This window comes from Nothoprocta perdicaria, unplaced genomic scaffold (assembly GCF_003342845.1).
Source record: "Nothoprocta perdicaria isolate Ctin4 unplaced genomic scaffold, notPer1 scaffold_11, whole genome shotgun sequence".
NCBI lineage: Eukaryota > Metazoa > Chordata > Aves > Tinamiformes > Tinamidae > Nothoprocta > Nothoprocta perdicaria.
The window spans coordinates 4,750,310-4,863,570 of NW_020454205.1; the positions used below are offsets into that span (position 1 = coordinate 4,750,310).

The window sequence follows — 113,261 nt, forward strand, 5'->3', positions numbered from 1 at the left end:
GTCAAGAAAATGCCTGTAGGAAATAACATCACTGTCTGTTTGAAACTTTGCTAGGGATGGATATGTATACCAAAGATCCTAGAGAAAAGTTGAGATTGGTTTCTTCAATATAGCTTTTGTTTGATTGTTTGTTTCTTATCTTTAGAAGATGATTGAAGTCTCCCTGGTGAAATTTAAGGTCTGATCCATGCTGAATGCTGTATCACATTAATCAGCAATGCACAAGTGAAACAACTAATTTCTACTGAGTTATCTAAACATAGTTCCTACCATGGATGCAATCTTACAGATTATTTTTAGTTCTATATGTGTGTTCTGGTACTTGCTACTAACTACAGTACTCCCCCACCCCTGCTACATATTTTTTTCCCATCAAGAAAGAGCAGCTCAAAGTCCAACTGTGTCACCAGGAGGGACTTTGCCCAGACACCTCTTTGTTAACAGCCTCCAGATATGGAAATGCCACATCTTCCTTAGGGAACTTATCTCACTGCTTAAGATACTACTAGGAGCTCTTTCCTAACATCCAGCCTACAAGTCCATTAGAACAAATTCAAACCATTACTAGTTGTCCCTTCCACAGTAATATGGGAAAAGGAAATTCCCTCAAGGGTACTTTATGATTTAAAAGCTGTTATCATATCTTCTTATAGGCTTCTCTAGATAAAGCGCCTGTTTGTTATTTTAAGTTCCCCTTATAGCTCATTCTCTTTGAAGAAGACCGGCCCAAGCAATACTTATAGAAAACCCTATCTTTCTTCAGAACCTGCTTTATTTCCTTGCATCCCTCTAAAAAGAACGGCCTCTGCTCCCACAAATAAGAGGGACTAATGGACTCTCTCAACAAGCTCTGATGGAAAAAGAATATCATCAGAGATCTCTTCCTTGTTAAATGCTACCACTTAAGTAATGAAGATGGTCACAGAACATAAAACAGTTATTTCCCACAGTAGGAACTATAACATTCGCTAGCTTATTGAGGTTGAGTCAGTGCTTATGCAAGCAGCTATTATTGTTCACAAGCATGCTAAAAGAAAAACAATATACTAGTGCTTAGTACAAGGCCAGTCTGTCACGGTAAAAAATGACTCCCTATGAAATAACCTCCTAGACAAAGTTCAATAAAATTACCTTCACAAAAGCCTTACCAATAACTTGAAAGTCAAAGAATGAAGAAACCACCACAAGCCCAAACCTCCTGCCTATATAAGCCCGCTTTGAAATTGATTGGTCAAACTGTGAATGCCAATTTTGAGAATGCTGAACACCTGAGTGTCTCCCTAATTGCTTCCTAATTGCTCCACAGACTTTAAATACCCTGGTAGGCCACTCTTACTTTTCTCTTTCTGTGGTAAGTGCTTGATCATAGCAGTGTTTTCTTCTGTGTGCTATTTTTTCATATGCTTTTGTTTCTTATAGGCTTCTTTGGCTTTTAACTTTGATATTTGTATGTCTTATGATTAGCTAAACTGGAAGTAGCTGTGGAAGGGGTGGAATAAAGAGTGTATGTAAGAAAATAACAACTAGTTCAAAATGAGGGAAAAGTCAGTAATAGAAGGAATATTGATTGAACCTTTAAATGAGGATATCTTTGAAATGAGAGAAAACAAATAAAATGCTATTTTCATGGTGACCTTCTCTACAGCTGAGCTTTTTTTGTTTAGAAGCAGTAGTAAAAAAAAAAAAGCTATAATTCATATTAGGTATTATGAAACAGGTTGTTCAGATCTAAGACTTCTCCTAAGATTGTGCTTTAGACTAATAAAACTTCTATGGTAATAGAACTTAGTAACAAAACCCTGTCTGGGACTGCTTCTTTGATGCATTAAGGCCAAAAGTTTTTTACTTAGAAAATACTAACCATAAATAGTTGAAATGGGCTTAGGAATAAACTTCTCTCAACTGTGCTATTTTCATTTTCTCCTAAGTTCTTATATAGAGTAAGGTGTGTTGTTTATGTTTTAAGCAAGTGGCCTTTAAGGCAGTTAAGAATAAAAGCTGCACTGTAGAAGTTCTTTTCCCTGTATGAAAAGAGAAGTCACCTTGTAGAGGTTAGTGTTTAGGCCCAATTAGTCCCAGATTACATTTGGTGGAGTTACTAGAAAGGAGCAATGTGACCTTGCAAGAAAGTAAAGCCTATGAGACAATGGTTTTCAGAAGATGATACAGGATTATCTGTGGTTACCTAATAAAATGAGGGTGAAATTGTTATACTAAGTAAATGAATATGTATGAATATGCTGAAAGAATATGTAATAAGTAAAATAATTTCCAATAGGTAAAGCTAAATGTTTCCCTCTATCACTATGTACCCCAGTAAATCAGGATTTGCTAGACCAAAACAGATATGGATCTGGAAAGGAGCTCTGTCTTAAGTGAGTTAAAAAAAAAGCCAGTAAAATCATTAGATTTTACTCTCACCAAATGGTAGAGACTAGCTGCATCTAAAGTTAGGATGTGATATTCTAAATAATAGCCTTAAGTTGTTTTTATTCCTGGCTTCTGTTTTCATGTGTTCAGAGTTAACCAATTTGCTAGGTATAGATTTGGCAGGGAATTTCCCTAAGGGTAATTTGGGTCCATGGCAAATATTTTTGTCCTTTTCTGTGTATTTGCCCTGTTTCCACAGGGGACTTCAATATAATGAATAGCATGCATTAAAAGGTCCTGGCAATGACTTCATCTCTTCTGCTTTTTTACGGCATTGGCTGCTTTACCAGAGGCCTCAAGTCTGCAGCTGTGCTGGGAGTGTTCTTGTGTATGGAACCCCTTAAGGACACTTCCAGGCTAGCATCTAGTAGGTGATTAGAGGGGATAAGTGTGATTTGCTTGTATTCTTACAAACCCTAACAGTTGATGAAGATTCAGGCTAGCAGCTACCACCTCTCCACTGCTGTTGTCCATGCTAGATGTGCTTGGTGTAGCCCAACTTGAGAAGAAAATGCTTATGTCTGTAGCTCTTCAAGCTGCATTTAAGCAGAGTGATGCAAAGCACCAGTTATGAAGTCATTCACTGAATGACTTTCTTATACTGCAAAGTTTTGCAGATTGGGCATGTAGCATGACTCCTGAAAGTGTTCAGTGTGAGGAGAAACAAATGTGGGCCAGCCAGGTTTGAAGGATGTGTAGGTATCATCAATCTTGGGGAGTCTTTCTGAACTTAATTTCTTCTGAGGTGGCAGAGTAATACTGTCCAGAGAATGTCTGCTACAGTAGCTTTAAGGCTTGTGGGTTTTCTGGCAAATTGGTGCATGTTGGATTGGGGAAGAACTGAATGAAGGGAGGCAGCTGCAGGGGAATGTTATTAGGAAAGATCTGATTGCTGCTGGAAGTGGGCTGCTTGCAAAATATTAGTGCCAACCTGGGCTGGCACCTGGCCAGGACCTCACAGAAATGGGAGTGGTAGCTCCAGCACACAGTGACTCCTGTCTCAGAATGAGATACAAAAACAAGGCTCTGTCCTTCACAGTGACCTTGGAAATGCTCCAAGGACTCTGCTAGCCTGGCTTCTGACACAGAAGGAGTATAGAGACCTGAATGATGGCTAGTGTTGTAAAACTTGAAAACATAGTTTTGAAAGATCCTGCAGTGTTAAGTAAACAGTTTTCTGTGAAAGTGTTTGAGGGATTTGTGGGGACCGCTTCAACACTGAATGGGTTGTAGAGTCTTTAACATAATGGGTCTCTCATCTGGTTTCTGACCTGAGCCCCTAGGGAAAGTAGCTACTTCCTGGTGCTACTGAGGATCAGCATTAGCTCCTACCTACAGACAGTGTGAGGTCTTAGCTAAACAAAAGAGCACAGTGTAGGACCAGATTTTGAAATGTGACCTATGTGGTCCTATGCAAAACCTCTGACTGAAACAGTAAATGGGAGCAGAGAAATCTACAGCACTGGGGCAGTCTTTTGCCATGGAGAAATGAACAAGCATTGGTATCAGAGCATAATGAGTGGTCATTGATAAAAATAATCATTACTGATAGTAGCAAGAATTGTTTTGCTTTAACTTAACCGATGCTCTAGCGCTACTATTGAAGCTGTGGATTTTGTGCAGCACCTTCTTGACTAGAAACCATGGCTATAAACTCATCAGTTTACTCCTGATGATAAAGTTGTGACATATTCCAAAGCCCATCAGAGTCAACAGCTGGAATCTGACTCTACTGGGCTTTAGATCAAGAGCTAAAAGCATTGTGAGAAATGGGAGTCTAACCTACTTAGGCTCTGAAATTCATAAGTCTTAATCAAGTCCTACTGGCCCTACTCATGGAGAAGTGTAGGTCAGGGAAATGTTGTTTAGGAAATACTGCTGGTTAGAAGGATCCAACTTTGGCAGTTGTGGCACCCCAATGAGTGAATCTCCTGTACTCATCAGGCTTCAGGAGAAATCCAGCTTCCTTAAGGGCATGAAGTGACTGGATGTGGCTGTAGTGAAAATCTTCTTGGAGGAAAGGGCAGTTATCCATGAAGTCCAGCATCCTGCCTCTTGAGTCATTCTTGTTGTAGATCTGTGCTTCTGGGACTGAAGTCAAACCCAATCATGGATGTGCAGGATTCCAGGTGGCAAATCTAGGTGACTACAACTTGTTGAACACCTTACTGATATTAATGTGACAGTGAATAGCCCCTAATACTTGGAGAGAAGTCAGTTTAACAGGAATAAAGCTGGCTAGACCCTATTGCAGTGCAGCTGTAAGGTGAATATCTCCTGCTCTGGGGGAAGTGGGATTTCGGTCCCTTTGGAGGAGTCCCTGAAGGGCAGAAAGAAGTGACCAGCACAAACCACCTAACATGGGCTTTAGCTTGAGGTAAGAATGAAAGTTTGAGGTAGTACATGGACTGTCATAGCAGCCTTATTTCCTCTGTGTTCCTACATGCTGATGTAATAAGATAAAGCTGTGGATGGGGGCAGAGGGGAGTTCTGTATGACACTGTTTTTGTTGTACTGCTTTAGTTGAGCAATTTATTTTCTTGAACTATTTATCTACCCAGTCCTGTGCTTCAGAACTGTCTCTGAGTATTCAGCACAACAAAGATCTGATATAGAAAATATTGACTGCTCTAGTCTCAATGCTCAGTACAGTTTGGCTACTTGTCTCTGCCATCTGTTCAAGAGAATCATGCAGAGCACTGTAATCTTGTCTTAGGAATAATCTATTGCCTTGCACAGTAGGAGGTTTACTTAACCTCAGAGGTATACTTAAAATGGTGCAGCTGTTGTGCATAAACTCACACCTTCCTCTAATGTCAATGGCTGCATCTGTGGAATCAGACTTTTAAAACCTGCAAAATTCTGGATATTGTTGTACAAATCATGCAAAGGACACTGATGGAACTTATTTTTTACCCACTATACTAATGCAGTCTATTTGGCCCATCTCAGACTCTTCCTGTCACTATTCTGGTCCAAGCTGATGCTCCCTGATTTGTAGCTTCTTTTCCTACAACTTGAAAGAGCCTAAGATTCTCTGTGCTAGCTCTTAGTACTTGGATCTAGGCCTGGCTTGGCTGAGTGCAGCCTGGAACCACATGTTGGAGAACAGCTGCAGTGTGCTGTGGAGATGGAATATCTGTAATCCAGCTGTGAAGAGGAGCTATGAAATTCTCTACCAGAAAGCAAGTGTAGTTTGTGCATTACAACATGCATGAATTTAGATGGATTGTATTCATGAGCATAGAAAGAACATATTTCATCAACACTTTCTGGGCCAAACTGCAAATCCTTTGCCTTATATGTCAGAATACTGAAACCTTAAAAGTCTCTTCAACTTCTAATCTTGGTAAAATTTTACTGTTTTGGGAGATGAATCTTGTGGAGCAGGGGGGGATCTTGCAGAGAGGTGGGGACGGCTCAGCTAGGCATGTAGATTAGTGAAGCCCTAGTGTCCATCTTCTGTAGACTAGGCAGCTTGTCACTAGTATCTTAATTTATGAACTATTCCAAACAGCGGGAAGGTATCTCTTTGGAAGTCTGGGAAGGGGGGCAACTTTCACCATAGCTTCATGCTGGAAATCTTCCATGTGTTCCCAGAAACACTTGACATCCAGCAGCTGGTAGGTAAAGTGCAGCCTAAATAGCTGTCTGCTCCCAGGCTGCATGCATGGACAAGTGGATTCTGCTGTGCAGTTATTCAGCTCCCTGGGTCCCCTTCACCCAGTCCTGGGCTTCTGTAAATCTTTTGCAATGTAGCATGCAGACAAGGGAGGGAATAATTCTCTTGCACCTGAACTCTATGCTGAAGCTTTCTGCTCTTTTTAATGGTTAAAGGAACAAAAGACCATTGTGGCCAATGGAGTTAATCATTTAGCACTAAGGGCCCACTGGGCAGCATTATATTAATCAGGAAGTTCAAGTAAAAGATGGTTACAGGCAATTAAATTCAATGGCATTGTTTGGTATCTAGTACCTTTGTTTAGAATAGAGAAAATACTGTGAACTTATTTTCCTGTATGTCTGAGAAGTCTAAGAATATATTACCTCTGATCTTTCAACAGCAAACTCGAGAGAAAACTAGCCACTCAGAAAAAAAAAACAAAAGTTAATTACATGTAAATATTTCTATGTTTGAACCCTTCACTATATACTAAAGACATTATTTAGAAAACAAAAACAAAGACCTAGATAACAAAACAACCACTTGGGGTTTCCTCTCTGCTAATTTGTTGGTACACTGACAAACTGCTTGCAAACACTTGCCCACAAGGAGCTGTAGTTGTGCTTGGCTGTTTCAGTGCTCTGTTCACTGAGCCCTTCTGACTTTTACCATTTTTGCTCACTTGAGCTGCAAGATTTTCAATACACAGGTGTCAGCAGCCCTTTCTACACAAAGTACAGTGTTGGATCCACAGGAATTGGATATTTTTTCAGTAAAGGGAATGGGCTTTTTTCACTTCCTTTCCATTGTCATTCTCTAAGTAAAAGAAAATAACAATGGTTTGTGGGTACCAACTTCCTTACTGTTAAGAATCAAAGTAAAGATTAAACAATATTTCCATTTTATTGAGGGAAACATGCAAGTGAAAGTGATACTGCTGCAGCGGAGTTGTTTCATGTTTTGTTTTTAATCTATTTCTGCTTGCTGACAATGAGACAAAGCTTTCTAAGTAATGGGTTCTAGGTGATGTTGTAAAACAGTTTGTGCAGTACAGTAATAAAAACTGCTCTGGTTTTCAATGGTCTTCATACTAAGCCTTGCTATCAATTGAGTTTAAGTATGTGTGTGATAGCAAATGATATGCCCAAAAGTGTTGGGTAAAGCATGTTTATATCCATTCAGATTTCACAGCAGAAATCGCCCTCTCGAACAGATTACTGCAATTTTGAAGTCGGAACCATCACGATTGATACCAACTAATACCAGTTCATGAAGTACACCTTCATTAGAAGGTACTGCACAAAATTCAGTGATGTGATTCAAGGACCTGGAAATACTTTTTGGAGAAACCTGAGAACAGGTGGGGTCAAAGTGGTTAGAGTCACTCAAGGAGAATGTTAGCAACACAGAATTTTTGTGAACCTTGAGGCATGAATATTATAATCCTAAAAATCAAGTGTGTTGCCTGTGTTCTGTGTTCCTCTGCATCTCCTTCTCTATCAGTACCTCAGTATAGGTAACTATTAATGTGAAGTTCTGATTCTTTTCTCTAAGTTACTCAGTTTTACAGTGTCTGAACTAGGAATAGATTTTAGCTCTGTATTTACCAGGGTTAGCAATATGTAGCTGGATCTATAATAGCAGTTTCTGCCCACCTAGAGGAGCTCAGGAATGTCAGCAGTTGTGCATTGCACATGTGGTAAGAAATAAATGGAGTAGGCTAATTATCTGCTGCAATGGGTGTATAGGGCTTCTATTTTATAGCTATAGGACAAAATGTATTCAGGGGACTTTGAGATGTTTGTTTTGTGTAGTTTACTCATGACCTGGTCACACAGTCACTTTAGAACTGTGCTGCTAAGACACATTTGCTGTGTTCCTGCATCTCCCATCATATGCTGGTGCAGGTACCTGGAGAGTTCCTGCTTCTACCACTCCAGTATGTATTACTAACCACAGAAGTACTTGAAAAAGTCTCACTGTGCTTGTTTTAAGCCACATAGCTCTATTTGCTGTAGGAAATGCCTATCCTGTAAATATGATTTGATATAGTCTTGTGACATTGAATTAGGATACAGTATGCTCATGAGCAAGTTGCATATATCAGTCTGCAGCAGAACTTTACAGCAACTGGCTTTTCTAGGCCTTCTCTGTCATGTGAAAAGACTGCTTAACCTAGAAACAGTCACTCTGATTTCCTTTAGCATATCCAAGTTATGAGCAGGCCGTTGAAATGACATTGATGTTCAACAGGTAACTTCTATCATCTGTAGGAGAATTTTGCACTACCTTCCTAAATTTTGTCTGTGCCTTCAGTGGCTACTCAAAGGGACTCTAAAACTATGTCCTTGAAGGGCAAAACAATTCCAGTTTCTCCAGCAGTGATAAAAAGCCAAGCAAAAGAACTCACTTGTAGGATGACATGGCAAGTCCTGGCAGAATTGCTGAGGCTTGGCTGCTTCTGGCAGGCAGAATAGTCTCCACTTATTAAAGAAATACTTGTGTCCCAGGTAAATGGGATTTTCATATACAATCGAGCTGCCTTTCTCCACCAGATAAGCAGCACTGTTTGATGCTGGACTACAGATAAGAGTTGACACTGCTGAGTTCATAACAGCACCCTTAGGACTTGATAAAAATGATTTGCAGTCCAAACATTTGCAAAGAATTGTTAGCCCATCCTGGTATACGTGCTGGACCAGGATACTGGCGTACTGGGACTTCCCTCTCCTGTTTTTGGCAGCTGACTGAGGTGAAAGCTGTGAGCAAATACAGGGGAGGTGCTGTTCTGAGCTCTGGGTGGATTTTGTGTTTTGTCTTCTTGGTAATGTGTTTTTTAACTATTTACCATATGGAACACTTTTCTTCCCCCCTTTGGGTTGTTTTTGCTGATAATGAATACAAAGGAATTATGTAATTATGGATTGAGGTTTGCTTTGAGCTGGTGTGAATGTTTCTATGTGCCAAATCTGACCCAAATTCTGGGGAGGAATGTGTAAGTTAAGAGTTCTGTTTCTTAGAGCCCCTCCTTTGTCTGAAAGCTATGAAATTAAGTGGGCCTGCAGTTTTGGTGTAGGTCTGTTGGATTTCTCCTTCCTCATTCTTCCTGTGTGGCCTGCCTCTCACATATGTTTGTCCTGTGATGTTTAGCCCTTGGTTAAAAAAAGGAAGCATTTTGCTTTCTTTTAAATATGTTGTCACCTGCTTTATTCTGAAAATGGGAAAATATCTCCATCTCATATGGTGGTGTTGGCTTTTGCCTTGTGTGTGTATTTTAAGTCAGAAATATGTTAGGAAATGGTGATAAAAGGGAAGGCTGCTGCAACTGTGGGAGGGAATCAAACTGTTTTTAAATGTTTATCAGTGTTGCTGGATTTGTGACTAATATTGCAAATCAGTTTGGATCAGTCAGTATGTTTTCCTTTAAGTCTGCTCTAAATTTCAAGAGGAGAGAACTGCTTACAACTGAGTTTGTTCCCTAGCTGAAGCCAGAAAGGATTGTTGTCTCCATGCTAAAGCAGAACAGTGCTACTATGCTATGGAAAATCTTATTTCTTCTTTTTGGAACTTGTCCTTTGGCACTTTTGTGTTTGCTTTCTGCAGGGCTGAATCAAACCTTGACTTGTTCTGATTACCAGCATCTTGAACCTAAATCTTAGGCTCCTAAAAACAGGCTGCTTTCATAGAATATGCAAAGCTGGTTATACAAAAATATTAGATCACTACTAGGTGAGGCTTCGCATCAAAAGAAATGTTAAGAACATAAATCTGTTTGGGGAAACTCATCCAAGCATGTGAAGATATTGTCAATATGATTCATCACTTACCTTGGCATGATGTACCAACATCTTGGTAGATAAAACTTTTTGCAATTACATGTTCTCTGCCTCTGACAGAACAAATGTGTATGTGGCTGTGGGGAGGGAGAGCAGGGGAGGCTTTGGGAGGCTCAGGCAGAGCACACCTTGGCTTACATGTCTTTAGACCAAAGATAAAGTCTTTCAGTGCTGTGGCAAGAGAAGATGGACATGGGTATTTTCTGAGAGGGAAGTACTATCTTAGTGTAGTCTCATGATCCAGTTGGCTTCTCTTAGCTGTCATTAAGAATCTGCGTTTGGACCATGGAACATGCAGGTGGAACATTGCTGCCATGTACTGTAACAAGCAGTTTGGTTGTCACCCCTAAACGATGGGGCTACAGTGTGCTCACTGTTTCCAAACAGACAAACAGATGCTACTGTTTCTTTTCATATGCCCAGCCCTAGGCTTCTGAGCACTCTGGGCTATCTCAGAGTCTTTGCTGTGGCAAATTGTTGTCAATAGTCCTTAAAGAGGCTGGATGATGTAAGGAAAGAACAAACTTTTATTAATGTGGCACAGGAGGATTGCCCACTGAGTGCATTGCACCTGCAGCTGTAAGCATTTTTAGCTGGCTGGTTCTGCCTGTCTGAAAATACCTTCCATGATCCATGTAAATGGCAAATGCTGCCTCATCTGCAGGGCCATGTGGTTGTTATGCCCAGATGGCTCCCAGTGTGGGGAAGAGGAAGGCATTGGCACTTCTCAAAATGAAATTCACTGTGTTGTGCTTATCAGGATAGCAAGACTTCTGTTGGTTGCTGTTCTTCACCCCATCAGTGGCCACACAGCCTCACCTAGAGCAAGGACCAAGTCAAAAGTGAGTTCTTTGGCTATGCTCTCTCAACTGCCAGAATAACACAGCTATTCACCTATTTGTTAAAGTCTTATTTGCTTTATTGTTAGTCAATGAACAGCCACCAGTCAAAAGAAGCTAATCCTTTGCTCTATGTAGCTGTGTAATATCCCCCCTCCAAACACTATTGTTTTCATCTTCTCCTTTTTCTGTAATGAATAGCAATATCTTCCCCTTTCTGTTCACCACCACTATAATGATCTAATTCTAGAGCTTGTTGGCTTTCAAGAGGTCCAGATGATGCAATATCATTTGGGATAAATTTTGCTGGATTCTTGGCTACTGGCTGCTACCTACTGCTCTACTGGACTTATTTGCAAGGAGAAAAGAGGCTGAATAGAGAGTTGGAAGGCAATTCCAAGAGACTTGGAAGGCAATGCTCTGGGGAGGAGCATGTGCCAGGTTGAAATGGTAGATCTGCTGCAGCAGTGAGCTCAGGCCATGGAGAAGTGAGAACAGCTAAATGGGGTTTGCACAGATCCATCAGTTAAGTTGTAGTTCTTGAATGTGCAAAGCTGTAGCAAGTCTTTTGCCTTGGAGTGCTCAGAATTAAGTGGGCAGATGTTCACAGCAACATGGTTTTACTTAAAACTGTATGTTTTAATAGGAAATTTGTCCTATTAGACAACAGACTATTGTCTGTTTAGTCCTTAAAAAAAAAAGCTGTGAACCTGGTGAGCTGAAAACAGGCTTTGTGGATTTCTAAAAGGCCCTTTCAATCCATAAGTTTTTGGAACAGAGCCTCACTTTTAACCATTTCCCAGCCTTGCTATGCAGTGTAGTCTTCTGACATGCCTGTAAAAAGGGTCAGTGCCTGAGAACCAATGGGTAGAAGAAGGAAAACAGTTTTGCTTCACAGATGTTTATTTGTTGAGCATTTCTGCATTAGGGTACAGGAACATCTCCAAGGCATGGGTTAATGCAGCATTATAACATGTGATGTGCTTTGGACAGCTGTTTGCCTGGCTCAGACTAAGCTGGGATCTTTAATTCCATTTCTTTTTGTTTGCTTTAATGTGTAAAAGGCTCTAACGGAGTCTCTCTGCCCTGAAATTAATGTTATATGTGTCCCTTAGCAGTGAATGCTTCTCTTGCCCCACACAGTCCAAAAACTTGTCTGGAAGCAAACAGTCCTACAGAAACAGGTCATCCTGTGCTCAGGCCCCCAGGCAGAGAGAGGTGGAAGGAGAAGGATGTGTACCCAGCTCTGATTCCAAAATGGAGTTAGGATGTGAATGAAGGTTGTGACTCTCCCTTGAGGAGATGGAGTCCTCCTAGGCTGCACAATGCGGATGCAACAGAAGCAAACCCCTAGAGACCTATGAATAGGGAATAGCTAAGACTTAAAAGAAGGAACAAAACAATACAGCACAGTGCATTAACAAACTGCTAGAAGGCATCACTTGGCTCACCTACAACTAGGTGCTGTACATGAAATCCAAATCCTTGTTATGCCTTAGCTTGTTCTGCATTCCCTCCTTTCAGATTTGTTCCAGGCTCCTCTGGAGAGATTCCTTGTTTTGCTGCCTCTGTAGTTCCCTGCAGGATGCAAATGTTAATAAGCACAAGCACAGCATGCAAGGTTGAAGGAATGAGGAGAGAGGGGGGCCTGCCCAGTGATCAGCTTCTGTCCTGCTGTGTGACATGCAGTGCACATGGAACTTGGAGGAGCAGGGGAGCTCCTTATACCACTCAAATCTCCGCTGTTGCTACAAGGAATGTGTTTCTACTCCTTTGCATTGCAAAGGTGGAGCAAACAGGCTTTGGCAAATTGCATACAAATAGAAAGGATGTGCCTAATTTGTGTCCATGCTAGGCTAATGATCTAACACTGCTTTTTTCTTAATAGTTTTGATTCTCTTTTTAAATAGTCTTCAACTATTTTTTTCTAAAAGTGATGGCAGTGAATGTGTCTTGCAGTGAATATCTGTTGAGAGCTTTTTGTGTGTGCGTATTGAGAATATTCTGGGAATGTGGCTTTCTGACTCATGAGTGACACTCAAGGATGTAATGGTCATGAATGTCAAAATTAGGACTGCTGTACATAAATTAGCACTTCTGTGAAACTTCTTATGCCACACAGAACTAAGATGTGCCTATAAAGGCTTTGTGGGTTCTGGGTGGCCAGAGGGGCCACTCTAGCTGTGATATTTAGAGATGTTATTGCAAAAATGTCTTGCTGACTTGTGTGAAACTTTCAGACCTACTTTGTCATCCTGCTGCTTTCTTTGGGTCAGTGAGTCAAGGTGCTTCCTGTCCTTGTTAGTTCTCCTTGTTGAAGCAGGGTTGTTTTTTTTATTTGCTGATGCTCTTTGGTACTTGAAGCCTTAGAAGGGAAGAAAGCCAAGCATTGTGTTAGGCACACACAGTGCTCCTGGGCATTGGATCAGCTGTGTTAAATGGTTGGAGGTAAAGGGTACCAGTATCAAATTCTTCTGTATGTTGTTTTCTCTTTTTTGCTGCATTTGGAGAAGTGGCAGGGAAGAAAGTTTGCTAATAGCATAATCAACCTTTGTGCAAGTCCAAGTATTAGTCCAAGCTTAGAACAAACAGGTGCTTGTCAGATGGGAAGGCTGAACCTACTACAGAAATGGGTAATTTTACATATATAATGTTACACCTCAACTTGAGAATGACATACTTGTTTTGCAATTATCATGAATTTGAGCCTGAGCTAGATAGTGTTTCTGGGATGCAGTGGGGAGATCCCCATGCCTGGGATGGGCACAGAAGGGTTAACGTGATCCTTTTTACATGTAGCTGCTAGAGCTCTGTGGGCTGTAATGCGGTGGCAGGGCTGGGACAGGCAGCTGCTGCCCTGTGTCCCCTGCCCTGGCTCTGCAGGTTGCTGGGGTGGAATGTGCTCACTTTGCTTCCAGGCGTGCTCTGCAGCTCGCGGGGCAGCCAGCATGGCAAAGGGGTGCAGGGAGAGGTTGAAAGGGTGAATCCAGTGATTCTGGAAGGACAAGAATGCACAGGTTAGTACAATTTTGCTTGTTACTGTTAATGAAAACAGTAGCTTTAACCTCTTAAACTGATTAGGACTTTGGAAAATTAATTACCCTTAGTCTCCAACCTCAGCAAATCATTTCTGTTCCCTTCTCACAGAGTGCGAATGAGCTTAAGTCCAGGCTTAAAACTAAGCAGCATTACCTGCTGAAATGGAAACTGGAGATCCTGGTAACAGCGCTGTGGCTTCCTCTTCAGAAGATTTATAACCTTGCCACCTTATGACTATCAAGGAAGTATCCCAACCCCACCAGAGACAGGTGCTAGGGAAGGGCAAGATTACATGAGTTCCTTGTCTTGAGAATATCAGGATATGAATTGAAGCTTTTTTGAAAAAGAGTAGCTAGAAAAGCTTACAAGAAAACCTCACTCTTCTGTACTGTGTGGTGTGAGCTGAGAAGGAATGCTTCTAAAAATATTCTGCAGTGGAAGTTCATAGGAAAAATAAAAGGATTTGTGCCATAAGGAGCACAATAGTAAAAATATAGTATAATGTTCATAGCAAAAGCTACCCACTGGAGCAGTGTGGAAGATCCATGTGCTGAAAGGACAGGTTGTGAGAGGTCCCTAAATAGGATTGGATGGGATAATTCAGTCAGGAGAGGTCATGACCAGGGTTCTTTCTGATATATGTAACCATTGAGTTATAAAGTGCAGCTCTGTCCTTTTTTGGACACTGGGTGGCAGTCCATCATTAATATTAAGATTAAATATAATTAAGTATTTTATAAACCCTCAGAAATACTGTGCATTACATGTGAATCACCTATTATAGTCTGATTACAATTCCACAGCAGCTTTTAATGATGGCTTGGAAAACAAACTTTGCATCACTGAAAATAAAACCTATTTATTCCAACACAAATGCTCCTTTGTTAAATAGCTAGGTCATACAGTAAAGTATTCCTGTGACTTTAAGTTATGAATTAATGATTATAAACCTTTCTATGGTTTTAAAGGGCAGATATGGCTAAACCCTGGACCTGTTTACACAAGCCAGGCCCCTGTGAAGCAATTCTGATCTCTGTAGGACCTGCAGGACATGCTTCCTATCTGGGGTGGATTCTGCAAGGTGTGTGGTGCCAGCAATGCTGAAAACCCTGTGAGGAGTTTTGAGGATAGATTATCCCTTTTAAGACTGGGGCTAATTGTTGGCATTGGGGTCAGGGCAAGGAAAGACTGAAGAATCTTAACTGGTGAAATGTACAGGGCTATTATCACAAGATCCAATCAGCCAAGTTGGAGTAACTTTCTCTTTTGTCTAGGATTTTTCTGATGGTATGGAGGTTTTTGCTCAGGTACACTTGTTCTCTGTATTCAGCTCTGATGTAGGGGCTGACAGTGAACCATATTATCAAAGCACTGTGCCTGAGGAAATATATTCTGCTTCTCTCAGGAAAGGCTTTTAAGTCTGAAAAAAGATTCAGGCTTTATGGCTCTGCCACAGATATTGCTGACCTTGGGCAAGTCATTTAATCTGTTCTGGTCGATCATTAGTAAAGTAGGATAATATTATTTCTATTCTCTGCCATAATGGAATAATAAAACCTTGGGCACACTTTCCTTTTCTATTGTTTGATCTGATACAGGGGTATCTCCAGACTCTGGAAGAGTATCTACTCCCTGCTGATGGACAGGTAACAGGTAATCTTGCAGTCAGTTGCTGGTTTGTTCTGTTAAATTTGTGTCCATCTTGCAAAGGACTGTAATTCACTGCAAGTGAGAAATTGCCTTGGCCCTGTTCTCTTGTTCATCTTTTTATTGCATCAGAGAGAAGCTAAGGCTTTCTGAGGAGTGCCTTCACTGAGGTTCAGGGAGGATTTCTAGAGTGCAGATGCTGAGTCTCCTTAAACAGCATCATGTAATGCTTATGTGAGTTGCTCTGAGTTACTACTTGATATGGTTTCAGTAACCTTGCACTAAATTTTTCATGAAGCTGGCTAAAACTGGGACCCCTAGACCTGAAGTGTTCTCACACCCTGCTAAGCAACAGGAAGTAGCTTACTGAGAATTGGAGATGTAGGAAGAGATCCCTGGTAGAAATCTTTAGCCAAACTTTTAATATATGGGATTTAACATTTTTGGTTCTTCTGAAAAATGCCTAATCTCAGACCACTTGTTCGGTTGCTAGGCAGGAAGGTTTATCAACTTGAAGAAAGAATGGATCAAGACAATGAAGGATCTGCAGAGGCTGTGCAGGAGAGAAGGGCTTAAGTGTGGCAGAGCTGAGCTATGTGGGTCTGTTGCTCCTTTAGGAAAAGCTCATAGCATATGCTGGGATCATCTTTGGCTCCTTGGAGGCTGAGCAGTGTGGGCTCAAAGGCCAAATGCTAGCAAAGGTTGGGCCTTCTCCAGTCCCAAATGAGAATGGGGACTTGAGGGGGGAAAGCCTGAGTGTATGGAGGAAGACCCAGACACTACATCTTTGGCAGACACTGAACAATCCCAAAGGAAGCCAGCAAGCACCAGTTTCAAATAGTCATGCTACCATGATCTTAAATACCTAAATGCTTGTACTGCAATGCACCAGGGAGACAGGAGAGCTTATTACTATTTACATGCTTTGCTCCAAAACACTGCTGGGCTAACAGTAGTAATTCTGCAGAAAGCAATTTATATATCATTTTTTATTAGTATGGGAGAATGAGATAGAGTAGCTATAATAGCTAGACAATATGATCTGCAAGAAATTAAGAAATGCTCTGGATTTGGTAGGTTTGACACTTTGGATTGGCAGGAGGGCTGAGATGCACTGTGCATAACTGTCACCTCACATGGTGGCCTTACACATGGCTGCACGGCCAGGCACACAGCTCTAAGTCCTGGTGGAAGAAGTGTGGAACTGAGAAATGGGGCCAGTTGGACAGGATTTAATCCAAAGGGGAAGGAAGAAGGGAAATGCTGAAGGATTTAGAGATAAGTGGGAGAGCCACTGAATGCCAACCTCATGTGCTGGACCAGGCTGCTACGAGTGAGGTCTTCATCTAGAGCCCTACAAGACATACATCTGCAAGTCACTCACTTTGGCAGATCGCTGCCAGCGTGTTGCTGAGGGACCCATGCTGTAAATTTCAAAGATATCTTCAACAGGAATGCTGTTCTGTGGAAACAGGTAAGGTGAAGTCAGCTCTTAAAGTATTCTTTAAAGTGAGTGCATGAAACCCAGCTAATACTTTCCTTTAAATTTTGCAACAATTTTCACTTGAATTATTAGTATTGTTTCATGTTCATAGTATATATCTTACTGAGACTTGGTCCTATAACTCTTAGAGGGCCTGAAAATAAATATAGGAATATATGAGGGGGGAGAACAAAGTGAGTCCTCTGCTCCCCTATCAGAGTCCCATGAGAGCTTAAGGTAGGTATATTTGGGATTGTTACACTCTGCTTGTGCTCTACTTCCATCATTGCTTTGTACTGACACCCCTTAGGAGTGAGACAAGATAATTACTGATACACACTCAAAACATCACCTATTGAAACTACCTGTTTTGCTTTTTCAGCCTGAACAAAACTTAATGGTGACCTGATAAAATGATTCAGATCTGTAACCTCTTTGTGTGCTGTGCTTTCTATAAGCAAAGACCTGCAGGGTACAAGGGGTATTTCAATGTCTGCCATAGAGCAAAAGATTTTGATCTTGCTCTCTTACCATTAATATTCCAGCATATGAAGATAATATCATAGCTTCTCTTTCGGTTCGGTTGGGATACATGTATCTGCTGAAAGCTGCGGAATTCCTGTGAGGTGTTTTGAACAAGATGATTAGCCTGATGTTACAAAAGCCAAAAAGTGCTGGACTGATTCACTGTTGCTTTTGCTGTTTTCATGCTGGTGTAGCCCATTGCAGCTTAGGACCTTGACTTTGCAATACTCACATGGCCTCTTTGGTCAGCAGAGGCTGAGCATCTGAGTCATTTAGCCACAGCAAAGCAACACTGAGGGCCAAGTTGTAATGAGCCTGGGAAGAGAGAAGAAACCCAAGTGTTCTGCTGTAATCACTTGACCAAAGAATGAGAGACTGGAGGAATACAGGGATAGATTGCAGGCACTTGCACTTGCAGGCACTGGCACTTGCAGGCCAGTGCATGCAGATGTTATCTCACCAACTGTAGGACACTTGCTGAGGTTCGAGGCACTTTAAACATGCCTCAGAAGACTTGCTAAGTTCAGCTGAAAGAATTTATGTGCTAACACTAGTTTATGTGCATGTCTTTTCAGACGGTTGACTTGAACCTTTTCAAGTGTCCTTTATTGATGAGCTCAGTCTATCTGTAAAATTAGAATTCAGTTTCTTGCATATGTTACACATGGGTGTTAGGCACTGCCAGTCTCTCTAAATAGTAGTGACAGACTTCTACTATTCTCTGTAAAGAACAGCATATTTAGGTGTGCAAACTGATGTGCTACAGAGGTCTCACAAGCCCTGTAGATAAAGGGTGTAGGATTGATAATAAGACAGATTACCATGTCATCTAGAAATGTGGACTGCCTTTGTCCTCTTGGATCAAATTCATTTTCTCGTAGTCTGATGCCAATGTAATCACTCCTTAAAGCAAGAGAGCAACTTGGAATTACCACATGTTTTAAGCAGTCCAGTACAAGAAGAGATACAATAGGTGAATCTAAGGTCAGTGTAAATTTAGGGCTGATTGGAATCTGCTGTGAGATTCCTTCTAGACCCATCCTGATTAGTAGAGCCATTAGGGGTTTTTTTGTTTGTTTTCCTTTCATCATGGACAGCTTTATCTTCCCTCAGACTACGTTGCTGTCTTCCTCAGATGGTTTAAAATGAAAGAAGCACAAATATGAAGTGTTACATGCCTGGAGCCTCACAGCAAAGATTTAAGAATACAGCCCAGAGAGCTGCTTCACTGATGCTAGATTTTTCTCATTAATGGAGAGTCTGCAATGTTTCCTGAGATTGGCAGTACTGATGTGTGCAAGGAGAGCAGGCAAGGGCTGGCATTCAATAGAGGGAGCATCATTTTACATCCCTCAGAAGCTGTTTGCTAGGCATTTTATCTCAGAGAAAAAGGCTCTGCTGCATGAACAAACAGGCTCCTCCTTATAGCAGATGCCCTCGACATATGCTGGGTGCATGGCAAGGCAAGAACTCTGTACTCCCTGAACAACCCAGACCTTGTTCTGTGCTAGTGGGAGTGAGACCTCTCTGCTTCCACCTGTGCAGTCATGCTTTGTTGTGCTGCAGACTATAGGGCATGTTAGGAAGTTAGGAGTATGTAAAAGGAAGTCTGTCCATGCTTTCCAGCAAGAAAAGACTAAAGATTTACAGCTGTCATCCAGCCAAGTTATACAACCTGTTGTAATTTAAAGCCAGTCTGTCTCAAATTCAGTGTAGGAACTGTGAGCAGAGTACTTACAGGAGTTTTTCTATCTCTCTCTTTAAGCATCTTCTTTCCATGGTCAGGGCTGTTCTGGTGGTCACTGTGAGGTTAATGGCCCACTGAAATGTGGTAGAGAAGAACGTGCATCTGACCAAATGTCTCTTTCATAGTGAGTAAAGTAAAAACGCACACAAGTGTATGGGATACTTAAACTCCTACAACAATCTGACCAAAACCAATTCCCAAGTAGCAAAACTGGAGAGAAAACAGTCAAGAAAAAGACAGCATGCCCAGCACTGAAAGAGAGAGCAAGGAGTTTGGTGATGGAAAAGGGGTGGGATGGACCCATTTATGATGAGTATCTGTCCTTAATATGATACTTCAGCTAGCAGGTTTCTTGCATCCCTATCATAGTGATGTATGTTCTTTCATATTATAGATTTACTGCAGTTGTACACCTGTACATCCTTCCAACTTCTTAGCAAATGGCTTTTCTTCCCTATTGTGTGTATTATTCAGACCTGTATGGTAAAAAGAAGGGATGGAGACAGGCAAACAATTGGCTATAGTTCACCGAATGGACTGGGAAGAGGACAGTCTGGAGGGCAAAAGATAGCAGCTGTCTAGACATGATATAGAAAGAAGAGTAGCCAGCACCTTGATCCACCAATTATAAAATCACAATGTAGACTTCTCAGCTCAATAATTCACAGCCACAGAAGCCCAAACAAGTAGCAAGTACATAAGTTTTCTAATGCCAGCCACAGAAGCCCAAACAAGTAGCAAGTACATAAGTTTTCTAATGCAAACAGAGGTCCCAAACTCCATCTCAGCTGTATAACCAAGTATACTGGGATGGATTCTCAGAGTCAGCATATGGCTGATTAAAACCTGTGAGGTTGTTAATACCACACTTGATGCTTGTGCAGCATTTATAACTAGTGCCACTGGGTCAAAGGCTTCAAAGTAGTAAGCATGCACATCACACTAGGCAGCAAAAGGCTATATCTGGAATATTCCTGGCTTGAACAGGGTTGTTCAGAAAAGACCTGCCTATGAATTATAATAAATACTGAAAGAAAAACAGGCCATGCTTGGAGAGCTCATCTGTGACTGGATATGGTCTCCTTATGCTTTCTCTCTGTCCCACATGTACACAAGAAATCATGCACTACCTGTGTCAAACTCTTTGGAGTGGGCCTCAGGATCCAGGTTTGGAGCCTCCTTGCCTCCAGGTATCTCTGAGGAGGAATTCCCTCTAGATGCTGCTGTTCCTTTCTTGCTTCTGTCCCTGAGCTTGCGTGCCAGGGAATTAGGCTATGGCTGTGCAGGGCTGAAGCCTTCTCTGGTTGCTTGGAAACAATGCTGCTGAGCTAAAAGAAATTAAAAGAAAAGAAAAACACATGATATGAAACCTCCATCAAGAGGTGTGCTATCAGGCTCAGGTTGAAGGATCCTTTTACATTTCTAAGCATTCAGTTTCTCTGCTGAGCAGACTGTTGAAAGTAGAGATGACTGGCTATCAAGGAAGGTGGAGTCTTTTCAGTGGGTTTTCTGATGAAATGTAATTGCTTGTAAAAGAAGCTATTGATATTCAGAAGTAAAATTATGGAACAGTGAAAATCTAGACCTGCTTCCTGATAGGAGCTTGTCTTGGGTTTCATCTGCAGTGTTGATGGTAAGCATGAAGGATCCTATATTTGCTCTTTCTTCACACCATATTTTTGTGGTAAGAGCCCAGAAATGCCAATGCAAATTACTAAACTCTGCTGCTGCCCTTGCAGTGTACGCAGGACTGTGCATCACCATAATTAACAAGGCAGCAAGAACCATTGCACTTGTAGAGGAGGAAGGGGTTTGTAGGCTGCAGGAGTGAATGCAGGAGGGGAACAGGCAATTGGTTTTCCTAGGACTGTACTTCTGGTCTTAGCTGCTTACCAAGTAAACAATAGCAATGAGTTTATAACATTTGAACATGCTGTTGCCTCTTTCATAGAATCATTATGGTTGGAAAAGACCTTTGAGATCATAGAGTCCAGTTGTAATCCCCTCAACACTATACCTATTAAACTATGTCCCTATGCACCTTACCTCCGCATTTCTTGGACACTGCCAAGGATGGTGACATCACTACTTCCCTGAGCAGCCTGTGCCAAGGCTTTGTGATGACTCAAGTTACAAAAGCAGCTATATTGTTATGAGATGTAGCTCTTTTCCAGGAAACTATCTTCTTGCTGCTTGCAGAAATTCTGTAAGCATTTTGTGCTAACCTTTCTCTCTCTTATTTCATTTTACTGCTCTCTTTTCAAAAGATGTGTGCTGCAAAAGGCAATGGTGGTGGACACAGCTCTGCTGCCTGCTCTTTCTACCAGAGTTGCAGTGCAGAAAGCCATGCTCTCAGCTGTTGGGAGAGAATGGAGTTTGGGGATGGCTTCCCAGAAACATTACATACCCATGGCCTTTCTTAAAATTTGTCTGCCCCTGCAGCAAGCTAAGCAGCAAGACTGGGTCTTTCCCATCATTTTTCCTAGCTTGGGGCTGGCAACTGTGCTGGATTTGATTTTGAGAGTGTCCTCCTGGCAGGTGTTACAGCAGCCCTCTGTCTTCTATACAGCTGTTTGCTTGGCTTTAAGAAGCAATATCCACTGCCTGTGTCTCCTTCAGTCCCATCTACCCAGGGTGTATGTGCTGGTATGGGCAAGCTACCATGGAAAGTGGCTGTCACAAGGTGCCAAGTCGGAGCAAGAGTCCAGCTAATTGTAGCCTGTCTATTGTTATGCAGCAAAGTGAAATGAGGAAAGGGACTTTTCCACCAGATGAGGCTGGTCTTTAGCCATGGGCTGTTGTTGGCTCCTGCTGCTTCTCTGAATGTAGGAAATGTCCTTGTGCCTGTGCAGGTGGCACAGGCTGTGTTTGTGCTCTTAACTGATGCAAAATAGCAGCCAGGGAAGAGTTTAAGAGCTGTGGCAGTAGCCTCAGTATTCTCCATATGTATTTCCCCATTCTCCATTGATTTGCAGCTCAGAGCCTTCTTGAGCAGCAAGTGCTCTTGGCAGTTAATTCTCCTGCTTGGCTTTTTTTTGCATGCACTTGCCTAATGGCTTGTTGAAACCCAAGTGATCTGCAATGTCATGTGGCAAAGATTTGCCCTGTTTAAATAGGGCTATGCAGACAGGGTGTTTTGTGAAATGGGCCGATTAGCAACATCCACGGTGCTCTGAGTGAGAGAGCAGTTTTTGGATGAGTGATGTGCAACCTGGTGCTCTGTTGGCTGCAGTATCTACCCTGTGTTCAGACATACGCAGCAAGAAAACCCTGTGGGTGGCTGTGGTAACTCCCCTCTCGTCCCTCTTGTGGCAGTTTGGGGTACAAGTTTGGGCTTGTGGAATTTCTCCTGTGTGCAGCTAGCGTATGTATTGGAGAAGTGCTTTTAGCCCCGTGGTGCACAGCACGGTGCTGCCAGTGCCCGTCACGGCTTCCCCGGAGCGAGAACTAAGGTGAAGGGGGAAACCTGCGTGTCCGCAGCATCGCTCCCCAGGGCAAGGCCGGGACTTGCAGGGCTGCCTGTCCCCCGAAGGATGCTTATTTATTTCAGTACTGAATGGAATTGCAGGGAGTCCCTTTATTTAGCAAATCCCGCAATTCATCAGTTAATGCATCAGTCACCGCGCGTGTCATGGCGGCGCGGGGCGGTGCTGCCGGCGGCGCGACATGGCGGCGGGGCGGGGCGCGCGCCGCCATGTTTGTATTCAAAAGTGCGGCGGGCGCGAACGTTTCCTCCCCTGTCTTGTCCTGCCTCCGCGCCCGGCTAAGCGGGGCCGAGCCGAGCACCCGCCGCTCGCTGCCCGCAGCCATGGCGTCCCGCGAGGCCTGGGAAACCTCCTTCTTCGGTCTGCAGGGCGCGCGGGAGCGGATGCGGGAGAAGAAGCAGGGCGCCCTGCGCGCCGCCAAGCTGAACGCCTCGCTCGCCTCCCGGATCAAGACCAAGATCATCAGTGAGGGGCGCGGCGGGGACGGGGGGCGGCGGGCGGCGCTGCTGTTTGTTTTTCGGAAAAAAAAAAAAAAAAAAAAAAAGGCAAAAAAAAAATCAAGTTGTAGATTATGAAAGGCAATTTTCCTAGTATGCTGCTGGTTTTGCATGATATTACAGGGACATGGAGATAAGGGCCTGGGGGAGAAGCGAGCACAGGTGAGTCTGTGGCTGCTCCCAATTAGACGCTTCTCTCTTCCTAACAGATAACTCGTCCACTATTAAAGTCTCCCTGAAGCGCAACAACAAAGCGCTGGCGCTGGCCCTCAACGCGGAGAAGGCCAACGCGCAGCGGCTCATGCAGGAGAGAGCGGTCCTGCAGAAGGAGGTGGAGCAGTGCCACTTCCACAACGCTGCCCTGCGCCACAAGCTCTGCTTCCTGGTATGGCACTGACATGGGCAGGGCATGCAGCTGCAGCCTTGGGTTGGTGGGCGCCAGCTCATCCTCTGTGCCCTCTGGGTCCGAAACATCTCGCAGATCTTGATCCCTGCTTGATCTTGAGCCCTCCCCAGCAGGGCTGTTTCTTGCTCTGGTTAACTGCATCCTTGTTGGAAGAGACAAGTTGATTTAACATCTTTATGTTTTTTCTCTCTATTGTCTCACCGTAGAATAGCACCCTGAAAGAAATGGAAAAACTTATGGCAGTTATTAAGACGGCTCGGCTCTCTGAGGTAAGCCACGGGGTTGGAGAGCATGTGCTTGTTGTGCTGGGAAGGAGGCTGTGTCTCTGTCTCTTGCTGTGTGTCACCTGCTTAACCGAGTGTTTAATGCCTTCTTTTTGTCTCTTTGCCTGGATGCATTTTTAACTTGTTTATAATGATTTCCAGAGCTGTGTCTCAGGTAGTTTCTTTTACAAGAAAGGCTACAGTTATACCTCTGGGTCTGCCTTCCTCTGGGTCACTAGGTATATTGACCAGGAGATGCCTTTTTTTAAATGACGTATATGTTTATAGATATGAAATTGACATGGCAATGAGTTTTATATATACTGTTATCTATTTAGTTTATCATTTTACATATGTGTATATATATAAATATATATATATGAGAGCATGGAGATGTAAACTGCTGCAGTTTATTGCATATTTGTGCTGTAAGTGATTTTCATAAGGCAACAAAACCCTCTGAGGTTTGTTGCAGCTGTAACCTGTGACCAGGATGGATGATATGTTCAGGGGAGACTTGATCAGGACATTGTAAATGCAGTTTTGTTGAACCTTTTTTGAGTGGAACAGAGGGCCCTCTAACTGCCCTGTTTAGAAGGGAGAGGGTTACTGATAGTACTGGACAGGCTTCCCAGGGGCTTGGAGTCCAATGACTCTACTAAAGTGATGTGGAGTTTCAGCTGTTTGTGTGCTGAGGCAAGAGCTTTTAAAACCACCCATCTGTTGCTGTGCTCCCCAGTTCTATACAAGTTTTGCCTCCCTGTCCAATGGCCAGAAGAACAACATAACAGAAGATAGCTGGGCTGATGATACCACAGACGGTCAGCTTGTGAGGTAAGCCTGAAAATGTCAAATACTACCAAGCTCCTTCTGGATTTTGATATGCTAACCTTTTTCTGGTATTTTACATGTACCCTCATTTGATTGCTTTCTGGAATGCCCCTATTCTGTGTTTTTCCTTACTCTGTGTCTTTCTGCTGCTATTGTTTTTCTTAATTGCCCTGCTGCCAGTTGTGTGCATCAGCTCCCTTCTCCCAGCTTGGTTTGAATGCATATTTCTTATAGTTCTTTCTTTGCAGCTAATGCACACTGCAGATTTCTTTTGTCTTCTGTGCTGCCTCACTTAAGTGGTAGGTTCTTCGGAACCTGTTTTTTAAACTTATTGTGCTATTGTAAACAGTTGCACCTCATGTTTGCTCATGACAGTCTTATTTTCTAGTAGAGCATTTAAGCATGCACATAGCTTAAATGCATGTGGTCAGTAAATATATATGTATCTGTGTGCTCAGAAGTTGTACCTTTAAGTGTGCCTTTTCATAAAACAGCTGGTATGTCTTTATAATGCCATATGTGTTCTGCTGTGGTTATCCAAAGATTCCAGAGTAAGTAGGTTTGCAGGAAAAAGAAGGTACTGTGCCTGATACCAGCTGGTATTGCTGGGAGAAGTGGCTGCGTCAGTACATCTCCATGCTCTGTACACCAGAGAACATTGCAGAGATTAGATGCTGCAGTTGTTTGTTACATAAAAATGATTAATAGTCTTCTGCTTGTATGATGAAAGCTTATGTTTTTAGGAGGAAAGCTAAAGTAGGATCTTTTAGGATGTGTTGGTGTTTTCTGTTTCTTTTTTGTCTAGTCTCTCCTTTGTAACAAGGGAACTCTTGCTTCCCAGAGGGAGCTGCCCACAGACCACTAACCAACGTGGCTGGCATTTCACAGAAGGAATTCCAGTTGCAACCTGTGTGCTGAAAGGCTTTTCTTGTTGCTTCAGTATCTTTTTCTTACTTCTGTGTCTGTGGGTGTGCCTTCCTTATGAGTTGTACTTGTCTCAAAATGGGAGATCAGTCCTGGTGAGGCAGGGTGTGCTATTCACAAACATCTAAAGCTTTCAGAATTGCATTGCAGTAGTTTTGGGTGGAGGGTGAAAGCAGATGCTGACCTACTAGATTCTGGGGCCTTCTCAGTTATGGAACATGCTTCATTGCTGCCATTCTCTTTTACCAGGCCTGCAGTGGTGCTCTTGAAAGCACCTGCTTCCAAGCAGTGTGATGGGGGAAGGCAAGATGATAGCTCTGCAGCAGTACAAACATCCACGGTTGATGTCCAGCCACCAGTTCTCAATAAGACCCAGGAATTTGTGCCTGTTGTCTCCAAAGATGCTTTGCCACAAGAGCTGAGTGAAAATGTGAAGAAGCCCCATGAAGCAGTAGAAACAAAAGAGGCTTCTGTTGAATGTGATGTCCTTGGAGGTTTGTGTTACCTGCTTCTGTTCTGGGATAACTTGTTTATGTCAAGGTTCATGTAGGACCCAGAAAAGTTGTTCTGGAGGGGCAGGGTTTTCTTTCTCTTTTGGGGAGGGACAGTGGGGAGAAAGATGTATTTGCAGTGTCTCAAGAGCACTCACCAATTTTCTTGGGTAGTTGCCCTGAATTTACGTAAGATTTCCAGAACTGCAAGTATGCTGTCCTTGAGATTCTGTTTGGATGCACAGCTTCTCATCCTTGTGGGCCTGATAAAACATACATTCTTCCGTATCTGTTGAGCTATTCTGATGCTGCTTAGCAATCTTTGTGTAAAACCAGGGGCAATGGTTGGGCAGAATAGATTAGCTCTGTGCCTAATGTGCCTACAGTAATGGTCTCTCTCCTTCCTTGCAGGGTAAGGTATGTCTGACAATACTTTTCTAATTCTCTGCTCATACAGACTCCTTACACCATGAGAGAGGAGATGCCCAGAAGATGATTTAAACCAAGCACTGGGTCTTGTCCAACTAAACTACTTAGTGGCTACTTGGCTTTGTCGTGCCTTCGGTAGATAAGTGGGATGAGATGATGTGGCCCTTCATCTTCTCTTAAGATGTTAGTGGAGAAGCATAGATGTGTTCAGGTTTGGGAGTTGTTAGGGAATACCTGTCTGTATGCTACAAAGGAAATGTTGATGAAGCTTTTGGAGGGGCAGAGTTGAAAGTCTTGCTAGTAAAGACTTTGGGTAAGGCCTGCTGGCCTTTCCTAGAGTCAAGATTCATGACAATGTGCAGGGTGTGGGTTTTGGTGGAACTGAGCTGACTTTTGTATCAGCATTTCTCGGTCTTAGGATTTATTTTTTTCTTTCCTACAGAGTGTTTACTTGCCACTGAACAAGATCCTAGTAATTTGCCAGCGCTTACCTGGGAAAGTCATCCTCTTCCACAGGAGGACGATGACATGGTGAAACGTTTCTGTGACCGTCTCTCACAAGGGCATGTTACTCAGCGGAGGAAGCGTTCTACCCTGTTTGCAACAAGCACTCCATTTTCAGGTGAGGATTTCTTCTCACACTCAACTCGAGTGTCCCAGTGGAGTGTTACGAAGGAGAACAGCAACTCCAACAGAAATAATGCACAGCAACAGCTGCAATCACCCAGCTGCCTGGCTTCACCTGCTCAAACTGCTGTTGATTCTGACTTAAAAGCTTTGAGTGAAGAAGTTCTCAGTGATCAGCCACAGACCAAAGAAACTGTGTGTGATACTGAAATTGATCCCAAGTGTAGCGAAGTTCCTGAGTTTATTCCTGTAAAAGGTAAAAGCAAAGGTAACGGCAAAACCACGGCTGTTAAAACAGATGTTAAAAAGACTAGCACAAGAAAAAGGAAAAAGAATTCAATAAAAAGCAACACAAAAGATGTCCCTGATGTACCTCAGGGTGAAGAGAGCACCCAAGAGGCAAATAAACTTCAGCTGAAAGCAGTGACAAATTCTACTGAGTCTGAAGTTCCTGAGATGAGGCAGGAAGCTTGTGTGTGTGCTTTGGAAGGGAAGAACAGAAGTCATGGTACATGCCTACATTCCCACTTTCCTGCTGAAGTCCGAGATCCCAGAAGAACATATGTTGTGAATCCAGCACCGCTGCATAATCTGCAAAGTGGGGACTTACTGCAACAAGGTGAAAAGGAAGCTGTCTTGGAGATGCCAAGTGTGGAGAGCTTGTTGAAAAGCCCAGTTCATACCTTCTCAACTCATAAAGCTCTGTCAGATGATCACAGTCTACAATATTCTCTTTCCTTAAATAAAGAGACTTCAGGTATCAGTACTTTGCAGCAGGACTCATCAAGTGTGAGCACAAAGAGCATGAGACGGAAAACCAGCAGGAAAACTAGGGTCATTTTGCAAAGAAGTGACTCTGATGAGGAGAGTCTGCCAAAGAACACAAAAACATCTGAAGCTAAAGCTGAGGAACAGCCCAAAAGAAGCAAGACAAGTAGGAGAAAGACTATCAAGGCAATAGTAGGCAATAGTAACGATCAGAGAAATGAAATGGAGGTTTCTGCACCACGTGTTCAAGGAGTAGCAATGGAGAGTGCAAAAGATTTCTCAGATTATCCTAAATGTAGCAGAAAGACTTACGTTATACGTCCTTTGGATCTTCCAGGAAACTTGGGTTGTATCAAGGCTGATTTTGAACGGGAAGAAGTTGCACGTTCTGAGTATGTTCCTGAGAGCAAAGCTAGCAAAATCCCCAGAGTTCAGAAGCTGGTGACTGCTCAGAACAAAAAGAAGTGGACAGGGGACCTTCAAGAAAAGAAACAGACTCACAACACAAATACCTTAGAAAAAGCTCTCTCTCTCATACCAAAGCCTCAGAGCAAGCGAACAACCTCTAATCCTCCAGAGTCTGATTCCTTGGCCAGACAGAGTGATGGAACCAGGCTGCATTCTGGAAGTTCAGAACTTGTGTCCAAGCAAACTGTCCTGCCTGGGAAGTTCTCCTACATTACAGATCTTCTGTCCAAGCCAGATGCTTTCCTTGAGGAGCAAATAGCTGAGATCTCGCTTGCAAATAATCTTATGAACATTTCAGACAGTCTTGAATCCTCCACTGTAAGATGTTCTGTAGCTTTGCCTCTGGGCTCCAGTCTTGCAGATCCACCCATCTCCAGGAGCTTAGGTACTGAGGACAGCAAAATCCCCAAGAAATCTGCTTGTCCAGGGAATGTTCTGACGTTTAAAGAAAGGAGTGCAGAGGAAATGCCAGAAGGAAGAAACCAGGTTGAGTTGAGTTCTAAAGAACATTCCGAGAGTTCATCTTTGCAGAAACCTGGTAAGTGGTGGACTGGGGAGGGGACTCAGGAGAGTGTGTATAAAAATGCATGGAATGGATGCTTAGGTTTCTTCCTCTGCCCTCTTGTGCTTTTTAGAGCTAAAGATCACTGTCTGACACACCATCTCTGCTTCTGGAGCATTTTTAAAAGGTGCCCACTGGGATCATTGGTCTGAGCCCAGACTTTCTGCTTAGTGGGCAGTGAACTAACTGCTGGTTAGTGAGTTTTGTGGCTGTATTTGCTCTGTGTTAATCAGTATTACTGCATGAATCTATGGTTTCCTGTTCAGGCACAGATCCTGTGAAAAAGGCAGAGATCATGTGCTGGGTGGCCTTGCTTTCCCTGCCTTGCTATCTATACGTGGTGTCTGTTACTTTAGAAAAGTCTATGTACTAGTGAAGTAGCCTGGTAGTGACCAGTGCCTGCTAGAGTCTGTTGTAGTGGCAGAGGGTGTGAGGAAGATGGCAGACTTCTGGTCCTGGCTGATTAATGCTGTAAGAATTGGGATTTTGTACCTTTAGGTGGCAGCTGCTATCTTGAATGCAAAATTGCCTTCATTCTTCCTCGCTTTTCCCCACCTTTGGCTTTGGAGGGTGTATCCCTTGACTGCTCATTCCAGAACTAAGCTAAGTCTTTCTGGAAGCTTGCTGTTACTGCATGGTCTGTAAAGAGAAAGCTGTTTTGTAGCTATTGTTGTTTTCTCTCCTGCAGCTGTTCCTAAGCAGGCCTGTTGTAGCTATGTGCTTTGCAGGGAGAAAGGCATGTGTTCTCCTGCCTTCCTGCCTTTCCCCTCCAGGATGACTTATTTGAAGGATGCATCAAATACTTGCAGGTTTCTCCATTATGCTAGATGTCTCTTAGGTTATTTGGGTGCCTTGAGCTTGCCTTTTTTTTTTTTTTTCTTTAGGCTGTAAACTTTTAAGGGTTAGAGCTCTCAACTGCTGTTTGTACAGAGAGAGGCTACTACACCTGGGCCTCAAGCTTCTAGCAGTATTATTGACACTGTGTATATTTCACAGTGAAGAACCTAATTGGAATCATGAGCTGACTTGTGAGAAACAGGAATGGGATTTTTGAACAAAAACAGTGTCCAGAACCTAGAAGTAGTGTTAGATTTGGGATGGTGCCCTGCTCTAGAGTGCTTGGAGAATCCTGGAAATGCCAGCCTTCTCCGTTTGGCAGCTGTGTTTCTTAAGATGTATGCAAATATTTTGGAAACACTGATCAATTCACACATGAACATCTCTTTGCAGAGATTTGTCCACTGCGGGACTTGACAAATGCTGGGACTCTGTGTTCCCCTGACTCAGAAGAAGCTTTGGGACGTCGATCCAAGCGGAGACGGGACCCTGCCTGCTATGCAGAGCCGAAACTCAACAGGTTAGTATTTAAACCATCTCTTTTGGTGCCTCTTCCCAAGCTGCATCCCCTTCTCCCTCTGCCACGTTGTCTTCCCTTGTCCTTCTCTCCAAATTCTGTAGTGTTTGTACAGACACCTCTCCAAAACTAGCGAAAATTCTGAGCTACCACAGCTGTCTGTGCAGGCTCCTGCTAACGCGCTATTAATGATTTGATTTCCCTCACCAAAGTGCATGTGCCTCTGAGCAGGCTGCCTTTGTGCTGCTCCACTGGTAGTAGGGGGTTAGCGTGAGGATAAAATACAAGATAAATGAGGAAAGCTTAGGAAGAACTCTGGTTTTAATTAGTGATAGCTTCTGATATCTAGAGCTCTTTATACAGCAGTTGAGCAGTTTCATTTAATCTGGTACCTGTAAAGGAAACACTGGAGTTTGGAGAGTGTTTTCCATGATTGGGTTGGTTCTGTATTGCTTTTTCCTGACAGTTATGAATGCCAGAAAAGTATCTTTTTCAGCTCCCAAGGAAACTATGGATTCAGTACTTCCAATGGCTACTGCATAGAACCATTTACCTCAAAAGGTTAACTTTGGTTGTTATACTACTGAGTAATATTATATTTTCTCTTCCTGAAAAGTGTCACAGTTTTAATGTTTTGTCAAAAAGTAGTTATAATGGGTCAAAAGGGGGTATGTACAGTCAGAACTGCTCCTGTCCTGCAAGTGGAATAAACTGTACCACTTGGGTACCAGCTGGTGGAGCATTTCAGTAAAAACAGAAATAAACCAACTTTGCAGATTGAACTCTCTTACACATAGTAAAGAAACCCCTTGACAGTTCCATCTAACCATTTTGTTTTTGCAGCAAACTGAGGCGGGGCGACCCGTTTACAAACTCAGAGTTTCTCCACTCTCCTGTCTACAAAACCAAAAAGAAGAAAATGACCAAAGCCAAGACAAAGACCTTGAAGATCAAAGTGGAGGAAGAATGGCTTCCTGAACTGTGTCCCAGTGCCAAGGCAGACAAGCTACTAACTGTGGGAGGAAACAAGGAGCCAGAAGTGATATAGTAGTTGAACAGGCAAGCCCTGAGCTCATAGCTTGTTTATCCTTTCAAGGATATCTCTCATGTATTAAATTTGTACTTTATAAATAAAGTTTTATGCAAACAGTATAAAAGCTGTGTGACTTTTGTTTTTCTCCTCTCTTTCAAATGCTACAGTGCTTGTTTGCAAAGGCTCTGTGCAACTTTGTGTGGCACCACTGGCAGCCAGTCTCCCATGGAGGGAGGATCAGGCTGGAGGGCTTCTCATGTCCTGTGGGTACAAGGCTGCCAGCGTTGGCTTGGAAGGGCTGCAGCTGCCTGGCTTTGGAGCACAAGAGTCACTAGTGTTTCCCGCTGTGGAAGAAAGCTTTTCTATGGGTATAGCTGTCACTAGAGAGTAGTGCCCATGGCAGAATGCTGAAGCCTTGGACAGCCCTAGAGTTCCAAGCACTGTACTGATCTTGGAGACCTGCGTTAACATCTTCATCTGCCGTATTTGCTGTCAGTGAGAATTTGCATAACCACAGAGTTAAAGACGGAGTCCCTCTGTGAGGACCACCAGGACAGAGGTACACACACCTAACTGCATACTAAAGGACAAGGGAATGTGCTTCCATGTAAGCAGGAAAATGGCCCCTCTCCCTTCTCCTGTGGCAGAACGGAGAAGGATGCTCTGCCTGACCACACTGACTTCTTTCCCTGGACAGATTAAACTGCTCCTTTTCCCTTTCAGCTCTACAGCAGTACCCAAGAGCCCATGTGGATGAATCCCCTGAGGACCTTCTGTTCCCTTCTAGTCCTTCAGAAGATGGAAACTTGTTGTGAGTGCAGAGGGGAAATACTGTCATCTGCAGACTCAGGTAAAAATACTACTTCATTGCTTACACTTAAACTGTCAAGAAGTTGGAAAGGAAGTTTTGCTTCTATTGCTCATTTTCCTGTAAAATGCTAAAGTTTCTCTTATACTCCTTAACTTAAAAGCATGAGTAAGAGCTAATAAATAACAAAAATAATAGGGGATTAGCTAGAGGTGCTGCTGTATTATGACATGCCTGCTTTTGATGTGGTAGTTTGATCAATGATCCTGAAGCCAGGAAGAAAAAAATTCTAGGTGTTCTTGATGGTGTTTCCATTACTTCAATGTGCATTCAGCAACTGAATTTTACCAAGCTGCACCCATCTAACAAGCACCCTTCCTCCCCACAGCCTTGGACTTAGCCTTCCTGGCTTCCACTTCTTATGTCGTAGTTACCAGTGTTCTCAGGGGAATGGATCAGCTTCTCTTTGTTTGTGAACCAGCAGCATGCAGAGATTAAATACTCGCAGTGGGGCATCTTTCTTTCTAAGCTCATTCTTCAGGGTCCTATTTCACTTGGTTGCAGGGCTGGGAATGCCAGAGTGGCTCTTGGCTCTCTTGATCTGATCCTCTGTGGGCTGTCTTAGTGCAGGCTTCAAGATACTTTTCCAGAGGAAATTAATATATAATAAATAGAACTCTGAGCATTATTCTAGACAGCTGCTACCTTGCTCTGTGCCAGAACACCTTAAAACTCTGCTTTGAGGAGGAGCAAGGGATTTTTTTTCTCTATAGCACATTCCAATTAGCACATACAGGACTGCTGAAAGGTCCCACACTTTATTTCTAAGGTAGAATTTCCCCCTGTCCTCTAATTACAATAAGGGAGGAGAGACACCATGAATGTTATTTTATTTTTATTTTAGTTTGAACTAAAATGTTCCTTAAAAAAATGGATGGAATAGTGTTTCACAGGATATCTGACTTACTGTATCACAATACAAAGGGTAGGTAATAGCCCAGACAGCTGAAGAAAGCAGTTTTGCACCTTGATGAAGCATAGGAGGAGGCAGAGGTAACAGTTCCAATGCTTCATATCCAGTCAAGAATATAATTAAACACAGGGTCTGCATTTAAACACTGTAGCATGGTCTTTCTTAGGCTCTTGAGCCTAAAGACTTGTTTCCAGCCTTTACTAAGTGCTTATTCACCTCAAATGCTACAGTCCTGATTTAAGAAATCTCTTGGTACCAGAATACTAAGCTCCAGTTGGTAATAAAAGATACAGAAGGCAAGTGGAGCTACAGTAGAGCTGGCACAGTCTTGTGCGCTCACAGTCAGTGGACAGTACTGGAGAGAACAGTTCTGTTTTCTGAGCTGTGCTACACAGCTGGTCACTGCTAGTTTGACCAGAGATGTTTCACAGACTGGCTTTTAGTCTGAGAGGAAGGGAGAAAAGAAAACACAGATGGTAGAAGTCAAGAATAACAACTTCAGGACTTCTATGAATGGCATTAGGAATCCAGGCTCACTTTGAGCTTGAATCTTATCACATTCAGCTGCTTGGCAAAAGTAAGGCCTGGCTCAGTAGCCCTAATGGTTTAAGAGAACAAGATTCTTTAAGATTTTTTTTTTAAGAAAGTGAACATGTTGATTTCTTCTAGCATTTGAAATGTTACACAACAGATTGTGATCCAGTGCCACTTAACCAGCGCGTAAAAGGGAGACGCTTCATTAGTGGAGCTCAGGCACAACCTGTGCCTTAGAGTTTGGGCAGGCTGCCCAGCTTCCCCTTCAAGTTTTCAGCGAGCTTGTCCATGAACTCAAAGGTGCTCAGGTAGTCAGAACGCTTGACACTGAGGGGAGGAACAAAGACAGACAGACATTAGCTGTGAAGCTGCTGACTGCTTCAGTGGCAGAAGAGAGCTTTGAGTCTTGCCTCCAAAGCCACCACAGAGTCATTTCCTACTTTTCAGGCTATTTTTTTTTTTTTCCTCTGGAGCAAAGAGGAAAGAGTTTGCAGTGAACTAGGTCTCCACCCTAATAAATGGACATAATTTGGCCATCCTGTCATAGTGGAACTCCTTGTAGTGCATTTTTATTTGTTTCTTTTCTACCATTTTCCCCCCAAGTTTGGTTACTTTGGCAAGCTGCCTACACTGTGCTGCTTGGGGCAGGGAGTGTCTCCTGTTCTGTTTGTACAGCACTGTGTACAGAAGGGCTCTGCTCTGTGACCAAACTCCAGGAATTCCCACCATATACACTCCTAAAAACATCTGCAACAAATCTTTTCCAGAAGGAATAAAACAGCCCCTCCAGTCATGACCCCAATGACTTAATGGGCTTACTTGGGCAGGCCTTTGATACAGGCAGCAAGATCCTTTGTCATAAAGCCAGATTCAATGGTCTCAATGCAAACCTCTTCCAGGGCAGTGGCAAAGTTCTTGAGGCTGGTATTGTTGTCCAGCTTGGCTCTGTGAGCCAGTCCCCTTGTCCATGCAAATATGGAGGCTAAGAGAGAATGCAAAATAATTTATTTTTTAGGACTCCCTTCTAAACTGTTGCATAGAGCATTTTTTTAAAAGATACGAATAAAACTGAAAATAGAGTGAAAAAAGTTGTCTAATATAATGAAAAATGCTATCCTCATCTCAGCATGCTTTCTACTTTGTGCTGCTCTAAAGAAAAACAAAACTTGGAAAGTTGCCCCTGCCTCCAGCAGTCCCCTCTTTGTGTCCCTTGAGCTCATTTTCTTTCTGTCTAGGTCAAAAAGCACTATCTGTAGTGGAGTTCTAATTGACAAAAAACTGCCCTAAGAACCAAGGGTTACAGTTCCCTTCTCAATATTACTCTGTACTTGTTTTGTGTGCAGTTGCACGGGATCCTCTCTCTCCCATCCTGTTCTAGCTTATTTACTTTAATTAAAGGGTTTGGAGGTTGCCTGGGAATTTATGAGCATTAGAGAGGGGAAGCACCAGCCTAAACATTAATTTCAGTGTGGCTATGATCCCATCACTCCACAAGAGCAAGTGCATGTCTCCAAGGCCAGGTTACGTCTAACTTATTGCCCAAGTTCAATCTGTTTCAGCCTGCATTTTGCTGCAGGCTGCAGGTGGAAGACAAACACATTACGAACCAACAGTTTTATCATTTAGTGGTGCTGGTCTCTGCAGAACGAGGCGTAAAGTTTTACTCTGACTTTTTTTTTCCTCTGTAGAGAGAGACCACTCAAGGACACAGAAAGGCTGCTCACCAATGGGGTTGGTGGAGGTTTCTTGGCCCTTCTGGTGCATGCGGTAGTGACGAGTAACGGTGCCATGAGCAGCTTCTGCTTCAACAGTCTTGCCGTCGGGGCAGATGAGCACGCTGGTCATCATCCCCAGGGAGCCGTAGCCTGCAGGGTACATAGTTCAGGAAGCCCAGGATTTTACTTAAGCAGCTCCCATTGGAATCCTGCCCCCAACCCACAAAGCTCTCCCAGCCAGGGAAAGAACAAGTCTCCCTTAGCAGCTAGATTGCTGCTGCACCTGGCTGTTAGTTGTGACACTTCCAACCTACAGCGTGTCTGAACAGCAAGTACTGCTGAACCAGGAGGGAAAGGTCGGTGAATGTTCTGCCCCATTTCAAAAACATAATATTCCCGCCTACTTCTTGTCAGCTTTCTACTGAGAAGATAGAGACTGAGAAGGGAGCTTCCTAACTAAGCAGCATTGTGCTGCTAATTGCAATCCCTCCCAGAGGCAATGGGAAAGAAGCCTACTTCATATAAACAGCAACTGCTGTAGTGAAAGGAACTGTCAGCTAGGAGAACTGAACATTCATGTCACTTTTAACCCTGCAGGTTTCAGTGCTCTTTGAAAGCTTCTTCAGGTAGCATTCCAACATACCTACTTGTTCTGTGGGAGGCAATTTACTGGCATTAATTAAGAAGAGGTCTATTAAACAAAGCCACATGTTGTCCTGCAGGATTTTTCATCCTTACATGTTTTGGCATCAGCAGCTTGGTTAAACAGCATTCTTGATTAAGGACACGCCTGTAGAGCTAAGCATATTAACCTCTTTGCACCTGAGAGCTAGCTTTAGGTCCTCAAAGATTTCCTGCATGTCTGTATAGCAGCTGCCAGGAGTTCACCCCTGTTCTGTTTAGCTCAGGCTTTCAGTGACTGAATCCCAACTGTTTGGATGGCTTCACTAGAAAAGCCTTCTCATGCTCACAGTGCTGGAACTGCCACCTTGTGAGGAGCTATACCCAAGTGGTCAGCATTCAGTGATTTTCTTGTTAAAGTGACATCACAAATTCTTTGCTTGTTAATACCTTCATGGCTGCCACAGCTTTGAAACTTATACGCTGAAACCCACTGTCACCTGTTGGGCTGCACCGCGAGACTGATAGCCAGATCCCGAGTCGGCAGCAGTGCGGCCAGGAAACCTCTCGTACCTTGTGCAACGGAGTCGGATTGCACGTCTCCGTCGTAGTTCTTGCAGGCCCAGACAAAACCTCCCTCAGATTTCAGGGCCTGAGCTACCATGTCATCAATGAGCCTATGCTCATACCAGATCTTTTTGGCCTCAAACTGGGACTTGTATTCTCTGGAAAACAAAAACCAGAACATCCTGCTATAATCATCTGATAAATAGATGAAAAAACAGGGACAACCTGTGCAAAAGGAAGTGAGAGGGTATAAAAGAAAGATCCATTGTCTTGGATCTTTTCTCCTCACTTGTTTTCCTAGGATCCTGTAAATCTGTTTGAGACTTGGCGAATCTGTTCACAGACAAAATGTGTGGCTCTGGCAGCAGAGATGAACACCGCAGCCAGGTTTAGCAAAGCTTCAGGGATTGACTGCTGTGTCCTGAAGGACAAAGGGGAGAGGGGAAGCGCCCAGCACTTCTGAAGTGCTCTTGAATGCATGAAAATGAATTAACTGCAACAGTTCATAAGGCTGGAAACGATATTTCTGCTCTAGGCCGATGGCACTATGGTAGGACATATACAGCTATTCCAGCTACCTGTCATAGATGTCTTGGAAGATGTCTTTAAAGCGGCCATCATATTTCTTCAGGATGGTGTTCTTGGTGCTCATGTAGAGAGGCCAGCCTTTAGACAGGGCCATTTGGAAGGAACTGTGGGCAAAATCCTTGATAGACTGGTCAAGATTGTACATTCCCATGGCCACACCACCACAGCCTGGTAGCAGAGGGGAGAGGGGGAGAGGGGGGGGGGAAAAAAAAGCAATCAATGAGGTTTAGTTAGTGTTGGTTAAGGCCTTGTCAATGTTCTCATAACACCTGCCTGCCAGAGTGCTATTCCTGATGCATTTCCCATTTTAAGGCCAAGAACATTTTGAGGATTCATGCTATCAGCTCCAGGCTGCAGCAGTGCCGAGGTGAGTGAATATGGAGGTGCTCTTGTTTTACAAATAGGCACAGCTCATACTGAAAACTAACAGTTCTGGGGGGCTTCTTACTAATCCAAGCCTAGGATGTGAAGCTGTGGGACAGGAGTGAGCCTGTTGGCAACTCCTACGAGTGGAATAAAGAAGTCTTTCTCACCAAAGCAGTAGGCAGCCATCTCAGAGCTGGAATTTGGTGTTCTCCCAGTCTAAGGGCCTTCTATTTTCAGGCTGCAACTGAATCTCGCAACTAACTGCAGCAGTCAGTGCCTGCTTTGCCTAGCTCAGATAAACAAGGCTCTGCATGCTTTCTTGTGTCTTATCTGTTCCTGCGTCTGGCAGCCTCTGCAGGTTTGCCTGCCTGTTCAGGCTGATTCCAGTCAGCTGTGGGAGAATGCACCACTCCTCAGGATGCAAGAGAGAATGCCAGGAAGGCTCTGAGCTATGAGCCCTTGCAGTGCTGAGCTGTGATGTACATGGACCAACAGCTTGAATGGAAGTGCCTTAAGCTTGCAGGCCAGCGCCCCTGGGGCAGAGCAGGGGCCAAGAGGCTTGTGGCTGGGGGTGTAAGCAGGGGCTGAGCCCTTCACGAAAAGGCTCTGTTGCTTCTACAACACAGGTTTTTCTAGATGGAGTGAAAAACAGATTTACTACCTTGTCCTTTGAGTGTTTCATTAACACCACCTCTGCAGTTTACTGTGGTGCACCTTCATGAGGAAGGCTTGCTGAGAACTCCCCAGATGTTTTATTCCTCCCCTGCTCCTTGGGGAGATGAAAACAGGACAACTTTCCTAATATCCATCTGTTCTTACAGACAGTTAATTTTTATTGCATAGATGTGCATGCAAGAGAGGGAGGGCGAGCTAAAGGAGGCTTATTTGCTTGCCAAAATAGCAAGGTCATGTTAAGCTGCTATTGGCATGGCATAAAGTCCTGTTGTTACCAGTGAAAATACTTGTTGTCCCTGTCTCCTTTAGGGACCCAAAGACTGACTGGGGCTGTTTAACTACAGAGAGTACACCCTCCAGAACCATGGTTTTCTAGTTAGGTGGATGACAGCTATCAAAACTTATTCAAATATTTATTTGCATATAGATGAAGAGAAGCAATGAGGTCATCCTCTGGCCAACTAAAATCTTTTGATTGTGTCATATTTGAAGGCATCAGTAGAGCAATAGCACAGGATTCCCTTATGCCCTGTAGAGATCTGCTGGCATGACAGTTATCTGTGGAAAGGTGAGTTTCCTTCAGAACAGCAGCAATCTGTTATCTCCACCATTCCTGGCTTTCTGGTGGCTGAGGCAACACCTCAGGGCAGAGAATCAGACTGGCTGTGAGAGCTACCAGACATCTCTCATACAAGATTCACCAGGAAGCAGTTGAAAGAGAACAAATTTAAACCTGTGCCAATTAGGACCAAATGTGAATCCAGATTTCATTTCCAGATGAAAGGCTGTGTAAGGAGGTACTAGGGATGTGGCTACCTTCAAAAGGAATACCACAGGAATCTTAAATTTTATAGGTGACAGTCATATGGCAACCTGCATATACATTTGGCTTGGCAAACTGGTACTAACTCAGAGTCAAGGTGCTGTTTACATTGATGTATTAAGTTTCTGTAGACAGAAGCAGCATAGTGCATGGTCACATAGGTCACTATCAGACATCAGACCATGGACTTTTGATTGCAGATAGAGCCTTTTTCTGAACCCTGCCCCTATCTGTGAAACAGGGTGTTTTGCAAGGTTTATGCAATTGGTTTTGTCCATAAAGCCCAGCAGGAGCAGGAATCCCCTTCCTGAATCTAGCAGTGTTTACAGCCAATGCAGCAACACTGCTACAAATCACACCAACATCCCTGGGACCAAGGCTGTTGCAAAGGAAGTCTAAGCACAAGGAACCATTCTTGTCAAGTCTCCCTTACGTTTTATGCAGTAGGGACCAGTTCTTGTTTCTGTTGCAGGAGTAGACACTATGCTTAATAAAGAAGGGTACAAAGTGCAGGTACATAGAGCCCAACAAGACAGGAATCAACCCCAGAGTTAAACCTAATCTGTTACAAACTATACCTCCCTCTGCTCAGGGCAAGCTCTGTTTGGATTACAAGCTTCCCTCTGATCAGAAGGGGCTGTGGGGAGTGGACTACCAAACATCATCACATGGAGCATGACAGGGAGCCACCTTGGTATGATTATGTAATTGATATGCTGCTGATCCAGGATGCTATAGAGTAGTCCATTGTTCAATGGAACAGATCTGATACCTTAAGGATGAATAAAGCAAAAATACCACTTCTAATCATAGCTTAAAAGTCATACATACTTTCAAAATTATGGACCAAATAGGTGACAGGTTTGCCTCCATCTTTGGGAGTGTATGTCATCTCTACTTTTCCAGGCCCCGGTACCACAAAATCAGTTGCTCTATACTGTTAAAAACAAAAAAAAAAAAAAAAAAGAAAGGATCATTTTTATCTGTCAGAAAGATAGAAACCTAATAGAAAACTTGCATTTGTGTCACATCCAAATAGTGCTTGGTCTGTGAGTAGAAAGGCTTTAATACAAAACTTAATATCACAACTACTAATCGCATTAATAAGATAGAAATTGTACAGCACCTTAACAAAAGTCACTATATCTTTCCATCATAAGATATTCAAAAGACTGATCTTATAGTTAAAATGCTTCCCAAATTTGTAAGCTAGTACACTTTTTGCTCCTTTGAGACAAATGGATTATACAAATAAAAAACATAGCATGTATGTTTCTGAGTTTAAACAGAGTCTTATGTTTCCAAATGTCCTGGAACAGCACTATTTAAGGTTATATTTTGATTAATTCTGTCATCCTTTCCCATGTAATTTCCTTCCAATCCAAGAAATAGGTTCCTTAAGTTGTTGTGAAATTCAGAGCATCTTGGTCATGTCCTTTACATGTTCTCATATTATTCCTTAACTTTAATCCCCTACTTTGGCAGGGATTCAATCTTCCTCCTTAATCCGTTGCTCCTTCCTATTCTTATTATGACCTTCTCAATTGTTTAGTACTACCGAATGAAGGATGTTAAGCTGTATTCTTCCCTAGTGTCAGGGCTGAGCGTTTTCCCCGTTTTCCCCCGCAACACACACAGTTGGAAAGCTAGTATTTCACTTTTCCAGCCAGCTAAGTTTGTAACTTGCTCTCAGTTGTACAGGCTCCTCCTTCAAAGAAAACCCACCATTTAAAAAACCTCTTGTAGAAGACTTCCCTTCTGTCCCGTTTGGCTGCTTTACAGAGCATCATTATTCATGGAGAACAGCATGGCCAGTAATTATCCTCAGGGCTGCCCAAAATTCCCTAGCCTGGGAGGCACCCCAGGACTCCCACTGGCCCTGCGCTGCCTCCGCTGGGAGAGCTCTGGCAGGGGACACATCCCTGCTTCGGCCCCATAGCTGATGCTCCAAGGGTCGGCGCCAACAGTTCACCTTCAGGACTGCTGGGAAAATCCAGGTCTGATGCTGATACCCAAGTAAGTTCATTGGCAGAGGGAAGGAGGGAAAGCAACTTGGTCTGGTTCTAAAAAAAGATTACTATTTTTTTGCCACAGACGTCCAATGTAACTACTTCCCAGTAGCAAGAAGCAGCAAGACTCTGGCAGAGAAGGTGAGTTTGTTTTTTAAAAGCTATTACTATTCAGAGAGGAGGCTCTGTAGACGTGAGGAAAAAACCTGCATCTTGGAGAAAGGAATTACACCCTGTGCTTAGGTAGAGCCCATCTACCTAAAGCTATCAGGCTCCCACATAGTGTTTCTACAGTTGTGGTGCCAGAGGAGCAGAGAACCAGGCTCTCCCACACCATGCTAGGTGCTCTATGAAGTGCTAGCAGCAATCGCTCCTGGGTAGAAGGAAGGGGTAAAGCAACACCACAGGGAACACCAGTTTGTGCAGCTCCACAGCAGTTCAGGGCTAAGACTGTGCAGACAAAGAGAGAGAAGCACTGAAGTGACTCACTTGGTCCCCATAAGCGTGACGGCCGATGACGATGGGTTTCACCCATCCAGACACCAGCCGTGGGATGTTCTTGCAGATGATGGCTTCCCTGAAGACAGTGCCACCAAGGATATTTCTAATTGTCCCATTGGGAGACTTCCACATCTGCTTTAGCTTAAACTCCTCCACCCTCTTCTCATCAGGAGTGATGGTTGCACATTTGATGCCAACATTGTATTTCTTTATAGCTTCAGCAGCTTCCACAGTCACTTTGTCATCTGTAGCATCACGATTCTCCATGCCCAAGTCATAGCTGCAATAAACCCACAGAGACTGTCACAGTTGCCCAGGGCACTGGCTCACGTCCACCAGGATAAAGCAACAGACCTCCTACCATAGCTGAAGTCATTCCTCTTCCACTCCAGCAGCAGTCACACTAAAAGAGAATATAGGCTCCTATAGTGATACTTCTGCTGGGAGGAGGCAGGACAACTTCAGTTGATGGCTGAGGTGCTGCATCAGCATGGGACAAACAGCATCCTCCCTTCTGGTGCCAGGCTGAAAGCTCCATTACTTGTACAAAGCAGCACAATCTTAAGGCAATATTAAGGGCCTTTTATTTTGAACCTCTTGTGCCATGGGGTTCTGGCTTCCTCTATATCTTCAGCAACACAGAGCTACACTAAAATTCAAACTGAAAACTGCCTCGACAACGGTCCCACAGTGCCCCTCGCTTTGGCAGGGACCTGCCAGCATCCCCCTCTACCAGGGGGAGGAAACGCTCACTGTTTTGTTCTCCAACAGCTTTGGGAGAATAACGGGTGCCTGGTGTGGGCTTGTCCTGAAGCCCAGCCAGCAGGACATGAATGTGGCCATTGTGCTGGCCCAGCCAGGGGTCCCTTTACCCTCCTCCCTCCTTTCCCCAAGGAGGGATATTCCCATGACTTTGTGTGTGTGCGTGTGTGGTTGTTATGCTGCTGGGTTCCTGTTTGCTTGGGTCTCAACACTAGCAAGCAGAAAGCCTGATGTAGGTGGCATACAAATGACTCCAGAAGCAGGGGAAAAGGTCAGACTTGTAGGTTGACACCACTGAAAGCCTCTTTATACAGAGCTAGGAGCAATCCAGCTGGATACCTCTGTAGTAATGATTATAGATCAGTTGCTAGAAAGTGAAGGGAATTTACATTTCACTTGACCAGAGGCTGTAGACTGTCCCTTTTGCCATGCCCTCTTGCTAGAATCTCTTGTCCCGCAGTGGAGCAGAAGCGCTAAGTCTAGACTTGGGGATTGCAACATTTAACCTGCCCTGCCAGCGACAGGGCTCAGGCCTACAGGGCACAGCGTGTGCCCTGCAGCCACCCTTTTGCCCTCCCAGTAGGTCTTCTAACAGTGGCATGAGGCCATAAACCTGCTCAGAGTCCACAGATGCTGGGGCCCACGTCAGGGAGCGGCTGAAACAGCCCTTGTTGCTATTAGCCTTGGCTGCAGGAAGCCACAGACTGTTCCAGCTCTGGAAAGCAAGGGCATGGCGCAGAGGGAGGATGCAGACCTCCCTGGTGAAAGGCCCTCTGGGGCACAGCATGGGAAAAAGAGGTATTGAGTGTTCCCTTCTTACTGCTGTGAAGAACTACCAGGAAGCTCCCAAGAGAGGGGTGTCCATAACATCTTGCCACAAGCCTAAGCTTTCCAGAGCAGTTAGTATAATTAACCACTTGGTAAATGAAGCAGAGTCACAGACCTAGCAGATTTTATAGGTCAAAGGAAAGCAAAGGTTTACCACACGCTCCTTGCAAACAGCACAAAAAGGTATCAGTCTAGAGCAAGCTAATTAGCCTCTATGCACTCGCACTGGAGGAGCTGTTAGTCTTTCCAGTGGTGCATGAAACAAGATCAATGCCTAATGTTGCATACAGATTGGCTAAGTGTCATAGAGAACGCTTACCTGTGTAAATCCAGGTCTATGTAAGGGAAAATCAGCTTTTCTTTAATCAGTTCCCATATGACCCTGGTCATTTCATCTCCCTGCATCTCCACAACAGAGCCTCCATGGATTTTGGTAGCCATCCTGAGCTGAAGTAGATGCAAAGAAAAACCCATAAGTTAAAGCATTCTAACACCTACAGACACAATTTACAACAAAATTAGAAGGGAGACACTAACGCTGCGTTCAGAACCTGTCCTGACACATCTTGGAAATAACCCAGGTTTATTCCCCATTTCATGCTAGCTGGTGTTTTTCTTAAAGTCCCAGCACTTACAGACATCTGTCTGGGGATATAGTACAATGTTAATAACTGATACCTAAAGGTTTCGGTGTTCCCAGTTTTCACTGTGGTTTTGCAAAGAAATCTGAACGCATGAAGAAATCGCTTTTCCAAGTTCTGCAGGGAGGGGGGGGGAAAAAAAAAAAAAAAGCTCAATTTACTTTTAGATTTCATGAGTTCTGGTCTAGTTACCTGCTTTTTTTCTCTTTTCTGAAATATCTGAGGTTAACAGATGTTTATTTTAACAGCAGTTGACTGGTATTGTGGGCGCTACCAGGACCACTGGGTTGTCCAATTCTCTATTTGCTTCCTTCCTCAGGAAGAAAACAAGTACAGAGATGAAAGGGCCTCATCAAGAGCACTTTCTCCTAACCAAGCTTTATTTCTGATAAAAATAATAATAATAATAATAATAATAATAATAATAAAAGTAGCAGACAGCTTTGTTTTCTGTATAAAACAAAGGTTTCTCAAGATACTTGCTCAGAGACTCTTGGAAAGAAAAAGCTACCGCCCGCTGAACTCTGCCTTGTGTTTGCACTTTGTTCCTTGACAAAAACCAACCCCAGGAATCAGCCAACTGTTCCAGCAGCGCTCTGCTTCCCAACGTCCACAGTTTCTCGGTTCTTATTATGCAAGAGCTATGACTTGGCAGTTCTCCTCCCCAGAGAGCCCCGTTCCTACACGCAGCTACTCGGCTGCGGCAGCAAGACACCAAGACACCAACCCCTTGTGCGAGGGTCTGGGGCCTGTGTGCCGGGCGCGCGGTTGTACTGAGCACAGCCCATTCACGGGCACACATTTACGCGGAGCGGAGGATGCTGCGGCCCGAGAGCCCCGCGCTGGAAGCACATGGGGAGTTAGTGTTTATAAATGCATTAAACACATTGGGAAAAGAATCATTTCTGGCTAATCTTTGTTGAAAGCGCAGCACAGGCTGTGCCCAACAGCGCCCGGTAAGTGCACAGGGGGCAATGTCACACTGGCAGGTCGAGGCGAGCGCACCAGACGCCTGCCCGAGGCTCCCTCACCCCACGGGGAGGGCAGCTTGGCTCCCACGAGGCCTCCTCGTCCACCTGCGGCGTGACCCGCGCGCCCGGGCACAGCTTCAGTCCCCGGCAGCGGCCCCGGCTCTCGGCCGCGGCGCGCTGTCAGCTCCCGCCGGCGGGGCGCCGGCTGCGCGACCCCCGTGCCCCGCCGGCTCCGCGGGGCCGCCCCTGCCCCTTGGGGCTGCCGCGAGCCGGGGCTCGGGAGGGGGCGGCGGGCCCGGCCGCCGGAAAAGGGGAAACGGAGGAAAATCCCTTCCCTTCCCTTCCCGCCGCCGCCGCAGGCCGCGCGCAGCCGCGAGGGGCCGCGGAGGAGCAGGAGGAGGACGCGGAGGAGCAGGAGGCCGCCGTTACCTGCAGCGGGGCCGGTGCGGGGCGCGCGACGACGCTGGGCCCGGCCCCGCGCGGCGCCTTTTATTGCGGGGCGGCGCCGCCGCCGCGGCTCCCCCTGCCGGCCGCGCCGCCGCGCAGCGCAGCGCAGCGCAGGCCCGCCTCGCCTCGCCGCTCCCCTGCCCTGCCCTCCCCGGGCCCGCGGGACGGGCCAGGAGCCSCTACCGGCCCCCGCGCTGCCCGGCGGGCGCCGCCAGGAGGCCCCGTGCCCCGGTAGGCGCCGCCCGCCCGCCGGGGGCCGCGGCGGGTGGATGGGCGCCGAGCCTCGATTGGCGATGCCTCGGCGCGGCCGTCGGCGGGCGATTGGGCAGGGCTGGCGGCGGCGACCGTTGCTATGGGCGGGGCGCGGCGGCCGTTGAGGCGAGGGGAGGCGGAGCGGGCGGAGAGGCGACGCCGCCGGCCCCGGCCTGTGCCCCGGCCCGCGCCCCGGCCAGCGGCCCCCGCGCCCCGGCCAGCGGCGCCGCGGGCAGCAGGTAAGAGCCGCCCGCGCCCGCGGAGCCGGCCCCGCGCGGGCGCCACCGCCTGTCCCCGTGGCGCGGCGCTCGCGCGGCCGCAGGGCCCGCGCGCGGTTCCCTGCGGGACGGGGGCGCCGTGGGCAGCGCGCCCCGCGTTTGGGCCACGGAGGCCGGAGCGGGGCTCGGTGTCTGCTCCTCGCTGTGCCAGCCTCCCCGCGCACGAACGGGCGAGCGCTGCCCCTGTGTGTTTGCCACGCGCGACGCGCTGCCCTGCCCGTTTCCTTCGGCTGGTGCTGCCCTCACGTCGCGCTCCCGCCCTGCCCACAGCCCCCAGGCTGCGCGTTGTTTCCTCGAGTTACACATACGATGTGTGCAAGTTCAGAGACTTCCTTGTTTTCTTATCTTGCCGGGTCACAGCCGGTTGCTGAGGGGGAGCTCGGTTTCCTGCACAGCTTCTGTTTGGTTGTATAATGGTGTCTTTCACGTGGAGCAGCTTCTCTGTTTTTTTAAAGATTATGTGTCGAGAGAAACTGTGAGCTACAGGTGCTGTTTATACAGAGCAGCACATTGAAGCACGCCAAGAAGTCCTGACTGACATACAGCTATCTTCTTTTGCGCCTTGTTGGTAGGAATGATCACACTCAGCGGCCTGTTAGAGCTCTTAGTGTGACACACTTGCCAACCATGTAGATTTTCTCTGGATTGTGCAGATTTTTAGTGTGTGGCTTCACAGAACTTGGATTTTTGTCTAGTCAGTAAAATAGTTGTATAGATTCTAGGGCGCGTTTGCAGAGATTGGGAGCGGCTGTTTCGTGAAGGGGCACGCATGGGTGGCGAAGCAGGAAGCAGAGCTGGTGTGGGGTTTTGCTCCTTGGCGTGGCAGAAGGGGTCAGGCCTCTGTCACGGGTTCCAGCAGCACCTCCTATTCCTGCTCTGTCAGACGTTTCACTGAGTCTTGGTTAAACAAAGATGAAGGCAGTACCTGAGTTTTGGAGGATAGAAATGGAGGCCTTGCATGGTGGGGTGGGTTGTAGAAAGCTGGAAGGAGTGAGGTGTGTACACTGAGGTTATCAAAAGTATATAGGATGTGTGACTGTTGGCCACGAGAAGGCTTTGGTACGCGGCAAGAAGGAACAATGAGTGTGTCTTTCCCTAATATACAGTGCTTTGCGTTTTTTATTTTGTCTTCTTAATACAGCCACTCTTGAAAACAAGGAAGTTTCAAAGTGTTAGATATGGCAACAGATAAACCACAGCTTGTATTGCTGCCCCGGTGACTTGTCTGTGAAAGCACAAGGTCTGTCGTCGTGCCCTGTCAAGGGCAAGGAAGCAATGTGCCACCAAGTGTGGTTTTCAGTCCTGTTTTTATTTACTATTCATTCTGCTGCTTCTTCACAAGTTAACCCAGATAAAGGGCAAATCTGCTACTTTAAGCTGCAGAGTCTTGCTTGTCTATTTTTTGCTTGTTGCAAGGGCTGCAGAGGTCACAACATTGACAGCTGTTCTCTTAAGCTGAAGTGAAAACTTGATACTGTACATGTGTATATATCGATTTAAAAAAATTCAAGTGGGAGTTGATTCTCATAAAACAGTAGCCAAAATGTTTTGTCAGACTGTGTAGTAGCTGTTACTTACTCTGGATATTTAGCTAACAGCTCTGAGTTGCTCCTTGTGCGGACTTTGATCTCTTCCCACTTGCTAGATAGAGAACTTCAGCTTCTCTCGGACTTCAGGACCTGAGCGAACAGCAGGTATCTGCAGTACATTAGGTGGGTGTTCCCCTCAGTATCTACCTCCAAAAGTGTCCTGCTTTTTCACTCTATGTATATAACATTGTTTTTTTTCTTGTTGATTTTCTTTATTTCTCTCCCTCAGGGCCTGTGAAATGGCGGCGGATGACAAACGGTCTCCGACACTGGAGGCTACCAGTGATCTACCTCATTCTCCCAGCAGTCCCTCTCATCTCACCCACTTCAAGCCCCTGACTCCTGACCAGGATGAGCCCCCCTTCAAATCAGCCTATAGCTCTTTTGTGAATCTTTTTCGTTTCAGTAAGGGTAAGTGCTTGTGTGTGTTATCAATAAACTTGCCTGTTTTACTGCTCTCTGCTGCCAAATAGATGTATATAAACACCTGTAAACATGGCAGGAGGATAATTTCAGACTGCTGACTAAGTAGTTAATGAGTGAGTCTCGTGTGAGGAATTTTAGCTCTAGCTTTGGAGTGATGTAGTTGGGCTTTGCCATGGGAGAAGATAGCCAGCATTTTGCAGCTAAAAATCTGTGGCTGCAGTGAAGGATCAAGACAAGCCAGCTAACAGATGGCATTACGCAGTTTCTTAGCTGGACCCCTGGAAATGCCAATGTTCCTGCCTGCAGGAAGTTTCCAAGATGAAAATGAGAAGGCTCTGCTAACTTTCAGGAGCAAGAGTTGTGCTTGTGCTCTTTAATGCAAGTTCCTACCAGGCTTCTTCTACTCCTGATCTACCCATACATCTCATAACCTTTGCCAAGTGGCAGCTGAGCTGTAAGAAAGCAGTGCATTTACAGAAGATGCTTACTGACTTTGCACTGCTGCAGGTACTCCCAGTCAAGAGCTCTGAAGTGTGGTAGAAGCCTTTTATGCAAAAAGTACTGCTTGATGCTGGCCTTTGTGCTACATGTACCATGAAGCACTTTAGCTCTCAGTAGGTGAGCTCTTAAAGAATTATGTATTTCTTCTGTGTTTCCTAGCAGAATATTATATAGAGAGGTGAATGAGAACTCCTGTTTCGTACAAAACCTGCATATCTCTGGCTGGAGGTGGCGGCTGGTCAGCTGCTTTTGTTTAGTCTGTTCATTGTCCAGATCTTGCTAAGCATATTTCTGCTCTGTTTGGGCTAGGGAGGAAAAGGGTGAGAAAGCTTTTTGTGTAAACAAATTGATTTGCTCAGGCTCTTTTTCTACAAGATGAAAATAATTATTTGTTTTGACTGCTCTTTACTTGGCTTGCCACTATTTTTTTTTTGAAAGAAACATTAAAATTTGTTCAGTGCTAGATTAACTTGTTTGTTGCTATCAAGCATAGCTGGAGTCAGCAAAGAATTGTGTTAGCAGCTTTGAAATAGCACAGAAAACAGTCATGTTACTGAAATGAGTGAGAACAGCCTGCTGTACTCAGTCCTCTGACTGCAGAGAGTAGATTATTGAAGGCCACAGTAACTTTAGTGTGATCACAGTACTTTGAAAAACAGGCTTCTAATGTAACTTAAAATCCATTCTGAGGGCAGAAATTAATAATCAAGTGTAGCTATTTTAAAAAAGTGTTTATGTTTGTTTATTTGTTTATTTTAACACTTTTCACATTGGGGATACTTCTGAAATGGCCTCTTCCTTGACACGCAAGTCCTACACACTGACCTGTTTTCATGTTTTGTAGGGTACTTTTCAAGCTAAAAGTTTTGCTGTATATCTGGCTTTTGCTATGCCTAATCACAAACCAAATGAGCTCTTTATGAGAATATTTTTTCCCCATAATTTTGTATGTGCTGCTGTTTTTCCCTGTCATGTCTGACAGTTATCTCTTGTCTTTTATCGACTCCAGATGATGGCAGGCTTTCATCCACGGTGGAGAGAGGAGAGGCAGGACAGAGTGATCCACAAGCACTCAGTGGTGGCTGGTCAAGTCCTCAGCATCCCACGAGGGCTCAATCTTTCAGGTCACCAGTTCCTTACAAAAAACAACTAACCAGCGAGCTACAAAGAAGATCATCTGCAACCTTAGGTAATTTCAGCTCCTTATGCTACAGAGAACAGAGAATCAGTGGAAGGAGGTGAATAAAGGTTTTGTTGACCATGTAGACTGGTAGCAGAACTTGGTATCAGGCTACACTGCTTCTGTTGGTCAAGTTACACTTCAGCTTTGGAAATGTGTCTACTCCAGCCTCCTCCATGTTCCAGCAAGACACTCTTGTTGCTGCTTCAATTACAAAATGGTCTGGCATGAGGGAGACTGTCAAATACTCCAGCATCATAGAGCCACTTGAACCTCAATCCTCCAAACTTCTGTGTAGTCTTAAGAAATTTCAGCTTCTTAATAACTGTCTCCTAAATACAACTTTATAGCTCATTCTTTAGGGGTTGGTGTTTGGAGGAAGTTTGCAGTGTGGGCTTTTGACTGTAACTGTTTTGTAGGGCATTGCATACTTGTATCTAAACCTTTATTTTTATAACCTTGGAGCTATTGCCAGAGGCTCTATTGAATCTCTATTTGCTGAACTGGAAATTGAATGATTTCGAAAGCATAACTGTGTAATGGCTTTATGAAAAGGGAGAAGAGCTCAGGGGTTCATGCTGATGGCTGATAAGTATTGTTGGTAGCTTCTGGTAGTCAGAGCCAAGTGCTCTACTGGTTAAAAATTCTGTGAAAGACAGTGTTTATAAACACATAGCACCTACTGTCTCCAAATCGTACCTTAAAAGTTGTTAATTTATATATCTTTTTCAGAAAAGTGTCTAGCCTTTATAAGGAGGCAAAAGTCCAGTAGAGATAACTAGCATTTTCATCTCTCATATTCATTTGCAGGCTCTCTGAGTTGGAAATATTCACCCTCATGCTCCTTGCCTTCTGGTAGTGCTTGTGCTATTGAGTTGTGTCTGTCACAACAAAGCAATTAAGGTTTCAAAGCTTTTTCTCAAGTGCCCCAAGTACGGAAGTGTGCTCCTGGCTGATTTGCCAAGAGTATATGTTGCCTTACTTCTTCCTTAGTCACCTCTTACAAACACTTAGAAATTATCTGTGGATTGCAGATTAGAAGCCTTTAGGCAAGGTGAGTTGTTTGCTGCTCAGAAAGTAGAAATAATCTTGGGATTTGTTTTCTACTGAGAGGAGGCAAGGTGGGAGGGGATGGCAAAGTGAGATTTGGTCTAGGAGGTGGTCTAAGGTGTTGCTGCTCTATTCCGACTTCTTTTCTGGCCCTCCACTTAAGCATCTTGGGTTTGAACTGAAGTACAGTTAGGATAACATGATGATGAAGCAGTGTGGAAAGAAGTGAAGTAGATGGCACAGGACTTGCTTGCTTATTGAAAAGTTTTCCATTTTTATTGGGTGTTGATTGTATGTTGCTGTATGAGTAGCAAGTGGCCTGACTTGCTGTCAAATGTTTTCCCAAAATCTGTTAAAAACCTTGTTCCTATGACAAACATGAACTCTATGTAATGCAATCAAGTCATCTGTATTTGTAGAGGGAGAAATCCTTGCATCTTTCCTCTTCCACAAAGCAGCTTTTTTTTTTCTTTTTTTTTTATTTGAGTTTCAGAAAATGAGTTTTCATGGCTCCCTTTTTTAACTTAAAAAAGGGTGAAAGTACAATTTTGAGAATTTCTGATCATAGAGCAGAAAATAATTTTACTTCTTACATAGTGGCAGCTGGGTTGCACAAATAAATAACTTCAAAAATCATTCTCTCCATAAAAGTCACAAACTTATTTATAACTTTTGCCCCAAGTATTTTTATTCCCTCAGATTTCAGAGCCTAGAAAAAAGTGGAATGATATATGTAAGCACCTGAATTGATAAGCCTCAACTCAATTTAGTGGCAGTGGTGCATATAATCTAGTTGGGCTTTCTTGCAACCTTTTATCTGTAGATCCTTAAATATCTCTCTGACCTTGGCCTTTTCTTGTAAGAGATTCTTATTTTCCATTATAGTTGGACAGCAGTAGGCAGGAGAATGCCCAAGTGCCTCGCAAATTTAAAAGGTCTTCTCAGCCTCGTTGAGTTTAAATAGCATGCAAAGTTTAAGCAATCTGAAATGAAGAAATAAGAGATTTGGAGAAAGGCTGTTAGTGCATCTAAACAATGACAGAAAAGAATTGCTTGGGGATGCTAACTCGAACTCCTGTGTGACCATAAGCTTGTGCTGTCTGCACAGCAGCTGTTTTTGTTGCTCAGAGACTGTGTTGTCTGATAACTGCAAGAACAACATAGAAAGGAGGGAGGATGATTTGTGTAAGAAACTGTCTAGCATCAAGTATGTACTTTTTCAGGTCAATGCTTCCTTCAGGACTGCTTGCACCAGAATATTATTATAGGATTTTTAAACTTACTGTCTTTTGTGCAAATAGGAGAAGCTGCTAGGTGCCAGGCTTGGTCACAGATGCTTTGTGGCCTATACAGCAGAAGAATTAGTGCTGAGACTCTGCACTGGGCTCTGTTTGCTGTGCCTTGTAACCTGTTGTATAGTCATGCACTTGGATAGAGTGCTGGACAGCTGCAATATCTTTTCCAATGCCTAGCTGGTTGTGCTGGGTTGGGTGTGTTCGTACCACTGGTGTGTACTGATTGCTTTCAAAGTGCTGGATTGAACCCAAATACTGTGGTAATGTCACAGTTTGCAAATCCAGTTTAAGGGTAACTGGAAATGCTGGCCGTTTGGAGAGGTAGTATTTGGTGGTGAAAGCACTTAGTTATGCAGTCCTGCAGGATAGTTCTGTTAGGGCTAGAGGATCATAGCAGAGAGACAGTGACAGGGAATGCAAAGGGGCATGGTAAGAAAATGGAAACAGCAGCGATCATGGGGCCTCATCAGTACATCTGCACATCATCGCGTGAAGCTGTCTTTGCTTGCTGCTTTTTTTTTGTCTCATTTGGACAATGACAAGCAGAAATCTGTGGAGCTGGATCAGGTTGTCATGCTGCTTTAACCTCGCTGCTTTTATTTTAAAAATATATATATTTTGGGATATATACCTCAATTGATTGTTTTGTCAATAACACAGGAAGGCTACTGGAACAATTCAGTAATGGATCCCCAATGCAGATAGTGCTGCTTCAGGAAGACTAAAATGGCTTAATGTTACATCGGTGTGCAAGTATGGTGAAACCTCTTAAGGTTAAATCAAAAGAAGAGACTTTTAAATATAACTCATTGCCATAGGGATGATACTGTTTACAAAACAAGAAAAAATAAGCTTAAAATTTCAGTGTTTGTAGAAGGGAATTGTGCAGATTTAATGGAAATCCAAACCTTTCAAATAGTTCCATGAAATATGGAACTATTGACAACTGAAAGCATAAATATCTGTAAAATATGTTTGTATTAACTAAGAAAATGATTGTGGTGGTTATAGTAATTAACTTTGGGTCAGTAGCAAGAGTTAACATAAGCTTGATACACAGGTATGGATCCTTTTTTAAGCGACTTATTTTAAACATAGTCGGTCCTGTACTGCAGTAACTGAGATAACTTTTTATATTCTTCCTATATTTTCTTCCAGAAAGAGAGGAATCTCATGCTTGTGAGGGAAAAGACCCGAATAAATCTTAATCTGAGAATTGGTTAGCTTCTCTAGTATAAACATCCTACTACCAATGATGTGCTTTTTCTAATGTAGATCATATCTTTTTTCACACATAAATAGTGTCAAAAGGAAGGTTTCACAAAAAAAACCCCGAATGGATTTAGCTATGGCATTTGCTCAGTGCTGCCTACACTCATACTTGGGAATCACTTGCCTGACAGATTTATATTTGGTGAGTCAGAAGGGCCTGATAGTAACTTCCCAAGTTGAAAGTAACATTCCTGGAAAGAAGGTTATAGCAGGAGAGAGACGAGAGGGTAAATGCAGCACAAATCTCATGATAGAAGTAGGAGATAAAGGTTTTTGAGGTTTTCAGTGATTTCTTAAAATCTTGAGTCACTTTAATCACCCTAAAATATTCAACTTGGTATTGTCCAACACTATAGCATTTTTTTAAATGTATTCCTAGCACCTAAGCAAAGAGGCAGGACTGAGCGCTCTAGCATCTTTTCAAAATTGTCTCCTCCTGTTGTAGATTCTTTGCTGCACAATGGTCATTAAGTAGCTACACGTGTGGGCAGAGTAACTAAAAAAAATCTACTGAGACCCTCAAGGAGAGTCAGGGAATGAGGGAGTTTTAGTCATAATGCCTGAAAGGTTTGGATCTCTTGACCGTCTTGTTCACACGAAGGAAGGAGCAGCCCAGTGCACTGCAAGAGTTAACTCACTTCTGGTGCTGTCAGCATTCCTGCTGACATCAGTGATATGCAGAGCAGTAAACAAAAAGCAGCCATGTCTGTTCTTCCTGTACAAGAGGAATGAAAATAAAATGCTAGTCAGATGGAGAGCAGCGAAGCTGGTAAGAAACTTTAAACTGTTAGGAAAGTTGCTGATGTAAAAAAGTGACTCTGAAAACGTTTAACTGTTCGGTAGATGAAGAGCTGTGTTTGTAAATCTTTCTGGAGAGAATTGCCCTTTTTCTAACTCATATGACAGCTTCTAAGTGATCTAGCATTTTATAGAAATGAAATTAACTGTCTCATAGTTTTTTCCTGGACTTTGTCTTTGCTGTAGTCTAATAAGAATGCCTGTACAGGCTTTCAACAGCTTAGCTTTTCTTTTTCTTTTTAAGTGGATTTTTGGATGTATTTTTATTCTGATTTGCAGGTTTTTAATAGAAACTGAGCTATGGAATCCTGAGACATCCTTTAGTCGTTTATAAGATGGTTCAAATTAAGACATTGACTTACATTAGTCCTATAAGGACTATAAATAACATTGCAGTTGTTTTGTGAGTATTAATATCCTAAAGGATGCTCTAAAATGAGACTTAACTGCTTTTCAAAAGACTAACTTCAGTTTCATATAGTATGTAAAAAATCTTTTCTTTAAAGTGTGTTTTTATTCCCAGAGAATTCCAGTAAATTATTTAAACCCTTACAGAGAAAGTTTTTTAAAATACTAGTCAGAGCAAGCTAATCGGCATCAGAAGCTCCCTGCGGGGAAGGGAAGAAGGGTGCAAGGACAAGAAAGGACACACACTCACAGGCATTGTGAACTGCCTACACCTGTGAATGTTTCTCTCTGTAATGGAGTGTTGTCTCATACTGTGAACGCTGGTGTTTAATGGAGGAAAATGCTCTCCCTTTTCTGTTCCAGACAATCGAAGGAAAGTGGAACCGCCCCTTGGAAGTCATGATCCTCGCACAGCAGTTCAGCTGAGAAGCCTCAGCACTGTCTTAAAGCGCCTCAAAGAAATCATGGAGGGGAAGAGCCAGGTATTTCTTTGGAGGGATTTCTTGCTCAGCTTCCGGTGCTGCTCTGATGGTGATAGTAACTTTGCTTTATTGAGGATGAGGTATAAGAGTGAAAAATAAGCCTGTCATTGCAGTGAGCAGGGCATTGAGTGTGGCCTCTAGTGATCTCAGCTGTGGCAACATCGGAAGGTACTGGAGATTTTCAGAGATTTCAAAGTTACTAGAGAAGCAGGTACTCCAACAGTCAGGATGCAGCAGTCTGCAATACATCTAGATCCTTCTCTACAAGCAGGGCATTAGCTGTCAACACCTGTTCAAACTATAATGCATTACTGCTCCTGACTGAGGCTGTTTACTGCTTGAGTCTCTTCAGGAAACGGTTCCTTCCTTCACACTCAGTCGGTCTCTGCAGGAGACCATCTTATATTGCCCAAAACATGCACTGGATCTTAGAAGGTCCTGCTCTCAGCAGCCTCTGCTGCTAATGGGAGCCACATTCCACACAGCAGAAACAGCATGTGAAGATCCTCTGCTGCTTTGCAAGCAGCAAAGTTTTCTTGGATGTGGAAAGTAGGAAGTGCTGTCTTATTGTTCCTGGATTTTTTTTTCTCTCTCAAAATTGGTTTGGCAGCTCTTTCAAACTGTTTTGTGAACATTTGAAAACTGGGCCCTACTTAGGGATACCTCTGTTTCCTTCCTGGAAAATCAGAGTACAGATCAGTTGTCTTTTCTGTAGTTACTTCTTCTTGGTTTATTCTGAGAAAATTCTTGCAGTACTTTATCTTGCTAAGAAAAACTTGGTATATTCAGTCCCTCTAAAAAGGATCATTAACAGAACTGAACTGTAGCTAATGAATGACCCACAGTCAAGGGTATCACGTGACCAGCAGCAGTTGTCTCCATCCTTGGCACTTGCAGCCAGTGTGCTCAGAATGGTAATTGAGAGTGTTGTCTTGCTCTGTTTACAACACGGAGATTTTACTGCTTGCTTTCAAGCCTTAAACAGGTTTGTGGCTGCATCCGTCTATTAATAAATATATAACGTTTACTGTTAAATGTGTTTTTCACAGTTGTCTTCACATAGTCAGTAGTTAGCTGGTAGTTCTGAAACTACATGACTATGAATCAAGCTTTCACTGCTGTTTACAGGATTTTTGAAAAGTTTGGCCATTTAGCAAAACTTTTCTAAGATATTTTATTATATGACTCGATAGTCCTTTCAAGGTATATCCCAGTTTTAGCTATTGAAATGATCTACATGCTCTGATAACTTCTGATAACTTAATTTACTCCTGGATACCTTAGCTTCAACCACATTTTTGTTTTTTCCTTGAAAGAAGAGCAGTCAATACTTTACACTTTTACTACTTCTTGCCCTTTTTCTACAGCTCACAATAGTTTTTATCTGGTTTATTTCCATCTTAGAACAAAAAAACAAAGATTTATTAGATTTAGTTCAAACTCACTTAATCTCCTGTCTTTCTGTAAAGCCACACAAGAAGTCTCTTATGTGCACATGTGCGTTTATACACGGACATGTGCACGCAGAAACACACACACACACAAAATTACCCCTTTTGTGCACACATCTTACAAAGCAATGATGGATCTAAATATGCTTTTTTATTTAGTGAAAAGGCCTCTTTCTGTCTGCCTTCCCTTGCAGGACAGTGACTTGAAGCAGTACTGGATGCCTGACAGCCAATGCAAAGAATGCTATGACTGCAGTGAGAAATTCACCACCTTCCGGCGGAGGCACCACTGCCGACTCTGTGGGCAGATATTCTGTAGTCGATGCTGCAATCAGGAAATCCCTGGAAAATTCATGGGCTACACGGGTAGGGTTTTCCTTTGAGAAGTAGCTGAGCATGCTCTGTTTGCAGAGCTCCGTTTTGACTTAGATTCTGTTATTTAAGTACTGTGCACGTCTCTAAGGGGATTGGAAAGAAGAATAAAGAATGTTTGGACCTTCTTTTGAAGGTCTTTTTTTTTGAAGACTTTTTTTCTCATGCATAGTGGTGGCTCATGCCATGTCCACATGTTTGTATCACCTTTTCCATGAAAACAGGAGAAATATGGTTCCTATGTAACAAGACTGTCCATCAAAAATTTTTGTCGCACTAAAAACTGTACTTAATAGTAGTTTTAAAATATAATGGGCCATATTTCCTGGTGGAGGTGAGAAAGACTCTAATACTAATTATCAAACTCTAGGCATCTCTTGATTGAGGTAATGTTTTCCAGACAGGCTTTTGTTGTCAGGTCTGACCGGCTATTGTTGTACTGTGATTTCAGTGTGTTCTGTCTCTTTCTACGCAGACCTGCCCCCACTGATCATGAGTTCTGCATCATTTACCTTGGATAAATTGTCTGCGTGTATAATTATCTGAGACTTTGCTCTTTAAGGGAGCTTGAGCACTAGACCTCAGCGTGCAGAGAAGCTTTGAAACAGGAAATCCTTCTTTTCCCACCACCACACACCTCTGATCCTGCAGGAACAGGGTACTCTTTGTTCCTGTTTGCTTACAGTCTCTGCTTCCCCTTTCCACAGGGGATCTCCGAGCCTGCACTTACTGCCGCAAAATAGCCTTAAGCTATGCACACTCCACGGACAGCAACTCCATCGGGGAAGACTTGAATGCTCTGTCAGATTCGGCGTGTTCGGTGTCAGTGCTGGATCCCGGCGAGCCACGCACTCCGGTTGGGAGCCGCAAAGCCAGCCGCAACATCTTTCTGGAAGAGGATCTAACCTGGCAAAGGTGATGCAAATGGATTCACATTGAGCTCTGGAATCTTAACTGTTGTCAGGCTGTTCCCTCCTTAGACCAGAGGTTTTCATCTAGTAAACAGTAAAGGGTTCTTGTGCTTACTTCTACTGTTCTCTTCGAGCTGAAAGGGGGAAAATTTTCTAGGGAAGCTTTAAAGAATTGCAGTTTATTCTTTAACTTTAAAACGTATTGCTGGATCTATAATGATGACAGAGCAGGCTTCTAGCTTCAGAGTTTAAAGAAAGAACTAAACCTTACAACCACCAATGAATCGCAAGACAAGTCAGGGTGACTTTATCTGTTGAGTTTTGGGTTATGAGAAAAAAAAAAGAGATGCTCTCTAGGCAAATAAGAGAAAAAGAGAAATAGTGGAAGCCACCACCTTCCACTTAACTGGGTTTGAAGGTATGTCTATAAGGATTTTTGATCTCCTTTCAGAATAAATTCCATTGTTATTTGAAGGAGGAGGCAGGCAGGTGGCTCAAGCAGTGTACGAGGTAGATCCTGAGAGCCTTGGCTTAACGTGAGGCAGAGGAAACAATGTAGAGGAATCAGATGTGTTCTTTGGGCCTTTTTCCCTAAGAAACAGGAGTACAGGTAGTGTAAAACTACCAAAAAGGTCTAAGGGGTGTGTGTGTGTGTGTGAGTGTGTGAAGGACAGTGTCAGAGATTTGGGTGCCTTTTGCAACAAATCTGCTCTCTAGTATTTCTCAAAACATGAAATGAAAACCTTCAAAGGCCATCTTCAGCAAATGCTCAAATGCTCTGACTTTTGCTTTGCCCTTTCCCCTTTAGAATATGGTGCTACTACATGGAAATAATGAAATAATCAGCTTTATATCTAAATAAAGGAAGCTGCATCTACTTCAGTGTCTTGGCTATCTGAAGAGATATATTGAAATACTTGGGATAAATACTACCAGATTTTGAATTAGGGCATGAGTGTGTATGTAGAATGTTTTTCTTGAGATATACAAAATAATAGAAGATAGCATTAGTTCTGCCTTCAGATCTATTATTAATAGCTTTATTATAGAAATACAACAGCTCTTTGGCATGAGCATGTACAGAAAGTACTTGTATCTCTATTTTGAGCAGCTGCATAGCACTGGAGAAACATACCCATTTTTGAAATGCTGATAACTCTTATATAATATTATAACTCTTAATAAATTAAAAAAACATTATTTGGAGATGCATTGACTACATGGGCTGCTTATGTGTTTTCTGTATGTGAAGGAGAGAGACTAAGATCAGGTAGCTCGTTGGTACTTTAGGGGAATTAAATGTCCTGTCAGAGCCTGGCTGTTAAAGAGCAAAATGTTGCAATGAGCTACCGCGCTTTCTTAGTGCTGGATTTGATAAGTTGCTGTTTGGCCTTCAGAGACGTAAACTTAAGACACACAACTGGAATTATTCAACAGCAGAAAATGGGAACTCGCAGTTTTATTATGGAAGCAACGTTTTTATATGTACTTTCTGTGTGAGAAACAGCTTGCTTCGAAAGAATGTTGTGTGAAACTTGAGCTGAATTGCTTGCCAAAATAATGTGTTTGAGACAAGGCTCTTGCCTCTTCTCCTGTCACACGCTGCATAAAAGCAGTGGAAAAAACCTGCCTGGGGCAGGGATGCCGTATTTCCCTGTCCCACTGTTTTTTTTCTTTGAATATTTGGAGCATCGAGGTATGGCCTCCTGCTTTAATAGACTTGGAGGGCCATGCCCTTTAAAAGTGAAGGGAGTGATGTAGCTAGGACAAATACAGCTACGCAGGCAAAGCGATACTGAGTGTATCTTCTAATGAAGAGCATTTTTTGGCTAGTATTTCTACATTCCAGTACGTAATTAGTGTGATTGTCTTCCTTGGAGCATAATGAGGGGTGACTTACACCTGATACAGTTTTAGCTGTAGGAATGTGTATTATAGGTGGGGACAGATCTGCTCCCTTTCCTGCTAGCCTGGAAGGGAAAGGAGGATAAAGGTGGTGGTGGCGATAAACTTAAGCAATTCCTAAAGCTTGTTGGGCTATCTTGGCAAAATCTTATTTTGCAATATCTATAGATAGCTGTCTTTGTATTGCACAGATGATTTGTTGTGGAAGGGGGAGGAATGCTTCTTCCTCCAAAGCATAGAATAGCATCAAGTAGGGAAGGGATATGTGAGAAAAGGATCTGGAGGAACGGGGAGGAAAGGCAGAATGACACAACAGGGCTGGAGAGGCAGCATTGTCAAAGAATGTGAATGGAACATGATATTGCAATTAACTCCACTTGTTGTTTGGATGCTGCTATATGTGGCAACTGTGAAATATCTGTAACAGGTGATTTTTCCTTGCAGTTTGATTCACCCAGACTCTTCAACCACGACGTTGTCAACACGGCTTGGGCCTGTCCAGGAAGATGCTGGGAAGTCTCCAGCTAGGAACAGGTAAAATAATATCTGTATAATTCCCATTCTGGATGTTCTTGTAGCACACTTTTCCCTGTGAAGCCTGTATTTCATGTCTTGTTTTTACTGAGCATGCTGTCTTTTGTCTAAAATACAAGCTCCTAGAGCTTGTATGTAGTGAAAGTTTATCTATGTATAAATTTCACACTAGTAAAATTACTTCTGATGAGGCACCTATAATTTGCTGCCAAGTAGTTCAGGTAGCAGTAGTGGTGAAGACGGGTTGAAAAGGCAGTAGTGATACTTAGTTAATCTGATTCCAAATGTTTGTCTTAATAAAACTAGCAAGTGAAAACACAAGTGTGAGAATTGAGCTATGAAGAGAATAGAAAGCGAAAGTGTCCAAGAAAGGGAGAGAACTGAGAAACTTGAGAATCCAGAGAAATGGGAACGATAAGTAGCACAGCTTACAGGAACCAAAGACTGAGAGGGGTGTGAAGGAGCAGTATCCTATAGGATTAACCAGAGCAGTATCTGAAAGTTTGTGGTGTCTTGTAGTTGAAATCTGTAGTTGAAATCTGTAGTTGAAATCATCTGAATACATGAAAAAAAGCATGTATTTTTTTAGATTTCCTACTCAATATTTGTCCTGAATTTTGGAGGTTGCAGCAGTGCTGCATGAGCTACCTCCTTCCAGAGAAGTTGTCGCCAGTAGGTTTATTTTTTATTTTTCTTTTTTTCCTTTATTTGCTCCCCACTGTTCTGCCATTAGATATTATCCTGTTTAAGTTACCAGACTTATTTGAGCTCAAATCTCATCATAAGTCTTATACAAGGATGCAGAAATGAACTTGGAAGGATGCATGAGAGCTTCAGTATAACTTGTAATTGCTTAGACTTGATCCCGTTAAATGATCTCAGATTGAAGAACAAATAATTTGCACTTCACAGTGCATCTGCTACAGTTCTGGCTAAATACTTGCAGTCAGGGAAACAAAGATGAGGCAAGGGTATGAGGAGCAGAGCAAATATCACTGAAGTTCCAGTGTTTGTTGATGGTACAAGGAGATATCCAGTGATATGTTGCACAAAGGCAGAATATTTAGCAACTTGGAGGGATCTGGCAGGACTGAGTAAGACCCAGTGAGTGAGCTGAGAAGAGCGCTGGGCTTGCGTTTTAGAGGAGTGTTCAAGGGTGCTTCAAGGCTTCGTGTTCTGTGTGATGGGGACAGTGAGGAGGAGGTGCACGCTGCGCAACAGGAGGCAAAGAGCCCACTGCGGAGAGTGAAAATATTGGTGAGTAAACTAGTACCAAAAATCAGTGCTGGGCAAACACAGCAAGGAGCCCAGAGTTAAAAGTTCAATGCTAAATAAACTGCAGTGACGTCAAGAGGCATCTGAGACCTTGAGGATACTCTTCTGCTTCCTGCTTGAGTTGATGTTGCCTATCTTAGAAGGCCTTTGCTGTTGACTGTCCCATGCTACAGCAGGAGGGTTCTGTGCTGGTTCTGGCAGGCCCAAATAGCTTGTTGAGGTTAACATTTAACTTTCCCTGGCTGCTCATGACCGAACCTTAGCATCCAGATATACATTCAAAAAGTAATGAAGACATATAAGCAACTCTGCCAAATCCTGAGGATGTGGAAACAAAGCTATTGGCCTTTTGAAGACCGTCTGCAACTTTTGACAGCTGGTGTCACAGAATGAGATATCAGCGTTAAGCAATACTGGCCCTTGCATCCTCTCTAAGCCCATCAAGACAAGCTTGATGATTCTTTCTGGAGGAAATCTACTAAAAGATACTTGCTAGGTGCATCTGGATTGAATATTTCAAATTATTTACTGTTTGCTTTTCCTGTGGGTGAGGGATATATAAATTGTTATCTCTCAGACTGATGATTTATGGAGGGGTCGGAACCCAGCACGACAGCCTAACTCTGCAAGCAGAAGGATGCAGAGTTCTGCCGTTCTGCAATATGAGAGGATTTCGTTGCAAAGTCTCCCCTCTCTTGACTTTTTTTTATATACCAAAAAAATCTACGAGCAGCTAGTAGTGATAAGAACACAGATATGGAACAAGGCCTCACTGTTGCAGCTCTTGCTTAATGCCCTCTTACATCAAGTAAAAAGCTGACATGAAGCTGCTTACAGCTAGGTGGCACAGTTAATGTAGCTCTTGTGAAACAACCGCGACTTACTGATGGGCTCTAATGTTAGTCTCAGCTTCTACACAAGAATGCTTCTGTTAAACTGCAAACACTGTCAGGCTGATCTATCAGTTCTAATTTTCTTTAAGACTACATGAAGAGTAGCGTTAACACTGGCAGAGTTCTTGCTGCCTGCAATGCCTGCTTATGACAAAGTTTTTGCTAATCATATTGAAGTGTATATGGGTGTAGTGTCAACATAGTTGCCTTCCAGTCTGTGTAAAGAACTAAAATTAAGCGGAACCTTTTATCAACTCAGTACTGGAAAAAAACACTTTTTTTTTGTTATTGTTTTTTTTTCTGAGGCTTAATCTAACTGAGGAATATTGGAACAGATTAGTTTTGTGGAAGCTGTTTGTAACTTTGCAGCGGTTGTTGCCCAAGGATGGTGTGTTTGTCCTGGAGTGCACAGCCTGTATCTCCTTGCAGCTGGGCTGAGCGCAGGGGGATGCTGCCTGTCATAGGGCAAGGTGGGCACCTGCTAGGCCAGCCTCCTGCCCCTGCAGGCAGCTTAGTCGCTGTGGAAGATGCGTGCTCAGACTTCTTTATGCTGTGAACTCTCAGCTAGGTATTTCAGAGCTGAAGATAGGTGATTTTCAATGGATCATTGAGAGGAGGAGTCTCGCAGAGATCCTGCTGGATCTTCAGACTACCCAACATCTTCCCCCACTATCATATATGAATTGCTGTACCTCAATTTATCTCTTAACTGCTTTCTACAGAGCTTTACCAAAAGATTTCTTTTAACTTAAATGTTCCAGAGTAACACATTTGCTTTCTAGGATCCTATCTTCTGCTTTGACAGGGGAAGAAAAGCAATGTGAAACAATTGGTGTGTTCCTCTGAGCGCTAAGTGTCATGGGCTTACAGTGCTGTTTAGTGTGCTGCAGGGGCACAGCCTGCTCTGGTGAAGCACCCTGCAATGAATGCTCACCCTTCTTACCCTTCAATCCTTCTCTCTGGCACTCCAGATCAGCCAGCATCACTAACCTGTCGCTGGATCGGTCGGGCTCACCGATGGTACCTGCCTACGAGACATCTGTCAGCCCCCAGGCCAGTCGCACGCATACGAAGGCTGAGACCAGCGAGGATGAGCGAAAAATCCTTCTGGTATTATGCAGGCTTCCTTTATTATTTTCTCTCTTAAGGCAGTACAAATTTGGCATCCTTGTGTCATGCAGCAGGTGTATCTTGCTGCCTTTAAAAGCTCTCACCTGCCCACTCTTACATGTTCCTCTTCCCTGTTGTTGCAGAACTGGAAGATATTGATGCTGCTTTTAGGTCTTCTCCTATCTTCCTGAAACTTATCATCTATTTGCATAAGTTGTAATTTTGGGAAGCGTGTTGCAGTGCACAAAGTGGGTGTGTGGTGGCTCCTTGTGGATTAAACTTGTCATATGTGCAATTGTTCTTAGCCAGTGACTTGATTCTCTATTTCATCAAGTCTATATCTTTCCTTTTCTAAGCTGCATAATCTGAATTACGCAGCTGCTTTATAGTGTTACAGCCTGATGAATGAGTTAAAGCTGTTAGAGCTTGCTGGGCCAAAAACAACTTGATCCTCTCCCCTTGTTTGCAGATTAAACGTGCCTACTTTATAGAAGTTTGTAGTGACGTACTTGTTCAAAGAAAAATCAATGGGTTCTGAGTAATCAAAATGTTCTGAGTAATCCTGTTATCCCCTCCCCACAGACAGGAGTGTCATAGGCAAAATATTAAGGAGAAAACAGGTTTTTGTATTTTGGGTTTTATTGTTTTGTTATTGGGAGTGGGATAGGATGCTGTTCTAACAAATAGGTGAAAAGGAGGAAGAGAAAGGAAGGGAGGGTTTTTCATGCAGTCAAAGATTCAAGATTGCTCTCTATGCCATTTAGTACCAGGAAGGCTAATTTGTGCTGGGAGGTGTTTGCTTGCTGTCATCAGATTGCTTGAAATCTGATGGTGTAGAAGCAGTCTAGTAGTTGTTTAATAGCACCACTACTTCGCTAGGTGCTCTCTAAATAACAACAACAAAAAAAACTCTATATCTAAAATGCTAGAAATACAATTTGGAACAGTATGATCCAGCCAAGTTTGCTTCAGATTCATGCTTTTAATTTTGCAATTTGCTTCATTGCTTGGGTGAGAAGGGGATTGGTAACATGATTTCTACTTAGGCAAAGCAGAAGATGTAGTGCCAATTAATGTAGAATTTGCTGTGAATTTCCACTGTGTGTCCTAAGGAGCTGATTCCGTGACAGGAGTTAATTTAAAAGTTAACACGCTCCATTTGGAAGACTAATGAACTTTGCTCATAAAATAGAAGACAGAGGAGGATGGATATGTATGGTGTAAACACATATTTCTATGAATTAGAGGTCAAAATCCTTGAGTTGAAAGTTTGTGTTCTTCCAGTTTGCCCAATTTCCTGAGCTCATCATATGAGTTAATGGTAAAATACAGGACAGCTGAACTGTGGAGCTGCCACTTGCATCCAATCTCCTGGTGGTTTGGCATTTTCTGTACCTGCCCTGGTTGTGTAGTGCCAAGCCAGCACGTATAGCAAATCTCTCTTCTAAAGGGTGAACTTGCACTGGTCTTTGTTTAAACACACCAATGAAGTTTGAGACTAAGACACTTAAGGACAACAGTGTATCGTGTAGGCAGTACAGGTGCTCACTGCATTAAAACCAAACTCCTCAATCATCAGTATAATCAGCTTTTTTCTTCTTTGCTCACTTCTGAGCAAAGGAAGGGAAGGATGAAAGGAAGCATGAAACAAAAGGGTGCAAGGAGCTGACTCCATATATGTTTGTCTCCCGTTTCTATTTGTGACTTTCTATAGTGTGTGCGTAGTTACTTAGATTGTATGAGTGTGTGTGAAGACCTTGCGATCTACAAGCTGATTTGAGGGCCCAGATTGATGCCTTTAAAACTAGTGCTGAGACTGTACTAGTAAATAACTGGCATTATCTCCTTGTCCAGGACTCAGTCCAGCTGAAAGATCTGTGGAAGAAAATCTGCCATCACAACAGTGGGATGGAGTTTCAGGACCATCGCTACTGGCTGCGGACACATCCCAATTGCATCGTGGGGAAGGAGCTGGTCAACTGGCTCATCAGAAATGGGCACATAGCTACAAGGTAACCCTCATGTGCTAGGAAGGCAGGGGTCTTCCAGCTCTGGCAGAGGCCAAGTATTTTCAATAATATAGGATACCTTAGACTGTGCAGGTAGACCCCTCTGTAGGGAAATGGAAAAGAAACAAAACTCGGATCTCCTCTTATCTGCCCAAGAAATGCAGTACGGTTCTAACTGAGTGGTTGGAAACAACCATGTAAACATACAGGGGGCTGGGGGGAAGCTGGATGGTTAAGGAGTTAGTACGAAAGGCATCTTCTCCGTACTTAGCTGTGTTTCCAAACCTATCTGTAGGGTAAATATGACTCAAGTAGATAGAGACAGCACATTATGAAGACTGGCCAAAAAAATTGTTAGGACCACTGTGCTTTATTTTGGTAAAAAGAAAACTGTGATAGAGTCACGTAAGTCTAAGCTGTGTGCCTTTTAGATAGCATTTAACAAAAGCCTCTGCTCCTGGATAACAGAGCACAACATACAAATCATAAAGGAATTGTGTTCTCCCAGCTCCATGGGGTGAGTTTTGGCAGCACAGGGCATTCTCTTGTAACTAAACTGGGAGAAATCCACTTTAATCTGAGATGGCAGAGCCAGGATCTTCACTCAGCAGGGATACTTACCATTTATAGCGCAAGTTAAGGACTTTGGAGGGGAAAGGTGATAGCTTTTACTTATCTTCTGGATGTCTCCCTTGAATTTAGAATGCTGGCACTCTTGATCTAGCTCTGTGCTTAAACCAGCAAGCTCTGCTGCCTTTCAAATATTTTAAATAGTATCTGGTCAAATAGAGAATGGAGTTGAATAGAATCATGTCTAGCATGTTGTTCCTTTTGCAGCATGTCTGTAATATAAACCATCTGTATTAAGTCAGACTTACAAAAACTTCTCTTACATCTGCAGGGCCCAAGCCATTGCCATAGGGCAAGCGTTGGTGGATGGACGCTGGTTGGATTGTGTCAGTCATCATGATCAGCTCTTCCGAGATGAATATGCTCTGTACCGACCGTTACAGGTAAAAGTCTGAACCTGATTTGAGAGAGGGAATAGGAAAGTTATAATTTTTGCAGGGCTTGGGAGTTTGCCTGAGTCTTTTTAATCCTCAGCAAATAATGTGCTGCTTTTTTTCGTCTGATCTAGTCCAGTGCCCCACATGGCAGTCTGAGTCATGCTTCTCATGTCAGTCAGAAAGCTTGCTGCTGTTAGCAGCCTTCCTCATGCCTTTTGTCTCTTGAGCAAATTCATGTGGTCTTCTATTGATATTGCCCTAGGCTCCCTCTGGCATCTCAGCTAGCTAACCACACTGTCTCATTTGGCTAGTAAAACCTTGCCCCAACCTAGCAAATGCTTGTGTAGTCTGTGCTGCAACCGTTTGTGAGTGGATTGTAGTATTCAAAGCTTAAAGTCGAAGTTAAAGTTGCTGTGTTTGGTCAATCATAGGATTGCTCCTGTGACTTAGAGTAAACCTCCACCAGGAGCTGTGCATGCACAAAAATGTGTGTCATTCCTTTAGGTTTGCGGGTGATGAGCATTCTGAACTGTTTAGCTAGGGGAGGACATAGAAAATGTGCAGCAGAACGAAGTTGTCTGTTAGTGTCACTTGTGGATGAGGCGGAGAGTAAGCAGTGTGGCAAGTGTAAAGTAATACTTGTTTCCTGTTCCAAAGAGTTCCTTTTTCATGCTGATGGGGGACAACTGTATGACTAACCTTGCTCAGCCCACTGAAATGGATGATCTGTATGTGTATGATCTGTATGTGTAGCAGGCAACATGATACTCGAAAGAGCTGAATTTCAACACTTTTTCTCTTCCTTGTGTAACAGAGCACGGAGTTTTCAGAAACCCCCTCTCCGGACAGCGACTCTGTGAACTCTGTGGAAGGGCACTCTGAGCCATCCTGGTTCAAAGACATCAAGTTTGATGACAGTGACACAGAGCAGATTGCTGATGAAGGAGAAGATAATTTGGCCAGTAAGTTTTAGCTGAGTCTTGTTTTAATTCTGCCTTCTTCATGCTATCTTCAACCCTGTGGGACATAGTAGCATAACCGTGTCTTGCTTCGCTTGCATTTGTGCGTGTGTGTGCATGGGGCTTTAAGTATCAAAGCAAACTATAATTTACCTAGTCTTCCTGTTCCTTATGGTAACTATGGTATTCTGTAATTAGTGGAGCCGATAAAACTTCATCCTGCTGGAGAAGCGTGTAAATTATCTGCTTCTCTTTCTCAGGCAGACTCCTGCCTGACTTGGGCCCCATAACAAAGCACTAAAGAGTGTCTAACCAATATGTCAGTATGCACATATCAAGATAAGATTAGCTGTATTCCTGATGAGCAGTATTCCTGTAGTATTGCACATTGGGCTTCATGTGTTAAAGACAATTTTTCTCCTCTCTGGTACCCTCACGATATCCCTTTGAACTCCTCTCCTCCCTGTATCTTCCCCCTTACCCACCACTAAAAGACTCCGCCAGCCCTAGCAAGCGCACTTCAGTCAGCAGCTTCCAGTCCACAATGGACAGTGATTCAGCCGCCTCCATCAGCCTGAACGTGGAGCTGGACAACGTGAACTTCCATATCAAGAAGCACTCCAAGTACCCACATGTGCCCCCTCACCCTGCCGACCAAAAAGGTATGAGGTAGTCACCAACTGGAGCTGCACATGATGGAGAGCCGGGCCCTACTGACATCAGCTTATTTGGATGCTACTTCTGTAGCCTCTTAGAGGGGGAAATATAGTATCTAGTTGAACTCCTCTGCACTTCTGACGTGCTCACCTCTGAGGAGGCTCAGTAGACCTGTTGAAACCCCCTTCTCTGCAGAGTGGGTAACTTCCCCTATGGCTTTCTCTTTGAGGCAAGGTGTCCTGCTAACCATGCATAAATGGGGCGGATGCACACGTACAGTTTCTGGCTCCCTGGAGTGGAAAAAATAGTCCACGCATCAGTCAGTCTAAGGTACTCGTCCCTCCAGTTTGAGTGTAAGCTGGAACACTGTGCAGAAAAACAAACAAAATTAACTTGAACTCTGAGCTGATCACTGACCCTCCTGTAACAGGCTTATATTTCACAAAAGCATTATCTTACTAATGAGCAATAAGGGTTAAGTTGATCCTTCTGTTGTATAACTTATTTTTTTATTCAAAAGAGCCCCTCCATTTAAAAGAGAATTAGGAAGAAATTAAATAGTCAGTATTGAAGACCTCTTTAGATGGCTTTTTTTCCCTAAAGGGATGCTGTATTAAAAGTTTCTAAGTAGAAGCAAAATCCCTTTGAAAAGATAACGTGCTCCCCCTATTGACAGTTCTGTTCTGTAAATAGCACAAAGGCTGACTGAAACCAGAGCTTGCCACTGGCTTGGGTCTAGTGACTTGTAGTTGCTTATGTGTTTGTAGCTATTGATGGTCTTTACTCTGTTCCCTTACCTAAAGTTGCAGCAGCTCTGTAGATTTTTATCTGTAGATTTCTGCTTCTAAGGAGTTTCTTAGTCTTACTGGGGTCTTTTTTTCTGTCCCCATTTCCTCCTCCCCCTTCCGCCTCCGTAATTGCAGCTGTAAAGGATGATCTGCTCTTAATTAATTAGAACTCCCTCTAATGAGTTTATATTTTTTGTGAAGCCAGACAGATATCTTCTGTTGGTTGAGTCAATATCCTAGACTGTTTTTATACTTTAGCACACATTATGTTCCTGGGAGCTGTGAAAGGGTGAGTAAAGTTTGGGGAAAAAAATATAAGGGATGAGAATTGTTCACAGCTGATGAGCAGAGTGCCTTAGACATGAGAAGCTGAGTGAGATGAGTTAGAAGGAGCTTTAATCTGTATCCTTTGTAGTGACCTTTTGCCATTTTTTAAAAAACTAGAAGGACAAGAAGATATGTGTGCTTATCTTTCCAGGAGGGAAGAACAGGAGTAGATTTGTAATGTCGAATGAGAACAGATGAGTGAAAAGGGAGAGGAGCTGTCAGAACTGCTGAGACCAATTCATTAGTGATTGCAGTGTCAATTTGCAGCTCACTTGTAATCAAATGAAAAACTAATACATCTGCAGAGAAAGAAGGGTGTGGAGAGGGAGAGTATATCAAGGGATATGTTTCCTGTTAGAGAGGAGAGATGTAGCAGTTAAACAACCTGGAATAAGGCCCAGGTGTGCTGCAGTAGCCTGCAAATGTACAGCTGTAGCAGGTTTAGCTATCAGGGGGTGCTGTCTATATAGCAGGCTGTAGGCATGTTGGCTGTGGCTAGTGCTAAGACTTTGTAGAGTGATGATTGTGTTTGTAGACAGAATATCTCAGTCTTTATTTACTTACACAAAAAATATTACATGATGAAGGGGAAATATAAGAGAGCCTGCCTCTCTGGGAAAATTTTAACCAAATCAAAGCGCTTTATAGCTAGAACTGAAGCTCTTATAAGAAAGATTTTGATGATTGAGAGTTCAGGGAAGACCAGCAGAAAAGGTAAGTGGTGGGGGGGGGCTGAAGGTTTTACTTGAGTTTTGATCTCTGTAAACTGGCAGCACTCAGCAGTCTTCAGTGAATCTCTGCTAAGTGGTGCATGTTGTTTGTCCCTGAAACATGTGATCTCTGAGCCAAATTAGGAGCAATTCGTACTGGAGAACTGTGAGATATTCTTTTCAGAGACTGGTTTTGCCTTTAGGTAAATATATCAGTAGTATGACTGGAATGGTGGAATGTGAGTCATGAAGTCACATTGTGGACTAGTAAATATTATTCTGCTATTTGTAGAAAAATCTGCAGATTTTTCTTGTCTGCAAATACATAGGACTTGCAGTGTATTTTTTTGATTTCCTGGCACAGGAATCTCTAGAGAAATGCACTAAACGGGGAACAAACAGTTCAAATTAAAGCCAACATCTTCAGTAGAATGAAAGTGATTTGAAACGGTGAGCCTGACATTTGTTAGTTGTCTGTAGGTTTCTTGCTCAAGGCCTTCAAAAACTGTGGCAGAAAATCATAGAGATGCACTACAGTACATGGACCAGAGAAATGGATGACTTGAATTTGCTTCCAAAAATCTGAGTTCAGACATATGCTTTCACCATGGTTCATCTTGACTGTGTTCTACAAAAAATCATTTTCTGGGTTTATTTTTTCAGGATCCATCTAAAATGGTTATATAGTTAAGAGTTTAACTTAGCTATAGCGAAGGTTATAGTTAAGATCACAGCACTTAAGTTATTGAGTGACTTTGATTCTGTAGCTATCGGGGATGTGTAATTTCCTTGTGTTCATTATGGACTTTTTAGCTGGGCTTGGTTTCTTCAGAATTGTCAGCTTTTAAACTAATTTACGGTGACTTCATTTGCCTTGAAATAAGGAAGCAAAACTGAAGATGCCACCCACCTTTTCAGCGCAGTAACTCAGTTTCTGCACAACTGTTAATCACAATCGTTGCGGAAGGGTCAAGAGGACAAAAGCAACAGAGCTAGACGTGTAGGTCAACTCTGCAATCTGTAAGTGGTGTTAGGGGCTTTCTTCAAATGATTAAGGGCTGTGCAATTTCCGCTAGTCACCAAGGCCAGCTGCTTAGAAGGAATAGCCTGTGATGTGGAACAGAGGGATTTGTTGATGGTCTCAGCCTAGTGGCAGAGCTTCTGGATGTCCAGGGCTGAGTAATGTTTGGGGGTTTTCATGGAGTTATAGTAACCCTAAGTTAGTTGGATTGTAAGTTGCTTTTATAAATGTGTATAGCACCATGCTTAAAATATCAATTAAGGACAATGGTACTTTGCTTATAGTGTGAATCAAAATGGGACACCAGGCAAGGTTACTTATAGCACTTAATCCTGGGGAAGAGGTGAATATTCAAGTGGCTCAATCAGTTTGTTTTAGAAGTGCCTTTTATTTGCTGTTTTTCAAGAGATGCCGCATCAGTATGGAAAGCTGTATTTTCTAAGTGTCCTTGCAACCAAGTATCCTTGATCTGCCTGCAGGTTATTTTGGGTAGTTAGGCTTTGATGTCTGCTAGCTGTGCCAGGAAAAGAGCAGAGGAGCTCAGAATAGCATGACAGAGTTCCTTGGTACTGCGGCCTGCCAGGGCATCCCATATGACTGCTGGGAGCCGCCTTCTTGTGTCTCTCTTCAGGCTTCAGTGGGTGTCTGTGGGTGGTGCTGTAGAAGGCAAGCTGTGTGTGCACTCGTGCTTAACATCTGTAGCTACAGGGAAATCTGTGGTTTGTGGCCTGACTGTTTTGGGGCTTAGTCAAAACAAGCCAAAAGCTGTTTAAAAACTCTATCTGCTGATTTCCAGCATATTGCATATTCTGCGGTGTGAGGGTATCGTGTTTTGTTTGAGCTGTTTGGGGGACATGTGAGATAATGGGTACAAAATCTAATTGCTGTTAGACAAGGATACAAAATATGCTACAAGAGTGTTTTTTTTTTTTCTTCCCCTAATACTTTCCATAGTGTGATACATGTAGTGATGGTATGAGATAAAAGTGCAATTTAGCTGCTTTTATTGACAGTGGAATGGACAGTGAAACTTGAGGCTTATGGGTGTGTTACCTGTCCACTCTAGGAGGAGGTGCAGGATTCTTACCATGCCAGGAACTTCCGTTGGGACACAACTAAGCAAAGATTACATGAAGCTATATTAAAGAAAAGTTATTTTAGTTTGAAGTGGTCTTCTACTTCTTTATCCAGAGCGAGACCAAGGTTAGGTTTGCGCTAATTATGACCCATGTCTTGGCCATTGGGCTGCAAAAGAGATTGCAGCTTCTTTTTCTGTCTCCACTTGTGGTACCCAGAGCATCTGTTGAGAATCTGATTTCAAACTGACTAATTGTGGACAAGCTCAGACTTCAAAATAGTGGTGTATAAGGGATCTCTTGTGTGCTACTGTTCAGAGGCTTGTGATTGCCTGTGCTTGTCACCTTCTTGTTGCTTTCTGGTGTCTGAAAGCTGCCTGGCTTTGCTTTCTGTTTGTGCCAGTAGGGCTGGTCCTTTATCAAGAGAGGTGATAAAAGATGGGTTCTGGGCTTTGGATTCTCATATGTCATGAAACTGGACTGCTGCTTTTGTTTTTCCATTGTACAACCATTTTTTGTGGAAGCTGGTTAACCAGCTAAAGACATAAAGACTAATGACCTGTAGAGGGAAAAGCTCCTTGTAGCCCCCTAACCTGCATGAAAGATCACTGTTGTGTTTTTACAGTGATCTAGTAAGCTAAACAAATGCAGGAGCTGAGTTAACATCCATAACTTCACCCTATTTCCCTTACATACGCTGATACGTAGCTCTTGTCTCCTTCTGTTACTGGGAGTCCACCTCTGTCAGCCTGGATTCCTCCAAACACTTCATGCTGTTTATGTATTTTGTAGCTTTCTTGAGAGACAGGCTACCTTTCTTGCCATCACTGTGTAAACTAAATCCTGGCATGGGTCTGAGAGTCCACCTAAGTTTTTCTGGTGTTATGTGGCAGCAAAATGGCTTCTGAAGCTGCAATTTTGGGTCAGAATGAAGAGGTCGTTGTCTGTCTGGATGTTGACATGGCACCTGCTCGCAGATTTACACATTTGTATTCGGCTCTAGAAAAATAAAGTGTGTGTTAATTGGAAAAGCAGATTCAGTGCTAGTTCACCCTGTGCTCATGTCTAATTTTTGTTAGTTTGGTTCCTTAACAGTAGCGAGGATAATTCTGTTATCCTTCTAAAACTTCTCAGATAGAATGAGAAGATATTTTTGTCTTGACCATTTGCCAAGCTGTTGCCAAGTTAATGACTAAATGTTTAGATGAGTAATGGTGCTGCTTATGGTGTGGGCGTGTCCATCATAATTATATGTCTAAGCCAGCGTAACCTGTCACTTTTTTCCTGTCTCCACCTACCTCCCTCTTCTCTTTTCTTTCAGAGTACTTGAATCCTGACAACGGAGGACAGCAGATGTTCTCTATTAGTGACGCTTTTATTAAAGGTAAGGGGAACTTTCAAATGTTGCTATTGTGGTTTAATATAATGATCAAAACTCATTAATGCTCTTTTAATACAGATTTGGCCCTCTGAAGAGGTTTACTTGATTGTAAACCTAAAGCTGTTTGTGTAGAAGCTTGTGTATAAACCTCTGAGCCTTTCAAGCTGTGTCTAGTGGCTTCTTGGATTTCTTGATTTAAAAGCACTCAAGGAAATTCTATATTAAATAAGTAAAATGTGGCAAGACTTAGTATTTTTGTTCATAATTTGCCCACAAATCTCTACCCTTATTTCTGTACAAGGAAACAAATATCTGATATAGTTGATTGCACTTGTACTGAGCAGCTCAAAAATTAATCTCATAGATCTTTCCTGTCACCACCACCGCTACTAGTACTGAAATGAAAGGCCACTGATCTCACTTTCGAATTTAAACCATGTGCTTGCTAGTATCATGGCTGGTACTTGTGGAACGTTTCCTCATTTGATGCTATGATTTTGTGTGTGTTTATTTTTAAATAGGTAATAACAGGAGGGAATAAGCAGGGGGACGCTCAGTAACTGCATCCAGAGAGATCTTTAGTGAAATTGTCTAAATTGATGCTTGATTTATAACTGTGATTTTGCAGAAGGGAAGGAAAGGTGGAGGGGGAAAAACACAATGATTTTTGTCTGTTAATCTCTTGGCTAATATCTGGTAAGGAGCACCTGGAAGAAATATATTGCTACTTTTAAAGACTTTATTCTATGTGATAAGGATTGCAGTATTATGAGGATTCTGCAGTTAAATCATGCAATCAGTTATTTTAAACTTGAACTGTGAAGGCTTGCATGCTTGCTGATGAGAAGTTATGCATGTTGAGCATAAATGACTTGGACTAGTCACCCGTCATGAAAACTGGGAAGAGTCTAGACCTTTGCTCTCTGGAATATCATAATGCCTTTGTGGCTGTGGGTTTTAACTCTTTCAAAGCACAGAAGACTGTCTTGAAATGGCATCTTATCTTGGCCTTGCATTTCTTCAAAAGATTTTCAGAAGACCTGCTAAATAAGAGCTTTACCAAGCCATTTGTTTAAATAATAATTTAAAAACTTGCACGAAAGAAAACCAGCTGTTAGTTGTATATATGTTTTCTGATATTTGTTGGTTATATTCATGCTGAACAGTGTTTTTACTGTAGTCAAGTCTGATAGACCAGTACTAATGGCCTATAATCTTGTAGTAAAGCAGTAAATGTTTCTGTCTGGACAAGTGGGATATGGTGGTATTAAGTCTTCAGGCTGTTTTGGAGAGTAAAAGAGGCTCACTGAGAACATGTGGCCTGACTGAAAAATGAATCATCAGTGTCTTTTGTGGGGCAGTGGTCAGATAGATGAGAAATAAAATATTCTTGTGTTCTGGTGATAATGGTGTACCCAACAATTGTACTTGCAATATGCATTAAAGATCTGTCTAAGTTGTTTAGTCCAAACTTGGCTTTCAAATTAAATTGAAGAAGGAAAAATGGTGGTTATTAAGAACAGAGTACTTTTCCCTAGTTTTTAAAATATGTCTAATTTTTAAAGTATAATTGTCCACGTGCTGTGACTTGAACTGAATTTCTATCCTATTTCTATATAGCTGTCTTGAAAGCAGTAGCTTTTTATGAGTGAAATTAAAACCTTTCACCAGTCTTCTAAACACAAAAGACATCATGTGTTGTGATTGTACAAGGTATTTTGAATGTAATGCTTATTTACAGCAAGACTGTGAGAGAACTTTCTTTTGGAGCTAACTATTACTGAATTTGCTAAGGCAAGTGAAAAACAAGCTCTTTGCTATATCCTGGCAATATAAGAGTTCACTTCTCTGTATGCTTACTGTTACTGTACTTGATACTGTTTGCAACTAACTAGCTCAAATGAGGCATTTCAGAAAGCTTTGACTGATATCTTAGCAAAGTCTTCTCTTTTGAAGTAGCCTTTCCAGAAGACCCAGGTGTTCAACTGTGCCCTTATGAACAGGGTTGCTTTGTCTTTTACAGAGTCCTTGTTCAACAGAAGAGTGGAAGAGAAGTCCAAAGAACTCTTTTTCACACCCCTAGGCTGGCACCACAGCAATCTGGATCTGCTGAGGGAAGAGAATGGGGAGAAACAAGCCATGGAAAGGCTCCTGTAAGAAGAAAAAAAAAAAAAAAAAAAAAAAAGTAGAAAAATGTGCATGTTTTGAATAACTCCTGAAGCCCTGCTGTTCCACAGACTTTGTAGGACTTGATCTTTGGGGCACAATATAATATGCGTTAAGAAAGAGATTCTTACAATATCTTTTGTTTTATTTTTTCCTTTATTATTGTCGTCTTCCTCTAAGTAGGAGGATAAAAGTTGATTGTAGAACATCCTAGACAGCTGTTCCTTCAGCTGGTTTACTGCACTGTAAATGTTAAGAAATGAATTTCTGAAAGATGATTTCAGCTAATCACTTCTTTGCATTTCCCCTACTGCAAACTTAATCACTTTACTGTTTTTTATAGCTCTGCTAATCACAACCATATGATGGCACTTCTTCAGCAGCTTCTGTACAATGAGTCCCTGTCGCTGTCCTGGAGGGACATCATTGTACCTGTGGTCTGCCAGGTAGTTCAGACTGTGCGGCCTGATGTCAAAAACAGAGATGATGACATGGATATCCGCCAGTTTGTCCACATCAAAAAAGTAAGTTTCAGAACGGATCTGGGGTAAGTGGAGTACCCTCTGTTTGAAGAGAAGGTTCCTTCCTCTCCCCTGCAGCATATTCAGTGGTTTAATTGGAGAGCATGTTTCTTTGGATTGAGGTGGAGTTCTGGGGAGAAAAAAAGGAACTTTGCATCTTGTATGTAAGATGGTTAATGTCCTGGAGCATTGTCTTTCAGGCTACAGGCTGCACAAGGTAGCAAAGAACAACAGCTTCGTAATGACTTTATTCTGATTTTCACTTGTGCTCCTTCTGTATTTAGACTGGAGAGGTGTTGAGCACTAGAGCAGGAACTTGCAGGACTTTGTAGCAATCTCTTGTCCTGTAGCTACCCATTATGGAGGATTTAACTCCTGTGCAAAGCATGAGGACTTCCTTAGAGGAAAGCTAATTGTTATCAGATGCTGCATCCAGTCCTGCCAGATAGTCCAGTGATGACACTGTTGAACTGCAAGGCTGGAGCTGTGGCTTTGAAAGTTTCTATTGTGAGGCTAATGTGACAATAACTTCCAAGGAGCTTTTGAGCCTATAAACCACAGGCTCCTCCTCAGCAGAAACTCCTCTCAGGAGATGACTTCTATTTGCTCAGCCATGGAGATCCTTGCATTTCTGGTGGTAGTTTGTGGCATCTATTCAGACAATATCAGTTGTTGCTGAAGCTTTTTGGAACTTAGGTTTAAAGAGAAATTTATAGCTGGATGCCTTTCATAGGTGTTTTCATAACACTGATAACAAACATTCCTTGAAATCTGATACTTAGAAACCCATTTTGTTTGATGTTCTTGTAGACGCACCATTTAGTGTTGAATAGTAGGCAGAGGGGTGATTTCCATATATTCTTACTTATTGTTGGAAGTGGGACATGCAAAGGTCTGTGTTCATTTTGGCCTGTAGAACTTATCACATATAAGGGTTCCCTTATCTTACAGTACCTACCCAATCTAATGAATGTGTATCTTTCAGGAGGGGCCTGCAAATCTGGCAGCTTTAATGTTTGGTCTTGTGTTGTCCTTAGTCTGCCAGACTGTAATGGAAAAGAGCTGTGTGTGCATCATGACACTATCTGGTCTCTCATCTGCTAATTGAAGGTGTAGTTGAAGTCTGCACATCTGCTGCATTAAGTGTTTTGTCTGTTGTTTACTGCATTTAGAAGTTGTGGAAATGTGTGACAACCCTAACTTGCACTGTTCTCTTAGATCCCTGGTGGCAAGAAGTTTGACTCCATGGTGGTGAATGGATTTGTTTGCACTAAGAACGTTGCACACAAAAAGGTAATGCGTGTGTGATGATCAGCTGCTGGCTTTAGTGCAGGCTGAGGACAGAAGTGTGCTGTGCCTTCCTTACTTTCTGGGTTATGAAGGTTCCTCTCTAGAGGTGTGTGGTTTTCTTTAGCTTGCTGAGGCCTTGAACTGGGATGGACATTGAATGTGAGCATACTGTGTGTTTCTATCCAAAGCTTTTTTTGCCTAGAGATTCTAATGAGGGAAATACATGTTTGTGTGTGTGTGTGCATATACATTCCCTATGCGTGTTAAATAAATAACCCTTTGACTCTCACTGTCCTGAATGACAACTATAATTATTCCAAGAATTAGCCAGAAATAAGTCTTGTAATCCAAGCTTATAACAATATAGTAAAATGAGCGTTTAACATTGGCAGAAGGTCAAGATGGAGGCACTGGGGTGCATCAAGATTTCAAGGTTCTGGGTGGTGACTGTGAGAACCTCCAATGTTGTGCCCCTCTGGGACAGTAGTTGTCCTGTAACGCAGAGAAATTTCCAGAGCTGGCTGTAACGTGCTAAGGGGGAAGAACATGTGAACACAATAGCTCAAACTTTGCTGGTTTAAGTGTGGTGGAATGTCTATTCTTCCTTGCCCTGTACTGCTTTTAATTCCCTCCCAGATGTATCTTTTGTTCTAGCTGTTTTATCTTTCCCAGATGAACTCCTGCATAAAAAATCCCAAGATTCTTCTACTGAAGTGCTCAATTGAGTACCTTTACCGAGAAGAAACAAAGTTTACCTGCATAGATCCTATAGTACTTCAGGTCAGATCATTTTTCCAATTTTATTTAATTGCCTATAGCCTAGCGATTCAAACAAAACAGTGACTGGTACTTCCAATGGTGCACTTGAGTTGGTGGCAGTGCACAGGAGAGAGAGCAACTTGTATTGTAGCAGTTAGCAGTTTCCTTAGAAATATAAGTAAGAGTAAGGCTGTGCTCGCACTATTTCTTACTGGGCTTGAAAAAGTGGGCAACACCCGAACTAGTGAAGTGATGAACTACAGAATGTTGTCTTGGAACAAGTGCCCGCCCTTGTGGGCGGGGAGGTGGTGCGGGCGTGAAAACGGATGGACCTTTTCTCGACACCTTGTGTGCACCTCAGAGGATCAGTCGTTAGGGCCAGGTCAGAATTCATATTGTGTGGGTGTTTGGTGCCCATATGACCTTGAGCCATCAAGTCTGATACTATATTTGACTGTTTCCTTAAAATGCATCTGAGGCTGCCTCCATTTGGTACTTAATTGACAAGATTGCAGGAGAGAAAGCATTAGGATTACCCCTTCCAAGTGAGTTGGCCTTTTCAGTAAAGGTTTAAACTGGGACATTATTCTTTTTCTAAACAGGGTAGAAGTATCTGTTCTTCTTTCTGAGTATTGTTCACTGTGATCATTTCAATGTCTGCTTCAAAACATGATTATAGCTATTTTTTGTATCTCCATTAAAGCTCTATAGGATGGGGAATACTACAGAAGCACTAGTTCAGCTGAACAGGTTAGCTTTTAGTAAAAGCTTTATCTCTGCTGTACTGATAAGAAAATTGGTCCTAAGATCTTGACAAACTGCTGTTAAACTGAGTATTGTTGCATCTGAAGAAGGGGAGAAAGGTGCATAAGAGGTAGCTGACGGTGCTTTTTGGATCGATGTCTTCATTTTCTTTGTCAAAACAGTCTGTATTGAAATGAGAGAGAAAAATGTTAAGGATTTCAGTCTTCTCTGAGACGTGTGTGTAGTATTGCTGCCATACCTTGTTCCTGTTTGCAGGAAAGGGAGTTCCTGAAGAATTATGTACAGCGAATAGTTGATGTCAGGCCTAATTTGGTCCTCGTTGAGAAGACCGTGTCCCGCATTGCCCAGGATATGCTGCTAGAGCATGGTATCACTCTGGTCATCAATGTCAAGCCGGTGAGCCTCCTATAAAAACTTGACTTTATGTTTTTCTTCTATCAAAGCTTGAAATTGCTTTTCTAATAATTAAATTTAAATTATTTTAAATGACACTCCAACTTTTTTAGAGGAAGCTGTTGATGCTAGTGTAGTTCTTAGATTCTCTTTGCCCTCTAGATTCTTACTGCTTTTCTCATTTTCACAGCAAGTGTTAGATCGGGTAAGCCGAATGACCCAGGGAGACTTAGTGATGTCCATGGATCAACTGCTGACCAAGCCACGTTTGGGAACTTGTCATAAATTTTACATGCAAGTGTTCCAGTTGCCCAATGGTGAGTCAAGATTAATGTATGCTAGCTTGCTTACCGGAGAGAGTAAATATCTTGTTCATCTTAACTAGATCTGAACTGTAGGGTTGCTTCTATGATCATTCTTTAGCTCAACTTCATGCTTTAAAGGAGGAAGGAATCTGTTCAGGTTGCCCAGAGTTTAGTTGCTTAATGATATTCACCATACCTTGGTGCAAAACTCTGTAATTTGCATGGAGGTGCTGTGTTTTACCCCCTGCCTCTTGTCTTTTCACTGTGCACCTCTGGGAAGTTGGGGCTCTTCTTTCCTCTGTAACCTGCTTTAGACAGTGGGAAACTGCAAAGGAAGGATCAAGAGGTGCTCCCTGGTAGGTTACTGTAGGGTGCACCAACACAGATTATGGTTCTTTTGTGGAAAAAGCAGTCTTTGCCTCTTTGTTTTTTTCCCCTGCCTCCAGATTTGAAACTGCACTTAAAAAGCTTGTGAAGCCTTTACTGTTAAGGCTGAGTAAAAGTTGTTGGGTAGGTAATGGTTCTTCTGCTTTGTTGTCTCATCCTGCCCCTCAGTCTACAATGACATTTGAAAACATGCTTTGGGTTGACACATTATGTGTGGTTTTGACTTGGACTCTTTGCTGACCTGTTACACAAAACAGGCAAAGTTTATAGCAAATGCTTGTTTTATTAGCAAAAATTATTTCAGTATCATGGTGTGAATTTCTACAGATGGATTGTGCCACCAGCATTATTCACTGTTTAGTCTCCATTATAAGCTTTTTGGTGTGAGATGTCTAAGAGCAGGTTAATTGTAGCGATGATTCCTACTCTTCTGTCTGTTTGTTTTTCCTAGATCAAACAAAGACTCTGATGTTCTTTGAAGGATGTCCCCAGCATCTGGGTTGCACTATCAAGTTGTGTGGGGCTGGAGAGTATGAGCTGGCCCGTGTGAAGGAGATTCTGATTTTCATGGTCTGTGTGGCTTATCATTCCCAGCTGGAAATCTCTTTCCTAATGGATGAGTTTGCCATGCCCCCTACTCTAACCAAAAATGCCTCATTTCACTCCCTTATTGAGGAGCCAGGAGATGAAAATGAACATCAGAAGCTCTTCAATGGAGAGGACTTCAGCACAGCAATCAGAGACATTGAACTCTCTTCTGACAAGCTTCCTGTCATCTCTGAGTCAGTGTCCTCTGATGAGGTCAACTCGGTTGAACAAAGAGGTTTATTTGAGAGAGGTGACCAAGAGAGCAGTCAGCAAGAAACAGTGTGCTCAAAACAGCAAGAGCACCACAGAATAGAGTCACCATTTCCTGTCTTCAACTCTGTACCTCCTGCAATACCTGAAACATCCCTGCTGCCCCTCCATGGCATGGACCAGCACTTGGTTCCTCTGGATAGTCAGCCACTGGAGCCTCTGCCACAGGCTGATGACCTGCAGGAGTCGAAAAGTCAGATGAGAGTGTTCAGAGACCCACTCCAGGATGATACTGGCTTATATGTCACAGAAGAAGTAGCCTCTTCTGAGGATCGTCTCAAGACTTACTCTGCAGCGTTTAAGCAGGAGTTGAAAGACGTTATTCTCTGCATTTCTCCTGTTATGACGTTCCGTGAACCATTTCTTTTGACAGAAAAAGGCATGAGGTGTCCTGCCAGGGAATACTTCCCTGAACAAGTTTATTGGTCTCCTCTTCTCAATAAAGAGTACAAGGAGTTGGAGGGCAGAAGGAAGAAGCAGTTATTGCGGGATCTCTCGGGACTGCAAGGGATGAATGGGAGTATCCAAGCCAAGGCTATCCAAATTTTACCTTCTCATGAGCTGGTTAATGCTAGAATAGCTGAGCACCTTGGTGATAGTCAGAGCTTAGCCAGAATGCTTGCAGATTATCGGGCTAGAGGAGGGAGAATAATGCAGAAAAATGCAGATCCCTTTGCCCAAAGTAAGGATACATCTGGTGTCCCTACTGGAAAAGCTGGATGCAGAATTGAAGAGGATGAGAAAGGACTTGCACAGAGTGAATTTTCATGGTCTAATAAGGTAAGATTTAAGCTATACTCTTAGAAATGTGTTAGTTGCAAGTCTTTCCTGACAATGCAGAAGGCTTAGTGATTTGTTGTTTTAATTGATGAAATTGGAAATGGAACCTTAAAAAGGTGACATCTTAGAAAGTCCCGTCAAAATCGTGTGTTAGTATGCTGTCTGTTCAGTTCAGCTGTGTGACTAGTCCCTGAAAATGTTTACATGGAGGAGGAGAAAGTGTTTTGGTTTCTGAATTGGACTTTCCTGTTGTTTATAATGGTGATTTCTGAAGGTATCATATTTGAGTCTTGAGGAGGCCTAATGTAACGACAAGCTGTAGCTACACTGAAGTATTTGATTATTTATATTGAGTTATCTGGAGAAGTGCGGATGCACATGCAAAAAAGAAATCCTTAGAAATTCCAAAACAAGGCCAGGTGTATTTGTGATCAAAACTATTTAAAGGTAGGAAACAGGGAAAACAGAACTGCTTTTTGGCCATAGTCATTTTGGACCTTGAGCCTTTGCATTCATAATAAGTAGTCACTTTTTAGTCAGCTCTTCAAGTGACCTGAAAATTCATATGGCTTCACAGGCTGTATGAGTTGTAAGAGGAACCATTGCTCTGAATCAGAATACTCAATGCTGTTACATTTATTCACTGACTCGAGAAGTGTTTGCAAATGTTACGGTTCTGGGGGATGTAGAATGGGAGACGGTCCCACTCCAGTGTCTGTTCACAGACCAGACAGTTGCAGTGTCTACTTTCTGTAGCCTGAAGGAGTAATAAAAGTGTGAGTGTACAGATACATATGTATTTTTTTCCTTCCTTAAATTCATTCCTCCTTAACTTTTTTGACATAATATTCATGCATATGCCTTATTTAGACATATTAGTTGTGCTGTTCTAAAACAGTTCTTAACTTTTGCATAAGGTATAACTCTACCTAAAGCTGTAGGAAAATGTAAGATTAATCTGTTAGAAAGAAACAAGCAGAAATTTGCCCTTAAATACAACTAAAAGATTTGTATTTTGCCAGGAGTTGTGATGGATAAAAGTCTCTGCAGCCAATGAACGACTTTTTTCTCTCCCTCAGGTGGACTGCCTGAGTCCAATAAACCATCAGAGGCTCTGTGTTCTCTTCAGTAGCTCTTCTGCCCAGTCTAGCAATGCTCCAAGTGCCTGTGTTAGCCCCTGGTATGATGACTATTTTTCTATAGCTTATATATTTGCTTAGTGTGTTGTTCATTTTAAGCTCTCCTCCAGTGAGCTGTTTCAAGAGTTTTCTTGTCTGATCAGGTGGGTCAGAGTCATATCCCTGAGTCTTTGCAGTCCTTGAGGCACAACTGAAAGCCCAGCCTAGCACCGGATGCTTCAGTTGTGCCTTTGCGTGCAAAGTAATGTACATGTGGGGAGGGCACACAGAGGAATGGCCAAGCCCCAAATTAAGACTTGAGAGGGAATTTTGGGAAGAATACATCTAGATTGTATTTTGAGAGAGTGGCATTTGAATAAACAGCCATGTCCACATCAGATCAAAGGAAGCAGCATTAAAAGCTTTAGCTGTATGTCTCACTTGGAGGCTGTAATTAGTTGATGGCGTGTGACTTGAGACAGGCCTTTGGCAGTAACCTGAGAACAGGTCTCTGTGCTTCTTTGTCTGACTCAGAAGAAAATAAAGAGGGGAGAAGTCTGTACAAAGCTGAGGAATGAGCCAAAGGTGAGGAAAACCATTAAAAAGCAGCAATAAAATTAAAGGTATTAGAAAAGTCTGAATTGATGCCTTGACGTACAGCTTAAGTGGCTGGCTCACCTCAGATTCTGAGAATTGAAAAATTGCCACTGAACTATTCTTGTGAGGAGATGGGGGTGAGAGTCTGTAAGCTTTTTCAGTCATTTAGATATGCTTCTTATGTAACTGTTAAAATGTTAATGGTTGACAAACTGTCAAACTGTCTAGGCTTTTGTGTCTAGATGCTCTAGGACATGAAGTTCAAAAGTGCAACTGAATTGTGTTCAACTTTCAAATATCAATTTTAAAGTCATTCCAGTAGGAACTCAAATCGCTTAATAGCGAACTTTAAACTTGTCAGCAGGGGTCTCGGAAGGGTGGTGAAGGTTTGGAAAAATAAAACAACATTGAGTACAGGGTGGAAGAAAAACCATATTGTAGGTGAAGATTTGTGAATTAGAGCCATTCCACAGCTGGCAGTGGCAGGATCCCTCTCTAAAGCTTTTGCTCCTTCTCTGGCTTAGGATCGTAACCATGGAGTTCTATGGGAAAAATGACCTCACTCTGGGAGTGTTTCTGGAGCGCTACTGTTTCAGGTAAGGAAGAACTTAATTCAAGGTGGTAGAGGTATGCTCTTAAAAACAAAACCCTGACAAACTAGTTGTGTCGTGGGGAAGCTTACCACCTAAATCTGCTTTTCCATTTGCTTTATTAGCATGCTGTAGTGAAACAGGAATTGGGTTGAGGAATTCACTTACTCATGAACGCTTCTTAAAAGTCAGTACATTCACAGCTTTCCACTTTCACCCTGCCCCTCTTTGTCTTCTAATGAGGAAATAAAGCAAGACTTGTGTGGTTACATTTGACTTTATGAACTTACAAGTACTATCTTGTAACGTGTTCCAAATAGCTTTTTTCCTAGACAAGTAACTGTAGTGATCATAATTTTCTGGGGTTTCTCTTGGAAATTTCATACGAATTGTGGAAAAAAATCCTGACTACTTCAGTATTATCTGAACATCTCAGGGTAAGGCCTTACCACATCTCCCAGATGCCAGTATAAATGGTCCAAAGCATTTTTATCCTTAGCAAAGCTTCATGTAATTTGCTTCATGCAACTGGGTTATAAGTTGCTACCTGGATACCCACAGCCTTGCATGAGCAAGTTATAATTTCATTAAACACTTTTCTTTCGCCTTGGTGTCAAAAATATTTGTGTATGTGTGTGGGTTTTTTTTGTTTTTTAATATTGGTCTCTGCTGCATGGCTTGGGAGATCTCTGTCCCAGGAGGGGTCATGAAGTGGTGGTATGGCAACACTTTCCTCATCTCTTACTTCAGGAGCTGAAACGTTGAACCTCTGGTAGCCTTTGATCTGGGGTGCTGCTATGGTGTCAGTCTTATGTGGTGGCAAGTTCTTCTTGGTGTTTGATCCCTATTTTGTGGGCTATATGGAATACATGGGTAGAATCTTATCTTAAAAAGATTGTAACATCCACTGCTTTTAGGGCATGCACAGCTGCTACTGACAAGAGAACCTTCCCTATGTGCTGCTCCTAATAAAGTGTTCTGTAGTAGACCCTTAGTGAAGATTATTTCTGCAAAGTGAACTTCTACAGTAAAGATTTAGTTTGCCTTTTAATGTCATGGTATAAATAGGTTGAATCAGCTCTTCAGCAGTGCTAGCACATGGTGATTTCCAAGTGTCTCCATGTTTCTCCCTAAGGCCTTCCTACCAGTGTCCCAGCATGTTCTGTGAAACACCGATGGTGCATCACATCCGTCGCTTTGTCCATGGGCAGGGCTGTGTGCAAATTGTGCTGAAGGAGCTGGACTCGCCCGTCCCTGGATACCAGCACACGATTCTTACCTACTCCTGGTGCAGACTGTGCAAGCAGGCAAGTATGAAGGGTTAGAAACGGTTGCTGTAGTATTTCTATGGTGACTGGCCCTGTATGGAAAGGCTGTGTTTCTGAGAAAGGGTTCCTTATTCCTAGAGCTCTGAGTAAACTAGCACAAAACATATTATTGATATAAATGTTTTCACATGTCTACAAATTCTTTTCTCAGAATTGCATCTGAGAGTGAAATGTCCTGGGATGTGCTGCTGTTAGAGTCAAACCTTACTCTTTCAGGACAGGTTTAAATGGAGTTCGTGTGTTGCTGTAAGTGAATTCCTGACACAAGAGGGAAAGACTAGAACTTCCCTGTTAAAAGGGGAGAGCGTGGTCTACTGCCGAGGGGAGGCCTTGAAAGCGACTGAAGAATGCGTGTGAATGGAAGGGCAGGTGCTGAAACCTGCTAGTTTAGTAAGTGGCTAAAGCCACTTGGTATTTGTGCTCTGCTGTAGGCTGGGCAGTCTGCATCAGTGACTACTGACTCAATGCAATGCCTAGCCTTCCTTGAGTAGAGCCTAGAAAGTAAGAACGAACTTCATCAGATGAATGATAGCTTTAAAAACCGCAAGGAAATAAGATTGCATATTATTTGAGTCTTCTTGTGTAATTTAGTGAACAGGATACTCATTTCTAGCTAAACTTAAGCTGAAATTTAAAAGCCTTGAAGGACAAGAACCAGCTTAGTTAAAACAAGATTCACCCAGTGCCTCACACTGGAAAACATTTTAATTACCAATGTGAATGACTCAATTCACCTGCTTAATGCTGGCTTAAACATGGGTGTTGCATTTCCAGGTGTCTGAAGGAAGTTAATTCAATTGCTGAAGGCTAGCTGTATTTTGCTCTGTATTTGCCTGTTCCATAACCTCTTATTTCACTGTACTCATGTAAACACTAATATGTTTGTGACTATTAGGTTTGTGTAAATAGGTGACTAGTCCAAGCTTAAAGCACTGTTGGAGTCTACACTGTAGAGCAATACAAGTGTATTTCTAGTTAGGGTCATCATGGAAGAACTGTAGAATGAAGCTGTTGCTGCTGACCAGGTGCTGCTGGAAATTTTCCCTGTATAGCTAATTAACATCCTAGATGTGAGCTCTCATCAAGGATATATTCAGACTCGCTCAAGTTAGCGCATGCAGTCATCTGACTAGCAATTGCTGCTTATCCAGTTTATTTTAACTATGTGTATGTTACCCTTAGTAGTTGTGTTAGTATGTACCAGTGTCATGCGCACTTCTGGTGCCAGATATATTAGATGGCTATTTAGGTTAACCTGTCCTTAATTTCCTCCTTCAAGCATAGAGTTAAGATATCTTGCTTTTGATTTTCAGGTGACACCAGTTGTCCCACTTTCCAGTGATTCTTGGTCCATGTCTTTTGCAAAATACCTCGAGCTGAGGTTCTACGGGCACCAGTACACTCGGAGGGCCAATGCGGAGCCTTGTGGTCACTCCATTCACCATGACTATCATCAGTATTTTTCCTATAATCAGATGGTGGCATCTTTCAGGTGAGGATCACTGCTAGTAACCTTTCTTTGACCATATGTTTCACATAATGTGAAGCAAGTTAGGATTTCTTGAGTCTGTCCTTCACCTTAAGTAGAGGACTGTGACTGTGCTATAACAGCAAGGACTTGCAGAGGTTACTGTGGGTGCTCTCACTACTCTACATGGGGTACACAGCATTTGTAAGAAAGGGTGGTCACAATCCTTGATATGGAAGGGCAGTAATGGGTGGTCTCTGTTTGAGAGACCTGCCTAGTCTAGAAGAATTGCAAATTTTATTTTGCAATATGGTGGATAAATTAACATGCTGTTACTTGGAAGGCATCATCAGTGCCTATTTCGCTTCAAGCCACAAAGTGCAACATGGTGTACAAGTACTGTATGGGGAGGCTTTTGTTGATAGCTGTTTCTTTGCCTTCTCAGCTACTCTCCAATCCGTCTGCTTGAAGTGTGTGTGCCGCTCCCCAAAATCTACATCAAGCGACAAGCTCCGTTAAAAGTTACAATTTTGCAGGATCTGAAGGACTTCTCTCAGAAGTGAGCTTTGCTTTCATGCCTTCCTCAGTTTGTTAGTATGTTGCACTTCTATCAATAGAATACACAAAAACTATTCTTGCTAGTGTAAGCAAGGCAATTGAAAAATATTCATTGTTTAATAGAAAAGTAATGATTTTTGAACACTTAAGTTCATGAATGTACACGGGTCTGAGCAAGAGCAATTTGGGAACCTTCTTTCTCACCTTCATCTGCTCATTCTCTACTGATCCCAAACATCTTTTCATCTGTTATAGTTTAGCTTAAAAATGACCAGTATAAATTGAGTCACCTTTTCTCTATCCTGGAAGGAGAGGAGATCCATCCATGTATCCATGATTGATATCTGAGTGCTCTAGTGTGATCTTGTCAAGCAGCCTGACTGTCAGCTGATGTCTGAAGCCTCGTTCTTGTGAAAAGCTGCCCTAACCACACCAAAAGCACTTCTAATTCCTCTCTATGATACTAAAAATGGACCAAAGGGAGTGGTCCTTGAAGGCTTAATCTGAAAACTGCATGTAATGCTTTGTGTCCTTGCTTTAACAAGCCTTTTTGGAAGGACAATTTGTCAAGTTTGCATCTTGACTTTAGCCTAGAAAAACTGCAAAGATTTTGTTTGAATTGGTTGTATGAATAGAACTAGGGGTGGAGGGGGAGGGAGGTGTGTTTGGAGTTGTGTATATTGTATGTGTGTATATTATACGTATGTATATAGAGAGAGAGTTCATGTGGCAATTAATTGTAGCAAGTTTTATGTGGTGGTTTGGTTTTGGTTGCTTTTAGGGAGGAGAGGAAAAGGAGGAGGTGGGAGACAGGCTTGGGAAGAAGCTGTTTTTCATGAATGGCAAAATATATGTGACAATTGAGGTTTCTGCAACACTGACTTTTTTTTTTCCTTTCAACTTTCCCTATAGATTCAGTGGGACAGCCTATTGTATGGAAGGCTTTCTCATGTTTTCGCAGAATCACAGAATATTTAAGGTTGGAAGGGACCTCTAGAGATCATCTAGTCCAACCTTCTTGCTCAAGCAGGCACACCTATAGCATGTGGCCGTATCTTACATTGGGGAAACTCCAACCTTAAATACATTCAGACTTCAGTGAAAGAATGTTTTAGATGGTTTAAACAAGCACAGCTTAACACTCGGCATCTCTGTTGACAGGGTGGCACAGGTATATCTCGCTGTCGATGACCGCCTGGCTTCTCTGAAAACAGATACTTTTAGCAAAACAAGGGAGGAGAAGATGGAAGACCTCTTTGCACAGAAGGAGGTAAAGAACCACTCCTACCCTGGCAGAGCGCAGGCCATGCAGCACACAGGGAAGCCACTCTGGGTGTCCTGTCTGGTGACAAAATATTGACAGTTCTTCTCGTGGCAGATGGAAGAGGGGGAGTTTCGGAACTGGACCGAGAAGATTCAAGCAAGGCTGCTTTCGTCATCGTTAGACACACCTCAGCAGCTGCAGTCTGTTTTTGAGTCTCTGATAGCTAAGAAACAAGGTCTGTGTGAGATGCTGCAAGCCTGGAATAGTAGGTAAGAACAGATGTTGGAATCGTAAGCAACAGCAGAGCTGTGTTGCTTGTAGAAGGGAAGAGCTGCTTCTGTACACCCTCCTGTCTGTCCCTGTAGCACAATTGTTTATGCAAAAGGTGTTATTACAGCTTATGCTGAATCTTCTGCTGGTTAAGATGACAGGGCTGACTGACAGAACAGAACAGCCATAATTAAAGGCCAGATAACAAAATTATTGTGTGTCGTTGAACTCTGCTCACATCTGAGAAGAGAAAGCATCACTTAAAAATGGAAAAAGAGGAGAAAGACTGCAAAGGGAGAGCATGTGAAAGCAATTGATTCAATAAAATGATTTCAGAGCTGGGCAAATGTCAAAAGAAATGTTTTAGATAAATTACAATGCAGTCCTTAGGAATACTCTGCCCTCTTACTCCACTTGGAGCAGGCTTTGCTGCTGTAGTATTCCTTCAAGGCATGAAAGGAAGGTTTTGTCTGTGGTTGCTTGTCCTGCAGCGTCTCTCAGAAGCTGCCTGAGTTTTACCTGTGAAGGGTCGTGCAGCAGTATTCCAGCATGGAAAGTTTTCGTAGTTTGATTCTTTTATGTTAACACCTGTAATGTATTTTTGATGTTCTGTTTTTAAGATTACAGGATCTCTTCCAGCAAGAGAAAGGGAGAAAACGTCCCTCAGTGCCACCTAGCCCTGGAAGACTAAGGCAAGGTGAAGAAAGCAAGGTACTGGCAGTGGACTGGAAGTTACTCTTGTTCTGGTACAACACTCTAAAACTGACTTCAGTTCACTCGTTTGATGTTATAAGTAACTCTTACAACAATGTGAAATCTTCATTTGTAAAAGCTTAAGTTTCATGGGAACACAGGCATCTTTTTAAGGATGATAACCGAGAATTCTTTTACAGAAATAGAAGACTAAGTATGGATAGTATTTGATATTTGCTTGCAAGTGTTTGTTTGCACACTTAGCTGACAACATAAATTCTGACAGTACAGGACTGTCTTCAGTGTCAAGGTACATCTAGATAGGAGAAAGTCATTGTGTTGGCCTCTAGACCTGCATAAAATCCATTCATCTAAATCTACAGTCTCCACAGGGTGAAAGCAGTGGGAGCAAATGCGACACAGTGATATTGTGGCACACCACTGCTGCAAGTAGTGTACAGAGAAGGAGTCTCTTAAATCAGGAAGCAGTAGCCAGGCAAGCTGAGATGCTTATGCTGTGGCTAGTCTCTTCCACATGCTGGCAGATATAGTGGTGGTGCTGAGCCTGACAGTGGCGGATGGGGGCACTCTGCAGCAGTAAGTTTGCTTTTAAAACTTCCATAGGAGGAGGAAAGGGTATAGCTATAAAAACCTGAGCATCAACATTCATGTTCTGTTACTTGTTCTAGATCAGTAGCATCGATGCTTCTCCACGCAATGTTTCTCCAGCTCTGCAAAATGGAGAGAAAGGTCTGTTGTTCTTGTTGTTTGTTTTTTTTCCTCCTCCTTTCTTAAGCTGCCAAAAAGCTGATTTGTAACCCTTTCTCTGGTGTAATGTGGGAGCTTTCATTTCTCTAAATTACCAAGTCTGACAGTGAATTCCCATTGCGCAAGATGGGAATAAACCAATTTCTAGCTTACTGTTGCAAAAAGCAAAACATGGGGCTGTATTAATAATGGTGATAAATTGGCAACTTGATAATTGGTTAAATGCTTTCAGTCTTTCTAAATGATAGAATTACTGCACAGAATTGAGAAATGTTTTCTTGTGTCCTTTCAGAGGATCGTTTCCTGACCACTCTATCCAGCCAGGGCTCCACAGGCTCTACTCATCTTCAGCTCCCCACCCCTCCAGAGGTTGTGTCAGAGCAACTGGCTGGTGCCTCATCCTTTGCCAACACACTCTCCGAACAGGAGACAACCAGTAGCTCTGAAGGTAGAGTTCAGCTGTGGTCTTGTATTCCTTCTGCCTCCAAGGCAAGCACATGGGATCATTTAGGGAATGGCAGCTTTGGTAACCTGAAGCAAAATGCCTAGAACTCATTGCTTCAGCCAAGAGACTGAGAGGAGCTTTTGCTCCTTGAAAGTACACTCCTTCGGGATGAGGACAGCTTTGGTGTTCTTTCAAAACTCTGCCTCGAGGTAATAGCTAAGGATGCTTTTGCCCTTCCCAAAATGGTACGTCATATGGAGACTAGCAAAAAATCTACCTGACCCTTTTGGCTAAGGTCAGCATTGATTCTCCTCCTTCACTAACTTGCTTTCTGTTTTAACTCAAACACTACTTAGACAAAATAAACTGTCTTGGAGTGCTTTTTGCCATCTTTAGGCTGCAGGTAAAGTCAGTCAGCCTTGTGAAAACAAATTTTTTTACTGCTGACCAAGTACTTTATGCATTAGTTAAGACATGCACACAGTCTATATAGTTATAAGGGCAAAATAATGCTTTAGAGTGGGTATGGGGAGAACCTTGCTTCTGTTATAGATTTGTAGTAGCTTTAGCAAACCCACTAGATCATGGAACACTTGCTAAATTTGGTGTTCGGGGAGTGAAATCTTTTAGGGGAAGATGCTACAGGACTTGATGGAAATAAGTGATATACTAGCTTCCTTTCAGATTCAAGTTGGATTATGTGGTGCCTAATTGTTATCTCTGTTCCAGATGTGTTTGATGGACATTCACTGGGATCTACAGACAGCCAAGTGAAGGAGAAATCTACAATGAAAGCTATTTTGGCCAACTTGTTGCCTGGGAACAGCTATAACCCCATTCCATTTCCCTTGTGAGTACAGATTAAAATATATGAAGTGCCCTATTGACAGCTGGTCTAACTGCAGGCAGAGCTGTGCATGCATGCTTCCCCTGCATATCAGATCATTTATACCATCGCCTAGGTTTTGCCTTCAAATAAACTGTAAATCTTTCTCAAGGCACACAGACTTGTATGTCTCTTGAAGGTGTTTGCAGGTCACCACCTTCCTTTGTTTGACTCTCATCCTTTCCCTAGCCCATTCTTGCCTATGTATGTTATTGATTTCATTTCTTCTTCTTGTCAGGCCTGTGGCCCAAGAACTCCGGGTGGGCAAAGGGGTGTTTTATAAATCTTCTGCTGCAGGGAGGGAGAGGAAATGGACTTCTTAGCAAAGACTTACTAAAACTGCTTGCTTGCCTCTCTGTTCTTGCTTCCAGACCTCTTCCAAGGGTTGGACTCAAGTGGGCATTGTCTGGGTGTAGGTCAGGTTCAATGGCTACTGCATGTGCCCTCAAGTTCCTTGCCCATATGAAAATGGGCAGTCTGGAAAGCCTTTCAGCTACTTGGTCTGCGTGCATTATAGTGATTCTTGTTTGTTTGATGTGAGCCTAATGTTTGGCAGCCTGAGTTTATCTAATTTGAACCCTACCTCATGGTAGTAGTACACTCTGTGGGCTAGTGAGGTACAAAGAAAATGACTCGGACCTACAGATGAATGGAGAGGGGGGAAAAAAAAAGTTTGACAGGGATTTAAGAGTTTTTTTGAGAGTTGTATCCTAAATCTTTTGTGCTGAGGATTCCAAGTTTATGCTCTTGCTTAGCTTGTCAGGCCATGCTGCAGGACAGTCAAAGCAAGCACAAGCAGTTTTTAGTGTTGTTGGAAACGGTGGCTGCTAAACAGAAATAAACTTGTACTCTAGTTCAGAGCTGTTTCACTGCTATAATCAACTTGCTTAGTGTGATGAACTTTTTTGCCTTAACACATTAACATTTACACTTAACCACATAGCTGTGAATGTATCTAATGGGAGAAGCTGCTCTGGGGCTCTTTGACTCTGTGTTGAGACTTGCAGTTCAAGGAACTATTTGTGTCTAGAGTGCAGTGATGAAGTTCTGAGTTTTGATCAAACTTAACTTGTGCTTTCCACAAGCTGCTACAATCTACTAAAATTCTCTCCATCTTCTTTTCATTCAGTGACCCGGATAAGCACTACCTAATGTACGAACATGAACGAGTACCTATTGCGGTCTGTGAGAAAGAACCAAGTTCCATCATAGCTTTTGCTCTCAGGTACTGAAGGTGATTTGCTCTTCCCCAGACACTAAAACTCACACGTATCACACTTGTGCAGCTTTTGTGTGCAAGGAATGCATAAATCCTGGTAGGGAACAAGCAACTGTGCAGAGAGTTCCTACCAGAGCTGAGGAGCTCATACCTGCTTTCAACATATGTTTCAACCTGCAACTAGATTTCAGGCTAAACTTCCCATCTCAGTACACAAAAATGAGTAGGCTGAGTATGCTATTCCCTGGAAATTGATGATGTTAGAGAAAGAACTGCAAATACAACTTACTTGGCTTGTCTTCCTGGAGGAAGCCCAGCTGAGCTGGGGACAAAGACTGGATATTCATAACAATCTTTAGGTTGCCCATAGTTATTGTAGCTCTTGTTCCTGCTGAGCTCTCCATGCCAGGTGTTTGAGTAGATCTTGGGGCTTATATGTCGGTAGGTAAGAGACTTTTCTTGGGTGGCTCATTCTTAAACCATATATGTGGACATGAACAGAGAGGGCGGAGGCAAAGCGGAGTGCCTTCTGCAGTGTGATCTGGAGTAGTTTCTGTTCCAAGGGAGCTAAGACCTAGTTGTAGTGGAAAGGTGCCCTATTGTAGTTTGATTTCTGAAAGCTGTCTCTGAATTGAATCTTTGGGCCAATGTTGAAAGGATTCTCAGCAAGAAATAACTTTTTTTTCCACCTTCCTCCAGCTGCAAGGAATACAGAAATGCCCTGGATGAGTTATCTAAAGCATCTCTGAAGAACAGTTCTGAAGAAGGACTCCAGCCAAACAGGTTACCTATTTGAACTAGAATATTCTAGGACAAAGAGATTTTTATTTTATGGTGGAATGTGACATGTTCTATGTCACCAACACATTTTTTCAGTATCTAAGTCTTCATTTCACATTGGATCTGTGTTGGCTTCAACACCTGATCCCCTGATTGTGTGCGTAGTAGAAATGACTGGACCTGAACTACTGTGTGGTGATAGCAGCATCTGTTACAGTGAAGCAGTGCAAGAATTGCTTTTAGGAGGATGGACACTTAGACAGATGGAGGACAACTTTAGAGAGTTCCACATCATTATCAGTTTAAATTGTATTCCTTTCCATTATGTGTACTTGGCATTATTCAGAGGGGAAAAGGAAACGTACAGAAGAGAAGCATTAGATTAACTCAGAATATAGTATTGGACTTAAACTTTTATTCTCTCATTCCCAGCACGTTGGACAACAAACCAAAGAGCAGTAGCCCTGTCCGTGTGCCCGAGGCAAACCTGGGTTCCTCAAATCGTACGGCAGAACAAGAACAGCGTAAGACCATTTTGCTGAAATTATAACATTAATTTCAGTTCAAGTGGGCTAAAATCTGAGCTGAGTGAGCTGAATTTTAGCTTTTGTAAGGATTAGCTTAGAAAAAGGAAAATGCATTCTGGGTACCAAATTCAAGCTGCTCCCTGTGTGCTTAGCAAACCTTTTCAGGCTGAATTGCAGGTTGTCTTGGAGTTGCCTTGATACGGAGCATGTTATATACTTGAAAGACCTCTGTCCATGATTGTTTATTGGATTTCTTATGAGATCAGAATATTAAGTAATGGAACATAGATTATTCTAGGATCTAGCCAAGAACAATGTGTTCTGACCTGTTTGGTATGGCATTGCCCTGTTTGAAACTCAATATTTGGAAATGGAGGAGCGATGTTATTATTAACTTGAACTTCATTTAACTTTGTTTACTTCTTTATTAACATTTGTGTTCTTAAGATGTTATTTGTTCTTTCAGAGGGATAGAATTTTCTGCTGGTGTTGGGATTCACCTCAAATCTTTAAGCTATGGCTCGTGACAGCTGCTGTTTTGAGTTGTCTTTGCTGTAGTTGAAATATTAATATTTCCTTCCTGCAGTAGCAGTGATTTAGGTAGTTAATTCCCCATCCCTGTGGACTACGCTATGTCAAATGGCATTCCAGAATGCTGCTCAGAACGCTGAATAGGCTAACCTGATGGACCTCAGTTGCCTTAAGAATAATAAATGAATTATAGTTAAATAATATTGACTATACATTTAGAACAATGAATGGTGAATGCTTGTATGAGTCATTTTTTATGAATCATGCTTTTATTTGCCTCTTTAAATGTCAGTACTAACTACTATTTTTTTCCCCTTTACTGTAGCAAAGAAGCCATCAAGTGTTCTGTCCTTCTTCCGTGGTGCGGGAGGGAAAAGCCCAGACCTGTCTTCCCAGAAGAAAGAGACCTTGCGTGGCGCTGACAGTGCCTATTACCAGGTTGGACAGATGAGCAAAGAGGGAGCAGAAAACCAAGGAACAGAACCTCAAGGTACCAATTTCTGATGGTCTTTTGCCTCGGACTGTTACTTCTGCCCAAATTCATTTATGGTTAAAGGCCAGAAAGGACTCCACTTCTGAGTTCTCTTTCCGCAGTCCAAGATCCTTTGAAATGAATGTGTTGAGCATCAAGTATAGGTTTCTCCTAAGGACATTAATTTACGTTATGAGGAGAGAAACGGAGACTTTTAAGTTCCTGAAACTATGGGGATAGTCCAGATAGTGTGTAGGCTTTGAATTGAGCTGAATTTGATCTAGCAGTCCTCACTTTCTATTTAACTCTTTCATTGCTTCAGATTATGAAAAAGAGAATGAAGAAGGCAAAGCTTGCACTTAGATATTGCATGAAAGACTGTCATCTTCTAGTACATGTATCTATAATTTTATGGTTACCAATGTACACTTAAAAAAAAAAAAAGATCTTGTAACATGAGTTTACAAGTAGTACCTTACATAGCTTTTTCTGGGAAATAATCATGAGCAAGCTTTACAAAGAGTGATCCCTCTGTATTTTCAGATGAGGCAGATGGAGGAGATGGACAGAAGAAACAACTTGCAAATCCCCATGTGGAACTCCGTGAGTGTTTGTAATTGATAACTTGTTGTCTTAATCAACACACTCCTGTGTTTCCATGATGTACCAGAAACCTTCTGGTTGATGAAATTTTACTTTTGATTGGATAGAAGAAAAAGAAAAAAAAAAAAATCAGACCATTGGTATTTTTACTGATTATGATAAATCAGATTTGGAAATATCCTGCAAAACTCTTAATTTTCAGTTGATTGTTTGGGCAGTTTCCATTGGTATGTGATGTGAGCTAACCTGAAGAGCTTATTATATGCTACCTGCATTTTTCTGTTTAAGTCCTCTTCGAACTTCTGAAGTACAATTGGTGGTGACAGGGGCTGTTTAGGAAAATAAACTTTTGGCAGACATCAGTAAAAAATCTTCATAGCTGCTACTCAAAAGCACATTTTCTTAGAGTTTTCAGACGCAAATGCCAAGTTCTACTGTCGGATTTATTACGCTGGCGAGTTTCACAAGATGCGGGAAGTGATACTGGGGAGCAGTGAAGAGGACTTCATCCGCTCGCTCTCTCACTCCATGCCCTGGCAGGCGCGAGGTGGCAAATCTGGAGCTGCCTTCTATGTGACTGAGGGTAAGAGCAGCTGCTTCCTCCGAAACTTTTTATTTAAATCCTGATTACCCCTAGCATAGGGCTGTTCATTGTGTCAAGCAGTGAATGAGAATTCAAGTTAATGTGAGTTTTTTGAGTTTTTTAAAATCGGGTAATTCAGCTCTTTGTACATGCAGAAAACTGAAGTGGTTGGAGGGGAGTTCTGTTTCCAGCAGTAGCAGTGAAGGAGATAAGTTGAGTAGAAAGCTCATGCTTTTGTAGGCAGGCTTCAGACATCAGACTTTGGTATTTTTTGAGAAAGGCGTGGTTATTAAACAAATTGCTTTTTATTCCTTAGATGAATGTATTTAATTTGTTTTTGGTGTGTGTTTGCTTAAAACAAGTCCTGAGTCATCTTCTGGAAGAGTCTGTAGGATAGCTGAGACCTGTCTAACTTAGTCTCTTCTCCCTGATTTGCCAATAGACCTAAATCCAGAAAGAAAATGTGCAACATCTGGAGTAAGAAAGTTCCTAAAAATGACCATCTGTAGTTAAGGGTTTAGGAGAATTCCAGTGCTTAAGGTTTTTAGAGAAATTGCTTCAACCATGTGACAGTCCTAGAAGATTTTAAAAGGAGACATCACTGAGGTGACTTTGCAATCCTGTTGCCTCTGTCTGATGTTAAAACAGATGACAGATTCATCTTGAAGCAGATGCCTCGCCTGGAGGTCCAGTCGTTCCTTGACTTTGCTCCACACTACTTCACTTACATCATCAATGCAGTTCAGCAGAAGGTAATAAGTCTTTATTTTAGCCATTGTTTTGAAACTTATAGACTAGCAATGTTTTCCATTAACTCCTTTCACTTATGCAAATGAATATACGTTGGGGCATATGAGTTAAACTCACAATGTAGTTTAAACATGGAATGCAGGAGTTTTCCTAGAGCTTCTAAGGGGTGTTACCCAGGCAGATGAAACAAGGACACTTTGACTAGCTGACTGATGATTACTTGTATATAGAAATTATACCCAGTTCATACCATACTTCAACAGAAACCTACAGCACTGGCCAAAATCCTTGGGGTCTATCGAATTGGCTACAAGAACTCTCAGAACAATACTGAGAAGAAGCTGGATCTGCTTGTCATGGAAAACCTTTTCTATGGACGGAAAATGGCTCAGGTAGGAACCAGGTGTCCTGTTTCCCTTCAGTGCAGTCTCTCTACGGACTGAGAGCAGGAAGCTCTGGCTTATGAGTAGCTACAGTTCTTGTTTTTATCTTTGTCCATGCTGTCTATATCTAGCACTTTTCAGAGATGACTCTGTCTTGTTACGTGGTCTTCAGGAACTTGATATTGACTCTACTGACTTCAGCCATTAGAAGTTGTTTTATTTTTCCTGCATCTCTGGTGCTTGAGATACTGACTGGATTATCAGTCTAATTAGGAAAACGTGAATCTGTTTTGCAGAGCTTTTAGGAGAACTAATTAAGATACTAATTTAGGAAAAGCAATTTGCTTAGCAGAGGCCTTGCTACAGAGGTGGTGAGCCAGTGCAGGACTGGGGGAAGACTAACAATCTCCTGGTATTGCTTAATGCATGGAAGATGGCTTTGAATTCTGTCTTGCTCTTGACAGAGGAGAAGTACTTCTATGAGGCAGTAGAATAGAGACATAGAAATGGTTGGGAAAAAACTGCTTTAAAATAGACCATTCATGCTAAAGGAATTTAAAAAGCAATGGTACATCTGAAACAACATAGACTTGTGTTTTTTTTTTTTACCATCTTTCTCAATGCCTGGCCTCAAAAGGTGAATGTTTCTGGAAGAAGTAAGTTGGAGGATTCTAACTAAATACAGAAAACCTTTTTATTCACAAGGATGTTCAGGCACTGGAAACAGAAACCCAGAGAGGTTCCTGCAGTTATTCAAAGCTCATTTGGACAAGGCCTTAGCAACCTACTGCTACTGGATTTGCTTCAAGCAGGGCATTGGGCTACAGATTTCTGAAGGGCCTTTTTAACCTGTCTTTCCCCTCCCTTGCCATCTCCTGTTATTGTGTGTCATTTGAGTTCTATCTCCCAAGTTAATGGTCTTGATTTTTATCAACCTTTGAGTCCTTAGAACCTGTCTGGGAACCTCAGTTTGCCAATTTTGTTTAAAAATAGGCACTCACTTTTTTCCTTTGTTTATGCTAAATATTAAAAAGAAAGTTTGCCTGAAGCTTGTGAATTGAGGTTTAGGAGCTTTTGTGTAAGTTGGGTTAATACTTAGGGCTTAATTCTGTGTAACGTGAAAATATTTGTTGGCCTCGCTGCTCTGCCATGAAAGACAGTATTGTTATGCTGTGCTGCCTTCAACATTGAAGCTGGATATGTTGGATCTTCAAACATCACAGAATGATGGAACAAAGTAATGCTGTTTTCCACTTGTAGGTTTTTGACCTGAAAGGTTCCCTCCGGAATAGAAATGTTAAAACAGACACAGGGAAGGAAAGCTGTGATGTTGTCCTGCTGGATGAGAACCTCCTGAAGATGGTCCGGGACAACCCTCTGTACATCCGTTCTCATTGTAAGGCTGTGCTGAGAGCTTCCATACACAGTGATTCCCAGTTCCTCTCCAGTCACCTCATCATAGACTATTCCTTGCTGGTGGGTCGTGATGATACCAACAACGAATTGGTGGTTGGGATCATAGGTATGTTTTCTGCTTCTTGCTTACAGCTAGTGAGGCCTTTATTTTGGCAGTGTTCTACTGCTATTAAAACTGTACCTCCTCCACCACGAAGACATAGGACAGGAGGGCTTGTCATCTTCCTGCTCACGTGCTGCTTTGACCTCCCTTCAGTGTAGAGGCAGAAGATCTCCTAATTCTTTTATAGGGCTATGTTAGGATTTATATTAATATGAATAAGAATTTATATTAATAAGAATACAAAATGAGACCTCTCAGGCAGAGAGACAAAAAGAACTGAGTTGATGTTTAACCTGCTCGTGCATGCGCTCGCTCTCTCTCTCCCTCCCTCTCTCTCTAGTTAGAGAGACATTATTTTTATGCTACTATGTGTAGTCTTTTAAGATTTAATGTCTATGTAAGTATCCTTGACCTTAAACTGTAATTTATGTGGAGATGTCTGGGGAGGAAAAACATTGAGGAGAGAAGGTGAGATGGAAGAAAGATATTAATCATCACAGGACTATCTGTGATAACTCTAGCCTGATCTGAATAACACAGGTGGCAACTTGGCAATTCTCTTAACAAATTCCTGACATGTGGCTTGAAGACAGAGCCTCATCTTCGAGGTAAATGAACTAGTCTTGTGCACAAGACTCAATGGAGCCATTTTGCAGAATGTGGAAATGGTTCTCTGAAATGAGTTTCTCCTGACAGACCAAAAATGTTTCTAAATGAGAGCTCAAGCCAAGAGGTCTGGATTATTCTGTCTTACTGTTAAAGTTTGACACTCACCCTAATAATACTCCTAGTTGAGAACTGGAATCCTATCTGCAAAGTTATAAGCTATTATTACTTGCTTGATTTTCATGTTTTGAATATTTCTATATTTCCATGTTTTGAATATTTGTGTAAATAGGATGAGACTCTGCTTCCTGTGTGCATGTGGATTTAGTTGTCCAAGGGGAAGTTTATTCTGGTGTTTAAAATGATGTTTAAATATTAGTTGTTCCTTTGGTGTTTTGAGAACAGCTGTTCGTGATCTGAAGGAACTTGTTTAACATAAGCATATTAAAAATCGAGAACTTTCCTGTTGCATCAGACTATCACTGCATTGTCTAAATGCTAATCTACAAACTTGCCAGGTATTGTTATGGAATACACAGTACTATTTAAGTTCAGGTTAGAGCAGTTAATTGCTATAAATAACACAGCACACAGCAGCATAGTAGCAGCCTCTGTTGACATGAATTCTACCCTAAAGAGGCTGCTACAGAGTTGATATATCTTGGGATTATACAATTTGTCCTTCACAGGACTGCAGGTGTATAGATAGACAGAAAAATTGAGTCCATCACTTCAGAAGAGGAGGCTCCAACAAAACAGTACTGCTCTTGTGTGTTTGTAGACAGTGCATTCCTTCAGTAGCTGGGAAAGGACTCCAAGGTCATCACAATGTTTGTGGTAGATAAACCTGCAAAGGCCTGTGAGGTGTTAACTATTTTCCTTCTACATGCATTAAGTTTTATTTCCATGTTACGCCAGCTGACTTTTGGGAGGGAGGAGGGACAGAATGCCATTAGCATGGACCAGATTTGAGCCTAGGCTCAGAATCTCTAGCTGTTTCAGGCACTAATCTTGTGGAGTTAACCCTGGGAGAGGCTGGGAAAATCTACCTTTAAGGCCCTGTTGGACTGTGTGACTTGAGGCATCTGAGGGACAGACAGTAAGTAGCACACAAACTGAGTGTGTCAAACCTAAAGCACTCTGAGGGAGCACTTTCTTAAACTTCTTATCAGTTCATCTGAATATTCTCATGTTGCTGAATCTGAGTGATTTTAAACACACTGAGGTGAAAGGTGGATAGTTAAGATGGGATTTTGTAAGTCTAGCATTAGAATTACAAGTTGTGTAATTAGCCATTGCCCTATGTTACAAGAAAGGCTTACAGCTACTTTTTGTGATCTAATATTTCTCCTCTTAGTTGCTAGCTAAGAGTAAAGAGTTACAAGAGTAATGAGATCCAGTAATGAAAAGTGTAATTTACCCCAGCTTTACCTTTGCAGACCAAAATGTTCATGTGCTGCTTGTAATGGCTATTTTTTTTCCCTAAAAGGGACTTAAAGGTAATTTTCCACTCCACTTCTTGGAGTGCCTTTGTCTCTTCTCCCGAGGGTCACTCATGCTGTTTCTAATCCTTTGTTTCATTAAGACAAGTAGAGAATGTTCTCTATCTCTTACCAAACCCCTAGGGGACTGCAACAAAGACGAATTCCACTGGCCTAGATGGATAGATGTCCAAGGTTTGGTCTTGCTAGCTGTGGTGGTCAGGTAGCAGGAACTGCTAAAGCAAAGGGAGGGCGGCCTGGTCTGGTTTTTGGGTTGAGTATCAACCAAGTTACTCTTGTAATCAAACTCTAAAACTCTAGTATGGTTAAAGGAAAAACAGAACACCTGGGATGTGCTTTTGTAGAGACAGGAAAAGTTGGTTATGGCCTTGACGGGCTTTTTAACTACTGCTTTCATCTTGTCCGAACGTATTTCTCTAAAATGTAAGGTAACTGGCAGAGATAAACCCTGAGGTCCTGACTGTGGAAGCCTACTGCTTTTACATCTATGTTGAAGGGGAAAGAGATTTGAGTTATATTACATATGATGTGTTTGTGTGGCTTTTTTTCTTATGACAGACTATATTCGCACCTTTACTTGGGACAAAAAGCTTGAAATGGTGGTGAAATCAACTGGCATCTTAGGAGGACAAGGTAAGTTCAGAACAAAAGCAAGAGTTGGTCATGTTTACTCTTTGCTTGCAAGCTTCCAATAGCTATAATAGCAAAGCCACAGTTCGCCCTTCATGCGGAGTTTCAATATGGGCTAAACTTGTGCAGAATAAAAGTAGTAACAAGTTGCAGTGAAATTCATGTTTTGGTTTACCTTCACTTTTAAGTATTACAGGGTTGGTGTAAAAAGCTTAGGTGGTTTCTGCCAACTTCATATATCTCAATTCTGTGTTAGGTTTAAGGCCTTTACTTGACTTGGAAGATTGTGGGATTTTTGTTTGTTTGCTTTTAAAGAAGTTGATGATATGTTGATTCTGAGACCCTTCCTCGTGAAGTATTTTTTCCTCATTTTGCTGTTATGATTTCGTGTGAAACCTTTCTCTCCTGCCATATTGACACAATGGACTCTTCAGCCCATTTCTAACTACTTTTTACTCTTAAATATTAGGTAAGATGCCAACTGTGGTCTCTCCAGAACTGTACCGGACTAGGTTCTGTGAAGCTATGGACAAGTATTTCCTGATGGTACCAGACCACTGGACAGGGCTGGGCCTGAATTGCTAAGTTAAAGCCCATATTGGGAAAGCACAAGAAGAGAATGGTATCCTAGGCTGTTCCCTTCCTGCCATCTGCCCAGCAGTAAGCAAAGGACTGCGATCCCACATCCGCACTGACCGTGTGTGTCTGAAGCTTAAGATCTGCTCATTGCACTTTAATCCTCTCCTGGAGACTGACAAGTGAGCCAGCCTCTTTAAGGATCTAAGCTATAAGGTATCACTGAAAAGCGTTGATAAGAGACATTCCTGCTGTTGGTAGGGAATGTGATGCTGTCTCCCTAAGAGCACTGAAGCAGATACTATCCTGTTCATGGTGGTGTAATTTTGCATAGAACTACATGATCTCTGTAAGTCTTATGCTCCCTATGTGGTGTTGAATGAGTAACTTAGGCTTCTGCAGTGGATGTTTGGTACTGCATATGTGAAATAAGCCCCTTCTGAGGGGGTGGGTGGGAGAAGAGTGAAGTCAACTCCAAAGTTCTGCTGTCATTACAGTGGTCTCTAGCTGACCTGTTTACAATCCATGAATAACTTACCCTGTTTGTGCTGTGTGGTTTCAGCTTTTCCTAACTTCCATAAACAGCACTTGAGGGTGGGAGGATGTGCAGTGCATGTGTGGATTCCTTTGGCGGTTTTTTTAAGGCAGCTGCATAACTGTAATGCCATACATAACCCTCTAAATTATTACATCTTTTAAGTGCATCTTACTGCAGTGCAACTCTCTTCTCATCGGTCATAATTACACTTACCTGAGTCCCATAAAAACAGGTCAACAGTTAACTGAACACTTCAAAATCCACAGTGCATCCCTTGGTTCCTAAAAATTAGTTTGATCTAACTGTTACCCACTACTAGTGGGTGTTATTATTAAATCCCTGGAATTGGGTAATAATACTAATTTAAAAAAATCTACCTAAGCTGGACTTGAGTATGTATAGTTATGAAACTGATTAACCCTTTCCTTAGCAGAAGGCACTCAATTGCAAGATGTAGTGAAGGATGCTGACTCAGAGTAACTACTTTTTCCTTAATAATATTCCTGGCAGATCATTTCAAATCTATTTTGTTTTCCCAGGACTTTCAAACAACGCCTTTACCTCATACAAAAAGCTTGCCAGGAGACAAAAAAACATTCTTGCATTCATGCTGTGCTGATGAGAATGAGCATCCACATTTCATCACACTCTGTGCAGTCCTGATGGAAAACTGTCTTCAGCAGTATTAATTTTTGCACCACTGAGATGAATGTTCTTTTCATTTTCTGTAAAAAGAAAAACCTGATACACAGGTATCTTGTGTGATGGAGAAGATGTGCAGAGATCTGGGAATCTCTACAGTATGACAATAAGCACATCTTTCCATTTTTATTAATTTTTACCTGTTTTTGTAGGTGACAAGTTTACTTTTTAGCTTCAATATAATATAGGCCAGTAAATAAGAATTCGTGTGTGTGAGTTTGAGAGGCAAGAACACTGTCTTTAACTTTCCAATCTTTGATGTGGGCAGGATTTCCAATGAGCCTGGAGCCTGGAACAGCAGAGCCCTTAATGACCACTTGCTCATCCTGACCGGTTGTCTGGTGATGCTAACTTCATTGTAACTAGGGATTGAAATGTGCATTTTTTTCACCTGTCCTTTGGTGTTGAGCGTTTTCCCCTGCAGCACAAGGTGGTGGCCCTGTTCAGGTGTGCCAGCTGGGCAGCCCTGAGAGAGGCAGAACAGGCAGCGAGAACTGAACTGTTGGGCCTTGAAAGCAGCTGAGGCAGCTCGTGTCTGAGGTACCAGGAGGCAACACTCATTTGTGTTCTGTAGTGAAAGAAGTTGTTGGGATTTTGTTTGCTTTTTTTTTTTTTGTTTGTTTGTCTGTCTGTCCATCTCCCCTGTTTTGCAAAGCTCTGCTGAAGGATGAGAACAGATACGGTTTTGGAGCATCAGAAGCAAAAGCATTTGTGTTTCTTCTGCCCGATGCCATCTCTGTTTCTGGGGGTGCCATGTGGCAGGCTAAGGCTGCAGTGATGCCCTGTGTTTTGGAGGGAGACGCAGTACTGCTTGATACCTCTGGCCTGGAGCCCCTCCGGTCCAGCCTCCTTATGTGTGTTCCTCCTCCTTCACATCCTCAAGTTTGTCGTGTAAAACCTTGATTGTCCCAACAGCAGCTGGTTCTTATGTTTCCCCCTCAATCAGTGTGTGGAATGAGTAATGGAGCAGGGATATGCACAGCGTCAAGGCATGTATGCTGGGTTGCTGTGGAGTGGTGTGTGCTGACCCTAGCCTGCCACCAGAAGCCCCTGCTTCAGTGGTGTGCAGCTGCGCTTGTACTGCTTGTCTTCCTGAACCCTGCAGAGATGGCTCTGGAGCAACACAATCCTCCTGTTGTAGCTCATGTTGCCTTGTACCAGGCATGACAGCGTGGGGCTATAGGCACTGTGTGAAACGAAGGACCCGCTCACCCTGGCCAGCTGCTCCAGGTCCAATCAATGCAGAACCCGGTGGGGTGAGGAGTGACCTTCTTGGGCTGAAGCTATAGCAGTTAGCAGGACTTCCAGGTGTGGCCTTGGGCTGGCAGCTGACCTTGAATCAGGATGTGGCTGATGGGCTGGTCCTGGCAGACTGGAACACGCAGCAAAATGTGTAGTGGGTAGCGCAGCAGCATCAGTGGGGTATCGTGAGCTGCCTGGTAGCAAAGCTGTGAGGGTTCCAACCCCAGCAGCTGAGCAGCTTGTCTCAAACATTCTCCTCTTAAAATAAGAGCCAGCCTAGCGTTTTGCTTGCTGCAAAGCTGACTTTCTCCAAAGGAAAGCGTACTTTATGCAAGGGGAGGTTGGGGAGAAGTGTGTCCAAGCAACTGTGCTAGGCCTGCAGCTCTGCAGCATGCCCAGATGTGTCTGCAGGGAGCAGCCTGGGTGTCACCTGAACCCTTTGATTAGTTTTCTTTTGTAACAATTTCTGTGTGTGTGTGTGTGTGTGTGTGTGTGTGTAAGCAAATCCCAGTTGCAATCATGGACTGCCTCTTTTTCTTCCTTTTTTTTTTTTTTTTTTTCTCCTCTGAGCTACATTGTCTTTTTCTGTATCAAGTTGAGGCCTTGTGACAACTGTGTAAATCTTGTCCCAGTCCAAGTGATGACTTGGCACTGTGATGTGGGCAGTAGAAAGCCTTGGAGTGGCCAGGGCTGTGTTCTGGCCTCCAAAAGCACCGTGAGGGGCTCTTGCTGGTGAAGCTGAGGGGCTGTGCTGGAGTTACCAGGGAACGGGCTCTCCTCTGACGACGAGCAAAACCACATCCATCGCTCGCCGACAGGAGGCCGCGCGTTAACTGTTATCCAAAGCCCTTAATGTATGATAACGTCTGTATTTCTAATCTACCTTTGTTCAACTGTATTTTATAAAATTGCTGTACTGAACTGTTTGAGAGTAACTGCCTTGACTACTTGGAGAATCAAAATGTAATATATATAGTTGCAAATACAAATAAAGGAACTAAAATCTAATTGAGTCCATTCCATGTAGTGGTGCAGTTATGTCTCCTATTGCACCCTGTTTTCCCACACCGGAAGTGAAGCCCCACGTGTGCTGTGGGGTGGCAGCCCCATGCACGGTGCTGGGAATCCTGTGGGACCTCCCTGCTGACCCCCGTCTCCAAGGGGGACAGCTGTCCAGGATGATGCCTTTCGGATGCACAAGTAACCTGTGATATGTATTTCCCAGCCTCTCCCCAGCTGTTTTGAGCCCGCAGAGCCGTGTGAGATGGGAAACTGGATCTCCAGCAGATGGAGGTGTTGCCGTGGCCCCACGCTTCCGAGCGGCAGAGCATGTGTTCCTTGGAAAATATCTCCAGGTATTTTGGTAGTTGTCTGTCAGGTGGATTGGATAAAAAGTCAAGGAGGAGTAAAACTTAAGGGTGCATTTTGATTGCTTTGTACTAACCTGGTATATAGCAACGTCCTTTTATAAGGCTAAAAATGTGTTCCTAGATATGGTAAGATAGGGAGCTGTTGGGTCATAGACTACATAACTGCAAAATTTAAAACTTAGAGTCTTATCTGTATTATGTGCTACCCATACATCTTGATTTGGAGAACACCAATATTTAAAAGAGGGAGGGAGGAAGGAGAAAGAGCTCAGAACGAGCTCCAATGTTCCAGCATGTTAGTATCTTGTCCCCTGCAGCCCATGGTGTGAAGGTTGCACGCCAAGCGAGCTGTGTGAGAGCAGGTGCCCTGTTACTGATTGCTGTCCAGCGCATCAAGCTATGCAGAGCTTCGAGCAAGTTATTTGCTTACACACCGTAAAGCCAGTGTGCTTAAGTGTTTATAGAAGCTCAAGCCTGTTATGCTACAAAAGCACACTCATTTACACAGTTTGTACTGGTTATTATTCTTTTACTCCCTATTTTCCTCCCTAGTTGGCTGTTGCCTTGGATCCTGCATTACTTGTGAAACTAGTTTTACTGCACGTCCTTCCCAGTGGTTATTAGTAGCTTTTCCATTAAAGGCCTTGCTCCTGGATCTCTGTAGTTAAATCAATGCATTAGAATTCACTGATATTTAGGTTTCAGGTTTTAATCTTTGTGAGCTCCCTCACTAGTCCTTCAAGTCCCTTGAAATTCAGTGCCATGGAAGCTTTGGAAAACATGATTCTAGTAGCTGTGAATGTGTTGTTAAAGGTAGGGAGTGTTCAGACAGTGGCTTCCTTCCATCTGTGGGAGTTAATTTGCTGTTACAGCTAAAGTCCTAGCAAAAATAAAAAGCCTCAAGAGCTCACCTACACCTTTTTTGTACAGCAGGCATACATTTCACCTGCAGGCTCCTAGCCAAATCATGATTTGTTGGTAAAAGGTGGTGCTTGAGTGACCTGGATTTCTGTAAGAATTAGCTTTTTGTCATGAGACACTTAGTTTCTTCTCCTTCTGCCTCTTCTTAAATTTTTCAGTCTTTACCAGGAGCTTTCTTTTCCAGCATCCTCACCAAAAGTTACTAAGTGTGTCCCTGGTACATGGGGTGCATGTGCAAACATGCAGGCTGACTAGAAAGTGAATCTAAATGGCAGTTAGAAAAGTAGGTCTTTAATAGTTGCTGGCTGGTGTTTACTTATCATGTCTAAGAAAACCAATTATTAAATAATTCCTGGAAGTGCCTGAGACACCCACAGGGGCTTTTGGAAAAGGATGAAGGGTGGTGAGGCTGTTTTGTTAGTCACTTTAGGCCTATAGCCCTGTCCAGGATAACTTGGAAGGTGCCTGCTGTTCTGCTTGCTTTACAGGGCTCCTGAAGCAGCTGGGTGTCTGTTCCTGCTTGCAACTCTCCTCACAAGTGTGGGGAAGCCAGAGAGGGAAGGCCAGGTTGTCTGTGGAGTGGAGCTGCACTTCCCTGTCCCGTTGGGACGAGGAGAGGTCACTTGTGCCCAAACACTGGGCTGGATCAGCTGCAGTTGTGTAGCCAGGGCCAGAGCTCTGCACCGGGTGCCATCCTGCTCTGTGGGCTCTGATAAAGAAGCAGAATCACCATTTACTTGGCACTTCAGAAAACACAGCTGTGTCACAGGGCTGTGTGACAGTTGTAGGGAACTATGTGTAATATTTCTGGCCTTTACCAGACCTGTTTGCTTTCGTTGGGGCTGCCTGTGAAGGTAGACATGGTAAGGATTGCTTCTCAGGGGTCAAGGATTCCCCACGCTATATATGCTGCTGTACGCTCAGTTGAATCCTCTTGAACCTCAATGGTACTCTCCCTCTGTAGGAGTAGAGAGCGTCTAAATGTGAAGCTTTCACTGAGATATTTTAAAATGATTTTATATAATTCAGGTTTAATGGAGGAAAGTGCAAATATTGAACACTTCTCGGGAAAAACAAAGTTTGTGTTTTTATTTGGATTTTGTTTCCCATATAAGATATAAATAGATGCTTTTATCTACTAGGGAGAGAATGAATTGAAAAAATAAAGTCAAATCAGGAGTAAACTAACAGTGATTAGACAGACTGATTCTGTGAAGCCTCAAATTGAGGCTTTAACACAGAATATGTTGCTAAAATTCTGTCCTGCGTTTTAACATAATCTGATTGACCTTGGAAGAAGAGCAGGAATAGGAGGGGAACTTGCAGTTGTCACTAAGATGGCTGTGTAACAGGTGATACAATGAGTTCCCAAAGATGGCCCAGTGACCTAACATATAAAGCAATTGCACCAATAAAATTGGTATTTCAAAGGCTCTATTATGCTTGGTTTGACAATCAAGTCAGCTTATGGTGCTCCTGTGTATAAGATGGATTTTTGATTGTATATTCTTGGACAAGTTATTTAAAATTGAATTTTATTGCTGGATGTGGTCATAGGTATGATTATATCTGTTTAGCAAGTAGGAGTGGGTATGTGTAGGTTGCCAGCTGTCCCCCTCAGCAGAGAGCAGACTGTTTATCTGTGCTGTGAGATTTTTTTAGTCTAAGCAGTAAGAGGAGCCCAGTACTTTCTGGTTTGAAATTGAGAATAGTCTCTTTAACACTAGATTTTTACACGAGACTCTTCTGTTCTTCTTGCCATTTTTCTGCTGTTTCACTAAACTCTTCCCAAGCTACGTGCAGATCTTGGAACCTTTTGCTGTTTGTGAAGATTCAGTAAGGCTTTGAAGGAGATGATGGCAATTCCACTGGCTTCTGTTCACATTAGTTTGTAACCCTGCTTGAGCTTCTGGAGTAAACAGATTTTATGGGTTTTCTTCTGCCTGGGTGTCTTCTTTCAAGGTAGAATAAAGTCTGAAAAAGTAATACTTGGGTTATCTCTGGCTTAGCGTCTGCAAGGGCTTAGGTGGACTTGAAATGGCTTCAAAGAGGTAACCTGTGCAGACCTCTTCCAGAATACAGCAGAAAATACATAACAAATCTTAAATTTTGGTGTGAAACACTGGCCAAATTGCATGTGCCAGGATTCCTTGAATGGTTCTTGACAAGAGAAAGATCTGCTGTAGTTTGAAAATGTTTGCTTTGAATTGAAGCTTGAGTGCTACAGAAACCCAAAACTCAAAGGGTGTGAATGCAAGTGAATGCCCAGCCCTTAGTCCTCAGCCAGCAAGAGGGAACAGCCCTTGGGCTGTCTCTTGCACTGTGCCATTGCCAAGACTTGCATGGAAGCTGGCCAGGTACACCCAAGGGCTGAGGGAATAAGCTGAGCTTATGATTTATGGTTAGAGACATTTCATGTCTTAGCATAGATTTGAGATGATACTGGAGCACTGTTCAGTTAACAATTCTAATTGGAGTTTCGTACTCCTAGCATCACTTCTAGGCTCTGAAGGAAGCTAGGGCATTAACCAGTGTGTTTAGGCAGTTGTTATTAATGGGATAATGGGTATTTGCTCATCTTGATCCATTCCTCTCTACCTGCAGAACAGACCCTGTACTTCCCCATTCACCTTCTCTCTTAGACCTGTTGCACCCACAGGAGCTTTCCAGCCTTTGCACGCAGCTCTCACAGTGCTGCTATTTAGTGCGCTGGCCAACACTGCCCTGCTGTGCCCTTTGCTTGGTGCACCCACTGCTCTGGCTTAATCACTGTCCTCACAGGACCTACAGCCTGTTTTCTTGCTGTTGTGCAACTCGGGAAGTGCTGAGCTGCTGCATCCAGACCTGCATAGCACTGCACCCACACAAGAGTAAGCAGTAATTACAAGAGCAAGGGTTTGTGGAGTGAGATGTGGGAATCAAACCACTAGAAAAGCGTTTAACTTTATAAAGTGGTAATGTAGCAGCTTCCCTGGTTGTGTGTTGCTTGCTGAGCCCCCTGATCAGGTGTTTTTTTTGTTTCCAATCTGTATTGTGGATCTCCAGACCAAACTGAACTTGATATTGGGGTAATGTGACTGCTGGTTTGATTGTTTTGTTTTCCTGCCTCTCTGCTTGCAAGTCAAAACATGCTTTGTTATTTTCTGCTCCAGTGGGAGCTTCCAAACTTTCACTCTTCAGTAGTTGCCAATTTTAAATCCCTGTTCCCCCCTACTTCACAGCTGTCATGTTGTGTCACTAATGCAGTCACAGTGTACCGGCTGCCTCTGTGTGGGTGGCTGGCCTGTTTGGCTCTGCCTGGCTGAACTGCTTTCGCTGGACTCCCCTGGCCATTCACAAATTTGGTAGAAATCTCAGATGAATGGGAAAAGGTGGAATTTCTACCCCAAGGCAGATACCAGTAAATAGTAATTAATTCTGCTGCTGCGGTAGAACTTAAACCACTCGTCCCTTTTGCATTTAGGTGTGTAGGGCAGGTGATGGCTCATCTTGGTGTCCTTGTAGGCTGGGCCACTCCTGTGTACTGGTCACCTGGTGCCCCCCTCCAGCTCAGTGTTGGCCACGTGCGTGGCCATGGTGCTGGGGGTCCAGTTCTGCCTCTAGCCCGAGTGCAGAGGGGCCCTGGCTGCTGCCTGTGGGCTCTGCTGCTGCCAGGGGGTGCTCTGGACAGGAAGGGATGGCTCTCAGCACGGCTGGATGTGTGTGGGCAGGTGCCTTCTGAGCCCTTCTTGACAGCAGAACCTTCCCTGCATCAAACTTGGTGTGTGTCAGTAGGGCTGCTCCCCAAACAGTAAAGAGAGGTGGGGGCAGCAGGAGACGAACCCAAAACCAAAAGCAAGTCGTTGTCACTGACTGCAAGGGCAGAGGTAACTTGGGAGATGGGCAGCACCAACAAAGCTGTGCCTGGGCACCCCAGCTGCTGCCTTAATGCTAATAAAATATCTATGTTGGAGTTACATTTGTTCTCCCTCTTCCCTTATGAGCACCTTGCTAGCTCTTAGAAGAGCAGCTGAGAAAGAGCACCCTGTGGATGCTGGTTACTTGTCTAGTGTGAACAGCAGGGAGCTGTAGAACAAAACTCTTCATTTTATGCTGATGACAATTGCTTTCTCTGCTCTTTGAAGTCCTGACGTGGGTTCCTCCAGAATATAGAGCTGTCAGTGAACCTTGGCAGGAGTATCTTAGCTTTTCTGGAAGAGGAGAGCTATAAGAGCAAGATTAAAGTTGAAGATTAATAGTCCTCGGTCTTGAACATACAAATCATTTACCACCTCTTGAGGTCTTGTATTTTTCTATCCCTTCAGGGGGCCAGATGCAACTTGCTGAGCTGTTGGAACACTGACCCAGCTACAAAAGGAGGAAGGCAAAAATGTTTGGGGTGTTTAGGGTGAAAGGAGGGGAATTGATCAAGATCATGACTACAAATAACACTAAATTCCACAGCCAGGAAAGCCATTGACCTGTAACCAGCCAAGATCCTGTAAAAGCATGGCTACTTAATGTCAGAGGGGAAAAATAGCACAGCTGAGCAGAATGAAAGGAAATGTTTTTCTTGTTGAAACAAGAACCCATTATTTATTTTAATGTCCTGTTTTTTACTCAATATAATCCTTTCCCTGAGGTGGACCTTCTCTTCTATTGCAACTGTTTGCCAGATCTACAGCAGGGATGTTTTTCCCTCAAGCATTCTCATGCTTTTCCATCAACTTGATGTTGTTTAGTATGTGTCATATCTGAAGTCATTTAATTACTCCAGCTAACTTGTGCCATGATTGTATCTTCTGCTGTGATGGTATCTTCAGCAATCTGGATGTAACTGTTAATCCTGCTATGTCTTTTGCTATAATCTTTGAGTTCACATAATTTATCTGCTCTTCATAATGATGAAGTCTGTATTCCTGTAAGTACAATCATTATGGGTTCACAGCCTTCATTGCAAAGTGGTGTTCACCTTTGTAAAACCTATAGGCTTGCTTGTCCGGATGTCTTCAGTCATGATTCCCAATGTTCCCCAAATCTTTCATGGGAAACATGTGTGTGTGCCTATACAGAGGAATTCCTCCTTGTCTGGAGAAATATTAGTCTGAGTTCTCTTAGTTTCTGGAGGGGAATTTTGATTGGATTTATCTAACTGCTATGTGAACAAAGACTAATCTTCAGAAACACAGAAGGAAAAAAACATTCCTTGTATTTAATCTTTGATCCTTGGCATTGAAGATCTTCGGTTTGTGAGTTCATTTGGTCAAAGACCCCTCAATGCAGCAGGTGAAGGATCTGTTCAGCAGACTGATGTGCCTGTGGGTAAATCAGACGGGTAACGGATACTCAAATCCAGCCCCTAAGGTTAGAAAAGCTTCTTCTAATGTCAATGAGACACATTCACAACTGTGTGTTATTATAGGGGCAATACTTGGACATTCTTGTTAAATTTCTTTGGAAATGAATTAACTTAAGAAAACAGTTAGAAATGCAGCATGATCAATGTATTCTCCCTATTAAAGGGACTAAAATCCTGTAAATAGAAAGCAGCATTGCATTGACATTGAACTTAAATTGTAGGTCCTGAAGATAATTTTTCTTCAGTGTATTGTGAGACTGGAAAAGGCATCTACTCCAAATGAAAAGGTAAGACATATACACATGCACAGAGTGCCCCTTCCTGATGCCCTCATCGTGAGGCCGATGTGCTTCCTCCTCTTTACTTTTCCTTTTCTGATTACCTGAGTTTATTTGTAACAAAGTGCTGCGGAAATTGAAATATAGAAAATGGGTATTGGAAAGTGGCTGTAAATTGAAGAACAGCAGGAAGATGACGTGGGAATATTTGCAAAAGATTTTAACCAAAAGCTTTGGTATATAGCAAACGAAAGGGTTTGGAGGGGTTATATTTGTTTATTTGAAATCTATTTTATTTCCAGTATTCTTTCTGCTGAGGAGAGTGGTGTCTCAAGCAGGAAAATGGAAAGTATGTAGCCTTTACTCGAGATATGTGCACGATCAGTTATAATCTGTAAGGGCAAAGTACCTGAGCTATATGAATTATGCAGTGAGTATATGAAGATTTAATGCCGTGAAAGAATGCACTTGGGGAGGAATCAGTTTGTAGAGGTTTAATGCAGCCTTTTCTTTATGCTACTGAAATGGATCTGATACAGAGAGCTGACCTGTGCCAGTGGAATTTAGTCCAGTATGGCCTTTTCGAGAGTGTAGCTGCCTTGGAACGTGCTAAAAAGCAGCATGTTGGATACATGGCTATTTCCTTGTGCAACAAGATTACATAGTCATTAGACTCACTATGGAAATTCCTCCTTCCCTCAAGAGAAGCCTTGAACTGTCAGTAGGGTATCAGTAACATAACTGAGATTTGGGGCAGTCCTCTTCCTACACGAAGGAAGAAGGTCCTAGTCCCCAGTTTAACTACCTGTTTTCCATAGTTAGTGAAGAGGGGCCAGGAAGATTTGTTAGCTGCTTTTTGGGTGTGTGTGTTGTGTGTGTGTGTGTTTT

At 42.8% G+C, this 113,261-nt stretch overlaps 4 protein-coding genes and 1 long non-coding RNA gene across 11 annotated transcripts; 2 read left to right on the forward strand and 3 right to left on the reverse strand.

The window, feature by feature from the left end:
* Positions 1–11,981: 11,981 nt before the first annotated feature.
* Positions 11,982–12,319, reverse strand: LOC112956441. The gene is made up of 2 exons (XR_003251053.1): positions 12,221–12,319; positions 11,982–12,127 (listed from the first exon to the last, which is right to left on the reverse strand). It is a non-coding gene; the product is annotated as an uncharacterized LOC112956441 (long non-coding RNA).
* Positions 12,320–12,946: 627 nt separating this feature from the next.
* On the reverse strand, positions 12,947–19,250 carry CUNH2orf80 (chromosome unknown C2orf80 homolog). The gene is made up of 7 exons (XM_026048423.1): positions 19,202–19,250; positions 18,285–18,366; positions 17,696–17,778; positions 17,470–17,557; positions 16,840–16,917; positions 13,677–13,764; positions 12,947–13,134 (listed from the first exon to the last, which is right to left on the reverse strand). The coding sequence occupies exons 1-7, from the start codon at positions 19,240–19,242 to the stop codon at positions 12,947–12,949; spliced, it is 648 nt and encodes a 215-aa protein (XP_025904208.1). The 5' UTR covers positions 19,243–19,250.
* On the forward strand, positions 16,779–31,410 carry LOC112955932 (shugoshin 2-like). 2 transcript variants are annotated; one of them, XM_026049415.1, is made up of 8 exons: positions 16,779–16,929; positions 23,402–23,577; positions 23,805–23,867; positions 24,601–24,695; positions 25,866–26,110; positions 26,979–28,937; positions 30,192–30,318; positions 31,159–31,410. In XM_026049415.1, exons 2-8 carry the CDS (start codon positions 23,494–23,496, stop codon positions 31,361–31,363), a joined length of 2,778 nt encoding a protein of 925 aa, XP_025905200.1. In that variant the 5' UTR covers positions 16,779–16,929; positions 23,402–23,493; the 3' UTR covers positions 31,364–31,410. The 2 variants fall into 2 exon arrangements, with proteins under 2 accessions (XP_025905200.1, XP_025905191.1); XM_026049406.1 differs by lacking the exon at positions 16,779–16,929 and adding an exon at positions 23,007–23,160.
* Positions 31,411–33,196: 1,786 nt separating this feature from the next.
* IDH1 (isocitrate dehydrogenase (NADP(+)) 1, cytosolic) lies at positions 33,197–43,969 on the reverse strand. 2 transcript variants are annotated; one of them, XM_026047881.1, is made up of 9 exons: positions 43,797–43,869; positions 43,438–43,565; positions 41,517–41,808; positions 39,850–39,955; positions 37,145–37,322; positions 36,573–36,724; positions 35,388–35,528; positions 34,483–34,645; positions 33,197–33,990 (listed from the first exon to the last, which is right to left on the reverse strand). In XM_026047881.1, exons 2-9 carry the CDS (start codon positions 43,557–43,559, stop codon positions 33,897–33,899), a joined length of 1,248 nt encoding a protein of 415 aa, XP_025903666.1. In that variant the 5' UTR covers positions 43,560–43,565; positions 43,797–43,869; the 3' UTR covers positions 33,197–33,896. The 2 variants fall into 2 exon arrangements, with proteins under 2 accessions (XP_025903666.1, XP_025903674.1); XM_026047889.1 differs by lacking the exon at positions 43,797–43,869 and adding an exon at positions 43,952–43,969 and having other exon boundaries at positions 33,895–33,990.
* A 3,258-nt stretch (positions 43,970–47,227) lies between these two features.
* PIKFYVE (phosphoinositide kinase, FYVE-type zinc finger containing) lies at positions 47,228–105,339 on the forward strand. 5 transcript variants are annotated; one of them, XM_026047573.1, is made up of 42 exons: positions 47,228–47,419; positions 47,526–47,707; positions 49,233–49,412; positions 54,590–54,708; positions 56,354–56,525; positions 57,239–57,446; positions 59,792–59,881; positions 63,021–63,159; positions 65,014–65,171; positions 66,070–66,181; positions 66,990–67,137; positions 67,629–67,796; positions 73,035–73,097; positions 75,118–75,247; positions 75,604–75,784; positions 77,000–77,074; positions 77,744–77,851; positions 78,851–78,991; positions 79,179–79,305; positions 80,132–81,318; positions 82,398–82,498; positions 83,558–83,629; positions 84,759–84,930; positions 86,265–86,443; positions 86,865–86,978; positions 88,139–88,247; positions 88,341–88,510; positions 89,132–89,222; positions 89,894–89,954; positions 90,265–90,420; positions 91,147–91,267; positions 92,433–92,528; positions 93,222–93,305; positions 93,735–93,826; positions 94,686–94,850; positions 95,376–95,435; positions 95,842–96,018; positions 96,667–96,770; positions 97,032–97,160; positions 98,412–98,673; positions 101,337–101,411; positions 101,878–105,339. In XM_026047573.1, exons 2-42 carry the CDS (start codon positions 47,536–47,538, stop codon positions 101,991–101,993), a joined length of 6,384 nt encoding a protein of 2,127 aa, XP_025903358.1. In that variant the 5' UTR covers positions 47,228–47,419; positions 47,526–47,535; the 3' UTR covers positions 101,994–105,339. The 5 variants fall into 5 exon arrangements, with proteins under 5 accessions (XP_025903358.1, XP_025903367.1, XP_025903375.1 ...); XM_026047582.1 differs by having other exon boundaries at positions 88,356–88,510; XM_026047590.1 differs by lacking the exon at positions 67,629–67,796.
* The last annotated feature ends 7,922 nt before the right edge of the window (positions 105,340–113,261 follow it).

What these genes read in the sequence shown, in the direction of transcription:
- PIKFYVE (XM_026047573.1), top strand. Translation starts at nt 47,536, where the DNA reads ATGGCGGCGGATGACAAACGGTCTCCGACACTGGAGGCTACCAGTGAT. An exon ending in AAAATTCATGGGCTACACGG is followed by an intron (nt 56,526 to 57,238) that starts GTAGGGTTTTCC and finishes CCCTTTCCACAG; the next exon opens with GGGATCTCCGAGCCTGCACT. An exon ending in GGCAAGGTGAAGAAAGCAAG is followed by an intron (nt 89,223 to 89,893) that starts GTACTGGCAGTG and finishes TACTTGTTCTAG; the next exon opens with ATCAGTAGCATCGATGCTTC.
- CUNH2orf80 (XM_026048423.1), bottom strand. Translation starts at nt 19,242, where the DNA reads ATGGAAAGAAGATGCTTAAAGAGAGAGATAGAAAAACTCCT. An exon ending in AGAGAGATAGAAAAACTCCT is followed by an intron (nt 18,367 to 19,201) that starts GTAAGTACTCTG and finishes TCTTGCTTTAAG; the next exon opens with GAGTGATTACATTGGCATCA. An exon ending in CCACATTTCTAGATGACATG is followed by an intron (nt 17,779 to 18,284) that starts GTAATCTGTCTT and finishes CTCTCTTCCCAG; the next exon opens with GCTCATTACAACTTGGCCCT.
- LOC112955932 (XM_026049406.1), top strand. Translation starts at nt 23,019, where the DNA reads ATGGCGTCCCGCGAGGCCTGGGAAACCTCCTTCTTCGGTCTGCAGGGC. An exon ending in GATCAAGACCAAGATCATCA is followed by an intron (nt 23,161 to 23,401) that starts GTGAGGGGCGCG and finishes TCTTCCTAACAG; the next exon opens with ATAACTCGTCCACTATTAAA. An exon ending in GCCACAAGCTCTGCTTCCTG is followed by an intron (nt 23,578 to 23,804) that starts GTATGGCACTGA and finishes GTCTCACCGTAG; the next exon opens with AATAGCACCCTGAAAGAAAT.
- IDH1 (XM_026047881.1), bottom strand. Translation starts at nt 43,559, where the DNA reads ATGGCTACCAAAATCCATGGAGGCTCTGTTGTGGAGATGCAGGGAGAT. An exon ending in ATCCGACTCCGTTGCACAAG is followed by an intron (nt 35,529 to 36,572) that starts GTACGAGAGGTT and finishes TGTACCCTGCAG; the next exon opens with GCTACGGCTCCCTGGGGATG. An exon ending in TGTATCAAAGGCCTGCCCAA is followed by an intron (nt 33,991 to 34,482) that starts GTAAGCCCATTA and finishes TCCTCCCCTCAG; the next exon opens with TGTCAAGCGTTCTGACTACC.